This window comes from Camelus dromedarius, chromosome 12 (assembly GCF_036321535.1).
Source record: "Camelus dromedarius isolate mCamDro1 chromosome 12, mCamDro1.pat, whole genome shotgun sequence".
In the NCBI taxonomy this organism is placed as follows: Eukaryota; Metazoa; Chordata; class Mammalia; order Artiodactyla; family Camelidae; genus Camelus; species Camelus dromedarius.
This window is the reverse complement of record NC_087447.1, coordinates 42252342-42396520: the sequence shown is the minus strand read 5'-3', so window position 1 is coordinate 42396520 and position 144179 is coordinate 42252342. Positions and strand designations below refer to the sequence as shown.

The window sequence follows — 144179 nt, the reverse complement described above, 5'->3', positions numbered from 1 at the left end:
GTTTCAGCCCACCTTATTGGAGTCATAAACCCCACCCTAAACCTCTTACCTCATCTACAACCAATCAGAGCCTTGTGCACAAGCCCATCAGGCACCTTGTGACCCTACCTTATAAAAAACCCCAACAACCGGCCCTTGGTGCTCACGCAGGGACCTCTCTTCTGTTGTCTATGGCAGTCTACGCTAATAAACTCCTTTACTGTTCTCCTTCATCTCTGGTAAATTCTTTTACCAACCTGCATCACTGTGCCACCGGCCCACCCTGTGTCCACAACAGGCTAGTGTATTTTAGAGGGATTTAAAAAACAAAAACAAAAGTGAAAAAACTTGGTCACTACCCGCCCCAGAGATTCAAAAGCTAAGTAGAGGAAGAGACAATGTTAGAGAGAGAGAGCAAGAGAGAGAGAAAATAAGCTGTCATGTGACTGGTAAAAACTTGATAATTGAAGAAGGAGATAATTTCCTCTAGAGCAAACGAAAAAGGCTTCGTGGAAGAAGTGGAATCTGGGCCCTAGAATGAATGGAATTTTTTTTTAAAATTTAGTTGTAGTCAGTTTACAATGTTGTGTCAATTTCTGGTGTACAGCATAATTCTTCAGTCATACATGAATATACATATATTTGTTTTCATATTCTTTTTCACCATGAGCTATTACAAGATCTTGAATATATTTCCCTGTGCTATACAGTATAAACTTGTTTATCTATTCTATATATACCTGTCAGTATCTACAAATCTTGAACTCCCAGTCTGTCCCTTCCCACCCCCTCCCCCCTGGCAACTACAAGTTTGTAGTCTATGTCTTTGAGTCGGTTTCTGTTTTATATTTAAGTTCATTTGTCGTCTTTTTTTTTTTTTTTAAGATTCCACATGTGAGTGATATCATATGGTATTTTTCTTTCTCCTTCTGGCTTACTTCACTTAGAATGACATTCTCCAGGGACATCCATGTTGCTGCAAATGGCATTATGTTGTCATTTTTATGGCTGAATAGTATTCCATTGTTTAAATATACCATAATTTCTTTATACAGTCATCTGTTGATGGACATTTAGCTTGTTTCCATGTCTTGGCTATTATAAATAGTGCTGCTATGAACATTGGGGTGCAGGTGTCTTTTTGAAGTAGGGTTCCTTCTGGATATACGCCCAGGAATGGGATTGCTGGGTCATATGGCAAGTCTATTTTTAGTCTTTTGAGGAATCTCCATACTGTTTTCCACAGTGGCTGCACCAAACTGCATTCCCACCAACAGTGTAAGAGGGTTCCCTTTTCTCCACACTGTCTCCAGCACTTATCATTTGTGGACTTTTGAATGATGGCCATTCTGACTGGTGTGAGATGATACCTTATTGTAGTTTTGATTTGCATTTCTCTGATAATTAGTGATATTGAGCATTTTTTCATGTGCCTGTTGGTCATTCGTATGTCTTCACTGGAGAATTGCTTGTTTAGGTCTTCTGCCCATTTTTGGATTGGGTTGTTTGGTTTTTTCCTATTAGGTCGTATGTGCTGCTTATATATTCTGGAGATCAAGCCTTTGTCAGTTTCATCTTTTGCAAATATTTTCTCCCATTCCATAGGTGGTTGTTTTGTTTTGCTTATGGTTTCCTTTGCTGTGCAAAAGCTTGTAAGTTTAATTAGGTCCCATTTCTTTATTTTTGCTTTTATTTCTATTTCTTGGGTAGACTGCCCTAGGAGAACATTGCTATGATGTATGTGAGATAATGTTTTGCCTATGTTTTCTTCTAGGAGGTTTCTTGTGTCTTGTCTTATGTTTAAGTCTTTGATTCATTTTGAGTTTATTTTTGTGTATGGTGTGAGGGAGTATTCTAGCTTCATTGAATGGAATTTTTGATAAGCAGTGATTGGGAGGAAGAGCATCTCAGAAAAATAAAGAATAGGAGGAATGAGGAAATGCATGGTATGCTTATAAGGGATTACAGAGCATATCAACTTGGCTGGAGTTAGAATCCGTACAGGAGAAGGCTCTAAAGCTACAGAAGTTAGCTGCTGCCAGACCTGCTGCTAAGGCATTTGGCTTCCACTGTATTCTCAGGGAATAGAACCTTTGACTAGAACCAGGCAATGGGAACCTTTGAATGCTTTAGGATAGTGTTTGTACAAGATGAAAGTTATGATTGATCAGAAATCACTTGGATCTTCTCTCAAACTGTACACTGTACACTTCAACCAGCTGTCCCTAGAATTCCTGCCTCATTGAACCACTGTTAACTGAGAAGAGCCTGTTGTAACTCTCAGCCATGTGTGGGAACATGAACAATGGTTGGGAAACATCATCCCAGAGACAGAAACACTATTTCAGAGACTATTGTGTGTGGTCAAAAGGGCACATGGATCAATAAAGCTGTTTAAAAAAAATTTTTTTAAACAATGTGGGAAGGACCTATATTTATCCCTCACTTGGACTCATACAGCCATTTCCTAACTGCTTTCTTTGCCTCTAGTATTTACTCCGTTTTAAACTATTTTATATTTCATAACGAGATCAATCTTCCTGTCCTGATCCTGTCATCCCAACTCCAAAACCTATACTGAAGACACTACCTACAGAACAGACTGAAATTCTTTGGTTTCCCATAGAAGACTCCTTTTGAATGAGGCTGAAACCACCTTCTAGAGCTTGCTTCCTACTATTTGTCATCAGGTATCTTCTGGTCCAGCCAAGCAACCACTCAAGACTCCCTTGCTTTCCTGTCTCCATGCCTCTTTCATGCTGCTCATTCTGCCTACCACTCCACATCCCCTTCTCATCTGTCTTCATCTTCCCCATCCTTGAAGGCTTAGTTCAGTTGCCTTTCCTGAACCACTTTCTCTCATGCCCTGCCTTTGATATCTCTCTATTCTTAATGCCCAGAGACCTTTACCTTTATCTCTCTTTATTCATGCATAATTTGCTTTAAAAAAAAAAACTCTGCAGATTATTTATTTTTAAAAAAAATCAAAAATTTACAGTGTAATACATAAAAGTCACACATATTCTCATGATCCAGAATCACCAATTTTTGAGCTTCATATCTGCATTAATATTACTTTTTTAAAAACTGAAGTATAGTTGATTTACAATATCACAGCAAAGTGATTGTTATACACATACATGTATGTATGTATGTGTATTCTTTTTCAGATTCTTTTCCATTATAGGTTGTTACAAGATATGCATTCATATTCTTTTTTTTTAAGTGAAGTTTAGTTGATTTACAATGTTGTGTTAGTTTCTGGTGTACACCATAGTGATTCAGTTATATACATATGTATATATATTCTTCTTCATTATAGGTTATTACAAGTTACTGAATTTAGTTCCCTGTACTACACAGTAGGACCTTGTTGTTTATCTATTTTGTATATAGTAGTTTATCTCTGCTAATCCCAAACTCCCAATTTATACCTTCCCCTCTTTCTCCTTTGGTAATCATAAACTTGTTTTCTATGTCTGTGAGTGTTTCTGTTTTGTAAACGAGTTCATTTGTGCCATTTTTTAAGATTCCACATATAAATGATATTATTGATATTTGACTTTACTTCACTTAGTATGATAATCTCTAGGTCCATCCATGTTGCAGCAAATGGCATTATTTCCTTTTTTATGGCTGAGTAGTATTCCATTGTGTATACGTACCACATCTTCTTTATCCAATCATCTGTCAGTGGACATTTAGGTTGCTTCCTATGGCTATTGAAAATAGTACTATGAACATTGGCATCATATTCTTAAAAAGATGAAACATTATAGATAAAATTAAGTCTCCTTTAACCACATACTCTCCCACTCAGTTCCATTTCTGCTCTCAGTGTCCAGTGGCAACTGCCACTGTAAGTTTGGTGTGTATCCTTCCATTCCATTCCCTATAGTTTTATTTCTGTGTAGGTATCCATCACCAATGGATTGTGATGTTGTGTGTGTTCTTACATTTACATTAATGGTATCATGAGGTATGTTAACATTTTGCATATCACTTTTATCACCCAAAACTGTTTTTGAGACCAGTTCAGGTTGACATATGAAATATACTACATTTTATTTATCCATTCCTCTTTGATAAAAATTTAGGCTGCTTCCACCTATTTGCTTTTACAAACAATGGTGCAGAAGACATCCTCCTACTTAGTTGTACACATGAGTGAAAATTTCTTTGGGATACATATCCAGTGGTATTCACTAACTTATAGAGTATGTACATTTTAAAAAATGTTTAATTGTGGTTAAATACACCATAACATAAAATTTACCATCTTAACCATTTTTAAGTGTACAGTTCAGTAGTGTTAAATGCATTCACATTGTTGTGCAACCAATCTCCAGAACTCTCTTCATTTTGTAAGACTGAAACTCTAAGGGTGTATACATTTTTAACACATTAGTAAGTGTATAATTTATTTCTTCTACTAAACTGTGAGCTTTATAAATGTGTGATCAATATCTCATTAATTTCTACATCTAGCAAAATGCCTTGTACAATAGTTTAACAGGTAGATGCATGACAAATGTTTTTTGAGTGAATAAGAGAACCAATCAATTGAAAGGAATAATATAATTTTCACAATTATAGTGAGATAAAATTTCCTCATTTTCCAGATGAAGTACTGAAACTCAACTCTAGTAACCTCACCTATTTGGAACACAGCCTGTAAGCCAAAAAAGGGACAGCCATGACCTCTGACTAGACGAAAGAGCTGACCAAAAAAAAAAAAAAAAAAAAAAAAAATGCTCTAAAGCATATGTACTTTAGGAGATCCCTTTGTAACTTTTATTTGGAGTCTACTTACTATTTTAAAATTTTTATTATAAAATATGACATGTTTGGTGCCAAAATTAGGAGATTACAAAAAAATATACAAAATAGGCATTTTGTTTGTTGCAGATAGATGTGCTGGTCAGAGTCCCGCTCAAAAAAGGACTTATTTTGATGTCTTACTGCCCAGCTGCAGAAAGTGTCGGTCAGCTGACAGTCTTCAGCTGTTAACCTCCTTCTCATCCTTAGCTTTCCAGCCAAGGTCACACTCTTCTCAGAGTGGCTCCAACCAATGATTGTGCAGGGTGGCGGTACAAAGCTCTGGCTATTTCCACCCAGCATAGGACACCCCCAATAAGGCAATCTTTACTCCAGAGTTCCCTAGTGGGCTGGCAGAGATACTGTATCCCATCTAACCACTCCATCTACCCAATCCTGCTTCCTTCCCTTTCTTTTCACACATGTAGCTTCCCAACAAACTTTTTCACTTCTAACTTCAACTCAGCATTTGCTTCCTAGAGAATCCAACGGACACACTCTTAACTCTATAATCCTAATTCCCAGAGATAAACACCATAGCCATTCTGAAGTACTTTCTTCCAGTTTGTTTTCTATGAATATATGTACTTTTGGATTTTATTTTCACTCATTTAAAATTAGCATTTTACTATGTAATTAAGTAATTCTTAAGAACATGATTTTAAAAATCATATGAATGCACTATTACAGTTCAGCTGCACAGGTATGTATTTATTTATATGGTGGTAATGGGGATTGAACCTGGGACCTCATTCATGCTAAGCACATGCTCTTCCACTGAGCTATACCCTCCCCCCAACCTCCATGTATTTTTTAAAAATGGGTTTGTGCTGCTATTTCCTGGTGTATCTGCCTTAAACATGCTGTATTGACTTTCTGTTGTGGTAGATGAAGACATAGCACCCTTACAAATACACCACATACCCAACTCCATTTCTCCTTTCCCATCCTCCCAAAGTAGTTAAATCAGAGTTTTGGCTTACAATAATAATCAGTGTTTACATTGTGATCAATATGTATAATTTTCAGAATCAAAAAGTGAACTATGACTCCTTTCTTGTAAAACTCTAGGAATAAGAAAGCTCAGTTTACTTCATCTGTACTAATACTGGGTAATGACTTTTTTAAAAAGTTGCTTTTTCTGGTATTAAAAGTAAAACATGTTCACGATGAAAATTTTAATTCAGAAACATAAAGAGAAAGAATTTGAAATCAACTGTAATCACAGTCCCTGTATGAAGTGCTGCTCTTGCCACCTCTTTGATCCCTTTCATGTCTCCAAGTATCCAATCAATGCTACCTGAGCTATCTGCAGAGTGTCACTGAGGTGTCCTTGACCCTGGAGGTCCCTTGGAGCATCCAATCTCTGTTACCGTCATCTTGAGTCTGTCTCTCTCAACTTGCAGATCTCCGCTGCCTACCTCTCTCTGGTCAGGAGGCAAATGCCTGTCCCTTTCTCATGCAAAGCTCTTTTTAGTGGGGATCCCCACAGCAGTGTGTGCTGAGTTCCTAACAATTCAGTTCTTTCAGTATGCCACCCAGAACAGTACCTGGGCTCCTAATGAGTCAGTTATTTCCATTTTAGTACACAGCCTTCTCCTTTCTAGGACTAAGTGGGAGCAGGTTCAAACACAGCTTTAGAAAATCTTCATAAACACCCTTCTCCAGCATTCAGGCCCTGTGGCCAACCCTCTGTGTGAGCTCCTTCCTCAGTAGGAGACTTTTCCCTTAAGGAATTCATGATTCCTTCCCATAGCCTGTATTTCATCAGGCAATGTTCATTTATAAACCGAAATTTTATTTTCCATAGTACTTTTGGCCTCAAGAAAATCAAGGGAAGGGGCTAGATGTTTCAAGCATTCTGAAACAACATTCCAGAGCCCAACATGAGGTCCAGGTTCTACACAACCAGAACACTGTATATGCTATCAGAGTGCTGGTAAACTCCATCAAGCCACTCCTCCCCCCATGTTACTTCATCTGTGAAACCTTTCCTCTTCCTTCTCTATTCACTTAGTTGCTTCCTCTCTTAATCACATTTAGATCAGAGTACTTATTACGTAGTGTTGTAAGTTTATCTTCCTGCCCTGCTCCACCAGCTCTGGGAAGGCAGAAATCTGTGTCCAACAAAGTAGAATTAAGAGTAAGCATTTATATTTATATGAGCCAGGCAACACTGTAGTGTTTAAATACCAGGAAAGGGACTTTCTACTCAAACCAAAATACGGCAGGAAAGTGTTCCATTTTCTAGAAGCAGGGCAACAGCTCGAAGAAGAATGTAGTGTGCCTTACAAATGTGCCAGGTCATTGTGTGAGAGACGGGTGGGAATGTGGCAAAACCAGTTGTGAAATCACCGCGGTGACCCTGCACTATATTAATAAGTGCAAGATGGTTGCGGAGAGGAAAAACTACATCCAAAATGTATTTAAAAGGACATAACGAAAAGCGAGATTTGCTGAGTTCCTGCTATTTGCTAGGCTGGGGCAACAGCACCAAAGTGGGTATGGACTCACCCCCCGTTTCACCCATTGTGCCAAGTGACATTTGGCCAGACTGAGTGACTCTAGGGGTCACACACCCGACAAGTGGCAATGCTGAGCTTCCAGCGTAAGTCGTGGGACTCTAAAGATCCCCCGGACTGCCGAGCCTCAACTGCCCCAGCTAAGGGACCCACTCTCTGCACTGCGGGGTGAGGACTATTTTCCGGAGCTGAGGCCTCAACTCCTCAATTCACTGAGAAGAGCCTAGGCACTGGAGTTCAGGGATGCCTTAGCAAGTTGCCAATCCCTTTCGGGACCTTGGAGCCCGGCACCTACGGGCGGAAGAAGGCGCGTGGCGGCAGCCGCCGGAGCTGAGCGGGCCCTGAGGGGAAGCGGCTGAGTCACGGCGGGGCCGGAACGCTTTCAGCGGGGAGACAGCCCGACTGCCGGCGGCTCCTGCATCAGTGAGCCGTGACGCTGGGCGGCCGCACCTCCAGGGCAGTCGGGAACCACCCCTGACGGTGACCGGAAGCGCTGAGTCAGTGCTGGCGACACCCGCGATGCCGGCGGGGAGGGCGGACGCGCGGCTCCAGGGCCCCGGCGCCTCCGGCTCCTGCGTCCCGCGTCGGAGCAGCCTGCGCCCCGGGCTGCGCCGGAGGATCTCGGGCCACCCAGGCACCACCACCCATCAGAGACCAGATTAGGCTCAGGTTTTCGGTGCTCCCGCCTGGGGACTGGAATCTGAGACAGAAATTTGACATCTTGAAGTAGCCCCAAGCAACAGATGCTCGGTGCAGGTTTCAGTGGGAACTCCTGACCCTGTGACAGAAGTGCTGTGTCTCAAAGACTGAGTGGATTTTACTTGCCCGGGACCAAAACTGATTTGCGTGACTCAGTGCCAAAGTTTAGTAACTAATAATTAAAACAAAACACACAATTATTTTTTAATGCAAGAGCAAAACTTAACAGAATTCAAAGAGAAAAAATAAACCTTGGTTTCTGAGATAAAGTTTTAACAAGGTGGGAGCACCGTGAAGGGAACTTTCTAGAGACCCCTGATAAACTTGATCTAAAGGTCTTTCTCCAGTTTCTCCCCACTTCTACACTACTGAGGCCAGAACCCAGTTTTGTATAGTAATGCTTTATTGTTTTTGTTCAAATTTCTTTTCTTAGTCAAAAAACAACACTACAGAAATTGAGGGGAGGTGTGCGGAAATAACACCTAATTACAGTCCCTTAACCAGAAACCACAATTACTTTTGCTTTTCTCTTTATGTTAATGTTCAGAAGAAGAGATTTTTACGTAGCTGCAACAGAACTATCATTTTCTATTTTACTGTTATCAGGTAATGTTATGTTAACATTGGCCCATTTCTCACAGAACTTGAGGATCATTATTTTAAAGAACTGCATTATGCTCCTCACATAAACTACTAAATTATCCTCCTGTTGGGATGCTTGTAGGTTATTTATTGCTCTTTACTTATGTCTAACTGTCAGCGTTTGTCCTTCATCTGGAAACATTCTCAATAGGCAAAATGGTGGAACCATATGAGGACAAGTGGCTGCCAACCATTGCATTTTCTTTTTAAGAGTTGGCATCATTTCCCCAAATCGTCTTTTGATATTTTATCCCTCTTGAATAATCACAGCCTTTCTTTAATACTATAAGGTATACATTTAAAAAGATTAGACCTATAAACAACAAGGTCCTACTGTATAGCACAGGAAACTATTCAATAGGTAGTAATAACCTACAATGAAAAAGAATATATGTATATGTATAAATGAATCACTTTGCTGTACACCAGAAACTAACACAACATTGTAAATCAATTATACTTCAATAAAATAAATAAATAAGATAAATAAAAATAAAAAGATTACACTCTTGCAGGAGTCTGACAGAAGTGGGATTCAGAGTTCTGTTGTGAGACAGTTTCAGATTTTCATCAAGCAGTTTGTGTTCAAGTGCTACTGTCTTCTGTGTGACTCAGAACAAGTTACTTAACCTATCTCAGCCTCAGTTTTCTCATCTGAAAAATGGGATAATAATAGTACATACTTCATAAATTGCTGTGAGAATTAAATGAGATCATATTTGTAAAGCCAATGTTAGAATGATGCCTGCACATAGTGATCAATAAATGGTTACTTATAAATAAATATTACCGTCTTTTTGCTATTCAGGAGAACAATGGCTCTGTACTAAGTAATGACAGGCACATCGCCACGGCCACCAAAGTTGAAATGGTAGAAGTGTTTCCTTTTAAACTTTTCCCATCATTTGAAAGTCAACTTGATGTGTAAGTCTTCTTAATCAGATCAGTAATTTTATAGAGAAAATGGAGAAAGCAGAAAATAGGTATAACGTCACAAGATCTTTTGAACAAAGTTTCATATTTAGAAACTTGGACCTATCTGGGGCAGTGGGAGTGAAGGTTGGGGGGAGGGGAGAAGAAGAAGATCAAGAAGCTGTTACTTTTCATCTTTTTAAAAACATTTTTTCTTTGGGGAGGAGTTAATTAGGATTGATTGATTTAAATAGAGGTATTGGGGATTGAACCTAGGTCCTCGTACATGCTAAGCACAAGGTCTACCACTGAGCTATACCTTTCCCCTGTTAATTTCATCTTAAGCTCTTACGCATTACTTTGTAACCATGCATATATATTACTTACTTTTTCCCTGTTTTGGATCTGTGGCCTGAATGCTTGCTTTTGAGTTAGTCGGCTTGTTGGTTCTTCAAACTGAAAACTAATCTGAGTTCCACGTGTGATTCTGGTGTAACACGCATTAGAATTTTGCTTTTTCATTTTTCTTTTTTAGGCACTGTTTCCAGCTGGTGCTATTCATCCATCCATTTGACATGTATTTGTTAAGTGGTTATGGTGCCAGGCACTGTGCTTGGAAATGAAGACATTCTTCAAGCAGACAACCAAAATTTACAACACATTGTTTGCCAGCTACATAGAATGAATTTTTGTTAAAGACTTACATGATTGCTGGTCCTTGCCCTTGTGCTAGTGAATCTTGAGGTGATCTGACAGAATGTAGCTTTCTTCACGACAGAGCTGGACCTAGAACATTCTATTTTAGACTTCAGAGTCCTGCAAATGTGAAATAGAGATAAGACTAATTTTGGGCGCTGTGGTGAGGGAATCTCTTCCACCAACACTGCTTTTCTGGAGCTCTGCCCAAAGATAATGTTATACCAAAGGGCCCTGTGGGCACTTTGCTGAAGAAATTATTCGACTCAAATCAATTCACTTAAAAAATCATGTATTGAGTGCTTACTACTTATAAGCACTGGGGTAGGAGTGGGAGATGAGTCAAATATAAAAACAACACAGACCCTGAAGCTCATTATCTTTTGGGATCTTAAATCTTCCTGAAGATTGCTCTGATCCAGGCACTTCTTGGGGGTGGGGATGCTGAGTTGGTGGAGCTCAGTTGGTGGAGAGCATGCTGAGCATGCATGAGGTACTTGGTTGAATTCCCAGTACCTCCATTTGAGAAAAAAAAAAAAAAATAGAAAGAAACCAAAATGATCCAGGCACTTCTGTTTTAAAAGTCTTGAATGGGTCTCTTTTGCTTTTAATTTTTTTTTTCTCATGTCAAAAGGCACTAAATTTAACTGAGTACTGGACACTATGCTAGGGATTGATGATACCATTTCAAAAAATTACCTTACTTAAAGAAAAAAAATTACATTATTGGTTGCAGTGTTGTTGATGGTATCTTCATCACGAACACAACACACATACCAGTCTGAATTATAGCTGTAACATCGATAACTTTGCCACGTACTATTGCAAGCATCTGACTACTGCTTTATGACTTCTAGTGTAGCTGTCCATGAGAAACTGCATATTGAAATACACATTATTTTATTATAAAGCATTTTCCTTTTATTTCTTCCTTGCATAACAGTTAAATCACTATATTGATTTTTTTTTTAAATATGTGTGTGTTGTGGGGAAGGTATAGCTCAATTAATAGAGTGCCTGTTTAGCATGCATGAGGTCCTGGGTTCAATCCCCAGTACCTCCATTTAAAAAAAAAAAGTAAATAAACCTAATTACCTCCCCTCAACAACAACAACAATAAATAAACAACAAAATTTTTTTTTCAAATAAATAAATAAATAAAATATGTGTGTGTTATTAGCCTATAATATCTATGGACCTCATTAAGAATAGTTGAGGGGGGAGGGTAATAGCCCAGTGGTAGAGCACATGCTTAGCATGCACAAGGTCCTGGGTTCAGTCCCCAGTACCTCCATTAAAATAAAAACAAAACAAAACAAAAAATCTCCCACAGTCTCATCCCCAGTACCACCATTAAAAAAAAAAAAGAGTAATAAAAAAATTTTTTTAAGAATTAAAAAAACAAAAGTAGAGAGGACATTACAAAAAGAGGTCTGATAGGGTTGAGAAAAACTGGCCTAGTCAAATCTTAATGATTCATCCTGGCGCTTATGGCCACCATTGTCTTGTCTCAGGTTTATTTCTCTTTGCTATACCTAGGATCAGGCAAAGTTACTTCACTTGATATTCCCAGTTTTGGAGCAATGCCTTCCACTCCCACAGCTCTGAGGTCACCTTGTTCTATGCCATTGGGCTCTGTCACCTTTGACACAACTAATTGATCAGTCTATTCATAGTTTGTCCAATTGCTCAAGAGAGATGTTCAATAAGAATGATAATAATTAACCAGATCAATCAAATTTTCTCTTGCCAGGATTGAATTTGAGACCCAGACAGTCAAGTAGTTAATGGCAGGGTCAGAAGCTGAAAGACACACAGAGAAAAAACTGTAACCAGAAGTTATGACACAGCAGAAGTCAGGAGTAAACAGAACTCTTGAGTATGCAGAAACAAAATGAGAAGTTAAGTGGTATAGCAGGAGCAGCAGATGCAGAGATAACATCCTTACATAGTGGCAGACCATAGAAAGGGGTCCAGACAAAATACCTGATCCCTGGAGCTGCCTTGGATCCACTATAACCTTCCAGTTCCCAGACGGAATTTAAACCCCTACAAAGCCTCAGTCCTACATGATTGAGATTACTGTCTTCTTTATTTTCCCACATAGCCTTTATCACTTAAGGTAATGTGATCTTTGCAACCAAAGATCCTAACTACCACCTTCTCCCATTTCTGTGCCTCTGCCGTCTCCTCTGCTTACAGTGTTCTTCCCTCACAATCTAGTTTTTGCATATTTCAGTGTTATGTATCCAGAGTGCAGCTCAGATGCTACCTCCTCCATCCTGATATTTTAGCTGCAAGTAATGGCTCAGCTGCAAGTAATAGCTTCCTCTCTCCTCGGAGCTCCCATTTCTACTTTTAAGAATATTTCTCACTCCCAACTCTGTTATATAAGAGCATCACCTCTATTAGATTAGAAGTACCTTGAAGTAAATACAATGACAATTGCATCTCCTACCTTCATAACAGAGCTAGATAGAGCCATACATAAAATAGGTGCTTAATTATTTACTACTCCTTCTACTGGTACGTTGCCTATCCTCTCCCCATTTCTCAGATCTTAATTCTTTCACGGTGTCAGTTATCTTTAAGAACATGGCACTGAACCAGGACTGGCTTGCACATAGTAGAATTTCAATATACATTTGCTGAATGGAAGATCCAACTTTCACTTGATATCTAGGTCAGCATCATGTCCTGTTCACTGGACATCTCAAAGATATACCCAAATATTTCAAATTAAGTATTTTCATTAGCAAAACATGCTCCTCCTACTGCATTGTTGGTTTCTTCTAATGGCATTACCACCATCCAAGTCACTCAGACTTAAAAACCCTAAGTCAATCAAACAAACCAAATCCAAAACCAAACAACAACAACAAAACCAAGCTGAATTTGACCCATGGGTCAAACACCTGGTCTAGAACCCTAGAAACATGTGGCAATTCTCCTTTTGTAGCTTATAAGAGACACCACACAGTGGTTCTCCTTACCATGGATTCCTCTGGTGTATCGCATCTACTGAGTCACATGACCCAAGTGGCAGGACAGCTTTCTCTGTTGCTCGCAGCTGCTACAGAGCATACAGTTGTTTGGGCCTCTGTAACAAGGCCCTCTCTTGCTCTTCGTCTCACTCAAAAGTGGGAGCTTTTCTAGATACTCAATAAACAAATAAAATAGTATTCCCAAAATGGTACATGCTGCTCTCATAATTAAAAGAGGTCCACCAAGCAGTTTCTTTTGCTGTTTCTTAGCATAGGGTGGAGCAACTTGGGATGCCACAAACCATTGGATCCCTAAACACTTTACTGATGTGGCAGTCTCTAAAATTTTCATGCTTTTACATGGCCTACATATATATTCCTAGGGCTTTTGGGGGAATATTTATCACTCCTGTTCACCAGGCTCAATTAGTATGATGTTTTTACTATCAGACCAGTGTGATGGTCTGTAGAATGTTAAGCGATCAAGGCCACTACAGACTATACAGTGATAGAGCAGGAGAGTTAAATAAAACAATCCTGGGGCAAGACAATAAATGGGTACTAATGTGTTTTCCACTAAAGACAAACTGGTTTTGCCCCTTAACTTTCTACAGAGCCATCGCCACTTACTAATTGCTAGAAGCTGTGCTGATGGGTTGCTAGTTCCTTGTATTCAAACTTCAAAAGAGCCATCCCCAGCAGGATATTAGGACCAGCTCCAAGTGTGCTCTTGCCAGAACTCTGAATCTGAGTCTTGGCAAGTGCCTCCATGTCAATAAATTCTCACCTATTTAGTCTTATATTCCACGTCCTTCAAGATACACTCCTTTGGTTTCTGTTGGGACATTATAGCAAAATCCTATACTTTTGGTGTGTAATTTATTTTCTCTTGGAGTAGAAGGGATATTCCCCCTCCTGGGCTATGCTGAAACATAACCCTGTTATCAGTATAATGAGCCTGGAGCAATGAAGGGTAGATCTTAAGGACATCTGCCTCAGGTTAAATCTTTGCGGGGGTCCTCAAGTGAGGGGAGGCTCTTCTCCTTCAGCTAGGGGAGGGAGCTGCTTCTGCTAGCCTGGAGGATTTTAAGAGAATCCAGAGGTTCAAAATTCTCATGCTTATCACACACACCCACAAAAAATTCTAGTGCTTATCCATCTATGTATCTTTGTCCCAGATCCGGGGTCCACCTTCTTCCTATTAGGGACTGGCTTTGACTTAAGAGATCTATTGAGGCTTTGAAGCAATGCTGCCTTTCTGATGAGAACCCAGGCCCAATTTTCAGCACAGGCTGCCCTATTATTTCAGGCATTGAGTCTCCTGAAATGCTTTTCCGAATGAAATGTCATAAAGGCCCTCTTGATTTCACAGCTAAGCTAAAGTTGTTGATTGGCTGACAGGAGTTTGTCTTTTTCCTTTTTTCTTTAAGTTTCCTAATGTTTCCAATGTTAAAAAAGTGAACCCCCTCCACAGTCCTCATAATAATCACCACCTCATACTCTTCCTGAGCTGTGGCCATGGTATACATAGCCAACATTTCCCTTTCACCTGCACCTTATCTAGATCACCCTTAGTAAATGCCATTCTAGGCAGGTCAGAGGCATCACTAATCCAGTTTTCAACAACAATGGAGCCCTCATTAGGTGATGCAATTCCTTCCTAAGATTCTGCTTTCTAAGACCATTTTATGTAACACCTTTCTTAGCGTGGGTTGCCCTGAGAGCAGAGCCTGAGACAAAATCTTACATGATTACTTCAGAGTGTGATTTCAGAGGGCAGAAGTGAGGGACAACGTGGATTAAAACAAGGAAAGAGGAAGAAGCCAATATAAAGGTGGGCTGTGCAGTTAGCTACTGTTCTGGACAATTGGGTACTAGATCCTGTGAGACCAACTGAGGGATTATTTGCAATGCATCTCAGGACTATCCACCTAAGGGAGGAAAGAGAGAAACATTTATTTGTCCATTCCTGTTCTCATTGGTTAAGGGTTGCCTCACAAGGCTTAAACCTCCTTGGCCACTTCTGGGTTGTGATGTGGAAATACCCAGCAGGTGCCCACAGGATCCCAAGAAGTGTAATCAGACAAGACCTTGGATAGGAAGTGACAGGTAAACTTCAGGCCTGGAAAGAGGTGCTGTCAAGTTGCACCTGCATGAAGGTGGTTGAAACTGCACAGAATTGGTCACTACAGCTATAGTTAGGAGGATTTGAAGTCGTGCATAAGTGCTGTATGAAAGCTTTACGTGCATTTTCTCATTTCTCACAACTCACTGAGATAAATACCATTATTATTTAAATTTTCATTATGAGAAACTGAGTCTCATTGAGCTTAAATAACTTGCTCAAGGTCATACCACCACCTGCCATGTGGTATAGTTCAGATTCAAATTCAAGCTTTCTGATTCAAATCTGAGCTTTCTAACCACTCTACAGTACTCTCTTAAAAAGTATCTTAACCTGTAGCACAAAGCCTAACATAATGCTTTTCCATTTTGGCACTAACTGACCTTTCTGAATTCCTCTCTCATTACTGTCCTCCCCTTTCCACTTTGAAATGACATGTACTCTCATTATTCTGTCCCTATATACACCTGCTATGCCTTCTTACTGCAATGCTCTTCATTCTAACCCATTTAGAGTAGTATCTCTTTCTCATCCTCTAAGTTCAGGAATCATGATATATAGTCAGCTGAAAAGTCCTCCTAGACTGCTTACAAATTAATAATTTTGACGTATATGGTCCTTCCTTCCATTTTCCTGCCTTGCTTTTTTCCTTCTTTCCTTACTACTTTTTTGGATCTCAGATGTGAAGAGTTGAGTTAATTATAATCTCAGTTCATAGCACATTATCATCAGTGGTCCATGTGAGACCGCCCTCTCCCTTTCCCCCTCTTCGTTTGTGACTTATTATCTCTTTCTCTTCGATGGGCAACTATTTTCATATGTTTGATGTGTATCCTTAATCATTATCCTTGTAGAACATAAAATATTATTTTGTGTAAGTACTTTTAAATGTCAATTTTTAATGAAAAAAATTACTGAGATAAAGAGAATCATTTCATGATGATAAAGCTTCAGTTCCCCCTGTAAATAACACAGTCCCAAATATGTAGTACAAACTGACTGACAGAATTCTAAGAATACATTTAGAAATCCACATCATAGGTGATTTTTTTTTTTAATATTTGAAGAAATGAAGAGGAGTTAGGAAAGAAAAAGAGGACTAAGAATGTTACAGGCTGAATAGCATCCTCTCCAAAATTCATACATTAAAGCTTTAACTATCAGAATGTGTTTGGAAATAGGGCGTTAAAGGAGGTAAAGTTAAAGTGAAGCCATTAGCCCTAATCCAACCTGACTGGTGCCTTTATAAGAAGAAGTTAGGACGCACAAAAAGAGACACCAGGGGTGCAGTGTCTATAAAGGAAACACTCTGTGAGGACACAGTGAGAAGACAGCCATTTCCAAGCCAAGGAGAGAAGCCTCAGGAGAAACCAACCCTGCTGCCACCTTGATCTTGGACTTTTGGCCTCCAGAACTGTGAGAAAATAAATTTCTGTTGTTTAGGGGGAAAAAATGTGACAATGGGATATTTTTTATTTTTTAACTTTTTATTTTGATATTTTTAATTTTTAAAATTTTAATTGTTTTTTGTGGGGGGAGGTTTATTTTAATTTTTTATTTATCATTTTTTTAATTTTCAGACTTTAGAAGAAGAGTTCAAGAATTCCTATATACCCTTCACCCTGACTTCTCAATGTTAACATTTTACCACATTTGCTGTATCATTCTCTCTGCATATATTTCCTCCTTTCTTTTTCCTGCACGTATTTTTTTCTTGAGAGTAAGTTGCAGACACGATACCCCTTTAATGCTAAACTCTTCTATGTGTGTTTCCTAAAAATATATTAGGTCATCTTTGAGGACTTGTTTTTAGATTTTGTCAACTTGAATCTAGCACTGGTTTGGAGTCATACGATATATATTTTTGTGTGTTACTTCTTTCATTCAGCATTGTCAGGGAGATTCACCCATTCTATGTGTGTATCAATAGTTTGTCCTTTTTTGTTGTAATGTAGTATTCCACTGTATGATTTTATTTATCCATTCTATTAATAGATATTTGGGTCATTTCCAGTTTTGAGCAATCACAAAGAACACTGCTACAAACATTCTTCTGCATGTCTTTTGACAGACATAAACTCTAGTTTCTTTAGGGTGTACATCCAGGGTCATATGTATGCTTAGTTTTTAGTTGGACCTGCCAAAAACATTTACCCAAAGTGATTGTTCCAAGTTACACTCCACCTGCAATGCATGAGAGTTCCAGTTGTTCCACATCTTAACCAACACTTTGTATTATCAATCACTTAAATTTTAGACATTCTTTAGATGGTTAATGCTACTTTATGGTGGTGTTAATTTGCATTTCTTTGATGACTTAATGATGTTGAACACATTTTTATATGTTTATTGTCCCCTTTGTTTTTCTCTTTTTCTCTTGTGAGATGTCGATTTAAGTCTTTTGTATATTTTTAAATTGAGTTGTCCAGTTCTTTTTTTTTTACTGATTTGTAGGAATGCTTTATATATTCTGGATATAAGTCCTTAGGTACTTGGATTTATGTATTTTATTAGCTTGCCACGATTTATTTATTATTTTAAAATAACCTTTTAATTTAGAATAGCTTTGCAGAATTACTGCAAATATAGAACAGAGTTCCACTGTACTCCACATCTAGTTTCCTCTATTATTAATATCTTATGATGGTATGGTACATCTGTCACAATTAATGAAACACTACCAATACATTATTATTAACTGAAGTCCATACCTTATTTAGATGTCCTGTTTTCCCTAATGTCCTTTTTGTCATCTAGGATCCCATCTAGGATGCTACATGGCATTTCACATGTCTACTTAGACTCCTCTTGGTTACGATATTTATTATTTTTCAAAACTTTATTATTATGCAATTATAGATTCACAGGAAGTTGCAAAGAAAGTACAGAGAAGTCCTTCATCCACTTTCCCCATTACATCTTATATTAGCACAATATTAAAACCAGGAAATTGACATTCGTACAATGTGTGTGTATAGTTCTATGTCATATTCTCAAATGTGTAGGTTCATGTAGCTACCACTGCAGTCAAGATACAGAGCTATTCCATAATCACATCTCCCTTGTGCTACCCTCTTTTTAGTCATACAACTTCTTTTCCCCCCTTATTCACCACCATATCTAACCCTTGATAACCACTCATTTGGTCTCCACTTACACACTTTTTTCATTTTGCTACTATTGATTTTTTAATTGACTCTATTTTTTTAGAGAAGTTTTAGGTTTATAGAAAAAGTGATTAGAAAGTACAGGGAGTTCACATATATCCCTTCACCACTCCCCACACAATTTCCTCTATCTTTAACATCTTGTGTTAGTGTGGTACATTTCTTATAACTGATGAGCTGATACTGACATATTATTAACTGATGTCCATAGTTTACTATAGTGTTCATTCTTTGTGTTGTACATTCTATGGATTTGACAAGTGTATAATAACATAAATCCACTAGTACAGTATCATACAGAATAGTTTCAGTTCTAAAAATCCCCTGTGCTCCACCAATTCATCCCTCTCTCCCTCCCCTGAGTCCTTGGCAACCACTAATCTTTTCTCTTTTTTCATAGTTTTGCCTATTCCAGGATGTTACATCGTCAGAATCATATAGTATGTAGTCTTTTCATATTGGCTTCATTCACTTAACTGTATGCATTTAAGCTTCCTCTGTGTCTTTTTGTGGTTTGATCATTCATTTCTTTTTATTGCTCAGTAATATTCCATTGTATGGATTTACTGTGCTTTGTTTATCCATTCACCTTTTGAAAAAACATCTTGGTTGCTTCCAAGTTTTGGCAATTATGAATAAACTTGCAATAAATATTTATGTACAGATTTTTATTTATATGTGAATTTTCAACTCATTTGGGTAAATACCAAGGAGTGTGATTGCTGGATCATATGGTAAGAGTATGTTTAGTTTTGTAAGAAACTGCCAAACTGCCTTTCAAAGTGGCTCTACCATTTTGCATTTCCATGCAGCAAATAAGAGTTCTTGTCACTCCACATTCTTGTCAGCATTTGGTGTTGTCAGTGCTTTGGATTTTAGCCATATACTACAATAGTTGTACAGTGATATCTTGTTGTTTTAATTTGCAATTCCCTAATGACATATGATGTTGAGCATCTTTTCACATACTTATCTGCCATCTGTCTTCTTTGAAGTATCTGTTCAAATTACCATTGGTTAAGTTACCTGCACTCTTTGAACTCTGCATGCAGGACTTGTGCTAATTGCTTGATATACATGATCTTACAACAGTCTAATGATAGAATTGCTGTTGTTCCTATTTTACAGAAAAGAAAATTAAGGCCCTCAGTCATGTCAAAACTAGGAAGTTGTAGAGTCAAGATTCAACACACGTCTGTTTGCCTTTGAGGGTAATGTTCCCTCTACTAAATCATAATGGTATTGAAGCTCTATGGCTAAATAGAATAATTTTTGCAAGTTAAAAGCTAGTTTTTTTTCTGGGTCAGTTCTCAATTAGATTGCCTTCCTAGAAAATGAAATCTACCAAATAAGCACCCGCAGGCCTCCTTCCTGGGAAATAGGTAATCTGACCTCAGGTCAGAGTTTTCCGAGAATTGGGGTCAAAGCTACATGTGTTCTGACTTTGTTTCCCTTTTCAATCTGCTTGTTGTGCTGGCTCTGCATATTAAAGGACTGTGCAAAGTAAGCATCTCTCTCCCACATTATGAGTGAGCAGGTAAAAGGAAAATTTTCACTGTAAATTAAAAGAATAATCCTGATATGTGATTTCTCCTTTGATCTCCATTATTATCCTGAACACTTTGGGTGATAAAGAGAATATCCACCTGTCCACAGTAGCTAAAAATTGCACGAAGAATCTTCTGCTTCCAACCATGGTGGAGTAATAGTGAACACAATACCTCCTATTGTAAACAACTAGAAACTGGACAAAATATTTGTGAAACAACTATTTTCAGACTTCAACCAAGGAGTAGATTAGGACTGCGATCCTTGAGAAAAGAAAACAAATAAAGTAAGCCCTATAGTTTTCACCATTTTCTGTCTGAAGGCACAATCTGGACCATAGGGCAGGAAGGGGGTTACCATAAACAGTATTGTGGTCTTACTGAGTCATGGAGACAGAATTTGAAGTTTAGGGAGGCCAAGGTGAATGCAGATAGCATGGTAGGGTTTCTGAAAGGAGGGGACTCCACAGAAAATGAGCTCAAGAAATTCACATGGAGTCCCCCTGAGTCTTTGTTGAATATTAGGGTGTTTATATATAGTGTGAAACTTCAAAGATTAGGCAAATAGTAACCAGGAAGCTGTGAACTGAATAGTTCCTAGAGTTCACACAAGGCTGGGACATAGGCTGGGACCCCACCAGCCAGACTTCAGACACCTTGTTGATCACTTGGGATATCAATAGAACTGCAAAAGCCCATACCATAGTTTTACTGTAAAATAGTCCTATAATAAATGCTAATTCAGATTTACCCTTAGAAGCCTTATAAACAAGACTTGAAGGTGTCAAGCTGAACCACAAATAACTTAATTGCCCACCAAGGACAAAGCCCAACATTTATTAAAGAAAGACAAGAAAATTATTCAGTCAATAACATAAAATTTATAATATGTAGCATCCAATGAAAAATTACCAGACCTGGCAAGAAGTAGCAAAATGTGGCACAAATTACTAATATCAGGAATGAAAGAAGGGATATCACTACAGATACTGAAAGATTAATATGTGAATATTATGAACCACTTTATGCTAATAAATTAGACAACTTAGATGAAAGGGACAAATTCCTTGATAGACAGAAATTGCCAAAACCAACTTCAAAAAAAGTAGGAAATCTGAATAGTCCTATAGCTATTAAAACTTAAATTCATAATTCAAAATCTTTCTAAAAAGAAAACTCCAAGGTTCAGATAGTTTCACTGTTGGATTCTACCAAATATATAAGGAAGAAATAATACCAGTCCTACACAAATTCTTTCAGAAAACAAAGGAGGAAGGAGTAAATTTTATGAGGCAAGCATTACCCTTATACTAAAACCAGGTAAAGCCATTTAGGGAAAGAAAACTACTGAGCAATATTCCTCATGAAGACAGACGTAAATACCTTCAAAAATTTAGCTAATTTAGTACAGCAATATGTAAACATGGTAATACACTATGAGCAAATAAGGCTTATTCTAGGAAAGCAACTTGTGAAAATCAATTAACATAATTCACCACATTGAATGCAGTTTGGTGCGGCCATTGTGGAAAACAGTATGGAGATTCCTCAAAAGACTAAAAATAGACTTACCATGTGACCCAGCAATCCCACTCCTGGGCATATATCCAGAGGGAACCCTAATTCAAAAAGACACCAGCAACCCAGTGTTCATAGCAGCATTATTTACACTAGCCAAGACATGGAAACAATCTAAATGTCCATTAACAGATGACTGGATAAAGAAATTATGGTATATTTATACAATGGAATACTACTCAGCCATAAAAGATGATAAAGTAATGCCATTTGTAGCAACATGGATAGCCCTGGAGATAAGCCAGAAAGAGAAAGAAAAATACCATATGATATCACTCATATGTGGAATCTAAAAAAAAAAAAAGACAAATAAACTTAATTATAAAACAGAAACAGACTCACAGACATAGAATACAGACTTGCTGCCGGGGGGAGGTGGGTAGGAAGAGATAAACTAGGAGTTCAAGATTTGCAGATACTGACTAGTATGTATAAACACATAAACAAGTTTATACTGTAGAGCACAGGGAAATATATTCAATATCTTATAGTACCTTATGGTGAAAAGAATATGAAAAAGAATATATGTATATTCATGTATGACTGAAGAATTATGCTGTACACCAGAAATTGACACAACATTGTAAACTGACTATAACTCAATAAAAAATATATAATTTACCACATTAACAGAATAAAGAAAAAACTCATATAATAATATATATATCTCTTGAAAAATATTTGACATAATTCAACACTATGTTCATGTCAAAAACTTTAAGAATATTAGGAGCAAGTGGGAACTTTTAAAATCTGATAAAGAAAATTTGTGAACAGTCTATGGCTAAAGAATAGGAAAAAAAACTTTTTATTTGCAGAAGACCTAATTATGTGCACAGAAAATTCTAAGGAACATAGAAAAGAAACTACTAAAATCAATAAGCTAGCTTAGCAGAATTGCAAGATGCAAGGTCAAAATACAAAAATCAATTGTATTTCTTGAAACAAGCAACAGCAGTTGGAAAATTATACTTTAAAATACCATTAACAATAATATAAAACATGGGGACATATTTAAGAAAATATATGCCAATCTGTACATTGAAAACTAACAATATTACTGAGAGACATTTTTAAAATAAATATCTAAATAAATAGAAAGATATAACATGTTTGTGGATTACAACACTCAATATTGAGATATTAATTTTACCCAAATTGATGTATGGATTAAATGCAATATCTATCAAAATCCCAACAGACTTTTTAAAATCTCTTTAAATATTTTCTCAGGTCCTTTCTTTTTCTTCTCTTTCTCAGACCCCTATAATGCAATATTAGTTCACTTCATCCAACAGACTTTTTTAAAACTAGAAATCAACAAGCTGAATTTTTCAAATGTATTTGGAAATGCAAATAACCTAGAATAGTCTAAACAATTTTGAAAAGGAGTAACAAAGTTGGATGACTTACGCTACCTGACTTTAAAGACTTACTAGAAAGCTTCACAAATCAAAACATGGCATAGGGACAGATAAATAGATCAATGGAACAGAATAGACAATTCAAACATAGATCTACACATATGTATTTAGTCAACTGATTTTTCAACAAAGTGTCAAGGTAAGTCAATGTTCAAAGGGTAAACTTTTTAACAAATTGTACTAACTGGATATCCATATGCAGAAACAATTAACTCAACCCTTACCTTGCACCATACATACACAAAAATAATTCAAACTGGATCACAGACCAAAACATAAATGCTAAAACTGTAAAATTTCTAGGAGAAAACATAAGAGAAAATCTGTACAATCTTCAAGTGGGAAAGATTTATTACATAGAACATAAAAGGCACAATTATGAAAGAAATAATAGATGAATTGAATTTTATCAAAACAGAAAACTGCTTTTTGAAAGATCAATTAAAATAGAAAGACAGACTTAAAAGAAAACTGGAAAACAGAAATCTGACAGAGAGAACTGTACCCAGAGTATCTTACAACCTAATAGCAGTAAGGCAACAACCCAATTTTAAAAACAGACAAAACAGATACTTCTCAGAAGATCATAAAATGGATAATAGCACATGAAAAGATGCTCAACATTATTAAGTCATCAGAGAGATGTATACTACCCATGACATGCTTAATGACATATCCACTCCACTAGATACACTTAAAAAGACTGAGCATTCAAACTGTTGATGAAGGTATAAAACGATGAAATGCCCATAATTGTTGGTGGGAATGCAAACTTGTACAATTTCAGAAATGATTGAGTTTCTTATAAAGTTACATATATACTGACAGTACAAACCAGCCTTTTCATTCTTAGCTATTTATCAGAGAAATGAAAACATATATCCACACAAATATTTGTACATAAATATACATATCAGCTTTAGTCACAATAGTGAAGAGCTGGAAGTAACTCAAAGGTCCACCAGTGATGAATGGATAGTTGTATACCCAGTCAATAGACTACCATTTAGCAACGAGGAGGGAACTACTGATACATTTAACATCATAGAAATAATCTCAGAAACACTATAGTGAATGAAAAAAAAAAAGCCAGACATAAAAAGTGCTTACTGAATGCTTCCATTTACATGAAACTCTAGGAAAAGCAAATCTAATTGATAGTTAATAGAAAGCACATTGGTGAGTATATGTGCATGGGGCTGAGTATATAAGTATTGACTGGGAAGAGCTGATGGATATAAACTATATGTCAATGATGGTGGTCTTACATGGGTGTATAACTTTGTGAAAACTTGTTGAATTGTATGTAAATTATATCCTTTTTGGTTTGTTTGTTTTTTAATGGAGGTACTGGGGATTGAACCCAGGACCTCGTGCATGCTGAACATGTACTCTACTACTGAGCCATACCCCTATGTAAATCATACCTTGATGAAGCTGACCTTTAAAGATTTTTATATGATTTAAGGCATAAACTTCAATTTTGTGTAGGTCAGTGTACTTAAAAGAAATGCAATAGTAAAATGGTCTTCATGTGACAGTTTCAACACAAGATTGTCTTTTAATCTTTCCTTGCATACACTAAGCTTTATAAAGACACATATGTACCAAACTGCTGAAAGTGCAAACTTACAGCTGCTGGGAAGGATGCTTTGCAGAGTCTCCATTTCTTCACTGCCTATAGCTCTCCTTCCTTGTTCTCTTAGCTCCTTTTCTCCTCAGCCTTTTCCTTAATACCAATAACAATTTATGTTTATACTGAGCTTTATAATTTCAAAGCACTTTCCAACCTCATTTGATCCTCAGAATAATTTGGGGAGCCTGGGGTAGAATTATTTACTCATTTTATAGATGATGGAAACAAAAAATGAGGGCCAAGGGGAAGGGAAGGATAAATTGGGAGTATGGGATTGGCGATACAAACTATGTATAGGATAAACAACAAGGACCTACTGTATAGCACAGAGGACTATATTCAATGGCTTGTAGTAACCTGTAATGAAAAATAATATATATAAATATATATATACACACACACACATATATATATGACTGAATCACTATGCTGTAACCAGAAAGTAATACAGCATTGTAAATTTTTTTAAAAATTAAAAATAATTTTAATGTCAAAAAAAAATGAGGGCCAATAAGGTACAAAAGATTTAGCCAAGGCAGCACAGCTTGTACGAGCCTCAGAATGTAATCAGTAGCTCTTTTCTTAGCTTCCATGTCTTTTTTTTACCCCCTACACTTTAAATTGTTTATAGTAAAAATCTCACCAGGTATAAAAATGAATCCCACTTAGTTACAAAGATAATGATTATCTTTATTGAGAAAAACTAAATTTCATGAAAAATTTTGTCTGAAATGTTTTAGATATCGGAAATAGGCCTAACATAGGCAATATAGGATGTGGGCTTTCAGTAATTACAGGATGTCTTGACAAAATCCAGTCATGTCAGACAGATTAGACCAAGTCTTAAGATGTCTTTGAGTGCTAGACATTTATGCTCAAGGGCCTTGTCATTGGTGTTCACCCACAAAAGCCTCCAGTGGAGGCTGTAAAGGAAAGATTAACTCTTTTTATTCCCTCATAGCTATTACGGTCACTCCCTGAACCTCTCCCCCTCCTCTTACCTGCAGCCAGACAGGCTTTTTCTGTTTGACTAAAAGAACCATTATGTTTATTATAAAATCAGTTAACCAAATCACCACTGCATTGTTCCTTATCTTTTCTTGATTTTTGTGGAACCTCACCCTAGCTCAAAACTAGCTCTGAAACCCAGTGTTTTATACCTCCCTGCATTCCTTAGACTAAGTAGCCCAAGCAAGCATAGATATGTATATTCCCTTTGGCACTGGGTACTGGGATTGAGGGGTGAGGTAGGGTTCTCTATTTATGTTTATACTGGCCTAACATGGTGCTTTTCCTTTTACTCTTCGTACTCTTATTTATTGATCACACGCTCATTTCTATGCCTGCCACAAAGAGACAGACATGGTCCCTGGCCTGGAGGCAATGACATCTAAATTACCAGTCATATAAGTCACATTTTCTGTGTTAGTAGTTTAACAAAATAAAAATAAACCTATAAGTAAGTTGGGTGTGGTAACTGCGCCGCCAGCTCTTGAATGGTCCTGAAGCCAAGCTCCTTGTCTGGATAAAGGAACTCTGGCTCCCTAGACAGGGTCTAGTACCCTATGGGCTCTACTCTCTTTGAAGCATGAGACGCAGGTCCCCACTCCAGCTGTAGATCTGCAAACCTTGCTGGCTCTCAGTTCCCAGTACTATAGCTTAAAAGCAATCCCCCATAACTCCTTGCTCCTTCCAGTTTCAGGGAGAGGGAATTAATGGTTTTGGAGCACTTTCTATGTGCTTTTTATACATTGTGCTATGCTGTAATTGTCACAATTCCATGACATACAAGTGAATTCTGGAATCTAAAATAGCTATGTAGTAAAGGAAAGGCTTTGGAATCATGAAGATTGAGGTATCGATTCTGTCTCAGCCACCGAGAAGTTATTACTAGTTCATTCATTCCTTTCTTCATTTACTCACTATTTATTGAACTCCTGATAGACATTCAAACTCTGTCATAGGAGGTGAAGATGCAAAACATAATTCTTATTTTCAAGGCCCTTACATTTGAGGAATGGAATAGGGAAATGAAATTCTTAGACTGTATCATTACAACGATAGATCTAGCTACAGGTTATATTATGAAAACCTTATGATCTTTCACAATTTAAGTAAAATGAGCCTTGGAGTCTTCATTTGTAAATTAGGAATAATTATACTTTACTTCTAGGCACAGTGGCTAGCACCTAAGGGATTAGTATTGCAATGCCCACTATTCCAGAGAAAGGCTTTTGTGCCCCCTTTTTCCTTTTTGCAAACTAAAAACAATAAGTGATCCTTTAACAAACTGGATTTGAAGGCTTATGATTCATTTTATACATAACTTATTACAAAAATAACAGATATGAAAAGAAATTACTCAAAATCTCACCATCCTAGAAAATCAACTATTTTCATTTGCCAGCCTTGTTCCCCAGTTTTTGTCTGTTACAAAGCTGTATATATAATACATATATATACATATATACATATATATACACAGCATATATAGATGTTACAAGGTATATAATATTTATAATTTCTGATGGCTGTGAAAAATTAATTGACTGGATTCCTGTAATTTGCTTAACCATTCCCGTATTGTTCCACATTTCTTTTGAGAAGCAGGGTTCTCAAAATTCAGTGGAGAGAATGAAAACTTTGAAAACAGGAACGTCCTAAGTTTGAAATCCACACTTACTAAGTGACCTTGGGAAAGTTATTTAAACTTTTTAAGATTGTTTGACTGTTTTGAAGAAGGTGGGTTTTAATAGGGATTTTGCTTTTATTCTGTATTTAGAGGTGATTTGTATAAAGCTCCTGCCATAATTTTAGTATGATTTTAAATATGTAAGTGATTAAACACCTTTCACACATAAAGCTCATTTAATCGTTTGTGCTATTTTCTGAGGATAGTCTTATAAATAGGATTACTTGGGTCAAAGATTATGAACATTTTTATGGTATTTAGAAATTCATCTCAAATTGCTTTTCAAAAGGCTTCCTTCAATTACACAGCTGCTAGCATCACACATTGCATCAGACTTACCTTATGGCCACCATAGGTATATTATTACGTGAAATCTTTGTAATTCATTGTTTTAATTTTCTTTCTGTGTACTTTGAACATTTTTTCTTTTTGAATAGTAAGTCTCGTCCGTAGGATCGACAGCTCAGGGCCACGTGGGCTGCGGACCGCACAAGTGGACTACAACTCCCAAGGTTCTCTGCGAGCGCGCCGACAGGAAGTGGCCGGAGCATCTCCCGCCTCCACGCCGAGGAGAAGAGGTTCTATCCGGGGCCTTGGCGCTTCTCTTTCCTTTCGCGCCGGTTGCCGCTGCGGAGTGCGGCGGGTCCATGTGCGCAGTGAGCGGCGCTATTCCTGGCCCAGTAGCACCCGAGTCCCGGGTTTGACCGCGTCCGCCCTGCGATGGACCCGAACACCATTATCGAGGCCCTGCGGGGCACCATGGACCCAGCCCTGCGTGAGGCCGCGGAGCGCCAGCTCAATGAAGTAAGGACGCCGGGCTGGCGGCGGCGGCAGGCGGCGGGCGGGCGGACTCTGGCAGGCCGAGCCCTCTGGGCCTGGCCAGAGGCGCGGACGGCGTGGCCGAGGGGCCCAACTGGAGGGGTGGGGCTGGGACCTGACAGCGAGTGCCATGCCAGGGCCCTGAGGCTGCTGCGGCGGCGGCGGCGGCGGTGGCGGCGGCGGCCAAGGCAGCCTTTGCGTTGGATCCTGAGCTGGGCCTCTGGCTGCGGTCGAGGCATGAGAGCCGGCTGAGGCGAGGCGGGCGTGACGGGCTGGACACATGGCTGGCTCGGGTGGCCGGCCGCCCTCTGGATCATTCCCAGCTCGTTCCTCGCGCCCAGGAGGGGGCGAAAGTCACCGGGAGGTTTTTCAGACGTTTCCGGGAGCAGTCTCGCTGGCGCCGGATTTGGAGGGGCTCCTGGGAATGCAGAGCTGATCCACTGGGGGCTGCGCCTGTCAGCTTGTCACTTAACTGGGCTGATCGGTGACCTGCACAACTTTCTCTCCGGCCGAGCTGTTGGGGAGCGCCTTCAGAGGCGAACCCCCGCCTCTCTGGCCGGGTGAGGGTAGTGCGGATACCTAAAGGAGTCTGATTCACTGCTCTTTTACTCTAATAACGCCTCAGTCGGGGAGGCAGGGCGATGTATTGAAAAGTGTCAGGTGAAGTGCACCCTTCTAGGTAGAGCTGCACCACTAATTTCTTGACTGACCTTGGGCAAGTCGCTCAATCTTATGATGCTGAGTTTTTCCCATTCATAAAATTAGGCCACAGCGTTGCTGGAACGGTCAAGGGAGACTGTAAGAGTGCCTTGAAATGTGCCAAGCTCCATATGAACTTCTTTTTTCCTCATATTTTTTGGGGAGACCACCCTTTGGAAAACAGCCTTATTATGTGGGTACTTTATTGTACTATCTTCAGTTTCGTTCTTTGTTTCTGAATTTCAGAAACTTATATTCTAGTGAGTATTTTAAAGACTTCTTAAAAGGATCGCTGTCACTTCCTATGCCTTCCTATGTATTTGCCCAGCTTTAGTGAGGTTTAGTGTACTCTTTTTTTTTTTTAACGTAAAGAGAAGTCCCTCTTTAAAAGAGAAATTCAGTTATTTTATACTCTTAACTGGTAGGTATGTAATTAAACAGCATTATTTATATTGACTTCCAAGAGTATTTCTAATTGAATATCTTCAAGATACAATTCTGTTTTAAACATCTCTGGCCTCAAAGAACTAATATTTTAGGACCACCTACAGAATTTAGACAAACTAAGTGTAAGATTATTTCAAAACAAAAAGTTAAATCTATTTTATGTGTAAATAAAACCATTAGATCATGCCAAGAGTGATGATTAAATTTCTAGGCTCAAAGTCACCTTGGGAGGTTAGCTTTCTTTTGGATATAAAATAGTAAGTTGAAAGAAATCCCCACTTTGAACCATTACTAAACTGTGGAGGGAGATATGGATCACTTTTTATTTTGATTTGTTTAGTGATTGACAGATTAAGATGAACATTATTTTGTTCATAATGTGTTTATGCATATAAGTCTTGACACACTAAAAGTTTAGTAATAGTGATTTCTACCATTACTTTACCCTAAAGCACATTATTTTGACTAAACATACTTGTGTGTAATTATTAATTTTAAAAATTATTATTTGAAAAAATTGGTTCCTTTGTGGAAAATTGAATAATATGCCCTGCAAATTTGAAATTTATTCCTCTAGTGGGTATTGAATGTTGAGTTGTAGGTACTCATGTCTTGTAGTAGAGATCTGGGGTAAGTATTTCACAAGCTAGTTTTGGGGAGATAAATAATCAAAATAATATTCAAAGCATTTTTTACTTAACTGTTAAGCTCCTGTTAGGGTTTTGGAATACTCCAGAATAGTGAACACTGCTTACCTTTTCTGTCGAAGAAAACTTGATATTTGGTCCGTGTTTCTGTGATTGTTAGCTATTTACATTTTGCAAATTTCTTTCAATTATTGCACCTAGATTTTTTTCAGTAATTTTCCTTAGGTAACTTTTCTATTAATTAGAATATTTATTCTCATTTCTTATCTTGATTCCATTTTAATGAAATGCTTTCGTTTGAATACTTTTTGCCTTGACTTCCTTGTGGCAGAACTTTGATTTAGGAAATATATCCCAGATAAGTCTTCAAGAAGCTTGACTGTAGTGAGAATAAGAAAGTAGCATTTTATTTCTGACAAGCTCTTGCTTTGGATAAGATAGGGTAAACCGATCATTCTGTGATGTCTCATTCATTGAAGTTACATCTTGATTCATTTAGTTAAAGAAAAAGATCAGTTGACATTTGAATGGATCTCTTCAGCTAAGTGAAGTAATCACTAACTGTAAAAATTATAAATGTTATCAAAGCATTATAGTGCAGGTAGTTTAAGAACGAAACAAAAGTGCGCTCATCTTGTAGTGATTCCATCTGCTTGTAACCCCCTCCTAGTCAGTTATTTCCTAGACTTGTTCTGTCACTTCTTTCAACTGTCTCCACATCCATAAGGAGCGATCTGACTACCACACTCTCTATCTTCCTTCTCTTATTTTTCTCTATAGTACTGATTTATCATATGTATTTTACTTATTGTTTTCCCCAGTATAATTTTTGAATTTCATGAGGTCAGGAATTTTTGTCTTTTGTTACTGCAATTCTTTGGTTGTCGATGGTAGGCTTTACTGTCTATAGATAACAATATAGGCTTTGGATCTCTTGTACCACGTCCACTTCAAGGATTTTTAGGGTGTTTATATGCTTTTTTATATTACATATAGATAAAATTAAACTTTCATTAGATTGTTAAAGACACAGTAGGGACACTCTTTTTGGCAGATATTTTCAAGATACATCTTATTTAGTATTCCCTACTGACTTACTGTGTAATATGTTACAAATTTTTATCTTTCTTGAACTGCTGTTATTATTTGGAACCCACTGTTCATTGTTGTATCACAATTTGAAATATCTTCCATCTAACAAGCTTTGCCTTAAAGATTGAAGAAAATCATTTAAAAGTATAAGTATAATTGAAAACTCCCTTAGCCATTTGATTTTTTTTTAACTACTGAAAGATTTTTATACTTGCTGGAGGATATTAGAAAAGTTATTTAACCTCTAAGCATCATTTTCCTTATGTGTAAGATGAAAGTGGTAATAGTATGGTATGTCATTTTGTTGTGTGTGTTGAGTGAGATGATGGATGTAAACATTTTGGGAAAGCATTTGGCACCTATTAAGTTCTCTCCACATTATTTGAACTATTGTTTAAGTGCCAGTTGATTAACCAATTCAATAGGCAGTACATTTCATTTCCTATCTCCATTTACTAACTTAGTAGTTGTACATATCAGTGTAAAATGATCAGCACTAAGGGAGAAAGAACACAAGTACATATTATTTGGACACTGAGATCACTAGTAGATAGCATTATTGCAGCATGAAAATTGGCACTGTTATAAGCACAGTGCCTGGCACATTATAGGCTCTCAGTAAATATTTGTTGAATGCAAAGAGAAATGAGTAAGTTAGAAATGTTAAGAATACTCATCTTTGAGTTGTTAAAATAGATTTGTGTTACAGAGATCTGTCACTTATTTAAATTTTAAGCTATGTATTCTAGTATATGTAGAAGTGCAATTAAAATTATTTAGGTACTCTAGAATATGCATTTGGTATTCTTTCATTCAACATTAACTGTTTCTTACATTTGAGAGACTGCTCTTGGATACAAGGACTGTCCTTTCCTGCCTGTATGCGCATGCTGGCACATGTACACACACACACACACACACACACACACACACACACACACACACACTCAGAAATACTTGTTTCTTCATTTGTAAGAAAAAAATAACTCTGAAGGTTTTGGCAGATTACTATAACAGACATTAATGTCTCTGCTCTCTTCTTGCTTTAGCTGCCAGCATTCAGTGGAAAACTTTCTATATGCAGACCTTTAGTCATACTGCTCATCTCCTTCTGTTAAGCTCTTACAACCTGAAACTAAAATTTTTCCTAACCATAAATCTCATTTAAATCTCTTATAAACCTTCAATTCCTAAGCTTAATGTGCTATAAAATGGTTATGTAGGCAGAAATGCTGCTTTTTCAAATGCTTTCTGTGAAAAAAAGTAAGAGGACTTAGCTTTAATAAGTTTCTTGATATTTTGTGTTTATCTTTAAAATTCATGAGCTTCCTAAGTCATATCTGGAATCCTCACAGATGATTGCTATTACTACTGGAAGTGATATATTTATTTATAAATGGTTAACTTTATTTTATTAAAGGCTTATGAACTGTTTAATTAATGAAAATCTTAGATCTGGAGAAATGTAAAGTGATAACACGTTTATGGGACGATTTGGCATGTCTAGAAATTCAGCAAATATTTATGAGAGTATGGTATATATTTTTGGAAGACAAAGTATCTTGTAGTCTGAGCAGTTAACATTCCTTAATTAGAAATATCACAAAGTAGATACTGTTAAGAATTAGGAAGAGGGAAAGTCCCTGGATTCTTGGACTGTTAGACAGGAAGGTATTCAGTGACACAGCATGTTAAAGATCTGAAAGAAAGATAATACCATGTAAATATTTATAAGAAAGCAATTTTCTTTTTCAGACATAGTTGTTGCATATATTATTTTACTTACTGTTTCTGTCTGTGGCACATTAACGATAAGCTTGATTCAAAGTGGGTTTTTCTTTTAGTCACTGAGTAATTTGTGGGGTGGACTGGCAGGCTACCCATTAGACCATGTCCATTTTGGGGACTTTGAGAAACAGGGAAAAGGAGGCTGAAGAATTGTGCATAACAGTGGGAGGAAGTCGAGAAAAGGAAGTAAGTAAGAAGATTGGTGTTTGAGGTAACTTAGTTTCCTTTTACTTTAAACAAATTTCATAGATTTTCTACCAGTAAGCATGAATTTCTTTTATAATAAGTAAAAAGCTATTAGAAAAAGAAAGGATTGTTGACATTTCTAAATGAGGGAAGTTAAAGTAAAATGAAGACTTTGGCGGGGGGATAGGTGGGGAGCTTTTAAAATATTGGTAGCTTTGGAGAAAACAAATTTCTTATTGCAAGGTTAGTGAGTGAAATGCTAGTAAGGGGGCAGGAATAAGATTGTAGGCTTAAAGGGAGTAGGGTCAGGGGCATTTGTTTATGAGATATGTATTTTTTCTTTTTTTATAGTTAGACTTGGGGAGTAGGGGAAACTGTGGGGTAGAAGTTTTTCAGGCCTGTTATTAGTTATTAAAGTAATAATAGTTTTCTACCTATAATGTTTTATTGTCTATCTTAGAATTACATCCTTCATACTGGTTCAGGACCTTATCTTCCTACAGCATAGATCTGATCATGTAAAAACTTCCCCCAAAAGTTCACACTTAATAAATTTTGATGTGGTCACAATTTACCTATTCATTTTTGTCTTTCACTGTTCGCTTTCATTCTCTGTCTCTTTAACATAACCCATACTTCTTTTCCTTTTAAAAATCTTTTCTCTGCTCTCTGTGGATTCACGTCCTTTAGGGTCTAATAAAAAGTGACCTGTCAGTCTAATTAGAATTAGTCTCCCGTCCTACTTTATAGTGGTGATCTTTTATCTCTATAGTATCTGACACTTTGTAAGTACTGGTAAGTGGAGTTAAAGTAGATAGAGATGGAGTTGGGGCTATTGAATTTTGATGAGGTGGGTTAAGGATGAATGTTGAATTATCTGGGCTGATGAGAATAATTAGAAGGTAAGAAATTGTTTAGAAAGGTAGTTTTTTGTTATGGTTAACAGTTTTTAAACCTGAGTATTAGCAGTTTTACCTCAACTAATGGCATATAATGACCCATCTGTTGCTTTAGTTCTCCTGGTTCTTTGCTAGAAGACTGCAGCTTGAAGAGGGACCTATAATTAGTATTAGCATCCAGAAGTTACATTTATACTTTGACTCATATGAAAGATTTATTGTAGCATCTTCTGAAGCCTAATCAGTATTTGCCGAACTGTTGACAGTAACACCATAATTACTCACATTTTAAGGGGTTTATGTGATTAAAGATTGATGTTAGTGATATTTTAACTTAAATTTATTTTTTAAATTATGAAATTACAAAGATCTTTAAAATATATGATAATTAATAGCTGTAATAATAGTTACCATGTGAATTTAGAAATTCTTCTTAATATGTGATAGTTTGTTATATCCAAGAATGCCAGAAAGTTGTTGATTAACCAGTGGTTGAAATAATATTTTTTTCCTAATTTGAACAGTTAATATATGTCTTTATTTGATTTGTGTTTTATAATTTTACAGATCTGTGGGCCCTTTCCTTCCTGTTTTTAAACTTTATTTTGAGGTATAATTTATGTACTGTAAACTTCACTTGTTTTAAGTGAAAATTAGTGATTTTTAGTAGATTTATTGAGTTGTACAACTATTACCACCACAATCCGGTTTTGGAACATTTCCATTATCCCAATATGATGCCTCTTTCCAGTTTATGGTAATTCCCAGCCCAGCCCCAAGCGATGGCAAATCTACTTTCTGTCTCAGTTTTCTTGAGGATCTGATGTCTGATACTTAGTACTAATTTAAGTCCATTTGTTAACCTTCTTTGGGAGAGTATAAGGCTTCCTGCATTAGAGATTTCAGTTGGATGGGGCCAGTAGATAGATGTCCCAGGTTGAGATTGTTTGTGCTAATCCCACTGACAGTATCCTTTCTTACCCTTAGTCTAGCTCAGTTGTCTGAAAGTAACACTTTTTTTGTCAGTTGCACTTTTTAAATTTATGCTGGAGTGTTTTAGAAGGCATTCAAAGTGACTTAAAATAAGAGTAATAAACTGATAAGTGCTTCTTTCAATGTTTAGTTTTGTTGATTTTTTTAAAAAAAATTAATGTGTTGAATTCAACCACTTTAGTATCCAGTTCAATAGTTTTTAGTATATTCAGTTACACAGCCATCATGACAAACTTTAGAACCTTTTCATTACCCCAAAAAGAAACCCCATTCCTCCCTGACACCCCCAGGCCATACTAACTGTCCATAACCTATTCTGGAGATTTCACATAAATGAAGTCATACAATCTATAGTCTTCTGTGACTGTCTTCTTTCATACAGCGCAATGTTTTTGAGGTTCATGCATGTTGTAGCGTGTATCAGTACTTCATTCTTTTTATTACTGAATAATGTTGCTTGTATATATGGATATGCCACATTTTGCTTATCCACTCATCAGTTGATGGACATCTGGGTTGTTTCCACTTTGGGGCTATTATGAATAATGAATGTTCAGATAAAAGTAGTCTTGAATTTTTTTCTTTTAATTGAGGGATAATTTATATATAATACAAAACTCAAAAATATGCACATCTCAGTGAGCTTTTACCTAAGTATCACTCTCCAGATGAAGATAGATCGATAGATAAAACATTCCCATAGGCCTAGAATTTTTGCTTGAAACTCTTCCTAATCATACCTTTCTCCAGATTACCATTATTCAGACTTCTGTTAACTATAGATTAGACTTGCCTGTCCTCAAACTTCATATTAATAGAATCACATGCCTTCTTTCTCAACATGTTTTTGAGATCTATATTATTGCTTGATTCCATAGGTTGGTTTTATTTTTTTAAGTTGTTGTATAGTATTTCATTGTACAACAATTTATTTATACATTCACTTGTATTATTATGGACTTAAGCACTTACTTCTTTTGGATATATAAGGGTGGAATTGCTAGGCTGTAAGACAGGTACGTGTCAGATACTTAATCATTGTACCGTTTTATACATCCACCAGCAGTGTGAGTTCCATTTTTTTAATATCTTCACCAGTGCTTTGCACATATTGTTTTGGGTTAGGACTGTCTTGTCCAGTTGTACTGATTCTTTTGTATTTTGATTGCATATATTTGCTAATTTTTGTTTTGGAGTGATTAACTCTTCCTCAGATGTTGCAGATTTTTTTCATCATTATTTATACTGATGGAGGGAGCTTAAAAAGTTTTACTTTTTATCTCTTTGACACTAAAACTATTTCATGGCTTTCATCTTTTGATATCATGCTTAGGTTTTTCCCACCAAGATGTTAAAAAATATTTACCTTGGTTTCCTTCAAGTACTCTTCTGATTTTTTGTTTGTTTTGTTTTATTTAAACCTTAAGAAGTTAGAAATTGGTAAAGGTCCTTTGTTAATGTAACATTTATGTAGTACCTTTTGTGCTATAGGAAGATACAGTGAGGGGCATATGTTCACTTTTAACTCACATATAGCTAATTATGTGTCCAGCCAACAAAAACAGTGGTGCTTTGTGTGGTTTTCATTGTTTAAAAGTGACTCCTAAACATAAACCAACAATTTCACTTGGGGTTCCAATTATAGAAAGCAGTCTTTTTTAACTCAGAAGGAAAGGCTTAGTTTTGGGAACTTCAAGAGAATGTTGTATATATATATAAAAACAACGTGCTGTATTTTATGAGTGATTAAAGGAACTAAAGTAATTTGACAAAATTGGTTTATGTCCTACTGACTTTAGAACATACTTTCTGAGAAAGATGAGATTCTCTTGTGTATGGGTTTGTAAACAACATAACATTTAGTGTGTCTTGATATTTGCTCAAATATTTTCTGTATATATTCCTTGGAGCTAGCCTGTGAAGTAGATTTTGTTATACTAATTTTGTAACTTTGATCTGCTGAATCAATTTGCTCAAAAGTTAAAAAATGTAGGGACTGACATCCCCTATATTTATTAACTGATTCTAGCAGTTCATTCCAGGAGTTCATAATTTGATGCAGGATATAAGATATATACTGTAATACTAATGTCCTAAAACATGCCATAGTAGTGGCCTTTGTGGGCTTATCAGTCTACCCCTAAAATATAATACACTTTTTTGTCCTGCACTGCCCCTAGGTGATTACAGCTACTTCCAAGGCACTTTTTTTGTTGTTGATTCATTTATTCTTTTAATAAATATTTGAATATTTTAAATGCCGAACATAAGAGGAACTGGGTATACAAACAATAAAGTCCCTACTCCCAGTGGAGCTTGAAGTCTAATAGGAGAGGCAGATATAAAGCCACTCTATGGATATAATAATTGTAAATATGTAATAAGTATTATGAAATAAAAAACCTTGGCGCTTATGAGAGTAATAGGGAGCCCATAGTGATCAATGAGGAAATGCTTCTTTAAGGGAATGTTTCAGCTGAGATAAAGAATGTGAAGTTATGGACCAATTAACTCTGGTGAAGTATTAGAGAGAAGAGTGTTGTAGGTAGAAAGTCACAGCATGTACACAGACTCTGAAATGGGGTAATATGTTTGTTGTTGAAAGAACCTAAAGAAGGCTGCTAAGGTGGGGCAGTGGGGGATGAGAAGGTTTCTTTCAATGAGGCTGAAGAAATGAGCAGGGATAAGATAATACGTGGCCTTTTAGGCTTAGGAAATAGAGTAGAAAATTGTTAAAAGGTTTGTTTAAAGGGGATTAGTTTAGAATTTTGAAGATCATTGACTACGAGATGGATAATGGTTGGCGGGGGTGGATAATCTTCACTTGGACTAGGTTGGTGTTAATGGGAATGGAGAAAAAGGATATATTAATTATACAAGCATTTTGGATATAGAATTGACAGGGCCTGATGTATTGAATTGGGATAAAGAAAATTGAAGTATTAAAGATGAGATTCAGTTTTCAGACGTGAATAACTTTGAGGGTAGTGATGACAGGGTTTGGGAGAGATGATACAAGGAAGCCGAATCACAGCTTTTAGGGAAAAAGATGATTTGGACATAATTTGAGAATCCTGTGAGCTAACGAAGGTAGGGATGTTGAATAGGTCTGTTACAGTGATCTGGACTGGAAATAACATATTTGACATATTGATAGAATTTAAAGATAGGTGTTGGATGAATTCAGCTGGAGAGTAGAAAAGATAGTCTAAGTCCTGGCACCAGGTTCTAACATTTGTAGATAGAATGAGAAATGAGCCAAGGAGCATGAGAAGGTACCAGGAAAAGTGGTGTATGAATTACATAGGTGTTTCAAGAAAGTTATAGTGGTTAACTGTTCAGATCTATTTAGAGTACTGGAAAGTGTAAATTCCTCCCCTTCATCTACCTAACTGTTTCTGTTCATATCTTAAATTTAAGCTTTACTTCTGGGTTAGGAGTTGTACTTTTGGTTTTTCCATAGTGTCTTCTACTTCCATTTACCTTTATTATCTTGTTTTCCTTCTCTGTTAAGTTTCCATGAGGTCATTGGAGCTTCATTTTCTTGTTCAACCCTGTATTCTCAGCTTGAGGCATACTGTCTTATACCAAGAACACCTAAATAAATAATTTGTAGAGTGACTGAATGAATGAAGTATCACTCTGGGTCTAATGTGGAAGACATTTTTTATATCCAAAGGGAAATTTTTCTGTTTGTAGAATGAATGAAAAGTCTGTAAAGAGGAAACTTTAAAAAAAAATCACTATTGTCCATGTGAACATGTGTGGAAAAATACTAAAGCTTGGACTGAAAGGAGATGACATTATACCTGGTGGTTATATCAGAGGAGAGGGAATGAAACTGAGAAAACATACAAGAAGGGATTTCAGTTCTTTTTAAAAAATCAAAAGCAAATATGACATTTAGGAATTAGTAAGTAACTCTTTTGTACTGTTAATGAAACTAACCCATGATCATAGCATAAAATTTGGAAAACAGAAAATATATAGACTAGCTCCTCTATTAATCCCATCACCCCAGATATAACTTATTGGCATTTTTGGTGTATTTCATTCTTTTCTGTATATGTTGCATTGCATATTCATATAAATATACTTCCTAAATGATCATGATATAGTTTGTATCCTACTTTTACTGTATGTTCAAAGCTGTTCATTGTTAATATTCTATTGAACTGTAACGTGCATGCAGAAAAGTGATCATGAGGGTATAGCTGATTAATTTTCACAAACTATACACTTTTATAAAATAGCCATATAAAGAAATAAAGCATTATTAGCACTTTGGGAACCACCCCTCAGGCTATTAAGTTTTACTGATTTAGTTTTTGTCTAGCTACTTAATAGAACGTCTCTATGGAGAAATTATTACTCAAGTGGGAAAATAGGTTATCACAGAAGTCAGTGTTTTTAAACTGCTGCCACCTGTGTAGGTTAAGGATGCCAACTGGGATAAATGGAAAATGCAGTGGTATCAGGCAAATACAAACATCTGAAAGTTTTAGGAGTTCGGTTACTGAATTTTTTTGAGTTCCTTATACATGAGTGATAAAAAGTAAGGCTGGGACCAACTTGTGGAGGAGAGCCTTTTGTACTAGACAAGTCATGAAATAGAGTACTGTGAATATTTACTTTAAGAAATTTAAAATGTTTTTGTTTGTTTGTAGGCACACAAGTCTCTGAATTTTGTTTCAACACTGCTTCAGATTACTATGTCGGAACAACTGGATTTACCTGTGAGACAGGCAGGCAAGTTTTCTGAATTATCTTGTTTGATGTATATAAATAATATTGTTTAAAAGGTTCAGAGTTGAATAGCAGAAGTATCTTTAAAGGCCCTTCAGTGATTCTCCTTCCTAAACATTGGTTTGCCCTCATGTGTTTACTACAAGCTGCTGCAAGTGCCTTGACATTTGGTGGCAGAGTTTAAAGGAATGTGATATTTCATTGAATTGAAAAAGAAGCTGGAAAGAATTTGAGGGGGTTTATTAAAAGATTCTCACTATCCCCTATTTCCTTCCATGATGGATGATTCTAAGATAGAAACCTTTTTTAATGCAATTGTTCCTTATTGCTATTTGCTATTACTGTTTTGTTTTAACTATTTAAAAGGTACTATTTCTGACTTGTGGACATAGAAAACAAACTGGTTACCAAAGGGGAAAGGAGAGGGAGGGATAAATTAGAATTTTGAGATTAACAGATACACATTATTATATATAAAATAGATAAACAACAAAGACCTACTGTATAGCACAGAAAACTATTCAGTTTCATGTAATAGCTATAATGGAAAAGAATCTGAAAATAGAAAAATAAAAGGCACCATTTCTTAGTTCCAGTTTTAATAAGATATTGAGTATCAAATGAAATCTATGAACATGTGGCATACTACTTCTGATATTATCTGTTAGTCTGAAGAATAATGTAATTCACATCTTTAATGTCTTGTTACTTAATTTATTAGCAGTAGGAAATATAAAGTGCCAATAACTTCACTATTCTAGAAACGCCAGTTATATTCTGGGGTTGTTTCTTCCTGTACTTTTTCCCTATACCAATTTTGTTAAAAATTTTTTTCCCTTGCTTTCTTTATTTAATGTATAATAATCATTTTCCTTTACATAGTGTTAGTCTTAAAATGTATATTTTAATGGCTCAATAATTAACCATAATGTGCCAGTGAACCATTTCTCAGTTTAATTTCAGGTCTGTTTGATTAACTATTGTATTCCCAGTGCCTAAAGTATTGCCTGACACACTGAAGATACTCAGTAAATGAGTAAATGAATATAAGTTGCTTATGATTTTTTTAATTGGTATATAAGTAGCATGAAAATGGAACATTTTTTTGTGCCCATAAAATTCAGTAATTTCACTGGACCCTGGTCAGCAGTAAATCTTTAAAAAAATTTTCTCATTAAATAGGATAAGGTTATTGTGATTATCTTAACTATCATTTCTTTTAACTAATGAAGTTGACATTTTCCCATTTATTTTTTTTAGATAAGAATTTTTGCCTTTAAATCTCGAATTTTTACTAAAATGTTGAAAGTGTTTGGCTTTTATGAGGGATCCTTAACACGTTAGAGACTTGATTATGTGTATTAGTAAAATTAAATTCCACTAGAAAGTTGTTTATTAGTATGTACAAAAACCAGAAGCAGCCAAACTATGGAATTGGTCTAGATTTTAAAAATACAATCATTACTTTAAAAATTACATTCTTGTAATAGTAGAATGATACTCTGTAGTGCATAGCGTATGGTGGTTTCATCTGCTAGAGTTTGAAAGATTCGTTCGGTCTTTGTAGCAGAGTTCAAGCATTCTGGATGGAGTAGACTGAATCATGAGATTCTTGCAGTGCACTTCTCACTTATTTATGTGTTTTGTTGGACCAAATAATTTTTAAAATACTGAATCAAAATTGTATAAAGTATATATAGCCAATTCCTTTGTGCATTATGATAGAAATACTCAGAGGCTGTATCTGGAAGACATAGGGGCTGTATCAAGTCTTAATTTATCTTCGTTCTGTTTTGGAGCTAAAGAATAAAATGGTATTAATTTGAAATAAGTCAGTTCCACATACTGAGTCAGTGTTCTTTACTGTAGATGTGGTTTATCTTAAAGCTTTTGTTGAAGGTTATTTTAATCTGTAGTTACAATTTTTTTGAAATGCTATAAGATGGGGTATTTTAATTTCCAAGATAAAGCAAAATAGAATATAAGAATCGTAATTGTATCAGTTACTCTTATTTGAATAGATACAGGACTCCAGGTAAGAGTTAATTACTAATCAGAGAAGAGTCAGTGTTTTGCAGAATTTAGGAATTAGTTAATTTTGAATAATTTCCCTTTCCTGTACACCCTGTACATCTGTGATTGAGGAATCTCATTTGGGTGGAGAAGGCTGGGTAAAAAGCATTGTTAGCAAGTTAGTTCAGTCAGAGTTAATTAGTGATGTACAGGATGGCAGTATGAGGACTGACAGAAAATAGTAATCTTTAATTTCTGAACACAGCTAATTCTGCCATAAAGTAACATGAATTTAAAGTGGTGTGATTGTGGTGTATGATTGAAAGGCTTAGATTTATAGTCTAGACTGTAGTTTTTCTGTGATAAAAAGGACAGCCATTATGTGTCTTGGTCACTCTGCTGTGACAGAATACTGTAGACTTTATGGCTTACACACAGCAGGAGGCTGGGAGTCTAAGGTGGAGGCTTTGGGAATTTCACAGAACCTTGTGTGGTAGAGGGGAGGACATTCTCCGGGGTGTCTCGTACACGGGCGTTAATCCCATTCATGAGGACAGAGCCCTCATTACCTGATCACCTACCAGAGGCCTCATCCCTGCATCACATTGGGGGTTAGGGTTTCAGTATGAATTTGGGGGGCCACAAACATTCAGCCTACATAGCAGGGTTATTAATTAGAGAAACTATCAGTATGTGTATGTGGTTTTGTTTTTAGAGGCTTCATTTAGAAAATGGATTTGGTAAAATTAAATTGTTTTCCTACGGAAAACAGATGAAAAATATTATGTATAAATGGGATATAAAATGGGATATAAAAAGTTTTGTTCATAGTGTGTTTACTTGCAGGATCTCTTAGGCTATACATTTAATAACTTTGTGAGTGATTATTGTAGCTGAGCATTAAATTTGTTTTGATTATAAACTTTTAAAATAATAGAATGCAGTATTTTGATTTTCAAAAGAATAATTTTACTAGCAATGGCTGGTCTGAAAGAAATATATTGAAGTGTGGACACAGGGATATTCACAGTTCTTTCACAGTAAATACACTTTTGTCAAACTGATCTATATTTTAGGTGTTATCTATTTGAAAAATATGGTAACACAGTATTGGCCTGATCGGGAAACAGCACCAGGGGATATATCCCCTTATACTATTCCAGAAGAAGATAGACATTGTATTCGAGAAAATATTGTAGAAGCCATTATCCACTCTCCTGAGCTCATCAGGTATGTATATATTTTAAACTTAACTATTGTTGCAGGTATGTAATTTGCATGGTTTGGGAGGTGTAGAAGGAGGTATTTTCGAAACATAAAAACCTGTCATTTTTGTAGCAGAAAACTTAATAAATGCTGTTACAGGAGAATTCTTTTGTTTTCTTACTGCAATTTAATTTTACATTATAAAACCAAAAACTTTAAACTTCATGTAAAACTTGTGAAACATATTTTGAGCAGATGAAAGGAGGTATAGAAAGTTATAGAATGCTGTCATATACTTTATAGTGGATGGTCTTTTTTGGGGGTGGGGTGAGAGGGTAATTAGGTTTGTTTATTTGTTTTTAGAAGAGGTACTGGGAATTGAACCCAGGACCTCATGCATGCTAAGCGTGTGCTCTACCACTTGAGCTATACCCTCCCCCTTGTATGGCCTTTTGATATTTGAAAGTTCTTGTTTTTTACATGATTTTATAGAATTTTTAATGAGAATAGTTGAAGTTCTAAGTGGAACTTCTCAGTTGGTGATAGGTGTGAAAAATAAAATTACCTTCATTTGTAACATTTGTTGGGTTTCTTTTAAATTGGTAGTGACAGTTTTTGCTCAGTGACCTGTTTTTCCTAAACAACCTTTTTCTTTGTGTGAATTAGCAAAACTTTATCTAGGTAACATTTCTTCCTCCTTATTGTTTATTTTTGAATTTCAGGGTACAGCTTACTACGTGCATTCATCATATCATCAAACATGATTATCCAAGTCGCTGGACTGCCATTGTGGACAAAATTGGCTTTTATCTTCAGTCTGATAACAGTGCATGTTGGCTAGGCATTCTTCTTTGCCTCTATCAGCTTGTGAAAAATTATGAGTAAGTGTCCCTCTCAATTCCTGTAGAGTTTTAAGAAGTGGAAAAAGCTTGGGAAATTTAAGCTAATTGGTTTGAACATCTTACATATATTAAAATTAGTGAATTACATGTTGATTTTAATTGTATTTTCTTTTGAAATAGTATTCTTCTGATTCTGCAGTCTTTTCTGTTGATTCAACTATGAAACTCCTTGTGCCCTTTTTCCTTAAACATTATTTGTTTCCCTATTCAAAACCCAGGTTATCTCTAGCTCCTCAATATGGGCTCCTAAGTTTGTGCTTGAAAAGGCCTAAAGATAAGCTTCCCCCCCCCGAATACATTGAACATTAGAGTTATTATTTCTGACTTTCTGTGATTTTTATCTTAATTTGGGTTCTTGATAAGTTTCAAGAACCTACTTAGAATTCTTTAAGAAGAATATGGGGATTTCAATGATCAGTTTTAATCATTGTGTTTGAAGGATTCATAGTCACCTGCTTCTGTGTTTGCATATTTGAGTAAATTATAGTTCACGTAAGTAATTAGTATTGGTAAGAAAGATTTAGGGATCATTTTAGACCTGGGTTTAGGGACCAGAAAAAAATCGAACCTTGAAAGTTGAGGTATAGTACTAAAAGTAGTAAGCCAGATGTTGCAGAGATTTTCTCTTAAGTATATGGTGAACGTGGTGAAATTGGTAGGCACTTGAAAGTTTTGATAGAAAATTATGAGGAAGGAACATTTACACCATGATGGTGACTTTATTTCCAGTTCTAACAGCTACACAGATGCCATTGTGAGCCCTCTAATTCTGGGACTTGTAGTTAGCCTCCGACACCCTTTTTGGGTCCTAACTCAAAGTGGCTGATGAACTGCTGCTTTTGTTCTGAGCAGGAGAGAAATATACCATTTACAGCACTGGTACTGGTGTTTTCTTGTGTTCCCACCAGCTACCCATCTTCCTGCTAAGGAATGTTCCAGCTGTTGCTCCAACCTCTGTCAGAGTGCCAGTTGTTGTAGTTCTGGTAAGTGAGTGACCAAAATGAGAGAGAATAATGGTAATAAGCTGTCATTGTCATCGAGGAGGTTCAAGTCTCTCCTGTCCTATAATCTTAGCAGGAGAGAGTGTGACAGGCATTTTTTTAAATGGGAGACATAGGAGGCTGCTACAGTATTGGAATTCCAGTTCATTTTCAGCCAGTGTTTGATTGTGGAGCACAAGGTTTTCACAAGGGATCTGTGTGGACTGAAGCATTTCTAAGAAAATTCATGGAGAAATTGAAAGTTGTGGTGGCCTTCAGGAGCATAGATCCTCAGGAAATGCTTGTCAGTTGAAGGAGCATAGAAGGAACATTTGAAGAGGAAGGCATGTCACACCACACAGAGCAGTATGAACAAAGTAAGAAAGGTACAGAGGTAGAAATGATACACTGTTCGTAGTGGGTAGTGAGGAGACCACTAAATGGCATGGATAACTTTTGTTGAGAGATTGGGATCATTTTGGATTGGTAAGTTGGGATCGTGTTAAAAAGAGAATTTTGAATGCCACGATGGGGAATTTGCATATGATCTTTCAGATACTGATGAAGCATTGACTTTTTTTTAAATGGAAAAGCGATGGGCTAGTATTTGAGAATTTCCTATGAGCATGGTTCACCAGATTGACAAACTGTCTTGTGGTAGTACGCTTTTAAAGTGTCACATTTTCATGCTTTCAGAAACTTGCAGGTCTTATGGAATAGTATTTGTTTTCTTCCATAAATTACTTTCATACCCATTAGTCTGGATTAGCAACTAGTAACCACTCAACTTCCAGTCCACTACTCAGTGTAGAGAAGGAGGTAGGAAAGAAGAATGTCCAACATGGAATGGGCATTCAAACCCTCTTAATGTGGGTAATCACCTGGGTTGGATAACAGAGAGAGGTGCATAGTATCATATAGTTCTCACTTTATTGTTAAAAGGAAGTTTTGTCAATAATTAATATACTTTGTCTAATCAGGTTGGAAGTACAAATGGCTTCCTTTTGTAAATTGTTTTTGTTTTATTGACTGAAAGAAATGTACAGATAACCTTTCAAAATGTATGCTAGGTGTAATTTCTCAGTACACTAAAATAATATTTAAAACAATCTGTCAGTTAATTGTTTAATAATATTAATCATTATTAGTGTGAACATTTCTCTTGGTGTTTTTTATTCTTAGAAGTTTACTTTGGTTCTCATTTCAGCCAGTAAGAAAAAAGAATCAAGCCTTCTAAGAGCGTACTTTAACCTTTTAAAAGTGTTCTCAGATATTCAATTTTTGACATTTTCTCCCTTCAGAAAAGCTACCAGTAGATAAAACTGGAGGCTGGTAGGGAAAACCAATTATTTTAAAATTAAAAACAAACAAACAATAGACCTTTTAACATTACTGTTAAAATGCTCTGGAATCTATATGGGAGAGTGTCTCAGTTAGTCAGCAATTCTTTACCCATATCCTTGGAGCAAAATGTGATTCAGAATTCAGGATTTTTCTGAAAAGGTAATCAGAAGGTTCACATAATACATGTTGTGTAACACTCATATTGAAATGTACTGTACCAGTACCCAGAGGTCAAACACATTATTATATCTGCTATAAAATATGTGAATATTCACTCCAAAATGGGATAAATAGAGATCATAAATAGCCTGTTGAGATCAGGTTTTGTTGCCAAAAAGGTTACAAAAAAACTGATTTATACTGCTTTTCGAAGTAGAATATCTGCTTTAGAGATGCCACTTCTGCCTTAATGCTCTTGATAAGTAATTTATTTAACGATGATAATATATAATCTGTTTCATATTGATAAGCTGCTAATGTTTAAAAGCCATATTATTGTAGTTTCTCAGTTGTATCACTATTCATAGTTAGAGCATAGTGAAGTGGTTAACAGGGCAGATCCTGAAGCCGCTGAGGTTCATACCTAGACGTATACACTGGGAAAGATACTTAACTTCTCTGTGCTTCAGTTTCCTCTGCTACAGAGGTGAGGATACTAATGGGACCTTAAAGAGTATTTACCTCATAATAAATGCTCAGTAAACTTAAGATATTGTTATTATTTGAGGTTTTTCTCAAGTTGCTTTTGCTTGTGGTTTGATTCCATAGGTTTTTCTTTTTCTTTCTAGGAGTATAAAGTTGCTTAGGAAGTATTTGCTTATATTTGTATGAACAGACAAATAGTTTAAGTTTATATGTCATAAATATGTAAGTAAAATTGTGAGTAAATTCTCACAGAATTAGTTTGTATTCCTACCCAAAGGTATAAGAAACCAGAGGAACGGAGTCCATTGGTAGCGGCAATGCAGCATTTCCTGCCAGTTCTGAAGGACCGATTTATTCAGCTTCTTTCTGATCAATCTGATCAGTCTGTCCTCATCCAGAAACAGATTTTCAAGATCTTCTATGCCCTTGTTCAGGTAATTTTATAAAGTAGTTTTTACATAAAAAGTCAGCCTATCATTTGCCACCTTGAACAATGATAAAGAATTTCAGCATCTGAATAATTTCATTTGAAAAACTAAATTAAGTGGATGATTTGCTAATTAGATATAAATTGCGAAAATTATAAATACATTAAAAGTCTAACCAAGCACACTTTCCCGAATACAGAAACAACTCTAATAAACCTTAAATTATAAATAAATGGTTAATCTTAAATTCTCTTAAACTATCCAACACTGTTTACAAAGTTAGTAAAAAATTTTTATCTTTCAACCTTAAGAGTTCACGAGTCTGAAAATCAGTTACTCAATTAGAGTTTACATCGTACATTTGCTCTGATATGCCAAATATACAGAGATTGTCCCAATTATTACAAAACCTATTCCTAAGCTTAACACAAAAATAACTAACACTGTGACTTGACTGGTACACAGTAATGGGCTTTATTATCTTTGTACCTTGTTTTAAATCTTCCTGGGATAAAAGATCCCACTAAGGAAATTGTTGTATCTATATTTGCAGTGGACTGTAATTACTTATGAAACAGAGTTTTTGACTAAGATTAAAATTCTGGTTCTTTTTGTGCCTTATAAGGCATAAAAATATTCATCTCTTCTACGAGGACTTTGGTTCATTTCATATTATTACTTATTTTTTAAAATCTCATTTAAAATAGACCTGTGACTTTACTTCCACTAAGATTATTATAACTGACTCACTCCACTGTTTGGTTGGATTTTTCATGTCTTTGCTAGATCTTTAAAGATAATCTAATATCTCCCTAATGGCTCTTTCTTATTTAATTATTTAAAAGTGATTTGGATAGACAGTATCTATATTGTTAGCCTTTTTTCCCCTGGTAGAATCACAACTTTTAGATTATAAAAATAAGTTTTTTATTAATTGTTCTACGGCATAGGACCCACTTAATTTTTTGAGGCTAGCATATCCTGAATTCAAATATAGTCCTGTCTCATTTGTGAAAATAGAGGTCCTAAAATCCTAAGTAGTATATTAATTTTATGAGCCTGCTTTTAAGAAAAACTCTAAGAATACTAGAATAGAAATTTCCTTATCTTGATAAAAGATGTTCCCTAGAAATCCACATTAAATACCATACCTAATGGTAAAAATAAGATACATTTCCAGTAATTTGGGAATAAGACAAGGATGCCTACTGCCTTTGCCACAGTTTACCTTGTAGATAACAAACCATATCAGCCAGATGAGAAATTTGCTTATGTACTAGAAACAGGAAATGCGAGTTGAATGAAGTACTTTTTGTAGATTTTGTGAAGACTAAAAGAAAGTTGGATTTTCTTTTGTAAGGGTCTAAAAATAATTGACTCTTGATTTTAATTTAGTATACACTACCGCTGGAGCTGATAAACCAACAGAACCTGACAGAATGGATAGAAATTTTAAAGACTGTTGTGAACAGGGATGTACCTAATGTAAGTCTCTGTGTGTTCTCTTGTATCATTAAACATAAATATTTAGTTACCTTTTGAGAATTTTAACTGACATTTGTTTGCTATTACATTCTTTATGAACTTATAATTTGTGATGCAGATTTTTTAAAGAGAAAACCTTTCATGTGTTTACATATGTGCATATACTAAGTGAAAAATTGTAAAGGGTTATTTCTTACGTTATTTAAGTGATTGTATCTTTGTTTATTCCATCGTAATTCTCTTTTCTTCAGTTTTTAATTTAGTTCATAACATGTATCACCTGACACAACTTTTTTTCTTGTGATGAGAACTTTTAAGATCTCTACTCACTTAGCAACCTTCAGATAAATAATACAGTATTGTTAACTACAGTCACCATGTTGTACATTACATTCTCAGAACTTTTTTATCTAACTGGAAGTTTGTACCTTTTGACCATCTCCTGAAATTTACTGTGGTAATCATTTCACAGTATATACAGACATTAAATCATGTTGTACACCCTAAACTAATGCAATGTTATATATCAATTATATCTCAAAAAGAAACAAAGATTCGATAAAAAAAATTAAAGAAACAAAGAGCCCATAGCTAGATTTTAGCCTGCTAATTTGGTAGGCACACATGAATAGGGGAAGAATTTGATTTACAAGTTGGTCAAACTTTGTAGTTAGTAATGTTATTTGCTTTTTAAATAACAACTTTAAAGAGATATAACTCACATACTATAGCATTCACCATTTCAAAGTGTACAATTCAGTGGTCTTTAGTATATACAGAATTGTCTCTATTTTTTCCACATTAATGACAATTCGTAAAATAACTACAATTTTTCAATATAACCTAGTTTTCTAGAGAGGTAGGGAATTTACAAGTCCTGAATACCTAGTGTGTTTTAAGTTCTTTTACATACCTTACTTATTTAATCTTCAAAAAACATCCCTCTGAATTTATTTTAAACAGAGACATGGGAAGGTTATGTAATTTATCCAACATAACTTTATTAGTGGATAAGTGAGACCAACTTACTGTTTTGTAGTTTATTGCTCAAACTTTTATCTTAAAGAAAATACAGAAGAAATAAATAGGACATCTCCCATTGCATAGGAAACTAATTTGGTTGGTTATTTTCTGTACATATTTAACTTAAAGTTATATTTTATATTTTTTTCTTATAATTTATAATAATAAGGATGCATATATAAGTAAACATTTTGGTGAGTTATGACAGTCATAGGCATCCATGTAATGATCACCTAGAATGTTTGCTCATGACTGGGTCTAGTCATTCCTACCATCAGCACCATTCTGATTCCTAGCACCATGGATTAATTTTACCTTTTCTAGAACCTAATATAAAGGTAATTTTTATAATTTTTTGTATCTGCCATCTTTTGTTTAATATACTTTATGGTATATTCATGTTGTGTTATGATAGTTTGTTCCTTTTTATTGCCAAGTAGTATTCCATTGTATGGATGTCCTACAGTTTATTTACAAGTTAATAGACATCTGGGTGGTTTCAGGATTTTAGTATTACAAATAAGGCTGCTATGAATGTTCTTACATTAGTCTTTTTGTGGTCTTGTCCTTTGCAACTAAGTAGTGAAGCAGTGAAAGTCCCTTTTATATTTAAATAAGGGTTTGTACTTTTCCAAATCTAGCCTTTTATTATGAAAGGCCGACATTGGAGGAGCTTTAATGTTTTTGTGAATCTGTCTCACCTCATGCTGTTCTTTTAGATTATATCATCTCTTACTATCATTAAATAAATGTCTCTTTAAAGGCAACACTTCAAGTTGAAGAAGATGATAGACCTGAATTACCATGGTGGAAATGTAAGAAGTGGGCTTTACATATCTTAGCAAGGCTTTTTGAAAGGTAAATTCTTTTCAGTATAGGATGATTTAAGTTTATTTTTTCAAGCATTTGGTTTCATAAGTGCTAATATAAAGCATTATAAAGACATAATGGGTATGTTAATGTTCTTTTAGATATGGAAGTCCTGGCAATGTTTCCAAGGAGTATAATGAATTTGCTGAAGTATTTCTGAAGGCGTTTGCTGTTGGTGTCCAACAGGTAAGATTAAGATAATTTTTCCAAGTAGAAACATGGCATTACTGGTTAATTTGTCTTACTTACTTCTAGCTTCTTTGGCATCAAAAGACTGTATGTAACAGTCTTTAACATTTTGAACCCTGCAGTAATTCTCAAGTGCTTTTGGTCTCAGGACCTCCTTATGCTCTTAAATTATTGAGAATCCTGACAAGTTTCCATTTGTGGGTTATAATTAGTGATATTTACCATATTAAAAATTGAAGCAAAATTTAATGGTATTAATTTATTTTAAAATAATAATAAACCTATTATATATTAACAGAATAAGTGGTTTTTAATTTTGGGGGGGATGGTAGTTAGGTATGTATGTTATGTATGTATGTATGTATTTTTAACAGAGGTGCCACTGATTCAACCCATAATAACATTAGCATTATTATGAAAATAGTTTTGACCTGTCACACCCTCTGAGACTACATTTTGACAGTTGCTATTCTGAAATACCAAGGGAAATTAGACCTGTTGGCAGACATTTAAATAAGTAGGTTAATGGTTTGGGTAAAATTTTCCTAGAAGTTGATTTTAACGATAAAGTGCTGTCTCAGCGTGTTGTGGAATGTTCAATAAGTAGCATATGGTTTTCTTTTCTTTTTATACTTAATCAGAAGCTAGTCCTTTGACACACAATATTACTTCAATTTGTTTGTTTAAATACCTTGGGAATAAATACGGTTCTCTGATACATAATTTCTTGAAAGGACATGGTTGTTAATTTTATGGCGATAACCTGGGTAATTGTCAGATATTTTTGCTGGCTTGTAAGTGGTTAAACTTACTATTTGAACTTTGGTTTTTGATCAGAAATTTTTTTTCAAAGGTTTTATTGAAGGTGTTATATCAGTACAAGGAGAAGCAATATATGGCTCCTCGAGTTTTACAACAAACCTTAAACTATATTAATCAAGGAGTTTCTCATGCTCTCACCTGGAAGAATCTGAAGCCTCATATACAAGTAATAAATAATTTTCTATCTGAACTGTTTTTCTAGAAAATGTAATAGAAATAACATTAATTAGCAAGAAGGTTGGAAAGAATTCATTTTTTGTTGAATTGTGTTACTCGGTCTAGTTTCGATAATTGTTTTGAGTATAATAGAAAAATGATGCAACACCTTGACAAACATTAGAAAAGGTATTTTGTGAGCAGTCAGATTATCTTTTAATCTGAAACTCTTATGTTTAAACTTGCCTTTAAGTTCTGACTGTTGGACCATGATTAGTTAACATTTTAGTCATGTAATTTGGAGTATTTCACCAGATTAATTTCAGGGATAATAGACTTACGTATAATTTCTATGAGTAGTTTATTTGCTTTATTTGGAACGGTAGGATTTGATGGACTAAAATTTCATATTATATTTTTTTGAATATTTAATTGCTACCTATGTGCACATGTGTTATTTTATAATTACGTGTTGCAGAGGGTAAGAATGTGTTTATGCTGATAGTTGATCTGAAAATGAATTAAATGCTTTACTAAAGTTTGATACTAAGCTTTAAAACACATTTAACTCTATAACACATAAAACCGCATAATGAATTACTTTTGTTTTAGCACTTTTCACAGAAATTTGAAGGTTTAAATTTGAAGACTCACTTAAGGTTGTTACTTTCTTAATTTTTAAATTCCAGGGCATTATCCAAGATGTTATTTTCCCATTGATGTGCTACACAGATGCTGATGAGGAACTTTGGCAAGAAGACCCTTATGAATATATACGCATGAAGTTTGGTAAAGAATTTTCACTCTTTTAGAAACAAGTATATAGGTAGTTAAGGTTGTGATAGTAAACCTTGAATATTAAGTCCTCATCTATGGTATTGAAAAATCTTTTGTTTTTAATGTAATTTATCCATTGTTTAGACTTTTGGGGAGCTATTCATTAGTTATGGCATTTGATAATGATAATCTTCATTTTTAGCAAACACAAGTAGTGTTACTAAGTTATAAATATTGAATGTGCTTCTGGCACATGCCAAAACTGTTAGAAATTCAAGGTTACCCCTAACACTAAGTGTCCAAACTATACTTCTGAATCCCTTGGTCATGTGTGTGGAAATTGAGAAGATGCATACTGGAAGCTGGAGTCACAAGGAATCTCTGCATGGAACTAAAGAATTGTAATTTGGCTAATGTTGAGTATTAGTCCTTCCCCCTACCAAAATCTTACATACTGTTAGAAGTTGGTACTTTTGTGACCCCATTGTGAAAATTCTCACAGTAGTAGGGTTTTGTATGAAAGAAAATAATCATTGTGAGAAATTGATAGATTGAGATTTAATTTGTACAAGGAAGACAAGGAATTAGGCTTTGGCAGAATTATATGGGGATCTGGCTTCATTTTCATACTTACCTTGTGTGAAGTCTGTTGAAGAAATTGAAGTTATGGTTTTCTGTATATTTTTTATGGGAGAGGTACTTAGGTTTATTCATTTATTTATCTTTGGAGGAGGTAACTAGGGGTTGAACCTGGGACCTCATGTATGCTAAGCATGCACTCTACCACTCGAGCTATACCCTCCTCCCATCTGTATTAATTTTAAATTTATTCTCTAGATGTGTTTGAGGATTTCATCTCTCCTACCACTGCTGCCCAGACACTTTTGTTTACAGCCTGTAGTAAGAGAAAAGAGGTAAGTTATTTAATGTGTGGATAACTTTTGCCTTAATATTTAAAATTTGTTCAGATAAGGATTGTTAAGATATCCAATAAAGAATTATTTTTCTCTTTTTATCTAGGTACTGCAAAAGACTATGGGATTTTGCTACCAGATTCTTACAGAACCAAATGCCGATCCTCGAAAAAAAGATGGAGCCCTGCATATGATTGGCTCTTTAGCTGAAATACTTTTGAAGGTATTTCTTCGTGTGTGTGTGCAATTAGTTTATTTTAATAACAACATCAGTTGAGATACAACAGAAATGAGGTACAGTTCACATACCATACGATTTTCTGATTAAAAGCGTACAATTCAGTGGTTTTTCTTAAATTCACAGAATTGTGTGACCATCATCTCTAATTCCAAAGTGTTTTCATCATCCCCAGAAGAAGCCCTTTTGGCAGTCACTCCCCACCTTCTCACAAATCTCCCAGCCCTAGGTTATCTCTAATCTACTTTTTGTCTCCTCTATGGATTTGCCTATTCTGGGTACTTAATATAAATGGAATGATAAAACATGGTCCTTTATGAGCGGCTTCTCTGATTTAGCATAATTTCTTCAAAGTTCATGCATGTTGTGGCATGTGTCAATACTTCATTCCTTTTTATTGCCAAATAACATTCCATTGCATTGCTCTGCCCCATTTTATACGTTCATCAGTAGATGGACATTTGTTTCTACTTTTTGACTATTACGAACAATGGAGCTGTGAACGTTTGTGTACACAATTTTGTGTGAACATAGGTTTTCATTTCTCTTGGGTAATACGTCCCTAGGAATCAAATTGCTGATCATATTTTGAGAAACTGTTTGACTGTTTTCCAAAGTGGCTGTACTTTTTCGTATTTTCACCAGTAGTTTGCAAGGGTACCAGTTTCTGTGTCCTCAGCAACACTTACTATCTTTTTAAATTACAGCCATCCCATTTGGCGTCACTAGTATCTCATTGTGGTTTTGATTTACATTTCCCTGATGGCCAGTGATACTGAGAATCTTTATGTGCTTATTGGTCATTGTATATCTTTGGAGAAATGTCTGTTCAAATTTTTTGTCTATTTCTTAATTGGGTTATTTGTCTTTTTTATTGTTGAGTTGTTAAAGAGTTCTTTATAGATTCTAAATACTGGAAATTTTTCATAAACAGTTGATCCTTGACCAGCACAGGTTTGAAATACCTGTCTGCCCATTCTTCTCTTAGTTTATAAAGAATAAATTAAAGGTCGTGGTTATTTGTTGTGCAGAAGGCTGGGAATCTTGAGTGAGTTCTCGGTACATTCAGGTTTTTGTTTTAGCTTTATATTTTTAAGTAATTTTAGACTTATAGAAAATTTGCAAGATAGTTCCCATTACTTTTCACCTAGCTTCCCCTAACGTTAACATCTTAGATAGGCATGCCACAATTCTCAAAACCGGTAAATTAATATTGATATGATACTGTTGACCTAATCTAAAAACTCCTTTCACATTTTATAAGATTTCCTACTAATGTTCTTTTTTTGGTCCCTGATCCAGTCCAGAATCCCACATTGCATTGGTTGTCATGTTTCATTAGTCGTCTTCATTTTTTAAAGTGTTTATCAGTTTTTAAAGTTGATTTAATATGCACATCGAGGAACTCTTCCTAAAAGCTTGTTACCATTTAGAAAATACCCTGCTTTAAGATTTATGAGAGTATCTTTAGATACTCAGATCATTACCATGAAAGCAGGATATTTCTCAATCTATGTTGTATTCTTTTAGAACCTTTCCGGAGAGGAAAGTTTTATAAGAAAAAATGTTTTATAAGATGAGAAATAAAATTAACCATTCTTGCATTACTTAAACACCATGGATGTTAAGATTTGGCGTAATTGCTTTCCAACAAACAATTAAAAGGGTAAAAAAATGTATTCAGTTGTTTTTAATGTTTGAGAATGAGAAAATCAAATATGGGTCTTGGGGTTCAAAATTCCAGAATAAATGTATGTTTTGACATCAGCTGTCATATTTAAAAACTGTGTATCTATTTGGTATTTGAGATGATTATATTTGGAACTTTTTTTATTACTGTTTTTACAGAAAAAGATCTACAAAGATCAGATGGAATACATGTTGCAGAATCATGTATTTCCTCTCTTCAGCAGTGAACTAGGCTACATGAGAGCGAGGGTATGTGTTAAAGCTATGTTGATTTATGTATTTATGTCTTGTAATCCATGACTGTTTATGTGGACTTTTATGTGGAACTTTTTAATGTTCACTTTAAAGCCATCTTTCATTCTAGTTTTCTGTTTTGTGTGTCTTTAAATGGCTGCTCATAAGGTGTGCATAGTTTTCGTCTGTGTCTGATAGCAGTGTCTGTCTGTGTTTTGCATTCAGATCTTGCTATCCACACAAACGTGATGCAGCCAAAGAGTAAGTTGGGATCATAGTACTGGTCTAGTGTTATGTCTTTGGACATTATCTACCACTGGCCAGCCTCCAAATTCTCACACACATTACTTTGGGAATAGAGATATTGTTGCGTGGGGAGATTTAGTAAGATACCTATAGTAACTCACTGCATTTTTTTAAAAAAAGGCTTGCTGGGTCCTTCACTATTTTTGTGAAGTAAAGTTCAAAAGTGACCAGAACCTGCGAACAGCCCTAGAGCTGACACGAAGATGTCTGATTGATGATAGGGAAATGCCTGTTAAAGTGGAAGCCGCCATTGCACTTCAAGTGCTAATCAGCAATCAAGAGAAAGGTAAAGGATTTATATCTCAAAAGTAGTGCAATGTGCTTACACATAATTGTACAAGGCATAATTGTAGAAACTGGACACTTTTTATTTGAAACTATTTCTTGTTTGCTCTTTTGTATACATTATCAGGTTTTAAGGAGTTTTAGCTGTTTTAGCAAAAAGTTTTTTTCTTTTTCTCTTATAGCTAAAGAATACATCACACCATTCATTAGACCTGTCATGCAGGCTCTTCTTCATATTATAAGAGAAACAGAAAATGATGATCTTACCAATGTAATTCAGAAAATGATCTGCGAGTACAGTGAAGAAGTTACTCCTATTGCAGTAGAAATGACACAACATTTGGTATGTTACTTGAAGCAATCATTAATGCATTATTTTGCTTATAGCAAGTTATTTTCACAGAGCTTACAGTGAAATACTGTCAGGCAGTATTCTAAGCCCTTGAGATACATACGTATGTGTATGTATGAACTCATTTAATTCTCCCATAATCCTATGTGAGGAGTACTTCTATACTGAGAGAAAATGTGAGGTATAAAAAGGCTAAGTTACTTGCTCAAGCTACAGGTGTGGGGCTGAGATTCACACCTGAGCTGTATGCCTCTACGATGCATAGTTGTTAACTTGTATTCACGTTGCATCATGACTACCTTGTCTGTGTGGTCTGGGATGCTGTGGACCAACTTAAAGATGAAGTACAGATAATAATTATAAATAGATTTTTTAAATGAAATTTGTGTAAAAGGTTATTTTATAGTTGGCCTTTGTTAATTGTACATAGCCCTAAACTTCTGAGAATTAACAATGTAAATTATTTAAGGATAATAGAAAGTATGGACATGTGCCCAACAATTCTCCATTCATATTCCCTATACAGTGATTTATTTGATGCAGTTTATATTCTTGTTAAACATTGAGGTTTCAAGAATCTAACTCTTGGTATTTGCTGTGGATATTTTTAAAAGTTGATTTTGAAATGGGTAAGGACATTTGAATAAACATAGTAGTGTTCATTAAATGAGTATATTGCATTTATAATAAGCTGATTATTATGACTCCTTATAACTAATAACTTTGCTCAGAATTTTTCAAAGTGATTGAGTTCTATGGCAACAAAAACCTTGGTGGCTAATAATATTAAGCACTTTTTATGCCTTGCCTCATTTAATCTTCACAGTATCTCTAAGATGTCAGGAAAAAGAGGTCAAGTAATCTGTTTAAGGTCACCTAGTAAGTGGTAGAGCAGTACCATAGATTATAGAGCCAAGGCTCTTAAGTAATAATTGATCTGAAAATGTTGATCAATTGTGCTGTCCCAGTGAGAACACTTTAAAAATTAAAAGTTTTAGACAAAAATATGTTTGTACTGCTTTAATGGCAAACCTTAATTATCTTCTCTTGAATCTAGGCGATGACATTTAATCAAGTAATCCAGACTGGGCCAGATGAAGAAGGAAGTGATGACAAAGCAGTTACTGCTATGGGAATCCTGAATACCATCGACACACTTCTTAGTGTGGTTGAAGATCATAAAGAAGTAAGAAGATTATCCAATGTTGTAAAGGTTTTAGGGAATTTTAAGCCATTCTTCACTAACTGTTCTATACTTTTTGGAGAGCTCTGACTTAATATAATTCTCTGGTCATCTTACATACCTTGATTTTGCAATCTTGTAACTAGTACCTTTTTGTTAAGGGATATGATTGGTACCTTATAAATAATTTAGGATCCTTAGAAGGAATAGGGGGGAGGTGATAGCTCAGTGGTAGAGCACGTGCTTAGCATGCATGAGGTCCTGGGTTCAATCCCCAGTACCTCCATTAAAAATAATAAATAAATAAACCTTGTTACCTCCCCCACAAGAAAAGTTTTAAAAATTTAGTTAATTAGAGGGAATAGGAAGGAGGTATTTGAATTATCATATTTTTACCTCAAGGTTCAGGATTTTGACTTCTTAGGATTGCCTTTTTCAGATCCAAAAGTGTGGTGATTCCTAAGAAAACATATTCTTTCTAGTTTTCCTTCTTAATAAAAAATATTTTTAAAAATTGGGGTCCGATACGCATAACATATACCACCTTAACCATTTCAAAGTGTGCAGTTCAGTGGTATTAAGTACATTCACATTCACCATCATCTTCCTAGTTTTCTTCTTTTACTGTTATCTTTTGGAAAGGTAAGAGAATTGTAATCATGAATTTTAAAAATGGAACTATTTAAAACATATAGGAAAACATAAGAACATAGAAAACTATAATCAATATCCCTTACCCACCACCTAAATTTATTAGATTTTAACATTTTATGGTATGTCTTTAGACTTCCAGTAAGAAAAAGTTTCAAATAGACATGATTGAAACCCTTGGGGCACCACTTCCTAATCTCATTTTCTTAATTCCTTCCCTTAGAAGTAAGCACTGTCCTTTAAATCCATAAATCATATATTTTCGGATTATCTACAAATTGCCTTTTGCAACATGAAATTTTTAGTTAACTATTTTTGTTCTAGATTATAATTGTAGACAGGTAGAAGCCATGAGGAACCCTATAGCTACCTTATGGTTAACAAATCATTGTTTACTGTATTTGAAGAGTTGAAAATACGTTGAATATATGTATTCGAAATGGATATCCTGCTTATATATCTCATTGTAATGATATTTCATTAAATTTCATTCCCAGATTGAGTCACACACAACTTAATAATATGGGTCATTTCAAAACAAAGGCTTAATGATTTCTTAACAGTATTGACTTTACATTTAAATGCATTAAGTTATTATATATTATTTAATAACTCATTCAGCCTGCTGCAATTCCACATGGTTTTTTTCTTTTCTTTTAGATAACCCAGCAGCTTGAGGGAATCTGCTTACAGGTCATTGGAACTGTTTTACAACAGCATGTCTTAGGTATATATCTCTGATTGTGCTAAGAATATACTGCTGTTTCATATCAGCAAGCATTGTCCTAACGACTCAATGTTCTCTTTTAGAATTCTATGAGGAGATTTTCTCTTTAGCACATAGTTTGACATGTCAACAAGTGTCACCGCAGATGTGGCAGCTACTACCTCTGGTATTTGAGGTTTTTCAGCAAGATGGCTTTGATTACTTTACAGGTAAGTCAAGGCACAGAAATACTGAAGCTCTCCCTTTGCCCCCCCTTTGTATTCGCTCTTAGTATGTCACTTTAACATACACTTTTGAATATTCTAAGTGCTTCATTGGGTAAATTATCAGTAGCAATGAATACTCAAGGACGCACATAGCATTGATTTCCGTTATACATTTTGATTTGGTTATCACTTGAGAGTTTTTCTTTAGCACATATCCTTACCCTCCTGCCCTTTGTCAGTTTTTCTTTGTATAATCTTATATTTAACTACTAGATATAAAGGAGTGTATTTTAATAATAGGTTCATTTTTACATTTAATTATAAATGAATAATTAAAGATGAATGTTAGGGACAAAACATTTAGATTTGCTTTTACTGAAATTTTTCAGAAACAAAGCACTTATGTTAGTAAAGATATTTAACTGATGCTTTTTATTAATACAGATATGATGCCTCTACTTCACAATTATGTAACAGTTGATACAGATACACTTCTGTCTGATACCAAGTATCTTGAAATGATATACAGTATGTGTAAAAAGGTAGGTCATTTTTTAGTTATATAAGACCAAATTATATTGTTTCTAATAGTTTGGAAATAGATACCTATACCACCTTTTCCATTCCAGAACACGTATCCTTAACACTTAGATTCGTCTAGTGCTAATGAGCATATGTAGTCCATGCTTTTATTTTTCACTAGGAACACTTTTGCCATCAACTGACTGCCTCTTCTTTCTGCTCCTCTTACCCTCCATTGTCAGTATTTTTTAGATACAGTGGTTGTCAACATGCTGTAGTCCAGAATGGCATTACAGGGGAGGTGTTTCGATTATGTAGAGAAGTATGACAAATAGATGAACAACTCCAAATCCTTATAGGTGCTTTAGATGATAGTCTGTACAATGAATATTGCAATTATTTGTATTAATTAGAATATCTTAAATATTTAGCAGCTGTAAACTGATTTAAAGGTTTTATGATACCTCCTTGCAATTTATATTTTGTGTTGATCAGGTTCTCACAGGAGTTGCAGGAGAAGATGCAGAGTGTCATGCAGCAAAATTGTTGGAGGTCATCATTCTGCAGTGCAAAGGGCGTGGCATTGACCAGGTGAGTGAGGATATTAATGATTCATGTTTGAGACTTCAGAGAGACTCTTTACTTCCACATTTTCTTTTCAGGCATTTGTTATATGTCTTTTCTATGTTTATGATGACACCTAGATACCGTTTTGAGGGGGGTAATTAGGTTTATTTATTTATTTATTTTTAATGGCAGAGACAACATTTTTCAATTGTTGGTTTAAAATTTAATGTTTAATAAATCAAATATTTAATATGTGTGGATATATGACTGGCAAGTTTTATGGCTACTAATTATGCAAGATAAGTTTTGACTTAAGACTTTTTTAATAGTATATCGTAAGAGTATTGTTTGCTACATTATCACTTTATAGTAAGATTTAATCATTACATTTCCATGGTCAGTTTCAATGGGAATTTTTTAATCCAACATAGTGTAAGTTTAATTAAGGCATACAATATGATGAGTTGATACATGTTTATATTACAAAATGATTACCACAGTAAGGTTAGTCAGGAATATTTTGAATCCATGGCTGCTATTGTGGTGAGTCTCTAATATTTCAGTGAAGACGGTTCTTTCCCTAAAATTAAATTCCCACTGAAATGCCTCAACAGTAAAGAATTATTGGATCACTTAATGGAAAAGGGGTTAGTTGAGGCAACAAGAAAGTTAATATGGGTAGAATAGTTAGGCTGCTGTTACTTACAATTTTGGAATATTTTGCTGTCTTTCTTGACAGTGTATTCCCTTGTTCGTGGAAGCAGCTTTAGAGAGACTGACAAGAGAGGTGAAGACAAGTGAACTTCGAACAATGTGCCTGCAAGTTGCCATTGCAGCTTTGTATTATAATCCACACCTACTTCTCAACACCTTAGAAAATCTTCGCTTCCCTAATAATGTTGAACCAGTCACAAATCATTTTATTACACAGTGGCTTAATGATGTTGATTGTTTCTTGGGGTAAGTGACATATATTGAATCTTTCTATATTTAACTTTGTACAGACTCTGCATTTTTTTTTTTAAAAGGGAAAGGAAAACATCTTTCTTTTATTATATTTTAGGCTTCACGACAGAAAGATGTGTGTTCTGGGCCTTTGTGCTCTTATTGATATGGAACAAATACCACAAGTTTTAAATCAGGTTTCTGGACAGATTTTGCCAGCTTTTATTCTTTTATTTAATGGATTAAAAAGAGCATATGCCTGCCACGCAGAACACGAGAATGACAGTGAAGATGACGATGAAGCTGAAGATGATGATGAAACAGGTAAGGGATTTGCAGTGGAGGAAGCCAGGCTTATTAGCTGGTTAGAAATATCACTGGGCTTGTTTTTTTTAGCCCTTCTAAAGAATTGTAGCATCAGAGCCAAATGCTTTCTAGTTCATTCAGGAACTTTCAGCTGTGTCCCCACCACATAAAGCAGTTGTAGGCATTCATGGGTTTTAGTGGTGGCAGGTTTTTAGTGTTGGCAAACATCTATCATCTCTTAGTTCTAAAACCTAGTTGTACCTCCACTATAAAATTAAGTTTAGATGTTGACTAATACATTTCACCTGTAAGGCACTGTAGGCTACAAGAGTGTAAATTGATACAGGATATTGATTGGTTAAGAGAAGTTATTGTAGTTGTTCAAAAATAAGATAACTGCCACCTTTTGTCTTTTTTCATTTACTGTCTAAGCCAGCCTTAAAAAAAGGATCTCAGAAAAGTTGCTCTGTGGATATAACAGAAACTGTGTTACTTTACTTTTGGTGTTTGTTTTGGTATATACTGTTAAGGCTCAGAGCACACTAAGTGCTGATTCTTTTATTACTATGTAGTCCTCAGAGTTGTGGCTAGTTTTCTTAGATTTCTGTGAGAATTTGTTTTTCTATTTATTGATGCCTTTGTATTTAAACACCATTTCCTGGAACTTTTCCTTGAATTTATTTGGTTGTGATTTATACTTTATCAACAGTTACCACTGTCTGTTGAGTAACAGAATATTTCAGTGTTAATAAGAGCAACTTTTTATGACTTGGCAGAGGAGCTGGGGAGTGATGAAGATGATATTGATGAAGATGGACAAGAATATTTGGAGATTCTGGCTAAGCAAGCGGGTGAAGATGGAGATGATGAAGATTGGGAAGAAGATGATGCTGAAGAAACTGCCCTGGAAGGCTACTCCACAATCATTGATGATGAAGATAACCCTGTTGATGAGTATCAGATATTTAAAGCTATATTTCAAAGTAAGTTAACTTGTTATATGTAATTCCTATGGCTCCATATGATTCACTTTCCTGAACTATCTATTCTTGTTTTAACATGTCTGCCTCTTAAAAGGAGGGATTTTTGGGTATATCAAACCCAAGCTAGAATGTGATTTAGAATTGTTAGGCAAAGTAACCAAAGTTATTTCTTCTGTTACCTTAAAGATTCGTGGTATTTTCCTTAACCTATTTTACTTTAATTTAGATTATAATTTTGAAATATGCACATTATAGGAAAAATTGTATAGTTCAAAAAGTTTATACAATGACAGTTTCTCTCCCACTTCTGATTTCCTGCCTCCTAGCTTTCCCAAGGAATATCTACTCCTGTATCTGTTTCTTGTGTTTATGTATTTGTGTATCTCCACCCCACCCTCCATCCCCGACCCCGGGCCAAACCCATCCTTACCTGTCTGAGAACTTGAGAACTTACAACATTAATGATCTTGGAATACCTTTTCTTTTTTCCTGTGTCACAGTTTGTGGCTATTAAATACTAGGTGGCAGTTTGTTTTACCATTATTTACTTGGATTTCAACAAAATGTAGTATCTGTGTTGTATCACCCAGCTTAAGAAATTAAAATTGGTGCTATATTTGAAGATCCTTTCCCTCCAGAGTTAACTATTGTGCTATTTGTCATTCCTGTGCATTATGAACTTTGATGTAGAATAAATTCTCTGATAACCAAAGCATTAGTTTTCCAAGCCCATGACAAAGCAACTTTGATGCACAGTTGCAGAAATGCAAGGAATGCTTTCTGAACTACATGGCAGGCCACAAAAATTGATTGAGGTGCCAAGAACTACTGACTGGCTTTTGCCCATGACTTTGTATCTTGTGGACTTAAACACATGTTCATCCCTAAGGGATGGTTTATAATGGAGGGCTCATGCACGGTAAATGCAATAAAGTAGAAGTAGAAAATCATGAGGAAGTCAGTTTTCATTCTTGGAATTACTCTGTAAAAAAGTATTCTTCTGTGGAAAGCCTTTATAGAGAACATTTTCTCTCTGTCCTTCACCACACACACCCTTTTATACAGTTACTTAATTGAAATAGAGAAATACATGGTCAGACTTGCTACCATTATCTATCAATGTATCCATTGCATGTTCTCATGAAACATGAGATTTTAACACCTGGTCTTGTAACAGGCTGGGAAAATTTATCCCTTCACCACAGATTGAGCTTGACCATTATTTAATCTATAGTATAAAAATGTGTAAGCGTTTTAATTTTAACTGAAGTACTGTAGAGCTGCCTTTACCTATGGAAAGACAGTCGTACATGTATTTAAGAAAGGTTTTTGAATGGGTAATAAAAAAAAAAGGCATTTATTTTGTACCATTCACCCCTTGCATCTACTTAATGCTTCTGATTTTTGTTTTTTAATTTAGGGATTTGAGAATTCTATCCAGAGTAGTCTTGTTCATTTTCAAGCTGCTTTAACTCTGAATCTTTTAAGGGATTCAGTTAATTTTATTTCTAAAGTTTCTCCAGCTTGTTACTTATTATATAAGAACTAGTTTAGGTCCTAAATCCTTATTTACTGAGATAATTATGATAATGATTAGATTTTTGAGGCCAAACCAGACACTCCCCCCCTCACCCCGTGTATTTTGTTTCACAGGTAACTTAAAATACCTTAAATTATTTTGTTGAGAAAATATAAACTAGACCAGAATTTCAGTACTGGAAGTAGAATAGAGGGAACAGAATAGAACTACCAGGCCTTTCTTATTGTCACCCTTTTTTCTCTGTTTCTTTTTGATAGCTATACAAAATCGTAATCCTGTGTGGTATCAGGCTCTGACTCACGGTCTTAATGAAGAACAGAGAAAACAGTTACAGGATATAGCAACTCTAGCCGATCAAAGAAGAGCAGCCCATGGTATGTTAATTGACCACAACCTCTGTTAAATGCAATTAATGACTTGATACAGCTTTAAAATTTTATAATAAATGATTTTAAATTATATAAAAGCTACAATTGTTGCAGTTGACATGAAATTCACTCTTAATCTGCAGGTATGAAAAAACAAATTTTGGTTTTGGTCACAATTTACTGATTTTAAGTGTAGTTGAAGACTAGTTTCAGCATGCTTTATTTTAATAAGGTTGCTAAAGCTCATGGGGTCAGTTTGATAGTAAAAACAATTCTATTAAAAGTGTAAATTGAAAGTTACGAAAAAGGCAGTTTCTTAGAAGTACATTAAAGACATGTATCGTTTCTTTTCATCATTAAACATTTCAGTTTGTTTTTTAGACCAGGACATTTTAGATTACACAAAGCCTAAATGTTTTTTCTATAGGTCTTAATATGTGGGTCAAACTAGTTTAATATTCAAAAGGGGGCCTCCTTATAAATCATACACAGCTTAGGTTAATTAGCTGATATTATCTTTGGAGATTGGATCCTGCTGATTCAGTATTTGACTCAAAATAGAGTAATGAAAAAAAAGTTTTTTAAGACAATGGCAAGTGAAAATTGGTTAAGAAGTCTTCAACAAGAGAGTTCATCTTCTCTACATAATATACTCCTCCCTTTCTCCGTATACATTTGGAGGAAGAACAGAGGCCAAGGTTTAGAACTTCCTAGCTGATATTGGTGGTTAAGCTATTGTTAATGTCTGCCAATTCTTTCTGTTCTCCAAAGTAGTAAGATGACTAAATGCTCTTTTAAACTTTTATTTGTTTTCTAGAATCCAAAATGATTGAGAAGCATGGAGGATACAAATTCAGTGCTCCAGTTGTGCCAAGTTCTTTCAATTTTGGAGGCCCGGCACCAGGGATGAATTGAGTTATCACTTTCTTTCCTGCAGTGTGATTGTAGTGAAGAGCTTGTGTTCCTCCTAGTAGTGGTTCCAGAACTGGTTCATGTTATCTACTCTAAACTAATTGATCAATAGATGGACAAAGAAAACCCAGGAGGTGGGACCTGATCATGCAACTTGGCACTGAAAATGAAACGAGAGGGATTTTGGGGGGAGGGAGTTAATGTGGGTATTTTCTTTATTTTTTGAAGAAAGTAAGATTCTGACTGAAAGTTCAGGTGACACTGTGGAAATCTGCAACAAGAGGGGATGTCATGAAGGCAGCTTTTCTTTTTCTGAGGAAAAAATAGGCATGGGCTACAGGACTATTTAAAATGTCTCATTTACAGTATAAGCTCAAAGGTAGATGTAATTTTTACACCTATGAGTATTTGTCCGATTTCTGTCTCTTCCACACCATTGGGTATCTATTCTTTATATGTAAATAAGATAAGGTAATTGATAGCCTTATTCAACCTTCATCATTTTCATTCATCAACGATGGTTCCTATGTAGATTATTGGACATTTATTGTAGCACTACATAACTGATTAAAAAAAATCTGTAAATGAATTAGCACTTTCATATTGAAACAAGCCTGCTAGCCTATGTATAAAATAGCAAAATGTTTGCTGTTTATAAAAAGATGGGATGTAATGGGGCGGGGGGGCGGGGGTAATTTCAAGTTATTAATTTAAAAATGAACTAGCAGTTTTGTACCTGGTGACTTTGTGGTGCACTCACCTCTGATAGTGACTTGAATTCGGTGTGTTAAAAGGGGTTAGTGATATTCCATTGCTGCTAAAAAATGGCAATTCCCTCTTTGTCCTGTTTTTTCTTAAAGCTCTCAGTGTACAAGGGATATTTGGATACAAGACCTTACTGTAACAAATAGGAAAGGTGATATTTGAAGCATGTAAATTGGATATAAAGTTCTACTCTTAAAGAGTTGATCAAAGAGTATGGCTAAAAATCTATATATGCAATCTATTAAAAGAACTTAATTCGGCTATTATGTCTTGATTCGATTGCAGTTTTTTCTGAATTGTAAATTTTTTCCTCATGGATCTGTTTATCCTGTACCTAGAAAGTGCAAAATGCACACTTATAAAATTTGACATTTAACACCTCCTCCTCCTTCCTCATCTACTCTACCCCTCTTGTTGATTGTGGTATCTCATCTTAAATAGATAGGCTGAAGGCACACGGTTCCCTCCAAAAACCACTATTGATACCACTGCAAAACAAGCCGGCAACAAGACAATGTAGAGAGGTTGGCTTGCTTCCCTCTCTCCTAACTGCATGTTCAAAAATAAGCCTTTATTTATCTTAAACATCTGTCAGATGATTCATACATTGGGTTATTTTTTTATATACATGTATACACACAATATTTCAAATTGAAAGCAAACATCTCAGTGGATTCAAAACTATTAAGTGCTGTTGTCTATAACAGACTAGAAAATTTATAACTGTAAAAATGAAACAAATACACATTATTTAAAATGCATAATGAAGAAAACCCATTGGTGGTGTGTTTTTCTTGTATGCCAATAATTAAGCCACTACTGTTGGCACTGTTTGGTTTTCTATTTTAACACTGAAGGAGTGAAAGTATTTCCTATATTTATGAATTTACTATGAAAATCTTGGCAAAAAAAGAAAAAAAAGTGTCTGTCTAAAATGTGTGGGTGAAAACTGTTAATCAAGTGTGTTTCTACTTTTTTCCCCCCAAGTTGGACACCATCTGTATACCCTAGGTTGTTTCAGGGGATTTCACTATTATATAAAGATCAATAAAATTAAAATGGAGTAGTTGTATATATGCAACATTGTGTACAGAGGGGAGATATTGAATAGTATTAAACATTTTTGTCTTCCTTTATCTTTTATCCCCTACCTGATATCTAGTCTACTTTTTTAAATTTCAGACTTCACTGCTCTTTGAATTGATAATTCCAATTTTCACATTGTTATTGGAAAACCATATCTAATAAAGGTTTTAGTTACTCCCACGCACAGTATGAAAATTCTCGTTTGCTGAGGTTTTGTTTCAAGAAAATGTATTGGCATGTCTTTGAGAACAAGTTTTATTGTCTCTGTCGTACAATCCAAACTAATATCCGTTTATGGATTTTGATTGAAATTAAAGACCTTCAAATTAAACTATATTTAATATTAAATATTGTTCAAATGGTAGTTTCTAATGCATCAAATATATACCTGTTATTTTCAGTTCTTCCTTAAAAATCAAATTAGAGTCTCTTATAGATTATGGATCTCGGAATATTGTGTCTAAATAAGATTATAGGACTTTTGGATAACTTTTTGAGAATAGTATTTACAAATTTGTAATTAGTTGCAATGTAGATTTTATTTATGTAACATACAGCCTTTCCCATAGTTTCACTAACCTATAACTTTTTTTTTTTAATTTATACTACAAATTAATTCTGGTTTTATTGGGTTTGTCTTTTTTAATGGCTGACATTAGCATAAAATCTTCACTTTTTTGTAAACTTAAGCCATCCTTTTTAAAAAAAGCCCTTTCTTTGTCAGTATTAAATAAAGGAAGTTAATGTGTTTCTCTGCAGGTAACAGAATGGTGATTACTAATCTACACACTTTATGAAGATAGTGACTGCTATGCTTACCTCTGGAAGGGAACAGAGTGTAAAGAAGGGGTGGCCAAACCCCAGCCCTATGGCTGTATGCTGCTATTCAGTCCCAGCCAGATGTGGTCCCTGAAGCAAGCATGAAGAAAGTCATTAGGAATTGTATTAATACAAACCATGTTTTGGGGAAGATCTAGCACAGTGACTTAAGCATAGTAGGCATTCCGTAAGTGTTTGTAAAATGAATGACTTAAAATTACTTTAAAACGTATTTGTTATAAAAATGTCAGTTCTGTTCAATATAATTTTAAATTTTGGTTAATATTATTTGTGACTACCAATATCACTCCTGAATTCTAGGTTTTCCCCTTGATGAGGTTGGCCACCCTTGCCATAATAGCGTTTCACACTTTGGTGCATGTGGTTCTTACAAAGGGTAACTTAGGTACCCAGCTAGAAATCTAGGATTTTATTATTATGGCAGGAATAAATATCTTTTAAGTAACTTTTTTTGAGAGCTAATTCCCCCTCCATGTTTTTTAAAGCTCAGGTAATAATGCCTTTATGTACTTAGATTCTGCTTTCATGTATATATAAATTGAAATTTGTCAATTACACTTGGTTTTTTAATGCTATATGTATTTTTAAATGATTTCCCTTTTTTTTGAATGCTATATTTAAATGCTTCCTATCATCAGTCTTTTAAATTTAACATCCTTTTAGTAAACTCAGACTAGAAATACAAAGCAACTTCCTCAACCTGAAAAAAAGGCATCTACCTAAAGCTAATGGACCTAATGATGAAAGACTAAAAACTTTTCCCCCCTAAGATCAAGAACCATACAAGCATGCTCCCTTTTGCCACTTCTGTTTAGCATTGTACATGAGGGTTTAGCCAGGGCAGTTAGGCAAGAAGAGGGAATAAAAGACATCCAGATCAGAAAGGAGGAAGTAATACTGTATTCATAGGTGACATGATCTCACAGAAAACCCTAAAGAATCCACACACACAAAGAGCTAATGACTTCATCAAGGTTATAAGACATAAGTTTAATATACAAAAATCAGTTTTATTTCTATACAGCAGCAATGAAATAAAAGTGAAATTAAGAAAATTTCATTTACAATAGTGTCCAAAAAATTCTTAAGAATAAATTTAACAAAAGTGAAAAACTTACACTCCGAAAACTACAAAACATCTAGAAGGAAAGATACCCGTGTTCATAAATTATAAGACACTACTATTGTGAAGATGGCAATATTCCCCAAATTGACCTGCAGATTCAGTGTAATTCCTGCAAAATCCCAGCTTACTTCTTTTGCAGGAATTGACAAACTGATCCTAAAGTTTGTATGGAAACACGAGGGACTCAGAATAGTCAAAACCATCTTGGAAGCAAACATGATTTAATAATAACAATAGTACTGGTAAGGATAGATACCTTATATTGACCAATGGGATAAAGTTGAGAGTCCAGAAATAAACCCTTAAATTTACAGTCAACTGATTTTCAGCAAGGATGCCAAGACCAATGCAGGAATGAATCTTCAACAAATGGTTCTGAGACAGCTGGGAATTTACATGCAAAAACATGTAGTTGGACCTTTAACACTATACAAAAAGTAATTCAAAATGGTTTAAAGATTTAAATACAAGGTCTCAAATTCTTAGGAAAAATATAGGCATAAATCATGACTGAATTAGGCAACAGTTTCTTGGATATAACAGCAAAGAACAAGCAACAAGAGGAAAAATAGATGACTTGGGCTTCATCAAAACTTGCAACTTTGTGCTTCAAAGGACACTTTCCAGAAAGTAAAAACGAGAATGGGAGAAAATAATTTGCAAATCTTGAGTATATAAAGAACTCTTAGAACTCAACAACAAAAAAACAATTTAAAAATGGGGAAGAATCCAAGTAGACATTTCTCGAAAGAAATAAATGGCCAGTATCAGGAAACAAAAATGCTTAACATTACTAGTCACTAGGGAAATGCAAATCAGAATTCATGATGAGGTACCATTTTGTACTTAGTAGCATGTCTATAATCAAGATGGACAATTACAAGTATTAGGAAGTATAGAAATTGAAACCCTCATACATTGCTGATGGCATATAAAATCTTTGTTTTGTGTAAAAGTGGCAGTTCCTCAAAAGGTTGAGAAGTTTCACCTAGCAATTCCACTCCCAGATATCCAAGAGAAATGAAACATGTCCACAAGAGAACTTGTACACAATTGTTCATACTAGCAGCATAGCCAAAAGGAGGAAACAACTCAAACATCCATCAGTTGGTGCATGGATAAACAAAATGCGGTATAGCTATACTGTAAGATACTTGGCAATAAAAAGGAATGTAGTTACATGCTACATGGATGTGCCTTGAAAACAAAGAAGTCAGACACAGGATTCCATTTATATGAAATGTATAGAATTAGCAAATCAATAGGTTGGTGGTCGCTGGGCGGGTGGGTGTGGAGCCTAGGAGGGAATGAGTGCTAATGGGCATAAGTGATTTCTATTGGGGAAAAGTGTTTTCAATTAGTCATGATGATTGAACAGCCTTGTGGATGTACTAAAAACTACTGAAGTGTGTACACTTTAAAATGGTTAATTTTATGGTACATGAATATCTCAATAATTTTATCTTAAGTCTCAAATTTGTCTAAAGTACATTCTCTAAAAAGTAACATGAAACGTTCATTCAATACAAATTAAGATCAGTTTTATTCATGGTTATGCAGCTGTCCCCTTACTGGGGAAAGTAAGTCTTAGAGACTGTACTCCCCCAGTATTTTGCTTTGCTTCTAGTTCATTTGTTTTTTTTAAACCCCATCACCCTATCAAACAGCCCTAGCTGGTGCCAAAGTTTGGTGGGCAGGAAGTGGAAGGAGAATTCTTAAAATTATTTCTCCCTATAAATCTGCATCTGTTATTTCAGTGTAATAAATACAGTGTTAGGAATTTAAGACTGAGCCAAACTCTTCCCCCCCCCCCCAAATTACAGTACTCTGTTTTTCTGTAAGGTTATAGCAATCATTGCTTATTTGGAGACATAAACTTCACCTTAAAAAAAATTTTTTTTACCTGAACTCAAAAGTGTGTTTTCCCAGAAAAGTAAAATCATTTTAAAAACAATGGTTTCATTCCTGAACTACCCACTTTACTGTTGAAACACTGCTTAATGAAACTTGCTTTTCCTTTAGATTTAAGCAAATATAAGCCAAAATGACAGCTAGAATCTTGTGAAGGCAGCCAGTTTCAAAGGGAATCAGATTCAAAGGTAATCCTCAGGGGTTTAAGAAGATTTTTAACATTTTGTGAACTGAGTTTATTTTCCTGGTTAGTTTGCCACTAAAATAAACTTAACACACAATAACCACAATTGGTAACCTCAGAGCTCACTTATTGGGTGATGTTTTCAAAGATGTAATTAATGAATGGGGTTAACAAGTGGTCCGGGGTAGAACTGATAAAATGGAAAAACTGCACATACTGTAATTACCATAGAAAGCCTGAAATGAGGGAAATCATGAAATTAGCCACTAACAAAACATTATCAGTTGTATTATACCTATGCTATGTCCGCATATATACTGAGAACTATTTATCTGAGATGGAAAGGAACATTTTAAGTAAACTCATCATACAATACTTCCTTAAGTATGTTCTAATTAAGCTCTGATTTATGCTTTCAATGTGGAAGCTGAGTGAGATTAACTCAGTGAACTTATTCCACAGACCAAGGATTCAACTCTGGGTCCATGAACCCTATGAAACTGCAAAGTCTTTAATGTACTTTTCCATAGCTTTCATTCAAATATCAAAGAAGTTGACAAAAGTCCTTAAAACCATCGCTGACCACAAAGGTGAGGATTGGAGAGAGATGGGCTAACATTAAGCACTTGAAAAGTGCCTCTGACAGGCACTGTGCTACATTTATCTACATTCTCATATATGCTCCCAATCACATTGTGAAATACGTATTTTTCACAAATGAGGCAAGTTTCTTACACAAGTGACACATCTAGTCTAACTGCCACAGCTTCCAATGGAGAGCAAACTACTAGTTCGGTTTTAAATTCTTTAGTGTTTTTTAAAAAAAGAAAAAAAATTTTTTTTAATTGTGTTTAAAAAAATCTACAAATTCATGGTAAAAATTATTTTAAAAATTATTACATAAGTAATCTGATAAATCAGACACCGTCTTCTCCTAGACATTCTTTTGAGAGTCGAATGCATCATTTCTCTGTATCTTTTCCCATATATAGTAATTGTTAGGTCATTATACAAATATGCCAAAATCAATGAGTTCTCCAGAAAGTTTTGAGTTACTGAAAGAAATGTTTTTAAAAACATTATGTAACAGGTTTTGTGGGGCTTTTTGTTTTTGTTTTTATGGTAAGTTTTTGAAGGGGGCCAGAAATAAGTTAGTCTCTCTGGAAAATTGGGGGAAAGGTCCAGATTTGTTTAAGAACCTGGACTAGCACTGATTGGTAGTGAAATATTTTCAAGCCATTTATTTGGTAAGACGTAGTAAGACAAAAAGGATAGGAGATGATTTAGGGAAAATCTGAAGATTATAGATGGCCCTGAATACTACATACATTTGAACTCTGTTCTGTAGTCAGTGGTAAATTCTGTTAACACACAAAGTTCCATTACCTGTGACAAAATCATTAAGGTTTTTCCCTGAATCAGATTAGAATTGTAGTATCCTATCCATTACCACCATTGAATGTTTACAAAAACTCAGTAGGTTTTGGGGATACAAAGACGTCTTGTAACTGCAATCTGCAATTACAGGGTGATTTTTAACTTCTTTTTGAGATTCTGTATTACAGTGTTTTAATAAATAGACTAAAGGTATGGGACTTAGTAATAAATGACTAAACTGCATAAAAGTACTCTGATTCTTTTAATAACATTTATGATTATAAAATACAGATATAACATCTGGAAGGTACAGAAAGTATAAATTAAAACACCTTGTTTGTCATCTGAACTCTACTCTGTGACAAAGGGAATCTATTAATGGGTACAAGACTGTTTTAAGTGAGCCAATTCCACCAGTTTAAAGTAACCTAATTCAATTTTATGTGTCACAGGTTTCATTTCTTAATACGGGCATAAAAATAGTAACTACTTTAAACTTCTAAAGAAAACGCATTCAGATGAGACTGAAAGTTCCGTTTTCCTTCGAATGGCGTTTGGGCACCAATTATTGCAGCTACAACTTGGTTAGGTTTAGCCTGGTACTCACTCTCTACCAAAAAGAAGGTAACGTTAAAATCTCAAACTACACTCAACGGTAAATCAACACTTTAAATTATCCTCACTTAGAAGGCCATTCCGTAATCATCTGAAATGCAAAAGACATTAAACATCATCCAGCTCTCTCCAGTTTTTCTAAGTAGGACATAAATCAGGTACGGTGAGGCCAGTCTCATTCTCTGAGTAACTCAAATCTACACCTGGAATGCCCGATTTAACAAATACTGAGTCTATACACTTTATCTCATCTTTATTCAGCCTGGCTGAAAAGCACATGAATACTTACTGAATACTCCTGAAATGACTAGTATTTCCAACAGTTTAGGAAAAAGTTTTGGTTGAGAGCTACAAGAAACATTACCTCAACCTCACAACTAATTTGTGTAAAATTCTGAATAGGTTTGGGGAGACCGAGGCGATGCTTTTCCCACTCTTCTGACTTTACTTTAATTGGCGACACACAAAAAGTAAACTAAAAAAGAAGTTAGCGACACCATTACAGACGACTTCAAAATGTAAACCTAACCAACATGAAAGCGCAAAAGCATCCGCAGTGTCGCCTAGCAAAGTCCAAGACCAACGGCCCGTTGTCAGGTTCCGCCGGAGCTCCAGCTGAGGCAGGAGGCTTATCCTCCCACCAATGCTGATGTCCGGCGTCTGGAGAGGTACAGGCCGAGTTAGCAGCCAGTCACCATCATACAGCAGCTCGCGAGAAAGCAGAGCCGCCGCCCAAGACCAAAGGCCTCAACTGGAACCGAGAGCCCCCAGGGAGCGGTCTGGCGTCCCATCCTCTTCTACTTCCCTCCCAACAGGGCGACACTCGGCAATCGCTAGGCGAAGCCCAACCGGTCTCCAAAACGCGCTCCAGCAAGCCCACCAGGAGAGCTAAGGCCACCTTCTAGCCCCTGTGGGGAAAATGGCGCCTGTCACCCCTTCTCCCTCCCGGCTAGTCACAAGGACCAGCCTCCCTCCCTCGCTACAAAATGGCGCCTCCTGCTAGGGCCCCAGAATCGGCATAATTCACTTGTCAGCGAGGCGGGGTCGGTCTGGGATGAGCGGTTCTATCAACCAGTCAGACACAGGAAGTTTGGTCCCGCACTTGGGCAAGCCACTCAGGCGCCGGCTGTAAGGCCAGGCGAGGCTGACGTCACGCAAAAGGGGCGAGGATAAGGCGGTCTCCTTTCACGTCGCCTAAATTTGAGCCAATGGCAAGCAGGAAGCGTCCAGTGAGTGACGTAATGACAACCCAATGGAGGCTGGGGGCGGGCCTCAGACCCGCTATGCGGGTTGCGGGGCCTGGGGGCCGGGCGGCTGTTTCCTGTCCTGGTGCATGGTGGTCGGACGAAGGAATTGTTGGAAAATTTTCGCGGAGGTTCGTATATAAATGTGTTTTTACCCAGTGTGCATTATTCTCCGCCCGGCCGCCGCCCTCAGCGCGGCGGCGCGGGCCCGCTTGGGCCCGGGCTCTGACTTCGGCTGCTCAGCCTCCGCCACAGGCCCTGTCGATCCTACGGCAGGCCGCGGTAGCAGCGCTTGGGCAGAAGCAGAGTTTATTAATAACCCGCGGCCGCCACTCTGGGGCGGCGGAGCTTTTCTCACTGAGGACGCACCCCCCCCCCCGTCTCTGCGCACTGCGCCCCGCCTGTTCCCCTCAGGGGACCGCCGAAGGGAGGGAGTGAAGGAGGGGAGGGTGGAGCCCTCGGGAGCCTAGCGGCTCTTCTCGTCTTGACCTCCGCGCGGAGCGAGTCCCAAGGCGCCACCGACGCGAAGCTCCTTCGGCTGGGACGCCGGGCCCCGGTCCTCACCAGGCTCTAGCTAGGACGCCGGCGGCTGGATTGGCTGAGGGCCTCCCCGGGATTCCCCCCACAGATCTCACCTAGAATTTCCTCCCACTCAGATCTTGCACAGATTTCTTGTTTCCCTCACTTTTGTTTTAAATTTTAATTTTTAGGTTATTGAGGCCTAACATCGATTATTAGAAATTGTCAATTTTATCATTCCCTCTTTTTATTCTGTTTTGGCCAAAGTGAACAAATCCTTTCGTTGCTTTGTAAGATTTTATTGTGGAACGTGAATCAGTTTTTATTCTTTCCCCTATTGCTTTGTTTCCCGCATTAACAAAGTTAAGTAAAAAGTAGATAAGAATATTATTGCTAAACCGATTATTTGTTTAAAATCAACTTCAACCTTTGCTTTGGAAATGTCCAGTCAGCTAGTGTAATCAAGTGGGGATGTGAGGAAAAATTGTAGGTTCGAGGTTGTGGTCGGCTTTGTTCTGAATCTTACGGAAGACACAGTTTTGCGAAAGTCGACAGAAATCTGTGTGTTTAACATTTTCTTTTGCTGAGTGCGTTCTTTCAGTTCATTGTTAAGTGTTTAGTAATAGAGTAGGTAATGAGATTACCCCCAAAGCCCCGGTAAGATTCGTAACTAATTTTATCCAGTTGTATTTTAATTACCTTGGAAATTCACTACTTATTTAGCAATCTCAAAATGAGTGCCTATTTTTTCCATTGTCCCCTTTTATTTTTGAAAAATAATGCCTTTGTTGATATAATTCACATACCTTTAAATTCACCCATTTAAAGTATGTAGTTAGGTAGGTTTAATATATTCACAGCGTTGTGCAACCATCACAATTTTAAAACATGTTCATCACGCTCCAAAAACTATACCCATTAAGTTACTCCCCACTTCCCCTTAACAGTCTTCTTTTCCCCACCACTAACCTACAGATTTGTCTATTCCAAACATTTCATGTGAATAGAATCAAACAGTATGTGAGCTTTTGTGACTGGTTTCTTTCTCTTAGGGTGATATTTGCAAGGTTCATTCATGTTATCGCATATATCAGTACTTCATTTCTCTTCATTGCCAAATGGTATTTCATTGTATGGGCATAACACCTTTTATTTATCCATTCATCTGTTGATGGACATTTAGGTTGTTTCCACCTTTTGTCTTATTATGTGTAATGCTGATATGAACATTCATGTAACAAGTTTTTGTGTGGATATTTGTTTTCATTTCTTTTGGATGTATATATCTAGGAGTAGATTTCCTTGGTTGTTTGGTCCTATGGTAACTCTATGACTAACTTTTTCAGGAATTGTCAGACTGCTTTGTGAAGTGGCAGCACCATTTTACGTTCCTACTAGCAGTGTATGAGAGCTCCCTTTTTTTTATATCCTTGCCAACACTTGTTATGATCAGTCTTTTTGATGGTAGCCATCTTAGTGGGTATGAGGTGATATCGCTTGTGATTTTGGTTTGCATTTGCCAGTGGCTAGTGGTGTTGAGCATTTTTTCATGTACTTATTGGCCATTTGTGTATCTTCTTTGGAGAAATATCTATTTGGGGCTTTTCCCCCTTTTAAAGTTGGATTGTTTACTATTGAGTTGTAAGCGTTTATTATAAAACGATCCTTTATCAAATACGTGATTTGCAAAATGTCCATTGTCCTTTGCCATAAGTTGGAATATTACTGTGAAATAAGAATTCATCATATTCTTCATGGAAAGATGACCTAGCTGGATTGGGGAATTGTGCTTCTATTATTATTTTAGCTGTTAATTATTAAATATTTATAATGTATATGCAGTTTGTGATTATTTGAGAACTTTGAGTCCTAATGCTTTCATCATTACTTAATTTTGAAATTTTTATCTAGTTTTTGTTTTTAATCTGAGGTTCTACCTAGTTCTTTTTGCTCCTGGCTTTATTTCATGACAAAATAATTTTTTAAAGTATTGGGTTGCTTTGTCATTTTTGCTTTTTATGCTTAATTTGCATTTTGAGGGGTGGCCTCTGTGAGGCAGTGTTTAAACTTTCTTATACTGTCAAAATGATTTTGTTTTTAAGATGAATTTAGAGTGAGAAATCTCCCTCCCCCTCATAGAAATAAAAAATTGAAAATAATGATACACTTTTCTTCATACTTTCCCATAGATCTAATCTCATTTTAAAACTATGCCACAGTGGGAACTGTGTACCCTGTGGCAATAACTTATCCGTTAATGTAGAGACACGGGCATTTAATTCCAAACAACTTTTTTTGTACTTAAAATACCACTTTACTTTAACTTTGGCTAGGCACTGAGTTAAGTGATTTGTTGAGTGGTTTATTTATCTACATGAACTTAATTATCTTCACTGCAAACCTAAGTCAAGTACTGGTTATCCCTATTTTGTGGGTAAGTCAACTGAAGTTTAGAGTAACTTGACCAACTATTACAGATCAAAGCTGGGAATTGAACCTATGACTGGCTCAAAAGCCCAATCTCTCAACTGAGTTATTCAGTAACCTACCAAATACCAACCTCTTTAACTTTTTTTTTCTTTAACTTTTAAAATATAATACGTCTGTAGTTCCTAGGAGGATACAGATTTTTGAGTACTGTACATAATATGGCAGAGCACAGATGTTATTGTGCTATTTATATACATCCTTTAAAAATTTTTTTATTTTAAAAATTTAAAATTTTTTGTGGTTTTTTTTTGGAAGGGGAATTAGGTTTGTTTGTTTGTTTAATGGAGGTACTGGGGATTGAACCCAGGACCTCGCATGCACTCTACCACGGAGCTATACCCTCCCCCTGTATACATCTTTCAGTTAAATAATGATGAATGCATTTGGCCTTGTTTTGAAAATAGATTTATATATGGATGTAGTGGTCACCAAGTAGTTGGAATCATTTAAATCAATGGCAGTTTATATGCACTGTATACATAAAATACAATAGCATATTATAAGAAGTGAGGCACAATTAAAAGAGCATTGTAATAAGAGAATACATAATCTTTAATCCTGTTTTAGGCAGTTAACTAGCCATGACCGCATACAAATTGTATTTATTTGTTTAGCAGATACTTACTAGGCATGTACCATGTTCCAGGCATTCTTTTAGACACTGGAAATTCAAGGGTAAACAGGACAGATCGGGGCCCTGCTGTCGTGGAACTGAGAGTTCACTTAGAAATTCAGATAAATACTACGAAGAAGATAGAGTTCTGTGATAGAGAATAAGGGGGTGGTGGTAGAATGGATAGTTTAGACAGGAGGCGATGCTAAACAATTTGTGCAAAAGTAAGATGAGTTATGTGTGTTCTAGGAACTAGAAGGTCAACATGGCTGGATGTATATAATGGAGGATAATTGTGAAGCACTTTGCAACATGAGTTACGTTAAACTCATTAGATATTTATTGAACACAATCTTAGGTGTCAAAGTTCCAAAGACGCATAGATCACAGTACCTACCTTAGAAGGCTTACAGTTTAATTGGGAGCACTGGATGTGGGAGTAAAAAGGATTGGTTAGAGGAGGGAGGAACCTTAGGTTATCAGGAATCAGAAGCCTTTTAGCCAAAAAACTAGGTTCTGTAAACCTCACTTTTCTCACCTGTAGAAGAAAAACTGGCATGTTTTGAGTACATCTTGAGTGCGAAGGGCTTTACGTACATTATTTCACTTAATTCTTTTACAACAGCCCTATCAGGTGGGTGTTCTCCCATTTTATCAAAAGGAGAAATGGAAGCTCAGCAGTAGGTTAATTGCCCAGGAGCTGAGTGAGAGCAGGATTCAAATGCATAGAAGGCCATCATATAGGATTCAGATGATAGCCGGACTGAGATCCGGGTAGTGAGGGACAGAGGAACCATGGACAAACTAGTGACAGTTAAAGGCTGTTCCCTGTATCTGGACTGCCTTTTCTACTCTTCCTACTCCTACGAAATATTTACTTATCTTTTTATTCCCAAATACACATGTATTTGCCTTTGCACACCTGAGGCAAAGTTAGGCGCTCCTTACCACTAATGCTTCTGTTTATAGTAATTTTTTTTAAGAATAACTAGTTTGTTGATTGTTTGTTTTTTAATCTACTGAGCATTGGCAGATGGGTTTTGGCACTTGTGACCAAAGCAGACCAGAATTCTTTCTAAAAAAAATTTTTTTTTAACGGAGGTCCGGGAGATTGAAATCAGGGCTGTGCGTGCTAAACGTGCCCTCTACCACTGAGTTACACCTTCCCCTCTAAAGTAACTCGTTTTAAAACCGTGAAAATAATACATGGTGAATTTCTTTTTAACTTACAGAGTGTATACAGTAAAATTTAAAAGACTCATTACCACTCCACCCTCATCTCCTAGTCCCATTTCTGGGAGGTAACCACTTGAATTTTTAAATGTATGTACAAACATATGCAGATATTTATATACATTTTTAAAAACATGAATACAATCATAAGATATGTAGTGTTCTGCAGTTTACTCTTTCCCACATATGAAGTTTCTGGGACATGTTTCCAACCATTTCACATAGATCTATCCATCCTTTTTAATGTCTGCATGTTTCATTTATGAATGTCTTGTAATTTACTTAACCTGTCCTTACTGATGCACTTTTAGATTTTTGACTGTTTTTTTTTTTGCCATTATAAATAATACTGCAGTGAACTTTATACACTTACGAGAGTGTCTAGAAAAATTACTTGGTTGAAGATTTGCATTTAAAATTTTGATAGATAATGCCAGGTTGTTCTAATCATTGCGAGTTTCTACCACCCTTCCCCCACATTCTGTTTTAATTATGTTTTCACTAGTCTCCCACCATAGAAAGAGTTTCTTAAAAGCAAAGACCACTTATTTTTTACCTCTCTATATCCCTGAAAGCATGCACATTGTCTGCTGTGTGTGTGTGAATACAAATATACTTGTATACCTACATACATATATATGTGTATACATGTATAAATACATAAACTACTCAAAATATTTGTAAAATGTATGTTATTTCGTACTTTGACCTTGGTAAAGATGGAAGACCTAAAGGACAATAATAGGAGCTGAAATTGGAAAGGTAGGTAGGGGACAGATTGGTGAGTACCCTGAATGTCAGACTAAGGAATTGAACTGTAGTCCTGTAGGTAGTACAAGTATAAAAGATTGGAGGGGTAAAATGTTCGAATCTAGAAGGATTCTATCTTAAGATTCCTTTGCAAGGATCTTAAGTTCTTGCTCGTATTTAAGTAATCCAAACTGAAATGTATTATACTAGTGATTTGTTTAGAAAAGCAATGCTGGACAGATCCACAGACTAATTCTCAGAGAAAAGGCCTTGGCCTGGTATCAAAAATTGACTAATGAATGTATGTTTATATATTTATAGTAAAATATTTAAGGTATATACCATACCTTTAATCTTTTGGACTAATTATTCATTTGTTCTTAGAGCTTCTAGTGCCAGTAAAGATGTGGTAAAACAAGCATACTCATGTTGCTGGTGGCAGCGCAGTTAGCACAACACTTTAAAAAAGTAATGGAAGCAAATTGTAATAAACCATAAAAAATGCTCATTTTTTGATCCCATAATCTTCATCTTGGGAGTTTATTTTAATGATGTAATCTACTGCACCCTCCCCAAAGCTATATTTACAAATATATTAATTAAAAGATTATTTTTTATGATAAAATGATATGTGGTTAGCACATAATAAGAAAAATGCTAACTGTCCTGTAAGGGAAATTTATTTGTTAAATGTGAATTAAAAGTGATCATTGTGAAGACTATTAGACAACTTGAGAAATTTTATAGAAGTGGAAACAGCTGAATACAAAATGTTATCTATACTATATTTACAATGCCATAAAAATTGTGTATGCATACGGATAGCAAGAGTTAGAGAAGAAAACTAGGGAATCAAAAGATTTGACTTGTTAAGCTATTGGGAATTATTCTTAACTTAAATTTTTATTACAATATTGTATGCAATGAAAATTTTAATGGTATACAAGAAAAATAAGATAGTTGGCAGTGTTATTGGGCTGGAAGGATGAGACACTGAAGCAAAGAAAGCAGTAAAGAGGTTATTGCAATAGTTAACGTGTGAGGAGTTGAAAAAAGAAAGATTTTGAAGGGTAAAAGTCACAGAGTTGGCAGTTGCCTTGTTATGAATTTAAGAATGAGCATTTAGTCAAGGATGACTTTCTATCATTTTCATCTGGTGTCTGGGTTTGGTGAAAATAGCCGGGTCCACATGGCAAATAGATTAGAGTGAAAAGATGAATTGACAAACCTTAATGGTGTGTATGGAATGCATTGTGTTTATTCAGACAGAGCACAACATGTATTTTGATATTAAGTGAATGATACATAAAGTGAAGATACATGCACCCCAGTGTTCGCAGCAGCACTGTTTACAATAACCAAGGTATGGAAGCAACCTAAGTGCCCATCATCAGATGAATGGATAAAGAAGTTGCGGTGTACATATATACAATGGAGTATTTAGCCATAAAAAGACTGGAAATTTGCCATTTGTAACAACATGGATGCACTTGGATGGTATTGTGCTTAGTGAAGTAAGTCAGACAGAGAAAGACAAATATCATATGGTATCACTTATATGTGGAATCTAAAAAAATGGTACAAAACAGAAACAGACTAACAGTCATAGAAAACAAACTTATGGTTACTAAAGGGGAAAGGGAGGTGGGAGGAATAAATTAGAAGTTTGAGATTAACAGATACTCATTACTAGGACCTACTGTATAGCACAGGGAACTATATTCAGTATCTTGTAATAACCTATAATGGAAAAGAATATGAAAAAGAATATATATATATATGTATGTATATGTATGTATATAAGTGGATCACTTTGCTGTACACCTGAAACACAACATTGTAAATCAATTGTACTTCAATTTTAAAAAAAAGTGAATGACAAGGTGAGGCATTCCCAGGAGACCTCTCCGCCCACCTGTTGTATAGTGTCTACCTGGGATTTCAAGGTGAAAGATGAGATGGAGGCTGAAATTTTTCCCTTTTGTGTGACATTTGGCCTTTCTGTTTATGACTGAGGGGAAGAAGAATCGCTGGCAGGCTTTCAGGTAGGGCAATTTGATTTGAGACGTGTGTAAATGTTTTTAGTTGATGTATTATAGAGCTGTTTGTAAATCAGGAGTACATGTTAGATTCAACTGGTGAGCTTTTTGTAAATGGACATGGTTCTTATTGAGGATTCTGTGGAAGACAAGGTTTAAGGAAAATATACTAGGAAATACATGTCTATTATTAAAAATCTGTTGTTTACAGTCACCTTTAGAAATTATTTTTTGTCTTCCTTTTGGAGAAAGAAAACTTTCAGAAGGAAAAGGAGATTTTTTTCCTCTTTTTTAATTGAAGTAGAGTTGATTTACAGTATTTGTTTCACATATACAACATAGTGATTCAGTATTTTTATACACTGAAATTGTTTATTTTTACCTTTTATTTTTATTTTATCTCTTTATGTAGCTGTAGTGAGATTCTTATCTTTTGCATACAAAATGTACTTAGATTATTATTTTAAGGTAAAGTTGTGGTGGTGGTTGCCAGTTTGGTTTAAATGTAATTTAAAGAGAACAAAGTAGTACATAATTACCTCATGTGAGAACAAACCACTGATTTCCTTAAATTTGCATCTTATTTTTTTACAGAAGTTAATGAAAGAGTGCTGAAACAGTGCTGGTATAGCTAGCCAGCTTGTCTGTGCTACAACTAGTAGGCCATTTTCCTTCAACTCTAGTACTAAGGTTGTGTTCAGTTTTCCACTCTCAGGTATAAGAGGTAATGTGAGACAAAAATATCTAAATATATGCAGAAATATCATGCCTTTTCTACTTATATGTTCAATGGAAGTAGAGTTGTTCTCCATAGAAAGGATGTACTCAGTGCTTCTGTACTATATGTTCCCTCTGTTTTTTTCTGGCATGTAGATACTTCAATGTGCAAATGTTGAAAACAACTAGTGATTTGACTTGAAACATGATTCTTACTGATGGATCTGTTTGATTGAAGCATATTATGAGTTTTTTTAAAAAATGGTTATCTAAACTAATCTATGTGAGTCAAGATTGTCTTTCTCTTCTTTTGGTTATTCAGACTATTGGGTGCATAAACCTGTTATTGCCATCTATTACTTTGATTTAAAATTTTGAGTTTAATTCACATTGAGTGAATAAAGTTAAAAGGTTACACTTAAACTATATATTTATAATACAATACCACTTTTAGCTTTTTTTTAATATTAGGGTTTGAGGTAAGATTTAGTTTGAAAAATAGGATTCTAACTACTAATAAAGATTTAATAGCTTCCATATTATGCACTAATTTTTTTAAATGAGGTTAGTTTTCCAAACTGAAAAAGTGGTTTGAAAAATGAAGTATACTAAGAGTAGAAGTATCCCCAAGAACTGAAATCTGAAGATTCTTTATGGTGAGGTTTTCTTTTTCCATCCCTTGTTGAAACTTTACTCCTAAAGACTGAATTGGAGGACAACCCACAGAGTGGAAAAAATATTTGCAATTCCTGTATCTGGTAAAGGATTAATATCCAGAATATATAAAGAACTCTTAGCACTCAATAATATGACAAATAACCATTAAAAATTTTTTTTTACCAGAGCCACTGGGGATTGAATCCAAGACCTTGCACATGCTAAGCATATGCTCTACCACTGAGCTATAGCCACCATAGATCCCAGTTCATTTTTTTAAATAGGCAAAGGACCTGAGCAGATAATTCTCCAAAGAAGACATACTAAAGGTTGATTAATACGTGAAAAGATGTTCAACATTAATAGCCATCAGGGAAACGCAAATCAAAACCACAGTGTGATACCACTTCATACCCACTAGGATGGCTATAATCAAAAAGACTAATAACAAATGTTAACTAGGATGTCAAGAAATTGGAATGCTCATACATTGCTAGTGGGAGTATAAAATGGTGCAACTACTTTGAAAAAGTTTGACAGTTCCTCAGAACTTTAGCATAGTGTTACCATATGACCCAGCAATTCTACTTCTAGGTGTATATATATATATATATATATATATATATATATACTGGAGAGAAATGAAACACGTTCACACAAAATCTTGTACACAAATATTCGTAGCATTATTTACGATAGCCAAAAAGTGGAAACAATTCAAATGTCTATCAGCAGATGAATGGATAAATAAAATGTGGTACATTCATACAGTGGAATATTATTCTACAGTAAAAAGGAATGAAGTACTGATATATGCTACAACATGGAGGAAACTTGAAAACATGTTTTTTTGTTTGTTTTTAAACTTTTTTTTAATTGAGTTACAGTCATTTTGCAATGTTGTGTCAAATTCCAGTGTAGGCCACAATTTTTCACTTATACATGAACATGCATATATTCATTGTCACTTTTTTTTCACTGTGAGCTACCACAAAATCTTGTATATATTTCCCTGTGCTATACAGTATAATCTTGTTTATCTATTCTGCATATGCCCATCAGTATCTACAAATTTTGAACTCCCAGTCTATCCCTTCCCACCCTCCTCCCCCATGGGCAACCACAAGTTTGTATTCTATGTCTATGAGTCTGTTTCTGTTTTGTATTTATTTATTTTATTATTATTTTTAGATTCCACATATGAGCAATCTTATATGGTATTTTTCTTTCTCTTTCTGGCTTGCTTCACTTAGAATGACATTCTCCAGGAACATCCATGTTGCTGCAAATGGTGTTATGTTGTTGGTTTTTATGGCTGAATAGTATTCCATTGTATACATATACCACCTCTTCTTTATCCAGTCATCTGTTGATGGACATTTAGGCTGTTTCCATGTCTTGGCTATTGTAAATCTATGAACATTGAGGTGCAGGTATCTTTTTGAAGTAGGGTTCCTTCTGGATATATGCCCAGGAGTGTGATTACTGGGTCATATGGGAAGTCTATTCCTAGTCTTTTGAGGAATCTCCATACTGTTTTCCACAGTGGCTGCACCATGAAAACATTATGTTTAAGTGAAAGAAGGCAGTTACAAAAGACCACATACTATGATTCCATTTATATGAAATGTCCAGAATAAGCAAATGTATAGAGATAGAAAGTAGATTAGTGATTGCCTAGGGCTTTGGGAAGTGGGAGGTAGGGTTTTCTTTTTGAGGATAATAAAAATACTTTGAATTCAGGTTGTGGTGGTTATACAATCCTGAATATACTAAAGCCATTGAATTGTGTACCTTAAATGGGTAAATTTCATGGTATGTGAATTATATCTTAATAAAGATCATTTCAAAAAAGAAAAGCATAAACAGGAGGAAGGTTCCTCTTGAATAACATGTCTCCAGAACCTTTTTTTGTTTTGTTTTCTTTCTTCTTTGCAATACCCTTGTACAGTAGTAGGAGAAAATAGTGAATAAGATGGAGACACAGAGCTATACAATCTCTTCTCCTTAACTTTAAATTACTGATAAGTGTTAATAGCAAGCATATATGTAATGCCAGTGCTGTTCCAAGGAATGTATATTTAACACAAATACCTCACTACACCTCTGTGAAGTACCTTCCATGTACAGGTAGGGAAACTGGCGTAGAGTGGTTAAGTAAGTTGCCCAAGGTCACATAGATAATATGTGGTAAAACGAGATTTTGAAGCAGGCTGTCTGGCTCCAGAGTCCTCATTCATAAGTATAATGTTCTACTACCTCTTATAAGCATTCTTTCCTAGGTAAGGGAGATTCGAGCTACTGGGTTGGTGATTGCATTTGTCACTGAGGTAGAAAATACAAAATGAGAATTTTGTGGGAGACTGTGTTAAGATAGAGGTGACTGTGGACCACGAAGCTCACCAAAGCCAGTAAGTAGCTAGATATATATAGATCAGGAGCCCTGAAGAGAAAAGACTAGATAGATTAATTTAAAGAACTTACATATTCCAGAGATCTTTGAAGCCATGGATACAGATATGATATTCCAGGAGGAAGAGTACATAAAATGAAAAAACTAAGACAGAAATTTGAGAATGCTCAATATTTAGGAACCCATAGGAGAAATGGAAAAGGATTAGCTAGGAAGCTGGAGAATACCAGGAGTGTGTGGATGTCATAGAAGCCAAGCCAAGAGAATGCTCTAAGAAGGAGATAAAGGTCAAAGGTATTGAATCAGATATAAGACTGAAAAGTATCCATCACATTTTTGTGTGTGTGTTTAACTCTTGTAACATCTGATCATTTTTAAAACTCATCCATGTTTAATTTGATGAGTTTTGGCAGTTATGTATACACTCAGATGATCACCCAAAAGAAGATAGAACATTTCCATCACCACAGAAAATTCCCTTGTTCCTCTTTACAGTTAGTCCCCCAACCTTGCAACCACATTTTGATTTCTACCACTGTAGATTAATTTTGCCTGTAGGAGTTATATTAATGGAATGATACAATATGTATTATTTTGTCTGTCTTATTTCCCTCAGCATAATGTTTTTGAGAGTCTCCAGTGTTATTATATGTACATGTATGTAGTTTGTTTCTCCTTATTGCTAGGTATTAATCTACTGTATGATTTTATCACTTCTTTATCCATTCTTTTATTGATGGACATTTGAATTCATTCCAATTTGGAACTATTAGGAATAAAACTGCTATGGATGTTCTTGTACAAGTCTTTTTATGGATGAATATTTTCATTTTTCTTGGGTAAATATACCTAGGAATGGCCATTAGACTTCGTGTTAAAGTGAAGGTTTGTGACCACAGCCAGAGCAGTTTCAGTACTTAGGGAGAGAAACCAGATCAATGGCACTGGGAAATCAGAAAGTATTCTTAGTAATAACTATTAAGGAAAACTAGCCATGATGAAGAGAGACTGGTAGCTGAGTCAGAGGCAAGATTTTGTTTGATTTTATTTTTGTGTTTTAAGTTATTGATGGGAAGGAACTGGGAAAGAGAGAAGGAGATTGTTTACAGAAGAGGTCCCTGAGATCCCTAAGGAGGAAAGACAGATGAAATGCAGAGTATAGGTTGGAAGGATTAGTCCTACCTTATGAGAAGATAATATGGTAGGAGAGAAAGAAGAAATGTGTGAAAATGGAGAGACGTAATAGGCTTGTTGGTAGAGAATTCCTCTCTGATGACTTTTGTATTTTCTGTGAAGTTGGGGGTTGATTAATTTGCTGAAAATGAGGTGGTGAAGGAGACAGGGTCGGGGATAGCAGGAGAGGGAGTAGGGGTTGAAGGTTTGAGACAAATGGAAAGTATTTTAAATAGTCATCATGAAAAAACAAAGAACTGTAAGTATGCTGGACAGCTTTGGGGATTCAGAAGAGATTGGAAGAGCCCAAGAACTTTTATGGCCCTTCAGGACTATTCCATCAAATAAGTTGTTAGATCTGAAAAGTGCTTTGTAAATATGAGACCCATACAGTTATTTCTGACTAGAGGTGTATGTTTTAACTATCCATGTTTAGTGTCCTATTCAACATACTTTTTTGGACAAAGGATCTAATTTATTATAGAGTTGTGTGTCAGGAGTGCCCTCTGTAATTTTCATAATTATCTAACAATGGTTTGCTTCCCTTACCTGTGATAGGATAAGCAATTTGGGTAATAAATATTAACATATACAGTGTTTATCTTAAGGGAAATAAAGTACAATCTAGCCTTGTAGTTTTGAAACTTTATGCTTTTTTTCATGGAGCAATGTCAGAAGTGGAGTTGGAGTGTGTCAGTACCTTTCTCTTCTGCAGCTTCTATTCCTCAAACTCCATAGTCTCAGTGAAAGCAAGCCAGGGCATGCTTAGCAAACTGAACCATGCGAATATTCCTGTAGCAAGCCATGTTGTTAGTGCTACTTTGTTGAGGTTTAGGAGAGACTTTTTTTAAGGTTCTTTTTCGTATCAGTGGTTCAGTTAAGATAAAACCATCACCAAAGTTGAGATTCCTGATGAATAGACCTAAATGTCCATTTCTAAATTCTTGTCTCTGTTCTCACCTCTTTTTCTCACAAGTATTTTTAGTTTTAGGTCTCCTAACCCTCATCTCAGCTGCCTGCCAATTTCAAATATTCCGTTTCTGAATGGTCCTGGAACTTGACAGAGTCTTCAAGTTCTAACTTTCACCCATCCAATAGAATATTCTACTTCTTTAAAATTGGGAGTGTAAACTCTGTCCCTCCACTTTACCCTTTAGCATCCCGTGGAATCTATGAAAACTACCTCATTTGCCAGCATGTTCTACTTACTCTGTACTTAACTGAATTACATTCATCATTTGGAACATGCTTACTCCCTGGGTGTATTTAAATAAAACTGTAAAGATTTAAAGACAGTTTTCCACAAATGTGAATCAAAGAAGTGTAACTGAATCAATAAACTGCAAACCGTGGGTACAGGGTAGCCCACGGTCTTTATGTTGCTATACTAAGAAACCTCCTCATTCCAGGTTAAGAAATGTCATAAGATGCAGCATGAATGACCAGACTTAAATGTAGAAGCACTTTTTTGGGGGGCAAGGTAATTAGGTTTATTTATTTATTATTTATTTTAATGGAGGTGCTGGGGATTGAACCCAAGACCTCATGCATGCTAAGCACGCACTCTCCGCACTGAGTTATACCCTCCCCCAGAAGCACTTTGTATAGTAGTAAATTTATAAGGAAAATTTGGAATTGAGACCAGGTAAAAGAAAGGCCTAGTTTCTCTGTTAAATGTTTAGGTGAAACCGGCCTGAGGTTAGGACCTGAGCTTGACAGCTTTTGACCTGGTTTGTGTGGCTTCATGCAAAAACACATCTAGGATTTGTTAATCTGGATTTCTTTTAGTATCATTTCTTATCACAGTAAAGATTACTTGCAATTGGAGTTCTTTCTTGTATACCTGAACCATTAGATTTATGTTTTCATAATAATTTGTGGTGATAATTGTCTAACAAATTAGACCAAACTTGAAATATCTAAGAGCTTCATGTTATAAAATATTGGTCTGATGTAGATTTAAGCCACTGAGGAAAGATTAATTTTTTGTTTTTTTAAGGTATGAAGTCAGCTTAGTATTTAGTTAGTAATTTTAACCATCAATTTTAAGACATTCTTCTTCTTCTTGCCCATAATTCTGGATATTTTTCACTTCTAAAATTATGAAATCTATCAAACATAAGGAGGAGTACCTGTATAAGTAATTGAATAAACACTCATATACCCACTTGGTTTTTAACAGATCCTAACATTATGCCATATGTGTCCAGACTTTTTTTTAAAAATTATGGTAAAAAAACCAACATAAAATTTACCATCTTAACCATTTTTAAATGTAGAATATAGTAATGTTAACTATATGCACACTGTCATGTGATAGATCTCTAGAACTTTTTCATCTTGGAAAACCTCAAACTCTATACCCATTGGATAACAACTCCCCCTTTCACCTTAGTACTTGACAGCTACCATCCTGTTTGCTAAGAGTCTGACTACTTTAGATACTTTATATAAGTGGAATCATGCAGTATTTGTCTTTTTGTGACTAGCTTATTTCACATAGAATAATACAGCAAGGAAGTATTGAAGTTTCAGTCTGCTCTGTGTTGTTTTGTTTTTGGTTTGGGGGGGAAGGTGATTAGGTTTCTTTATGTATTGTTAAATTAATTTTTAAATTTAATTTTATTTTTTAGTGGAGGTACTGGGGATTGAACCCAAGACCTTGTGCATGCTAAGCACACACTCTACAACTGAGCTGTACCCTCCCCCTTCATTCTGCTCTATGAACAATTACAGATTATAAATCTTTCAGAAATCTCTGAAAAGGTAGCCCTTGATTGACTTTTATCACAGTGCCAGTACCTTTCTGTGAGCCTAAACCGTAGTCGCTGGCTTTAATCCAAAGAGGGTGCAGTTTATAGTGTTTACAAAACAAAAATCTTTTAGTCCTAAACATAAATATAATTGGAAATTATTACTACTATCTGCATATTGCTTTTTAAAATATTGACTAAAATCAGGTCTTTAGACCTGGAAAGATCCTCAGGAGATCCTCTGGTCCAGTTCCCTGGCTCAAGGCAGCTAAGTTGTTATTAACTTTATTATTAATTATTGTTATTAACTCTTGTTTGAGACAACTCAAGGCCCACAGAGGTAGTGGGACCTGAAGGTGGGAAAATGGAGGAAGGGGGTTGTGGTGGTGATTGGTAAAAGAGCCATTCACTCATCCATTTATTCAGCACCTATTGTATGTCTTCTCTCTGTGCAAAGTATCTTTTAGGCATTTGAGTCAGCAGTGAGCAAACAGATAAAAATCCCTGTCCTAGTTGAGGAGGAAATAGATAAGAAACAAACAAAATAAGTAAATACATGTAATAAGTCAAATAATGAGTATTAATGCAGAAATATAATGGAGGGAAGAGGGATAGGATATATCATCATTGTTGGGTGGAGGGTACAGTTTGAAATGAGGTGAACAAGGAAACTCTCATTGAAGTGACATTGAACAAAGACTTGAAGAAGATGATGGAATGATTAATTCAGATACCAGGAGAATGTTTCAGGCAGAAGGAACATCAAACCTAAAGGTCCTGAGGCAGTAGACCCAGTGTGTTTGAGGAAAAGCAAGGACACCAGTGTGGCTGAAATGGAATGAAAGAGATAGTGATAGAAATAAGGGACAAGGTCATTGGCCTCACAGGCTAGTGTAATGACACTTGGCTTTGCTCTGATGAGAAACCATCAAAAGGTTTTTATCAGAAGAGAGACACAATCTAACTTTTCCCTTCAAAAGGACACTCTGCTGTGTTGGGAAGAGACTGTGGGGAGGTCACAGAAACAGGGAGGTCAGTTAGGATGCTACTGCAGTAGCATCTCAGGGTGAGAGATGGTGATGGTTGGATCAGGAAGGTAATGGTGAAGCTTGTGAGAAGAGGCCAGATTCAGGTTAGATTCTGAAGACTGAGTCAACAGTATTGCTGAATGATTCTAAGTGGGAATCTTCAACCATGTTGAACCCAAAGAACACAATTTATGGGAATTTTAGATGTGGTACAAAACTGATAGGCAAGACTTGTCAGTGTGCTCAGTAGTTTATTGATGAATTATTAAAAGCATTCTCTGGAATTTGGGTTTATACTCTGTATATTTTAGTGAAATTTCAGCCTATTTCAAACATTGTTCACTTCCTTAGCAGGTTTTTTGTGGTTCATAATATTCTTTGTAGATTTTATTTCATATGCATCGTTCTTTGTTCTCAATGCCTATATTTTTCTTCAAGGTAGAAAATGTTGTTAGCCCAAATAAATCGAGATTCTCAGGGAATGACAGAGTTTCCTGGAGGAGGAATGGAGGCTCAACATGTTACCCTGTGCCTGACAGAGGCAGTAACTGTGGCAGGTGAGCAGTGGTATATGAAGGGATCATGTGGGTTCAGGAATATTTGTCTTAAGGGAAAATGAAAGTTCATAACACTGTGTTTACTTCGCTCCCCGTTTAGCTGAAGTCAGCACAAAACTAAGCCTTTTTATGAGCATATTTACCTTGGTGTGGATGCTGGATACAGTAGGGCAGGGAAATTTTTTCTCTGAATGCTAGAAGAAATCCCATTTGAGTCTAAATTAAGCAGTCTGCTTTTTGACTAACTTTTATTTTAAAAAATTAACTTACACAGCATGCACGTATGATAGTTATCTAAAGAAAATAACTGTTCTTTTATAATAGATGGTGACAACTTAGAAAATATGGAAGGCGTAAGCTTGCAAGCAGTAACACTTGCAGATGGTTCTACTGCTTATATACAACACAATTCTAAAGGTATGTACCTCATACAGCCCATTGAATATTACCAGCAATTCGTAACCTTAGAGTTGGAACACCTAGCAGTTATAACCCTTCCCAGTCCCTCCTAAAGACACTGTATTGCATACAGTAATTTTAAATAGTTTCCATTTAACTTAAATTTTGTTTTGATAATTTGAGGACACCTTTTGAGGTATTTGGACGATACTATAGAGTATCGAAATCAGTGAGGAATAAGTGAAGGGGTGGTGTCCCCAGCCTATATTTAGTAAGATCTTTCTTGCTTTTACATTTCAAGTTATTAGTTTTTACAAAATATGCATAAAAGTAGACATTTGGTTTTGCCTGTATAACATTGTCTCTCAGTGTTTACTTTGCTTCAAGAAATAGCCTAGTTCTCCACTTCCTTGTTTTTATGGAAAGCTGCTGAGCATATGTATATGTAGTCAAGGAACTTATAACCCCCAGGAGTGAGAATGACAGTGGGCCTCACGTACACTGATGTATCTGTCTATCTTCCCAGTTTCAGCTTCCCACTGTTCAGGGTCACTGTTCCAAAGTGGCTCTGACAGCATGAGTCACGTAGTTTGCTGTGATAAGCCACTCTTCCCCTTGAACTTGTCTAATTGAAAATTGGAGGGGAGGAAGGATGGCTGAGGGAGGATTTTCTGCTTTCTGTAGGATCACTGGATGTGTTATTGAATTGCCTCAGAACAATGAGGGAAGAATCAAGATGAACATGATCTTAAGTAGTGTATGTTTTTATAGTTGATATCATTTTGAAATTGTATAAAGTTTAAAATTTTTGCTTGTGCTGATTTATTGGCTTACATCTTTTGTTCTAGATGGAAAACTCATAGATGGTCAGGTCATTCAGTTGGAGGATGGTTCTGCTGCCTATGTTCAACATGTACCCATACCTAAGAGTAGTAAGTATTTGATACTTACTTACCCTCCTGATTCTCATACTTCAGTGTTTGCTGCCTCCAGCTGCTTTTTACTACTTAAATTTGGTCCTGATCTCTAGTCCTTCTTCTCAAGGGGGAGATGGGTAGATGTCAAAGAGAGGATGCAAAGACCATTTTAACTTAACTGAGACATTGTCTCAAAGATACTGGAAAGGAACTTACTAGACTGCACTCTGGAGATAAATGGGCAACAGTTCTAAGTGAATATTTCTGTTATTTGAGCTAAATCCTACATATTTTCATTTTCTTCTTTTTTTTTCTGCCCCTTCTTTCAACTTTCCTTATCCCCTGCTATAGAGTCCTAGAACAGGTATTCTAATATCTTTCTGCCTTCAAACACTTACTCAGAGCAGCTTTGCTGAAATTATTTAAATATTTAGGATCCGTAAAGCAAGTGTAGGTTTTTATGATGTGTTTAATGGTTTATTGGCTCTGTTGTTGCTGTGTTATCAGAACACGCTTGGAAAGCATGGGATCTAAATGTAAGCATTGTTCTTGAGCAGGGGACAGTTTGCGTTTAGAGGATGGTCAAGCAGTGCAGTTAGAAGATGGAACTACAGCATTTATTCACCATACCTCCAAAGGTAAATTAGCTTTGAACATCTGTAAAATAAGAGAGCGGTTGGGTGTGGGAAAAATAAGACCTACCTTTAGTTGCTGAAGTGCTGTCATACGGTTCTTGTTCTCTGAAATACAAGATTGCAACTTTTGGCACAGTCTAAGGAAAATCTTTTCTAATTATTTGAGTTGTGCAGTAACAAGTTGGAATAGCAAACCTCTGGTCCTTGGAAGACTTCAAATAGAGGCTGCTTTTGAAATATGAAATTAGACATTTGAAAGTTGAAAGGGGTAAATCGGGAGTTCGAAATCTGCACCTCTTGGGGAGTGATGGAAATGTTAGCTATCTTGATTATGGTGTTGGTTTCATAGGTGTACACATCTATCATAATTCATCAAATTGTGTGTCTGAAATATGTGTAATTTACTGTACAGGAATTGTACCACAATAAAGGTGGAAAAAAAAAGAAATATAACTATTAAAAAGATATAGGGGGATTTAGGTTGTGGGTTCAGAGCTTATAGCATGGGGAGCTTCTTTTATAAAAAATAAGAATTACCAATACAAAACTATATGTGAATATTTATAGAGAGAAAAGAAATCAAGTTGTAAATTTTAAGAACAGAATAAATACCACAAGTGTGGAAATCAAGGAAATTGAACACTGTTAGTAATTAACTGCCTGATACACTTCTCTAGATACATTTTCCCTGTATAGTTTGGCTGTGTACTTTTTAGTCACCAATTTATATGGTAATGATCTTGTAATATTTTCTATAGCAAGAATAAAATAATTCACTTTTCATTCAGCTTGGCTTAGAGAAGTTTGTTTCCATTCATAACTCTTATTTTTAAGTGTTTTGTATTATTACCTTATTTGAAAAAACCTTTATCATGTTTCTTTCATACAAGATTTCCTGGGTAGTAACTACTCTCTGAATTGACAGTACTCAATAACTAGTGCATGAGGCATATTACAAATTTATATTAACCTTGTAAATGACAGCATTTTGTGGCAAATGAGCACATCTTTTCCCAGTGTATCTACATGATTCACTCTTTTAATTGGGCCATCAAGTAATCCAGTAGCCTATTCATTATTTCTGTCCCAAATATATCTTTTCCTCTTAATAAATTACCATGTTTTGGTTTAATTAAAAAAAAGTCTTTAGCAAGGTCCCTTCCCCTTTGTGTTGGTCTTTAAAACTGAATAAAAACTTTAAAACTATCTGAGGCAAATATGGCAAAATGTTTGTGTGTATTAACTTTGTGTAGGGAGGACCAGGGGTTTGAGGTGGAATACGTAGTAGCAGTGAGCCCAGCTCTGCAGCCAGACTGTCTAGGTTCAAATCTGGGTCTGCTGTCTTTTAGCTGTGTGACTTTGAGCAAATTATTCAACCTCCCTGTGCTTCAGTTTCATCATTCATAAAATGAGGATTATAGTAAGTATCCACGTCATAGGGTAGTTGTGAGGATAAAATGTACGAACATGTAAAGCACTTGGAATAATATTTGTTACATGGTAAATGCTCAATATTAATAAATATTAGCTCCTGTTATTTATAAAATATTTTATTATAGAATGATTGTAACATGTTTTAAAAGACTGTTGTGAAACCAAAGGAGGAAATTTTTTCAAGTTTAGAATATTTAAATTTGCTAGTAAATTTATTTATTTAAAGTTGAGAAAAAGTGAACTCAGTTTTTTTCTTTAGCAGGGGAAGTTCCTCACAAGTTCATTATAATTGGCTAGATTTATTATTTCACAATGCTCTAAGAATATTGGTATGGTTATTTAGAGGAGGAAAAAAAAAACCCATTGAGTCATACCGTTATGAGTTCAGATCCTGGTTTCTCTACATACTGATTTTGACTGTTAATTATTAGTTTTTTTAATTCCTTTGGTCCTAAGGAAAGTGAGTTTGTTTCCCCAAGCCTCAATTTCTCGTTTGTACAGTAGTATGGTAAATATACCTGCCCATAGAATCGTGACAATTGAATGAAATAACACACATAAAGCACATGGGTCCTGCTCATAGTAGCTACTCAATAATGAAGTTCATTCCCTTCTTGCTTTAAATATGTAACTGTTTATCAGACTACCTTTAATTTAATATCATTCTCTTCCACTCCCTCAGATAGTTATGACCAGAGTGCATTACAGGCAGTTCAGCTGGAGGACGGCACCACAGCTTACATCCACCATGCAGTGCAAGTCCCGCAGTCTGACACCATCTTGGCAATTCAGGCTGATGGGACAGTGGCAGGTCTGCACACTGGGGATGCCACAATTGACCCCGACACCATCAGTGCTTTGGAACAGTACGCAGCAAAGGTACAGCATTTTACAATGTGAAGAACATCCCAGATCTTTCATTAAAAGAAAGGAAAACAAAAAATAAGACATTAGAAATTCAAAGTAAAAATTGGACAGCATCAAGAAGACCAGCACTTATCTTAAAAGAAGTGAACAGTAGAAAGAAATATTTGAAGAAAAATAAGAGAATGGAGTAAGAGCTTATAGAAGAGAAATGGGTGGCAGGTAACTCACAAAAAGTTACATTCAAGGAGAAGTGCCGTAATAATGAGGTATAGCTGGAACTGCTTATCAATTAAGAAGTAGAATTAGAGATTGGAAAAGGTGAAGGAAAGTCTCAATTACGTTTTACATCAAAAGAGCTTTGTGTTTCCCTGCATTGAAATTATATTGTTTATATAATTTAAAAGGTTTCCCAAAACTTTATAATGGAAATTTTCAAATATACGCAAAAATAAATTATAATGAATCCCCATGTACTTATCTCCAGCAGAAACAATTATGAGTATGTAAAACTTTTCTAAGCTTCATTTTATTCTTACAGGTGTCCATTGATGGAAGTGAAAGTGTAACAGGTTCTGGAATGATTGGAGAAAATGAGCAAGAGAAAAAAATGCAGGTATGTAAGATTACTATTTTATATAAAAATCTCTTTCTCTTAGCATTTCTAGGTCTTTCCGTGGATGAAAGCAAGAATAGTGAACTCACCTCTCTAAGAGAATGTTACTAATTCAGAAAAGCAGTGCATGCTTTAGGCAGTAGCTTTCTCAAACTACGTCAGGGCTCAGAATTCAATACATAGATGCAAGTGCACTAAAGAAATAGAAATATCACAGAAAGGAAGCTCGTGTTCTGGAATCCAAGGCAGTTTTGAAGATCAGGTGATCTTCTGTCTGTCCCACCCATGGCAGTTTGTGGATTCTTTTTCTAGGATTTCACCTTTACTGTGACTGACTAACCCTCACTACTTTGCTTTCTATGCTTTTTGTTTCTTCTGTTTACAACTGATTCCCTCCATACTTTGCTTTGCAACTTTCAGAGAGAAGGTCCAGCCTAGCTAATTCTCATTGTTCCTCCTGGGCAAAGCTGTTTCTACTTTTTGTACTGGACTGCTTCCTGGGATGCAGATGGCCAGAGGTTGGCTTCCCTTGATTCAGATGCTCACCCTGGGTCCAGTCATTGGCTACCCACTTACCCAATAATAGCCTGAAGCAGCAGTGCCTCTCCAAGTCTTGTAGTTAAGTACAAAGTAGTCACAGATACATTTTAGGAGATCTGCAAGTCAAAATTCAAGGTTCTATTTTGAATTATGTGTCTTCGTGTTTGTGTGTGTGGGTGTTCTTGGAGCTTATATAATCATCGTAGTATATTCTTGCTTTAATGATCCACCTTTTTTTCTCAGCAGTTATCTCTAATATTTTGCTGACTGCTCCCTCAGAGTAGTTTTTTGCATTATTCCAAGTTTTCTCATGTTTAACTCCTATTCTAATGTCATTGCTTCAGGGCTACACTTCTTAACTTGAGCATTAGCATCATTACCTAATGCCTTTGAGTAGTAGGGGGTTATCAGGAAGATTTTACATTTATAATAACTACGTAATAAAATAACAGGAGTCACTGAAATCACTGGTAAAAATATGATGCTTTTAAACATTGCTGAAGAGCCAGTATTTCTGTTTACCATCTGAAGAGATGCTGTTAAGTGGCAGTAATATAAACCAGTTTGTAATTCACTAAGCCCATCAGTTTTGAAACTGTGTGATTCTTGGAAAATTTTTCATATCTTTGAATTCATAAAATGAGACTTTAATATTTTTTTATACTGCAGTATGTCAAATCAGATCTAAGTCAGAGTTTACTAAAATGCAAACACAGTGTAAATATATACAAGAGGGGGAGGGTGTAGTTCAGTGGAGAGTACATGGTTGCACAAGGTCCTGGGTTTAATCCCCAGTACCTCCATAAAATAAAAATAAAAATAAAAATGAAAATAAAAATAAAAATCCCCCCCCCCCAAACAAACAAACCACACAAGAGATGTAGGTCAGTGCCTTGGAGTGGCCCAATAGAGTTCTCTTATTAGCGACTAACAATTAGATTTTTAAGTAATAGAATATTTTTAAAGAAAGATGGTTGTAACAACACTTGTAATAAACTAATATAGAATAGATCTTACCAAAAAATGAGTGAATTTACCATTGGGCCATTTAACATTATAATATACTATTTTCATAAAATTCTGTTACCATCAATAATGAATTTCTGAACCCAGAAATGTACTAGGAATTCAGAACCGCTGAAACAAAATGTCATAAAAAGCCCCATTACTCTTTATCTGCAGACATATGCCCATTTAGTGTTTGTTCCAATAGACAAAGAAAGAGAAGAAAGTTGAATAGGATTTTTGTTTTGACTGTAGCTTTTTCTCCTTTGCCCTTTGTACTTCTCCCTTACAGAATAGATCTGCGCTGTCCAAGATGCTAGCCACATGTGGCTACTGAGCACTTAGAAGGGTGGCTAGTCAGAATTGACATGTGCTGTTAGTAAGATAAACACTGGATTTCAAAGACTTATAATGAAAAAAAGAATTAAAATATCTTATTACTAATGTTTCCTATTGATTACATGTTGAAGTGATAATATTTTGGACATATTGGGTAAAATAAAATAATCGCTAAGATTAATTTCACCTGTTTATTTTTACTTTTTAAATGTAGTTACTAGAACATTTTAAATTATATGTGTGGCTTGCATTTGTGACTCATACTTCTCTTCATTAAGTGCTGGACCAGAAGTTCCTGAATCTTCCATCCTCTAATACGATTGAGTACCATAGTCGAAGTTGAGGGCCCAGTACATGATATTAAAAGGTCAAAATATCCCCGAAGAACCACTGCAAATAAGCAGCACCTGTAACTTCATGGCTTGTCTTTCGGTGTTCCTCCTACTTCTGCCGGAGTTGCTTAAGAACTTGTAACTCTGTGCCTGGCTGAACTTTAAAGAGGTCTGTAGGTAATGCAATAGATTTTTTTTGCAGTCTTCTAAGCTTTAGATTTTTTTCATTGTGAGAGAGTTTAGAGCTCTTTCTTTCATCTGTAACATAACATATTAGTTGTGCTGCTGAGCTGATCTCTTACTTGAAACCAGATTTCACAAGAAAGACCTAGAGCATCTGTGCTCATGGGAAGACAGTTTTGCCCTGTAAGGGACATTTGGTAGTGTCTGGAGACAATTTTGGTTGTCACAGTTGGGGGCATCTACCAGGTAGATGTCCTTCAAGGCATAGGACACCACCACCTCCACACCCCCTGCCCCCAAAGAATTATTCAGAATGTCAGTAGTAATGAATTTGAAAACACTCATCTAAAGTACTCTGTTTAAGATGCCCAGGTGTTCAGTTGTAAGAACTGTAAGGATGATGGAATGAGTGTGTTTTGGGGAGACTATGACTACTGACATTGCTCTCATGCTGCACCACCCTAGTTAAGCAGAAAACAGTATGGTGTTAAAGTGGTAATCCGTAATAAAACAAATCTGAGTTAAGTTTCCATTCTACTATGTAGTAGCTTTGTGACTGAGCAAATTACCTAACTTCTCTGGATCTGAGAATTTTTTTATCAGCTAAATGAGAATAATAATCATCTTTGCTTTATTCATCTCGTGGGATTATGAAAACCAAGTGAGAGTTTCATTCGATTAATATTTTAGGTAATATATGAGAACATAATTTGTAACTCTGCAAGCATTACATTATGCAGCACTGTCGATTCTTTATGTGTTCTGTTAGAATCCCAGGCCCTTTTTTGTGGTTTCCATTAGTTTTGACTTCATTTAAAACTAATTTTATTTGCATTGGAGATCAGAGTCCTTTGGCTTGGCAGTTTTAATCAGAGCTGTAATAGTTGGATAAGACAGAAAGCTAGTCAGGCTTGCTCAAGAAAAAAGAGATACGTTGTACAAGAAACTAAGAGCAGGGATGTGGGTATAGCTCAGTGATAGAGTATGTGCTTAGCATGCACAAGGTCCTGGGTTCAATCCCCAGTACCTCTGTTAAAATAAATAAGTAAATAAATAAACCTAATTACCTCCCCCCCCCAACAAAAATAAATAAATAAAAAGGAACTAAGAGCAGGAGCTGCTGAGCAGCTGGGCTTCACAGGAACCAGCATTGCAAAGGAGTCAGGACTGGAGGCTGATCTCACTCCCTTTTCTTCCGTCTTTTTCCGTGGCACCTCTGTTCCCTTCTTTTCTCTGCAAGCAGGCTTCTTCTGTGTCTTCATTGAGTTTGCATTTGGTTCATCACAGTCATGCTTTCTCAGGTTTAACATCCACAAGCAACTCAAGATTTCCCTTTATTTCTTAGGTCAAATTCTTAGGTTTCAGGAAAGGAGACTCTCTGGACTCAGCTTGATTTTTTTTAAGCCAGACCATGTAAGGTATAGGTCACTGGCCAGCCTCAAGATATGCCATCTTCTCTGATTAACAGGGTTTATGGCTAGGGTGGCAGATTTTCCCAGAACATGGGTTGGATAATTACCCCAAAGCCTGTTTGGTAGAGACAGTTTGAATGTGGATCATATTTCATATATATATTTGCTGTACTTTTATCTAGCTGTGTGATCTTGAGCAAGCGAACCTTGCTTTTCTAAAGCTCTTTTTTTTCTCACCCCTAAAAGAAAGATATTGAATCCGTGGTTATTAGTCAAAGGCTAACATGAGGTTGAGCTGTGGAGCTGTTGAAAAGTAATCCATGACCAAGACCAGCTTCCAGAGGTTTGATCAGTAGATCTGGGATGGAACTGAGAATTTTTTTAAAGTAACATTTTTAGTGTTTGGGTTTTTTTTTTTTTAATTTAGAGAAGTACAAAGGAAAAAACCCAAATGATCAATTATCTTACTATACAAATAGCTATTGTATACTTAAATAAAAAGATAATCGTGTTTATATTTAGAAAATCCAAATGGTAAAGAGAGAGAAAAATAAAAAGTGCAGTGATTATCTGCACCACTACCCAGTAATCATCATTTAAGAAATGTGTGGTGGGTTTTTTTTTGTTCTTTAAAGTCTTCCTGGCAATGCTGACATGTCCCATGGTTCCCTAAGGTCCTTCTGTTGCCGCCCTCCATTTTTTTTGAAGAATGACTTTTTTTTTAATCCTCAAATAAAAAAAAAACCCAATCTCCTTTTAAACAATTAGTATAGAAGCAAATTAGTTCTTTGGTAGCAGGTTTTTATGAGGTTTTTAAAAAAATATATTTCTCAAATTTCTCTTAACCTGTAGTACATCCCTTCCCCTTTTATCCTTTTTTAAAAATTGAAGTAGAGTCAGTTTACAATGTTGTGTCAATTTCTGGTGTACAGCATGTTTCAGTCATACATATACATATGTATTTCATTTCATATTCTTTTTCATTATAGGTTACTACAAGATAATGAATATAGTTCCCTGTGCTATACAGTATAAACTTGCTATTTAACTGTTTTATGTATATAGTTAGTATCTGTAAATCTCCGACTCTCAATTTGTCCCTTCCCATCCCCTTCCCTCCTGGGTAACCATAAGTTTGTTTTCTATGTCTGTGAGTCTGTTTCTATTTGTAAATAAGTTCATTTGTGTCTTTTTTTAGATTCCACATAAAAATGGTATGATACGGTATTTTTCTTTCTCTTTGTGGCTTACTTCACTTAGAATGATGATCTCCAGGTCCATCCATGATGCAGCAAATGGCATTATTTTATTCTTTTTTATGGCTGAATAGTATTCCAGTGTGTGTATGTGTGTATGAATATACATATACATATATATATGTATATACACACACACCACAACTTCTTTATCCAGTCACCTGTCGATGGACATTTAAGTTGTTTTGCCACACTTCTGTAATTCCTTTCTTGAAAGAGAACATACTTTTAAATATAATTCAAGTTGCTTTCATTTTATCCTCTCCAAAGAATGTAAATTGTTTACATCCTAATATACAAGTTTATATCCATCAAATAACCGAAGTTATATCTGCCATGTGCATTTGGCTATTATCATAAATAGAATTTATGTCCCGAACCAGGCAGCAAAATGCTCCAGTTATCCTCAGCCCTGTCAGGTCTCTCTGTTGCTACAGAAGCTCTGCCAGTTAGTTCTACTGGGCTGCAGCATCATGAATCCTGTTGGGCTAATAGCCTGAGCTCTAGAGCCAGTCTCCTTTAAGTCCTACTTCCCAGTCTGACCATGGACAAGTTACATTACTTAACCACTACAAGCCTCATTGTCTTATTTGTAAATCATAGGTAATATTTAATCCACTGGGTAGTCATGGAGGACCAGTAAGAGCACATACAAAGCACCCATCACAGTGTATCATATAAATACAACTCCTCAATAAGTGGTATTTAACCCCTTTATTACTGAAGTTACTATAAAATTCAGTCTTAGACCCAGCCCTCTATTTACCACTGGGATTCTCACCTCCTCAGAATCCTAGAATGTTAAAGCTAGAAGGGACTTGATATTATCTATATTGTACAGTCGTTTTTAAACTCTAATTTTATGGGGGTCATAGGGTTTCTTTGAGGTCCTTCAGGGACTAGCAAAGCTGAGCCAGCCACACCTGCCTGGGCCAGCAGCAGTAAGAATGCCGTTATCTGTTTTACACAGTAGAATGCTGTGTAAGATTTCATCCAGCGAAGGATTTTGACTCCTTAAAAAAAGTTTAAAAAAGAAAAATTACCACTGATTTCATATAATATGTTCTTTACTGAGACAGGTAAATAGGCCCTGCATGAGTTGCACAAGGTCACATAGTGAATTTTTGGCAGAGCTAAGGTTATCTCTTAATTCTCAGAAAATACATTAAGTATAAATAGTAATGAAGTGATTTTCTGTAAATGGTTTTAGAAGCTAATTAGTATTTCACCGATAGCTTCTAAATGGCTCTTGAGACATTTCCCTTATGATAATATATCAGGTTGTTTTTCTTTTGACAAGGAGTACATATATCTGATACTTAAATACCTGTTATAGCTTTAGCTTATTAGTTTAGCTTTTGAATTTTGGATTCTGTCCATTTTGCCCATAAAATATCTGCAGAATCATCTATTGCTTTCTTTTCCATTAGTCATTGTTCCAGGCTGTTTTTCATCACTTCTTCCCTCCATATTTATGATTATACAAACTTCTTTTAGTCTTCTTGCCTCTGTTGTCTTTCACTTTGTTCCACACCCATTACTGGAATTTTCTTTCTGAAGCACCGAGCTGATCTTGGCCAATCCCTTAATTAAAATTTTTTCATGCCTGCCTTTTATTTTTGTTATCTAGGTTGCACCTCAGAATGGCACCTAAAACTTCCCAAATGTCGTCCTAAACTTCCCTTTCTTTTTTGTGGTATTTATTCTGTTATACGGACATAATGCTCATTAAGTTTCCATTTCTTCCAGACACACTTCCATACTTTTGGTCATGCTGTTCCTTCTTCCTGGACTGTTCTCCCTTCCCCTCTTTTTCAGCCTCCAAGTTTTACCTCTGCACAGCTTGCCCTACTAACCTTCAGCTCTCCCCACTTTTTAATTTAGTCCCCATAGAACTTTGCATAGACTGCTGTGATAGCAATTACATATTTTTAAATTTATTTATTTTGGGGTTTTTTTGGGGGGGAGGGAGGTAATTAGGTTTATTTATATACTTATTTATTATTTATTTTAATGAAGGTACTGGGGATTAAACCCAGGACCTCGTGCATGCTAAGCATGCGCTCTACCACTGAGCTATACGCTCTCCCTGCAATTAGTATATTCATTTATAGGACAATTTCACTAGCTAGAATGAGAGAGAGCCCTACTAAGGCAGGGACCGTATCTTATTTATCATTGTATGAAGTAGGTACTTAACCAGTCATTTGTCAGACATTTATTATTTCAGAATTTCTGCCATGGAGGAGTTGGGGGTGGGTGGAAAGGGAAGTTAGTTTGGAAATAAGATAAGAGGAAGGTGGTAGACACAAAGCAGATTCCAAGTAGAATAAAACAATTTATTCAAGAATTAAGAAGATAAATGTTAACTGAGATTGAGACATAAAGGGTTTTACAAGGAAACATTTCCAGTAAAAGGGGAGAGAATCCCATCCCATTCAAACATTCTATGTACGGAGATGAAAGCCAGAGAGGTTTTTTGACTGTCTCCCTTGGCTATTTGGAGATTTTTCCAAATGTTGTATGCTGTTGGGCATTACTGTTTCATTGGTTTTCTTTTAAAAGTTTCATTTTGCTGGTTTGGTGTTGCTGTAGCTACTCATTCTACTATACTTTGTGAGGATGCCTTTAAGCCAGGTCTGTTTTGGATAATTAGAGCTACTAGTGGAAATAGTTCTGTTGCAAATACCCCTCACTAATAATGCTCATAATGTATCAAATGCTAGTGACGTCAGCTGGTTTAGAGAGAAGAAATTCTGTTGTTACCACCCTCCCTTCCCCCGTGCTGGCATGCACTCAGAGGCCTCAAGAGTTCTTCCTAAACCGGAGCTTCTGCCCCCCATGTCACCCACTACCCGGAGCTCTTGAAGCATACAATGCAGACATTAGAATGGGAGCAGAAACAAGCATGTTTTTGGAAAACATTTTCAGTCCTCATCACAGGTTATGAATTCAGTCTACTTTATTGTTTTAGCTTAATTAAATTAGGTGCCAAACTCCTAATGTCTATTTTGTGCCAGAATTAAAGCTTTCTGATAAATTGGCCTAGGAGGGAACAACAGAAAAGATTCAGATGTGGGCCTCTCCAGCCTGGTCTGAAGGTGTGAGCTGTGGGACTTAATCTGTTGGACCTGGGAGATGATAAGCACACTCACTTCCCTGGTGCTTTTAGAGAGGAAGAGGAGGAAACAGCAAGAAGGACTCTTTTCTTGTCATTTGGAGTCTCATTTTCAGTTTATTTCTGCCTTTAGAACTAGTGTAAAGTGTAATTCCAGTGCTACTAAGATAAAAATACACACTAATATATGTACATTTAAAAAGTACTAAATGGAAACACACCAAGATGTTAACAGTAGTTTTCTTTAGATGATGGAATTATAGTTCACTTGAACTTTTTCTTTGGACTCTTTGCTGTGATAGCCAAATTCCTCCAATGTATATGTATTAATGTTATTGTCAGAAAAATTACTAGTGAAGTTTAAAAATAGTAGTTAATTTTTAAAGGATTCATAGAGGCTCTTCTGGTTCTTGGAGATAAACTTTCTTATTCCAACTGTTTATTTCCTTTTCTTATAATTAAGATATATTTCACATACTATAAAAATTTACCCATTGAAAGTGTGCAACTCAGTGGGTTTACTAAATTCACAGAGTTGAACAATGATCACAACAATCTTAATTTTAGACCTTTTTTAACACCATAAGTGAGACATTTAGTTCCTTTCAATTCTGTTCATATATTTGGTGGTATAAATCCTTTTACCCAGCACTGTGAGATATGAAGGCATATATGACATAGGCTTTGACTTCAAGGAGCTGTTACACTAATAGAGAAGAGAAGGAAATACAATTATCTTTAAAATAAGACAGTGGGGTCAAATTCCCTGCCTGTGATGTAAGCTAAATTATTACAGATATGCTGAGGAATTGAAGAATCAGCTCTGTTTGGAATGATGAGAACAGGCCTCTTATTGGTAGGGGGATGGAATTTCCTAGGCAGAGAAAATGTAGAACTGTATCATTTTTTTGTAAAGATACTTTTCAATCTGTAAGCCATTGGGAATTGTGCCTCCATTTTTTCTAAATGTTTTAACAACATAGGTCTACTTTTATTCAGAAAATTATGATCTGCAACATTTAAGGGAATACACTGCAGTACATGAGCATGGATAATTACTAGCTTATAATTTAGCAATTACATCAAGATCCACTACTTGTTTTTTAAATGATTTAATGGTTACAAGGAAGAGCCTAAGGCAGACTCTGTATAGTCATCCGTGTCCATGTTGGGCATACTGAACCACTGTCCTCTATACTGTCATCATCTAATACAGGGCCTCTCTGTCCTCCCAGCCTTGTCCTGGCCTTGGGAATTCCTCCACAGCCCCCACTCCCCACACTCCAACATTTAAACGTGTACTGCTATAGTAGATCATTTCTCAGCATGGTGAGGACCTGACCATTCCCAGAGTTTAGATAGCTATATTCCAAAAGAATAGAATGATTTTTTTTCAGGGTTTTTTTTTTGTAAATTGAAGTATAGTCAGTGTACAGTGTTGTGTCAATTTCTGGTGTACAGCATAATGTTTCAGTCATACATATACACACATTCGTTTCGTTTTCATATTCTTTTTTATTATAGGTTACTACAAGATGTTGAATATAGTTCCTTGTGCTATACAGTAGAAACTATTTTGTAAATAGTAGTTAGTACTGCACATCTTGAACAACCAGTTTATCCCTTCCTATCCCCGGTAACTATAAGTTTGTTTTCTGTGTCTGTGAGTTTGTTTCTGTTTTGTAAATAAGTTCATTTGTGTCTTTTTTTTAGATTCCACATATAAGTGATACCATTTGGAATTTTCTTTCTCTTTAGAACAGAATGATTTTTAAAAGCTATCTTAAAAAAAATGAAAGCTATCTTGTCACAAAGAAATAAGTTTTTAAAATGTATCTACCCTAGAAAACACTTTATTTAATATAAGTGTTATTCTGTGAATAAATTAAATCTATTCAGTCATAGTTTTGTGAGGATTGAAAATACCTGGGTTTACTTTAAGATGGAGGAAACACTCATTATTTAGAAACTTAAATATTTAGTAATATAGGTAAAAATAATTTTTGTTTATTAGTCCTCATACTGGAATCAGATTCTGTAAAGCATATTCATTTCCTTAAGAATGGGGATTTTTTTTTAAATGGGGATAAAAAGCAATAGGCAATTAAAAATATATTTATCAAATTTTTATTTACCAAAAATTCCATGTTGATATGCAAGTGGTGAGGTGGGACAGAATCTCTTTTGGAAATAAGAGAGTTCTCTTTAATGGAAACCAAAAAGATTCAAACAGCTCTTCAGAAAAAAAGCCATTAGGATCATCTGTTTCATTTTGTTATGCCTTTTCAGATTTTTCTTTCAGCCTTTAGCGTCTGTTGTATCTCTTCAGTCATGATGATCGTTGCTCCATTATTTTGAAATTTTTATGATATAAAAATGCTTTTGGCACAGTGATTTTTGAGCCATGTGTGACAATGTGTACAGATAAGATTTGGCAGCATTGTCACCACATGCCCATAGAGTAGAAAGTCATTCTTCAGTTTTCATGGTATTTTAATTTCTAAAAGAGATGATCATCTTTAAAAAGCCTCTGACATCAATGCCCTTGTTTAAAGTCTTGGACAGTTGAGTTCCAGAAAAATGATCATCTACTTAATATGCAAGTGCAGACTAAGATAATATGGATTGTAATGTCTCCCACAGGTGACTCAAATGACCTCTCTCTTTTTCATTGCTTTTGAAATTGAAAATGATTTTTACATTGTTTTTAGGAGTGTGCGTGTTTGTGTATGTGTGTGTGTGCGCGCGTGTGTGCACGCGTGCGTATCTCCCTGGAGAATGTTAAGGAACAGCTGCATACTGTGGATGCTGCCTGGCTTCATTTTTCTAGAGTGGGAATCAGTCTGTGAGCTCTGGGTACTCCCCCTTGTGGATCTCCTTATGACTTCTTCCAGGGGTGCTGACTGCAGGCTGTGGAACAGAATTAACCTGCTGGCTCAGCATGATAGAATCTTCATAAAATGATGACCCAAGTCTGGAAACCACATTACAGTTTTGTTTTTGTTTTTGTTTTTGAAAACTGTAACTTCATCTGATTTATTTCTGCATAAAAAATTTAAATCATACGTTTTGCTTCATCTAGATTGTCTTACAAGGACATGCAACAAGAGTAAGTGCTAAATCTCAACAAAGTGGAGAGAAGGCATTTCGATGTGAATACGATGGATGTGGAAAATTATATACAACAGCTCATCATCTTAAGGTATATACGACGGACGGGCTGTGTCTGGTTATGAGAATACCTAGGACATTAAATGCCAACTAATATGCTTGTAGCATTCACAGTCCTTTGTTCTCCCCTACCTATCAAGATAGAAACGCTCACACTCTTACACAAACACACAAAAGCCTATGCAGTTGCTGGAAACTGTCAGCTCTTTGAAGGCGTGGACTATGTTTTCTTCATCTCTGTCTAGCTAGTGTCCAGCACACTACTTGGCACATGGTAGGTACTCTACATATTTATATACATTTTTGTCAAATGTGAAGTTTATGTAATTATATGAGAGATGTGTGTATAATCACACTGTCAACAGTGATTTGCTGCAGTCTAGCAAAAGTTGGTGTTAATTGTCCTGTCTGTCAAATATATAGACCAGGTATTTTGAATACAGGTAAACATGACATACTGTGACTTGTAAAAATAATAGCTAACATTTACTGAATAGTTTCCAGTGTGTCAGGAAGTGTTCATTTAGCATATCTGGAGTAGCAGGCCTCAAGCCCATCTCCACTGCTTATCAGTGTGTGACCTGCCGTGTCACTTGACTTCTTAGTACCTAATTTTCCTTATCTGTAATACTAGATGATAAAAGTACCTCCCTCAGCGAGTGGTTGTGAGAGTTAAGTAAGTTAATTCTGTACATGTAAAGTACTGAGACAATGGCCCGGCATGCGGTAAAGATTTAGTAAATGTTGGTGATTGTCCTGAGTATTCATTTGTCACAGCAGCCCTCTGCTGTAGGCACTATTATGTCCCACTTTTCAGAGAGGACTTTGAGGCTGAGCGGAGGTAAGTGCCTTGGTTGTACCACTAGTCAGCGGTGAAGCCTTGCCGCAGATCAAGGCCCTTCCACACCGTTAACCTTACATTGTGGACATTATGTAGCCTCTCCCTGTGCTCTGCTCCTAGCTCTCTCCATGTGCATATTCCATACAGACACCTTTGACCACTCTAGAAAAACTCAAACCTCCAATATTCCTGTTCTTATTTAAAATGAATACTTCTTAACATACAACATTGAGAATGATTGAGCTATAGTTTTTAAAAAGTTATCTTTTGTTTTTGAAAAAGAACATACAAACAACAAAATAATTCAGCAATGGGGGAAAGAAAAAAAAAGAGGTCTGTGTGGAGACGGTCCACCTGAGGAGTGCCTCAAGGAAATAGACTCACTCCTGCATTTTAATGACAGGTCCATGAGCGGTCACACACAGGAGACCGGCCTTATCAGTGTGAGCATGCAGGCTGTGGGAAGGCATTTGCAACAGGTAAAACATGAATTTTCTTTGTTTCTTGGTTCCACTTGGGGTGAAGCAGAGACAGGAAGGAGGCAGGAACTGACCCCTTGATCTGAATTAGGCACACAGTAACCAGTTTTCCAGTCTCTCCCTTACTGCCTTTTGTCCTGCTTGCTCTGCTCTCTCTCTGTGTTCTCATTTTTCTCCTCAGACCTGTTTCTGCCTATTGTGTTCATATTTCACTCCACACTCTCCTTTCTTTTAGCAGGAAAAACAAAAGCCGAGCATGAAAGCTGACACAGAGTTTAACAATAGGACAGACCTTAGGGAACCATGTGGACCTGAGACTTAGCAGTGGGTTGGGTCCTGCCCAGGAACACATCTGGCCTGGCCAGGACCAGTGCCAGGCCTCCTGGCTTCTACCCTATTTGTCATTCCATGTCTCTGTTCTACTTCAAGATTTTGGGGTATGAATTGTGAACATCTGATAAGATTGGGGCTCTTTAAAAAAAGAAACAATCTCTTCTAGACAGAAGTGAAACCATTGAATTTTCAGCATGACAGTCCTGAGCTGTCATACTCTTGTACCTTTTTGATAGTTACTCTGTTCTGTTTGTATTATATCCTTGGTATTTACTATATTTTTCAATAGCTTAATCTCTCTGGGCATGCTTAGAGGGGTCTTGTGTAATTAAAATTCTTTTAAATTTTTCTTAAAGGTTATGGATTAAAAAGTCATGTCAGAACTCATACAGGAGAAAAGCCATATCGGTGTTCAGAAGATAATTGTACTAAATCTTTCAAAACTTCAGGAGATCTACAGAAACATATCAGAACTCATACAGGTACTGGTGTGAAGAAACACCCTATCTAGGCCAGGAGTTCTTAATCTGCAGGGAGGGACCCCCAGTTCCTTCTTGGTTTAGTAGTAGTGCTTCTCCAGCATTAAGCTGCTGCTCAGAAAAGCGTCTGAATGCCTAACAGCCCCACAGAAAGACAGACTTGTTACTTCCTTGCAATTATCTCTCCTACCCTTTAAATTTCCTTCTCTCCTTTTCCTCAAGGATACTTTGTTCTTATCTTCCCTACCCTCCCCTTGTACTGGATTATTTGTGGATTGGTATTATAAAGGTAATTATTTGCTTTGGATCAGAGCTGGAAGAATTTCAGAAACTGTTGATAGGAGATGCTGTTATAAGCTATTGATTAAGTAATACAGCATAAGGCTGTTTAATTTGAGATTTTACTACAGGTCTTTTCAATATAGTATGATAACTTTGTACTCAAATACTTCTATTCTGAGATAGTTTAGCAAATTTCCATGGATGATTCTTCCACTCATTAAAGTTCAAATATGATCTCAAATTGGCTTTACTTTACAATGTTCAGGAACAAAGCTGTAGGTCCCTGCTTCTATTTCATTCATGCTCTTATTTTTATCCATTATGTCAGAGGCAAATGTTTCTAAGCTCCTGAGATTCATAACATATTCAGCAAATATTTTTGATGCATGTTATGTACTAGACTCTAGATTTTAAAAAGGGCAAAAATTCTTTCTCTTCAAGTATTATAGAATAAAGTAGTAGGTAAGCTGTTAGGGGATTCTGGGGTTGTCCTACCTTAATCCTTATTCTTGACTCTGTTTTTCTTTTGTATTTCTTTATGATATATATTCCTTTCTCTGCTTTTCTAGCTCATTTTTTAATATGCCCCCCTGGATGGTTCCCTCTCAGAAAGTAATGTAATCAGTGATGAGTTTTGAACACTATTCAGGTTTTCCTATGGAAATTTAAGTTTGGAGTAGATGATGCCGTTTACAGGGGGGAAAAAGGAAGCTCAATACAAAAAGGCTAGAGTTTTGAGCATGAATGATCCTAGGCAGAACTGAAGGATAAAACGTTGGAATTTTCTATGTATTTTTGCACAATTTAATTTATTTCCCTTTGTGTTTTCAGGAGAAAGGCCCTTTAAATGTCACTTTGAAGGTTGTGGCCGGTCTTTTACAACATCAAATATCAGAAAAGTGCATATTAGGACACACACAGGAGAAAGACCTTATTACTGCACAGAACCAGGATGTGGGAGGGCATTTGCCAGTGCAACCAATTATAAAAACCACGTGAGGATACACACGGGTAATGGTCTCTCTTTCTTGGTCTTCTGTCTTTCAAGGCTCTGTTTAACTCCTGCCTCTCCTATAAACCATTTACAAATAATCTCCCTCCTTCCTACCACTTGGCATGGTAGAAAGAGATTAAGCAACTTGAAAAAACTTCACCTTAGCATTTATACATTTGACAGTTATTGAGCATCTGCTGTGTGTTCCCCTGCCAGGCATCAGAAATACAGAGACAGACAAGACACTGTCTGGGGCAGGTGATTTGGGGAGTGATAGTAGACATATAACTGCCACAGAGTGTCTCCCATTACGTGAACAAGATGCTTTGGGAGTAGAGAGGGGAGCAGCCATCTCTGTGGGAGTGGGACAAGATGCGGGAAGGCTTTCCAGGGGAATTTGATGTTTAGACTGAACCCTAAAGTTTGCCAGGCTGAGGAAGGGTGTTCCTGGCAGGGAAAATGTCACAGGTAAAAGCACAAAAGTATGAAAAAAACATGCATGGCTTACCTGAAGAACACTGGGTGTTCCATATGACCAGAAGCATGGAGCAAAAGTAGAGGAGTTCAAAGTGAGGTCAGAGAGGGAAGCAGGAGCCTTGTGTGTTATGCTGCCATGGTGAGGGTGTTTCTTAACCTGGACTTTGTGGTGCTTGAGGGACAGACAGGGAGGGGTGGCCTCTGTGTGTGTGTGTGTGTATATATATATATATATTTTTTTTTTTTACCAGCTTTACTGAGATGCAATTCACATACTGTACAGTTCATCCATTTAAAGTATATGATTGAGTGTTTTTTAGAATATTCATAGTGTTGTACAACCATCAGCACAATCCAGTTTTAGAACATTTTCATCTCACCTGAAAGAAACTCCTTACTTGTTAGCAATCTTCTCCTACCCCCTGCCCCCAGCCATAAGCAGTTACCAATCTACTTTCTGCACCTATGGATTTGCCCATTCTGAGCATTTCATATAGATGGAATCATACAATATGTGGTGTTTATTGTCTGGCTTGTTTCCCTTATCATAGTATTTTTGGGGTTCAGCCATGTCATGGCATATATCTGTGGTTCTTTCCCTTTTAATTACTGAGTAGTATTCTGTTATATGTATGTATCATTTTATTTATTCATTTACTAGTTGTTTTTACTTTGTGGCTATTATGAATAATGCTGCTATGAGTATTCATGTACAAGTTTTTGTGTGGATGTATGTTTTCTTTCCTCTTGGATATATACTTAAGAGTGGAATTGTTGAATCCTATGATAACTGTGTTTAACATTTTGAGGAATTGCCAAAATGTTTTCCAAAGTGGCTGCAACATTTTAAAATCTCACCAGAAATATATGAGGGTTCCAGTTTCTTCATATCCTAGCTAATAGTTATTTTCTGTCTTTTTGGTTATAACCATCCTAGTAGATGTGGAGTGGTATCTATCTCTTATCTCGTTGTGCTTTTGGTTGGCATTTTCTTGATTTGCTAATGATGTTGAGCATCTTTTTATATACTTATTGGCCATTTCTATATATATATTTTTGGGAAATGTCTGTTCAGATCCTTTGCCCATTTTTTAAATTGGGTTGTCTTTTTATTGTGGTGTTATAAGAATTCTCTATTATATTCTGGGTAAAAGTCCCTTATTAGGTGTGTGATTTACAGATATTTTCTTCCATTCTGTGTTTTTTTGTTGTTGTTGTTTTTGTTTTTGTTTTTGTTTTTTTTACTTGTTAGTACCTTCTGCAGGACAAACGTTTTTAATTTTGATGCTCCACTTTGTGGTTGAATTTTTTTTTTTAATTTAAGTATAGTTGATTTACAAAATTGTTTTAGTTTCAGGTTGTATTTTTGATGGGAATGGAAGGTAAATGAGAGAGTGCATTAGTCTTGTAAGAAATTTTTTAAATATATTTTTATTATTGGTGTTGAGTAAACTTCTGATAATTCAAAATCAAAGGACACTTTTATAGGATGGAACTTTAGTTGTGTCAGTTGGTATTTCTTAGGCTGCATTCTACAGACCCCTGGATATCTCTGGAAATATTTTCAGGGATCTACAACAATCCTTTATCTTTGAAAATGGAACATTAACAAGTTTGAATACTGCCATGGACAGAGGGGACGCCTTAGGAGAATTTAAAGAAATTTTGCTTTTTTTAGAAAAAAAATCAGTCAGTATTATAGAAAGAAGTTAAAGGAAAATGAGACCATAAGCAGGAAGCCTGGTTAAGGGCCATTAGAATATTTGCAGTGAGTGAGATGGAGAAGGATAAAAATGAAAGACTTTGAAGAAGTGTCAGCAAAGGACCTGGTGACCAGGTTAGTCGTGAGGAATAAGGAGAACCCCTTATTCTAGCTTGTATGATAGATCTGACAGTAATGCTAAGATGGGGAAGAGCAGGTTGGGAAGGGAAGATAATGGTGTCAGTTTGCAGTATATAGGTCTCTGGGTATCCCTCACCACCTGAACTCTCACCATCTGTATATTTGTTGTAATGGTTTACAAAATTTTTGCTCAAAATTTATCATTCAAATTGAAAATCCACTATAATGAATCTACTTGTACATGCATTTTTTATAAAGGGAAAATTTTTTAAGTTACATGTGAGTCTAAGTGAGAGAACGTGGAATACACTGAAGTCATATTTCTGATACAATCATTTTATGCTTACGTTGTGTAGAATACATTATGGCTGTCATCTTTCTGACGTTATATGTATGTTCACTAAGAAAATGGAAAAGCTTGTGAAAACCTAAGAGGCCTGGGAAAGAAGACTGTAGATTAGAAGAATTGTATTTTCTGATATAATTTTCATTCTTTTATATCTTTATTTCATTTTTAAATTACAGTATATTTTTTGTAGTGAAGAAAGAACAAAATTCCTATTTGATGCTGCTCTGTTATTGTGTATTATACACAAACATATACCTGCTACTGAGTTCATTGAATGTTAAGTAATTAGATAATTGGGGTTCCTTTTTGGATAATTGGTATTTTAAGTGCTTCCTGTTATGCAGACATTCTTGGTGGGTTATAACACAGATGCTTAAGAGCCTTTTTGTGATGGTTGGGGAAATTGGCTGGGATTTTTAGATAGGCTGGGGGAACATTATTTTTCCTATTTAAAGTAATGGAATATAAGCTCATTATCTGAAAGTTAGCCATTCAAGAAATTTTATGGGCAAATTAGAGTCTGGTAAGAGGGATGCCTACATTAAGTTTGGCTATACTGATCTTTGGAACATGCAGGTAGAGTAGTGCTTTCAAATGTGGCTGTACATTGGATTCACCTCTTAAAAACAGACTGACTCCCCGGATCCTATCTGCAAAGATTCTGACATAATTTTATTGGGGTGAGGCCCAGGCATCAGTATATATTAAAAACTCTCCAGGTCTTTTATATGCATGCATGGTTAAGAATCATTGAAGTAGGAAAATCGAGTAGATAAATGTTGGTCTGAACCAAGAAGTAGGTCTGGGCTGAAAAAAAAAAGATTGATTTATGATCATCAAGTAGATAGTAGAATAAAAGCCCGCATTATGCTATGAGTGGAGGGTAAAGAATCAGCTGTGTAAAATGCAGTCCGTTCTTGCAAGGATGGTCAGATGACCCAGTTGAGATGGTGCAGCTAGCCCTTAGGGAGCCAAAAGTGCAATTCAGATCCATTTAGTCTTCATGAAAAGATGCTCAGCATCACTAACCATCAGGGAAATGCAAATCAAAACCACAATGAGATACCATCTCACACCTGTCAGAGTGGTTGTTATCAAAAAGACAATAAATAAGTGTTGGTTAGGTTATGGAGAAAAGGGAACCCTTGTACACTGTTGGTGGGAGTGAAAATTGGTGCAGCCACTATGAAAAACAGTATGGAGGTTCTTCACAAAATTAAAAATACTACCAAAAAACTACTGTATGATCCAGCAATTCCACTTCTGGGTATTTTTTCCAAAGAAAACAAAAACACTAATTCAAAAAGATATATATACCCTTGTGTTCATTGCAGCATTATTTACAATAGCCAGGATATGGAAGCAAACTTAGTGTCCAGTGATAGATGAATGGATAAAGGTGTGATGTGTACTCATACACATACATATATACATACAGTGGAATACTAGCCATAAAAAAAGAATGAAATCTTGCCATTTGTAACGTGGATGAACCTAGAGGGTATTAAACTACATGAAATACGTCAGACAGAAAAAGACAAATTTCACTTACTGTGGAAGCTTAAAAACAAAACAAATGAACAAACATTAACAAAACAGACTCATAGAGAAAAACTGGTGGTTGCCAGAGGGGAGGCGGGTCGGAGTGAATGAAATAGGCAAGAGAGATTAAGAGGTATAAACTTCTAGTTATAAAGTAAGTCAGAGATGCACAGCATAGGGGATACAGTCAGTAATATTGTAATAACTTGGTATGTTGAAAGATGGTAACTAGACTTAAGGTGATTATTTTGTAATGTATAAAAATATCAAATCACTATGTTATATACCTGAAACTAATATAATACTGTAAGTCTATTATAATCCCATTTTAAAAAGTACAATTTCAAAACAAAAATAAAAAACAATCCCCCCAAAAAACAAATTTATTTACATCTTGACTGTGGTTTGGTGCCACCTAGTGGCAGTTTCTGCTCCAGCCTAAGTATCAACAGAGCTGGTCTCTGAGTTGGAATTGCCTGACATTTCCCTGCCTGGCCTTGCCTTCATTTTATCTCCCCCACAACCATTCCCCAAGATAAGAACTTTGATCTTCCCTGCTTTGAAAATGCAGACTGGGCAGAGGACAGGAAGCAATTTCAATTACTTAATGTCCAAGACGTATGTTACAGATTACATTAGTGTGAGATTTTACTATTTTAGGGTACTTTTACTGTGTTTGAAACCATGGAAAAAGATGGAGTTAGCCAAGGAAGGTGTAAAGTGAGAACAAAATAGGATAAGCATATGTATACACACCTATGGACATCCTAGAGATTACATGAGTCCACACCAGTACCTCCATTTCCAACAGTTCAATATTTATATGTCCCTTCTTCCATAGAGAGAGCTCTGGTTTCCAACAGCATTGACATATTTACTCATTGCTCAGTCTTTTATTACATCTAAAATAGTTTCGGGGGGAAGGTATAGCTCAGTGGTAGAGTGTGGGCTCAGCATGCATGGGGTCCTGGATTCAATCCCCAGTACCTTCATTTAAAAATGAATGAATGAATGAATAAATAAATATGCCAGCCAGCCAGCCAGCCAGCCAAATTTCCCCACACACACAAAAAAACCGAAGAAATAAAAACCCAAACAAACAAAACTTTTTTTAAAAAAGCAACACAACTGGTTGCAAATATTAAAAAAAAAAAGTTTGAGTCATTTTGCCCATAGCGCTGCAATAAACAAGCCTCCAAGAAGAGCTGAAGAATTTGTTTGTAGTTCTCCCCACCCCAGCCTAGTCCAAGACTGAGAGCATTAGTCAAATACTGTGTGTATGAGTTACTTTAATTAGTTTATTCTCCCCCCTAACCCCCTGACCCTGGCCCCCATACCCCTTCTAAATGGTTAAAAGTATTCATTTAAACTACAGTTAGGTTAATTTGTTCCAGTTTACTTTCAGTTCTAGGTTCCCCCTAGTGCATGTTAACAGTGTCTAGATATTTTATGATATTAAGTAATTATTTAAAATTTTGTTATTTTTTTAAAAAGCATCCATCTTTCAGATATACAATCTGAAATATTTATGGATGAGATGGAATGCTATCTGGAGCTGTTTCAGAATGAGCCAGGGTGGGAAGAGGGGGAGAAATGTGTGTTGGATAAATGAAACTATATTGGCTAATTCAACTAGTTGAAGGTAGATGATTGGTACATAGGGGTTTATTGCACTTCATAGTTTTGTGTACATTTAAAATTTTCAATAATAAAAAGTTCTAAAAATATATGTACTGCTTATATTGTTCTCAAATTGTTTTATGGAAAAAGAATTACAGTTTTATTTCCCTTTGTATTGAGTTTTTAGTGAATATTCAGTAGTTTTTGATTGGATGCAAGAAGTCAGATGAAGTTAAGATGAAATGTGTGTCCTTTTAGATTTACTGAAGTGTCCAAAGTATGTCTAATAGACTTTTTAGAAAATCTTTTTTTTTAATTATCCTTATAAAACCCTTAGGGTAAGCTATATTAGTTATAGTAATAATTGCATTTATTATTGTTGTTATTAGTATAATACCATTCGTGATATCTAGGTTATCTAGTTAGAGGTAACAGTAACAGTTTCATCAAAGCTTAGAGTTAACTGGGCAATAAATATCTCCATCCTTATTTTTTACATCCCTTGTAATTAAGGGGAAGAGTGGTACTTAGGCCTGGGATGAGTCAGGGTGCGGACCACCTTTTGAACCAAGTTGAAACCATAGTTAGGGAATCTTTTCTTGTGTGCTGCCTCACAGCAGGAGAAGAAAGGGATTTGACAGCTGTTTGTTTTTGCCACTAGAGGCTCCCACTGCCCGCACCCTCCCCCTTCCTCCTTCCCCCAACTCTTCCTCACCCTTCTAGAAGGTATGGAATGATTATGCCCTCATAAGTAAAAGTTAATTTTTTTTTTGGTGCTGTTCTTTACTTAGGGGAAAAGCCATATGTTTGTACAGTTCCTGGATGTGACAAAAGGTTTACAGAATATTCCAGTTTGTACAAACATCATGTTGTTCACACTCACTCCAAACCGTACAACTGTAACCACTGTGGGAAGACATACAAGCAGATCTCCACGCTGGCCATGCACAAACGGACGGCCCACAATGACACTGAGCCCATCGAGGAGGAGCAGGAAGCCTTCTTTGAGCCTCCCCCAGGTGAGAGTTTTTCCATTATATCCATGTCTGTGTTTGGGAATCAACATGAACATAATTTATGATTCAAAGCATATTCTCAAATCATAAGGTTCCATTCACATAGTCACACAAACATTTACAGCTGTGATAACTGCTATCAAAGAAAGGTACTTAATGCTCAGAGATGTGTAAGAAGGGAAGTTAGTCTGATCTTGAAGGTCAGAGAAGGCTCCCCTGAGGAAATGATTTTTGGAGAGATCTACAGGGTGGAGAGGCGTTAACTTGGTGGAGAGGCAGGGATGTGGTGAAAGGGGAGGTGCTAAATGGAGCAAACGCAAGAGGATGTTCCAGATAGAGGGACTGGCACATGCAAAAAGCCCTGAGGTTGGAGAGAGCAAAGTAAATTGGAGAGACTGAAAGAAGCCTGGCCAGCGTGGCTCTTCTACCTGGGAAGTGGTGTGAAATGAGGCTGGATAGCAAGGCAGGGGCACTATTTGTGTGTTGAGGATGTTCGTCTTAATCATAAGAGCAGTGAAGCACTCCTGAATAACTCTTAGTTGATTCATGTGCTATTCAGTAGTGTTGTAGGAGATAAAAACATTCATTTCAATGAGAATTAACTCCTGGAAGAAATATTTTAGGGAATTAGATTATATGATTTCAGTTAAATAACTCAGCATAATTAAATAGGTAAAATGAAGTCCGTTTTTCTAAAACGAACAAAAAAACCCAAAATAAAGGTTGTCCTGTTTCATTGAGTACCTGCTAAATGAAGTATATTTGAAAATTAAAGGAAAACATCTTTACTCATTTTTTTTTTAATGGAGGTACTGGGGATTGAACCCAGGACCTCATGCATGCTAAGCACACGCTCTACCACTGAGCTATACCTTCCCCCTTCTTTACCCAATCTTAACAGCTAATATTGAAGGATTGAAAACCATTTAGGTGAAAAAACAAATGGTTGGAGAACAAGGAAAAGAACAGATCATTCACTGCCTACTTAGATAATTCCTTGTAGTTCTGATTTGTTTTAGGTATCAGTCATGTGATAGTAAGGAAATAACAGTTCCTTCACTCTTGAATGCTATACTGTTTTCTAGCCAAAGCACTGTAAGTGTGCATGGTTAGATATCACAACAACTGCTGAATGCTTGCAGTTAGACTTTAACGATGTCAAACTTAGGTTTTTAGGCTGTTTTTTTTTTAAGCTTCCTCAGTCTCTTCCTTAAATGTTGATATTTCAGATTGTCAGAATTTCTTGTGTTCTGGAAGATAATCTATAATATAATAACATACATTTTATTTAAAAAAAATTAAACCAAGATTATCTTTTCAAGAATAATGATGGGTTGTGTCCTTTTCTCCTGTGTGATCCCCTAGGTTTTGAACCCTTTGGAAAAATGGCATAATAATAAGTATGATAAATAGCTGGGAACAGAACAAAAAGAAATGAGTAATGAGTGTCATAGAGATTATACCGTGATGACTGTAGCTATATGAGTGCGGGCATCAACCATAATTTTTAGAAGTACTCTTAAATTAGCATATTAAGTCCTTCTTGAAGGAAAAAAAAACCCCCATATTTACCCTTTTTCTGGTCTTCCGAGTGGTGGAAATCCTCCTGGTTGCCAAGTATGGCAGTAATGGACTATTGAAATTGCTGTTTACTTGCTGGTTCTCTGTGAAATAAAGAAATGGATGGGGATTCCTGTTCTGTTACTTATGAAATGATTAACCTCACCCCAGATAATATTGCCATTACAGTGTCTTTACACAATGATGTCATTGTGTACTGATGACTTGCAATCAATCACTTGTGTTAAAGAATAAGTAACTTAGTGTTAGTACCTTGTGTTTACACACCATTCTGGTTTTGTGGTTAATGTTTATGAAGATTGTCTTATCATTTTTAACAGCTTCTTAAGTGACTGCAAGAACTTAGTGCATACCTGCCATACTGGATAGTTAGTATTCCTGTACAGCTCCCTCACTCCCCACCCCAACACACATGCACAGTATCACATAATTATTCCAACTAAGAGAATAAGAGAGGTCTCCCCAAATTAAAACAGTTACATTTTCTGTGGAAAGTTTGGTTTGGTTTGCTTTGATTTGATTTGGCTTTGCAAAAGTGGAGGTGGAGAAGTTGGCAGAATGTGTTGGAAGCCATTTATGTAGAATTTGATATGTATACTCTAATTTTTGTCAGTTTCTCTGTAATATTTAAAATATCCTCTGTTTTCTAAACAGCTTGGCTGGTTGATCAAATAAAGAATTCATTTGTTTTAAACAGGTCAAAGTGAAGATGTTCTTAAAGGGCCCCAGATCACGTATGTTACAGGTGTAGAAGGGGACGATGTTGTGTCTACACAAGTAGCCACAGTAACCCAGTCTGGGTTGAGTCAACAGGTGACACTCATATCCCAGGATGGGACTCAGCATGTAAGTACCCACCAAAAGCCAAACAAGTTAAATAATATTTCTCTGAGTTTGGGCTTGAAAGGCAGATTGGGTCTCAATTGAGGAAATCCCTGAATTATGGCAAAAAGTTTGGAGTTTAGCTTGTAGGCAGTGCTACATCTCCTGAAGCTTTCCAGTATTCTAAGGAAAGAGACTGCATGCAGAGAAAGATTAGTAATCAGAGAAGGTCTGTGACTATAGAATTCAGATGGTGTTACGGGTGTAGTTCAAAGGTGAGGTGATGAAGCTCAGAACCACAGTGAAAGCAAGGGCTTGAGAAGTAATGGATCCATGTGAAACACAGTTCAGACAAGGGATCAGATTTGATGGCTGATTAGATCCAGGTGGTGAGATTGAGAAATCAGCAGAGGTTTGGCTCAGGTGGTGAGGACATCATTAAAAAGATTTTGGGAAGTCAGTGATGGGCAAATCTGTAAAATCTCCAAAGTATGGCTCTCTCCCTACCTGGAATCACGGGAATCCACTTATCTAGCTTCACAGAATTAATAGAACAAGTATCTTGATTTCCCCAGGAAAAGTAATGGTTGTTGTTTGATAGTCAAACTTGTCATTGTTTTCTAGATGCCACTAGCCTAAAATAATTCAGACTTGATTTCATGTTTAATTTAAGCTCTAGCAAAGGTGATCTTAGTACCTGGTGGAGATAGATACATGGGGTTCTTTATCCTCCCGTATCTGCGTTTTCCATGGAGAACCCTTTTCTTACCCGTCTCTCTCAGAGCTTTACCTGCCATGATAAGCCTGCCCTTTGTGCTGATGTTAACCAGGGGGCAGAAACATATTCAGCACAGGAAAACACAAAGCACTTCCACTATCTTATTCATCCCTCTTCCCCTTACTTTTGACATCACTAATTCCACACAGTACTCTTTGTCCACTGATTGGCATGTAAGATTAAACATATTTACTAACACAGTTTTAATTCAGCATCAACCCTAAGACTTTTCTTAAAATTAGATCATCAAAGACACAGGCTTTCTGGGGGTCATTTGATCTGACCTCCCTATACCAGAGAAATTCCCTCTACAGCAGCCCCAAAATAGATGAGGCAGTTTCCCTCTTAAGAGACAGCCTGTTCCATTGTTGGGTAATTCGAATTTTTATCAGATTGAAACCAACTGCTATGTCATCCCCTCATGGCTCTTCTCTGACCATATAAAATGAGTCTAATCCCTCTTCATATGTTTTGAAACAGCTATTTTCCCCACCCCAATGTTGTATTTTTTCTAGATACAACCTTCACATTTCCTTTAGGAATTAGATTTCTGTTCCATTCCTTTGGTCAATTAAACAACGAACATTTATTGAACCAATGCCAGACATTTTGGTAAATTTAGTGTGGGGAGTTCAGGAAAGTAAAGGGTATCATAGTCTAGTAGGAGAGGGACATTCCTAAAATGAACAATAATTTCTCATAATGATGGGATAATCGAAAGATATATAAAGTGTTACAGCAATCTGGAGGAAGGAGAATGATTCTCCCCAAAGGAATCTTGGAGGCCCATATAGAGAATGGCCATTCAGTTGGATCTTGAAGAATTTTCATGAGTTAGCGAGACAGAGAGTGAAGGAAAGGGCAAAGTGACAAAAATAATATATGACAACTCTGGAACTGCAAGTGGTTTGTTGTGGCTAGAGTGCCAGATTTGTGTGCTGGTTTGGAAGTAGTGAAAAATTAGTCTGGAGAAGCTGTTAATGCCAGATCATGAAAGGTGATGAATGCCATCTAAGAAATCTGAGTTGCAGTGATGGAGAGTCACTGGGGATTTAAGCAGGGAGTATAATGAAGTGTGTTTGATTTTTAGAAAGGCAACAAGGTAGAGGATTATTAGGGAAGGGTTAGACTAGATACCTGGAAGGAAGTTGTATTATTGCAGAACATTATATGAGTGAAAAACAGGGGTCTAAATTGGCAGTAGAGATGTAGAAGAGGAAATACATTTAAGAAATACTGTTTTTCTGATGACCTCTTTTTAAAAGTTTATTCCATTGTAAAATATTTCTTTGGTCCCATAGAGTAGACATGTACAAAGATTAAGCCTAGTCCTTAATAAAAATTGCCAAATAAAACAGGCAACATTGACTGATTGTAAAATGCATTGTATTGCAGGTCAACATATCTCAAGCTGACATGCAAGCCATCGGCAATACCATTACAATGGTAACACAGGACGGAACGCCCATCACAGTACCTGCCCATGATGCAGTCATCTCCTCAGCAGGAACACACTCTGTTGCAATGGTTACTGCCGATGGTACAGAAGGGCAGCAGGTAATTGCTTTTTTCTATTTATCATATCAAAACTGTTATTACATAGATATGCAGTGTGATATAGTAGTTAAGCATACAAACCTCAGATTGAATCCTAGTTTTACAACTTCTTAGCTGAGACTCCTCTGAGTCTCAGTTTTTCCTCATCTGTAAAATCAGAGTAATTATTGCACCGATCCCATAGGTTAACAGAAGGATTAAATGAGATAATACATGTAAAGTATTCAGCCCAGGTGTGTATTAAGTGTTCATTAATGGTCATTCTTCCTATCATCTCTGTCAACATCAGATACTTAGGGAAATTCATTTGCAAAATTTACTTTATTTAATTTTTGAATATGTAATATATTCACATAGTTCAAAAAGCAAAACGTATATACAGGTATGCAGTGAAAAGTCTTCCTTCCACCCCTGCCTCCGTCAGCCTAGTTCTTGTCCCACAGAGATAATCATAATCCACTTTTATCAGTTTCTTGTGTATTTTTCCAACAATTCAGTAAGCATGTATAAACAAATTAAATAAATAGTCATCTCCCATTCCCCCTCCACTCTTTTTATGGGAGTAAACTCTGTAGTGTTCTTCACCTTGTTTTTTTTGTTTTTTGTTTTCTTTAACCTTAGTAACACATCCAGAAAAATCTTCTACTTCATTATGTAGAGAGCTTCCTAATTTTTTTTAAGCTATATCATATTCCACTGTATGGACACGCCATAATTTTCTTAAACTCTTTTGCTGTTTCAAACAATATATAACCTTGTGCACATGTGATTTTGCATGTGTGTGAGTATCTGCTATCAGATGAATTCCTATAGTGGAATTGCTGGGTGAAAAGACATATGCATTTGTAATTATGTTAAGTGTTGCCAAACTTCCCTTCTAGGGTTGTGCCAATCTACATTTTTACCTGCAGCACTTGAGAGTGCCTCTTCCTCTTCTGATAGTCAACATAGTGGTATCAAACCTTTGGGTTTTTGCCAATCTGATGTCTCTTTGTAGTTTTAATTTTTCATTTCTCTCAAAATATATGATGTTGGTTAATGTATTTAAAAATTGTTCTTGTCCTGTGCTGAAGGCAATGCTGAGTTTCACTGCAGCTCCCTTACACTGTTCAATGAAAGAGTCTGTCAAAATTAGTAGCTGTCATTCTTCCTAAATTCATTTATAGATTCAATACCATCACAATCAAAATTCCAGCAGGCTTTTTTGAAGATACAGATAATTTGATTCTAAAATTTACTGAAAAATGCAAAGGACCTATAATAGCCAAAACAGTCTTGAAAAAAGAAAAAAATTGAAGATCTTCTACACCTTGAAATACAAAACTCAGAATCATAAAGCTTCTAGAAGAAAAGTGAATGTTTTTGTAACCTTAGGGTAAAGATTTCTTGGACAGGATACAAAATGCACTAACAATAAAATTTTTTCTTTTCTGATAAATTGGACTTCTTCAAAATTAATTCTGCTCACCAAAAGACAACATGAAGAAAAAGATTAGTTAAGCCCCAAACTAGGAAAAAGATATTTACACTATATATATCTGACAGTGGACTTGTATTGAAAATATATAACAAACTTCTATAAATCAATAATGAAACAATGAACAACCCATTCAAAATGAGCAAAATAAATAAGTGAAATTCTTTTAAGTGAGCAGATCATTTGATTGCTTATTTGAATAGACCCTTCACAAAAAAAAATACATGAATGGCAGTTAACACAAAAAAGTGATCAACATCTTTAATCATCAAAGAAATGCAAATTAAAATCACAGTGAGATACCATTACAGACACAGGGAAATAAATGGCTAAAATTAAAAAAACTAACAAAGTCAAATGTTGGCAAAGATATGAAGCACGTAGGACATGGAGCACACTCGTGGGAGTGTAAAATGATACAACCACTTTGGAGAACTATTTGGCGGTTTCTTATAACTTCGAACATACCTCTTCCCTGTGACTCAGCAATTCCACTAGAATGCATACCATATGATTCCACTTAACACGAAATCCAAGAACAGACAAGACAAATCCATGGTGATAGAAATCAGAAAGTGCTGCTTGGCTTGGGGTGGGGAGGGAATTGATGGAATGGAATATGAAGGAATGTTCTACTCCTGTTTTAGGTGGTGGTTTCACAGTTGTATCTAACTGTCAAAACTCAACAGAACACCTAAGATCCATGCATTTTTATTGTTTGCTTATTGAACCTTATGCCCAAACAAAAACCCAACCACTAGCTTTCAGGCTGTCTTATGGAATGGTCCCATCTAATCGGTTTGCAGTCATTTCCATGGCTCCATGATTCCTGGATGGGTTTATAGTCAAGCTTGGGTAAATACACCTTGTGCCAATTACAGTTGTGGGTCTGGAAAGATAGTGATCCTAAAGCAGACATTCTTATGTACCTTATCTTTAGCCTGCGGGCCAAGAAAATTCTCAAGAGAGGAGGCTTTGAGAGCTAGAATGAAGCCAGGCAGCTTCCAGCAACCAGGGATATATCACATTGTGGGTAGGGGTTGGCGGAGGTCACTTGAGGACCTCTGCCACCACTGCTCCTTCTGCTGTAACTACATGTAGGCCGTTGGGTGAATGTTGACTATCCACTGGTATGTTTGGACTGACTCCACCTGTGAATTATCTGTAACATTTAAATTAGCTATAGCTTATTTCTTTACATGTGTGGGAAGAAAGCAGTCAGTCCTTCCCTAAGTTTTTTTTTTTTTTTAATTAAGGTAATTGCATTTCTCAGACTCATTTTTCCAGGTGCCCCTGGAAGCCTGGTTGGCAGGTACAGATGGAAGAGTATATGCTTTCCATCTATTTTAGTTAGTTAATTTCAGATTACGAAAGTAATATATATTCCCAGTGGAATAAAATACAGAGTCTGGAAGAACCCCCACATACACAGTCAACTAAATTTCAATAATTAAAATTTTGACTATTCAGTGGGAAAGTTCTTTTCAACAAATGGTGCTGGAAAAACTGTACATCCACATATAAAAGAAGGAAATTGGACCCTTACCTTATACCATATATAAAAATTAGCTCAAAATGTATTAAAGATCTAAATTTAAAACCAAAGCTATGAAAGTCTTAGAATAAAACAGGTGAAAATCTTCATGATCTTGAATTTCTTATGTATGACACCAAAAGCACAGGCAATGAAAGAAAAAAAAGATAGATTAGGAGACTGTTTCTTACATGTAGCACCAAAATAGTAGGCAGTGAAAGAAAAATTAAATAAATTGAACTTCTTCAAAATTAAAAACACTTGTGCATCAAAAGCCACTACCAAGAAAGTGAAAAGACAGTCTATAGAATGAGAAAATATTTGCAAATCATATATCTGATAAGGGATTAATATCTAGAATATATTTTTAAATTGTAAAATAAAAATAGTATTACATGGGAAAAATATCTAGACTATATAAAGAACTCCTATAACTCAACGAGAAAAAAAACAAGCAACTCTATTTAAAAATGAGCTTAAGACTTGAATAGACATTTCTCTAAGATTTACAGATGGCCGATTAGCACATGAAAAGATACTCAGCATCATTCATCATTAGGGAAATACAAATCAAAACCACAGTGAGATACTGCTTCACCCCCATTACAATGGCTGTTGTCCAAAAAACAGAAAATAAGTTTTGGGGACAATGTAGAGAAATTGAAACTCTTGGGCACTGTTCATGGGAATGTAAAGTGGTATGGAAAACAATATGGCAGTTCCTTAAAAAGTTGAACATAGAATTACATATGATCCAATAATTCCACTTAAAGGTTTTCAAAAGAATTTGAAAATAGAGACTCAAACTAAAAATCAGCTATTTGTTTATGTTAAAATAACTAGTGTCAACATTTAGGACTATTTACTCCATTTTTCCTGTGTGGGTGCATGTGTGAACAAAGTTAGGTTTGTGATATAATTTTGTATGCTTGTCATCCACCTAACACTGCATTCTGAGTACATTCTTGTATCAATTAAATGTTCTTTTATTAACTCATTCCGCATACATAATTTATTGTATAAGCCTCTGATTATTTTCAGAGGAAACAAATTCTAGATGTGGAATTTTTGGATTAATGGTATGAACTATTTTAAGCTTCTTGCTATATATTGCCAAATTATTTTCCAGAAATTTTTAACAATTATGCCATGGATCTAAAGGTGTTCTTGTTTCACTGTACTCTTGCTAGCATTGAGAATTTTTATATGTATATATTTGCACAATTCACAAGTAAAGGATAAATTGTATTTTTAGTTCTATTTGTCTGACTACTACTGACGTTGAACATGTTTTTCAATATTAGCCTGCAGTCTGCTTTTTCTTCATTGAGGTAAAATTTATGTACAATGAAATGCACAGATCTTAAGTGTATAATTCAGTTAGTTATTAAACACACACCCATCCCATCCCAAAGAAGATACAGAACATTTCCATTACTCCAGAAAGTTCCCTCAGGACCCCTTCCAGTCAGTCCTCATCCAGTTGTTCTGATTGTTCTTGAACTTTGCATAATGGAACCAGACTATGAACTCTTTTGTATTTGGGTTTTTTCTTTAACAGAACATTTTGGAGATTATCCATGTTCTTGTTTATAACATCAGTTCATTCATTTTTATTGTTAAGCAGTATTCTGTTGTAGGAATTTATCAAAATTTGTTGATACATTCTCCCCTTGATGAACATTTGGGATGCTTCCAGTTTTTGATTATTATGAATAAGGTGGCAGTAAAAATTCTAGTACGATATTTGTAGCCATATATTCTCATTTCTCTTAGATAAATACCTGTTACTGGAGTTGCCGGGTCATAAGGCAGAGGTATATTTAACCTGGTACAAAGGTGCGGACAGTTCTCCTTAGTGGTTCTGTCATACACTCCCACGTATCACTGTATAAGAATTCTGCTTGTTTCATATCATCAACATTTTGAGGTGATACTCTAAAATTTTAGCCATTCTAATAGATGTGAAATGGTATATCATTGTGTTTTAATTTGCATGTAGATTGCTTAATTTTTTAATATCTAGTACTTTTCTAGATACCTATTCTTTTTTTTTTTTAAATCAAAGTATTGGGGATTGAACCCTGGACCTCGTGCATGCTAGGCTCAATGATCTACCACTGAGCTGAACCCACTGCCCCCCATTGTTCTTGATTTTTAATTTACATCGGTTATGGTCAGAAAACACATTCTTTAAGATTTCATTATTTTTAAATTTGAGACTTGTTTTCCATGTGTCTTTCATTGATTTCCCATTGTATTCTGTATGTATTTGAAAAGAATGTGTGTTCTGCACTTATTGGATGTAGCATACTATACATTAGGTTAAAGTGGTTGGTACTGTTGTTCAAATACTCTATAACCTTATTAATCTTTTTTATCTTTGTTCTATGAGTTACTAAGAAAAAGGAATTAGTATCTCCAACTCTCATTGTGGATTTGTATCTTTCTCCCTTTTTAGTTGTTATTTTTTACTTCCAGTATTTTAAAGCTCTGTTATTAGGTGCATACATATTTAATTTTAATTCCTCAAATGACTTTGTAATTATACCCTCTGTGTTAACTTTTTTTGTGGTTTCTCCAGGGATTACAATGTGCGTCCTTAAGTTATTGCAGTCTGCTTAGACCTAATATTGTACCGCTTTATGTAAAGTCTAAGAACCTTGACACACCATATTTTCATTCATGCCCCTCCCTACTTTTTGTGCTGCTGTGATTTTACATTTACATATGTTATAACCTCTGTAGTACAATATTATATTTTAGCATTAAAGTTAATCTTTTAAGTTACAGGACAGTAGGAAGCATAATATTTTATACTTATCCCAAATTTATCATTTCTAGTGCCTTTTATTCCTTTGTGTAGATTTGAGTTCCCATATGGAATCATCCATTTAGCCTGAAGCATATACTTTAGCATTATTTGTAGTGCAAATCTACAGTGACAGATTTATTTGAAAATATATTATTTCACCTTTTTTTTTTTTTTTTTTTTTTGGTTTGTTTTTTTGGGGGGTGGAGAGGAGGCAGTTAGGTTTATTTATTTATGTTAATGGAGGTACTGGGGATTGAACTCTCAGTCTACCACTCAGCTATACCCTCCCCCCTCACCTTTCTTTTTGAAAAATACTTGTTTTGAAGGATATTTTTGGTATATGTAGAATTTTTAGTCAGCAGTTATTTTTTTTTCTTTCAGCTCTTTAAATTGTCCCTGTCCTTCATTATTTCTGATGAGAAATCAGCCATCTTTATCATTGTTCTTCAGTTATCCTCTTGCTGTTTCTAGATTTTTTTCTTTATATTCCTTTTTTAGCAATTTAATTCTGATGTGGTTTTTCTTTGTATTTCTCTGCTAGCCGCCTTATATATAATTATAAGAATATATAATATTATGAAACATTATATAATAATTTTGGGGGGACTTTCTTTTTTTTTTTTTACCAGATTTAGGAAAAGTTTGGCCATTCAAAAATTTTTATTCTGCCTCATTCTGTTTCTCTTTTCCTTCTGGGTCTCTAATTGTATGTATATTAACTTGGTGGTGTCCCACAAGTTGCTGGGGATCCATTCTTTTTTGTGTGTGTATGTCTTTTTTTTCTTAGTTCTTCAGATGGATAATTCTTATTGATCTGTCTCTAAGTTCACTGACCTTTTCTTTTGACATCACCATCTTCTATTATGCCCATACTCGTAATTTTAGATATTGTAATTTTCAATCATAGAATCTACTTTTTTGAAAATAGTTTTTATTGTCTACTGAGATTTTCCCTTGTGCACATTCGATAAGCCTTTTAACATATTTATAATAGCTGTGTTAAAGTCCTGGTTTGCTAATTCCAACATTTTGGTCATCTCAAGGTCTGTTTTTGTTGACTTCATTTTCTCTTGACTCTGGGTTAAATTTTCCTCTTCTCATGTATTAAAATTTTTTATTGTATTCTGTACATTATGGTTGATACATTGTAGAGATTTTTAATTTTGTTCTCTCTCTCTGAAGAATACTGATTTTGTTCTTATCAGGTAGTTATTTGTGGAGGCTGTTTTATCCTTAATTAAGGTGGGTCTATTTCAGTTTTGCCATTTGGTCTCAGAGTGAATCTGTAGTCCTGGGACATAATCTTTACTTTACTCCTAAAGTGTGGCCCTTAGAGTTTCAATTGAAAGCCCAAGGGGTTTTCCAAGCCCCTCTAACTTGGTGGGATTGAAATTCTAAATCCTGTCTCTCCTGCGGTATCACTGAAATCTCAGCTTTTCAGCCTTCTAGCTGCTGCTTTTTACTAGATTTACTGGAACTTCCAGTTCTGAGGTCTTAAAGAATTGAGGGGAGTTTATATGCAGGTTTGGGGGCTCCCTTCCCTCTGGTTTTCTCCTTTCTAGGATACCCCTCTCAATACATAGCCATTGTGGCATCCCTAGACTCCATTATTTGATACCTTTAGCTGCCCTGTGCTGCTCAGACTGATGAGTGCCCTCAGGGGGAAAAGCTATTTAAACCTAGTTGTGACCCAGTGTGGTTACCTTCTTTTGAGAATCCCCTCCATTTCCTTCTGCTTTTCATTGTTCACCAATGCCTCCAAATAGTTGCCTTTTCATATTTTTTCCACACTTTATAATTGTAATATAATTGACAGGGTTAGTCCAATATAAGCTACTCCACCATTGCTGGACTGAAGTCTGTTGCTAGACTATGGAACATCACTGGGATTGATCCAAGCTAAATATCTATTAGCTTTAAAATCTAGCATTTTCAGTGGATTAATAGCCAAGTAAAATAGCAATTTTATTTTTTAACCTATTCTTTCTCTGAGTTTGACTGAACAAACTTTTAAAATACCATACAAGAGAAGTAGTTGATGCCATTTTCTGTGTTACCTACATAGAAAAAGCTACATGTGTGGTTTAAGAGCCATGAAAGCACTTTTAACCATAATGGCTAGCTGCTTCAGAAACAATATGGAAAGATTGCATGGAATCTAAAAGAGGAAAGGAGAATAACAAGATATGTTGCTATTTTGTGAGTAATGCTACTGGTCCTTTGTTTTCCTAGTGAAATGGAAATCTAATTTTAAATGTAACAGATAAACAGGAAAAAATAGTATGTCTACCACTGATCAAAAATCAGGAATAATTAGACATTTGAGGTGTGAATTAGTCCACATATGTAACTTCCCTGGCAGCCACTTAGGGATAAGACTTCAGGCACAGTCACGTCTCTCTTGGCAAATGGAGCCTGGTATAGCGAATCCACTTCTCCAGTGTCCTCTACTCTGTTTTGCCATTGGCTCACTTCATAACCTTAAATCAGTCCCTTCTTTCTAAGCCCCAATTTCCTCAAATAAAAAAAGAGGAGTCCAGTATAGACAATATGTAAGGTCTTTTCCAGCTTTAGGCTTCTAGAAGTCTATGGTCAGAAGAGGTTTTCCTTTTGAATTTGAGGACAAATCCCTTGCATTAAATGGATTTTAACCTATTTAAATTATAGTTTTAATTCGTCTGTGTATTTTTTGTTCAAGGTTGCAATTGTGGCTCAAGACCTGGCAGCATTCCATACTGCTTCATCAGAAATGGGGCACCAGCAGCATAGCCATCACTTAGTAACCACAGAAACCAGGCCTCTGACCTTAGTGGCAACATCCAATGGCACCCAGATTGCAGTTCAGGTGGGTACAATGGCCGTTCAGGTGGGTACAATGGTCTCAGCATTGTACACTGTGCCCTTATGCATAACCTTCACAAAGGGAGGGCATAGAATAATCTATATTACTTAGCCATATTAAGGAAATTGCTGTCTTTGAAGTAGACTCAAGGAGACCACAACTTTGTTCTCTACTATCTTTACATATTCTAGGGGAATTTGTAGCAAGAAAAATAAGGTTCCTGGTATATATCCCTATTTGTACCTGGGCAGCCATCTTTACTCTCAAAATAAAAGTGTAACTGGGCAGGATTGTATAAAGCACTTAAGAGCTGTTCCTTGGAAATGAACCTCATGTAAACACAGACCCTAAGTTAGTCCTCCGAGAATCACTACACAGTGCTATTCTGTGGTGGGCAATGTCAGAAGACTGTGAAGAAACCATTCTCTGGGAAGTCACTGAATTCAGGCAGAGAATGCTAGGTGTAGATTACCTTTCCTTGGGAAGGTTGGTTTGTTTTCTTAATGTATTTACTTGGAAAAGGGTTAGAACACATTCAGGAAATTCTAGCTGTTGGTTTTAATTTAGTTTATGGGCAGAGAAGCTAAAGGCTCAGGAAGCTCTCTGAATATCTCCTTTGGAAAAGATCTTTTGTTCCTTCAATTTGTGAAGGCTTATCAAATACCCTAAATAAAGAAACTGCATTATTCTCCCCAGCAGGAATTTGTTTTTGTGTTTTGTGGATCGGCAGTAGTACCCTAATAAGCCCAGGTGTCAGAATTACAGAGAGCACTTTTACTTCTGGCATATTATATTTCTTTGGCATTATCTTAACTGGTTTTGTGTATGTTCCTGTTTCAGCTTGGAGAACAGCCATCTCTGGAAGAAGCCATCAGAATAGCATCCAGGATTCAACAAGGAGAAACACCAGGGTTGGATGATTAATCCTTTGAACAGTGGAGCAATAAAGGAAGAGGAGCCTTTCATCTTAAGGCAGCAGAGATCCATGAAGCCCGGGCCCAGGAAAATTAGAAATTTTCCATTCCTGAAACACTGTACACATTTTTATGCAAAAGTGGAGAAGGTTTTATTCTGAACACTTTTGTGTATATAACCCTTGGAATAGATTTCCCAAACTGATTCATTGTGTACAAGGAAGTATGAAATTAGGGCAATGCAGTAAATTTTTATGTTACTCTTTTATCAGATTACAAACTCCTAGAGTCAACACACAAGACCACTGATGTCTTACAGAGTCTTATGATGGATTTTTAACTTACTGTGAAAATAAATAAATAAAGGCTATATCTGAAATGTCAAAGGTTCTATTCATCAAACAATCATAATTCAAAAAGCCATCATGGACAATAAAGGATGTAAAGCCTTCAGATAGTTCCCTTAGCTAGTAGAGTGTCTGCAGTTTTTGTTCTACTGTATACTTGTCCATTTTTATTTGTATCTCACGGTTTGAAGACTATTCATTATAATTTTCCATCCCTGTTAAATACCAGCTCTTCAAGCTGAAGTGCTAATTATATTAGCATTACATTGAATTATGTATAAAATTACAAAGTTTGGTTATTTAAAATTAAAAAGTTGAATCCAGTACTTTCTTTTTGTTAAAGATTCTCCTTAGTGTTCAGTTTTTTGTTACTGTTTTTTAAAAATAATGAACTATCAAAGTTTGACCACAGGTTGGAGCCCGGGATAACAGTGCTGTAATTGGAAATGGCTTTACTCTGAAAATTAGGTTAGTGGGTTGGTGTAAATTATTTATTTTTGCTTATGTACTTTTGTTTTAAAGCTTATTTACCCTAAAGTTTATTATTAATTTTGAATACAGCAATTTTTTTACATGTTACCTTTATATTTGTTTCATTAAATTGGTATGGGTATGGGGGAAATGTTGCAGAAAATACAAACGTAATAGATTATAATCCAGCACACATATATTGAGAGTATATTGTGTATCAAGCACAGAATAAGTACTTTTGCATACATTTTTATCTACTCATAACAATTTTGTCAGATATATAGGATTTATTACCCCACTTCTGTACATGAGGAAAGTGAAGGTACAAAGAGGTTAAGTGTCTGCACAGGGCAAAGCCTTGTGGACTCAGACTTTCTGATGCCCATGTCCAAGGTGTTTTTTCACCACATCACAACTGCCTTCTTGGATGATAACAACTTATGGCAGAGATTATCAAGATGGGCCTTGGTGATTTTTGATTGCCTAGTGACCTGAGCACCTGAAGAACCATCTCTAATGTCGGAAATTCAGTGTAGGGCCCAGCAAGTTCCAAAAAAAGCAGGCAGAGTCTGTGTGAAGGTTGTCCTGCAACAATCACTCCTTTCTGTAGCTTGTTTGCCAGAGAGCTGAAATGGGGCTGTTTTTCATTTCAGGCTTTACAGTAAAAAGGAAAAAATGCTGTGCTGTTCTATTTAATATAAATGTTATCTTTGATCAGGTTCTTTGAAGTCTGGCTAAAAAGGGTCATGACTTAGTCATTTGAAATGGGAAACCCTTCGGGGTTGGGCAGGGGATTGGCTGCTTTCCCTTCAAAGCTCTTCATAGATGTAAAACATTAGAGAAGGTCTTAGTCACCCACAGTCTTGGTCTCCATTCTTGACAGAGATATTTAAACACACACACAACTCCCTGCTGAGGCCCAGAAAGGGGCCAGCACAGGAGGATAGAGGAAGAACAGAATCTCGAACTTGGGGGGGCTCTCCTGCCTCCTGGTCCAGGGCCCGGCTGCTGACAGAACGCTCTTCTGCAGGGCCCGGCCAGGTCTGCTGTGCTTTCCAAAACTGAAACCCAAGCTCAGCCTCCCCAGACTTTCCTTCCCTCTGCCTTTGTTCAGATTCCAGGGTGTTTCTCCCTCACTCTGGCTCCTTTATCAGCTAGATTGGGCAGAGCTGAGCTGGATGCTGCTGGGGGGCCTGCTTATCCCTCAGCTCAAAAGAAAATGCCTTCCTCCTGGCACCAGAGAAAAGGGCAGAGGGGTGCTGCTGGTTTGTCCCTTACCTGTCTTTCCAGGGAAGGGACCTCAAGAGCCGAGAGAGGTGGCATCTTGCCCCCAGGGGGCAACTCCAGCTGACGCACTAACAGTTGCTAGTAAAGCTGGTGTGGGATTCTTCTCAGGGCAGGGTGCAGAGAGGAGCCGTCCCAAGTTGAAGAGTCCCCGAAAGGCACGTGATGAAATGCGAGAACACTTGAGCAGATGGACTGATGGGCGCACAACTCTGTAATGTGATCCAGATAATGCTCAGGGCAAGCCTTTCAGTCCGAGAAAAACACCCCAACTCTATCCCAGACACAACTTGGGGCCACTATAAGGGAAAGTACATTGCTACAATCTGCACTCATAAGAATTTAGGAAATAAAGAGGATTTGGCTTCCTTAATCCTCTACAGGTGGCAGCTACCCAGAGGGCCAGACTGCTCCCTGTGCCTCCACTTCACCCCTGGCCATTAGGGGCAAACCGACTTTGGACAGTCTCATGTGCTGCCTTCCTGCATGGCAGCCCCAGGACGAGGTAACTTGGGAAACCACGCACTCAGCGCTGAAATGGGCTGGATTCCATGTCTCATCCCAAGGAATTTACATTCCAGTATTTCCTGGCTCAGATAAGTTGTAGATCAGTCAAGCACCAGTGAGCAGGGGAAGGGGTGGGTGAAAGGAAAGGTGTACAGCTGGAGTCTGTTTTCAGGGAGGGAAAGGAAAGGGAACACATGGGACATGGAGAAAGGCTGCCCCAGCCCCTCCCCTGTAAGCACTTCCACACTTAGGTTTCCTTTAAGGATGCGGGGGTGGGGGTGGGGGATCCTTCAAAGAATACTCCAGCCAAATACGCTCTTTTCTTTGGCCTGAGGAACAGGGTGTGTGACCAGTATGGTTGAACATGACCCTGCACTTGGGATTTGATGCACTGTGGTTGCAGTCTGGAAATTCTTAACCATTTTATCTTTGACTCTTTGTTAAGTGAAGTCTCCTGGAACAATGGAGCAGGCACTGGGAACTTGGAGCCTGCACTTACACAGTCCCCATAGTCCCCACTCACCCACCCATGGCCTCCCTGGATGGGTTCTCACTGCCACTCCTCTGCCTGGCAGGGGCCTGGAGCCAGAGTGGGATGGTGGGTATCATGGTGGCGGCCATCCTCACCCCAGCCTGGCGGCACCACAGTGGTCCTGTTGGGCAGCCAACATTAGCTGAGTCTGGACAGGGACTAGCTCTTGCTCATCCTCATACTGGATGCGTCCCAGCTCTGAGTTTTGAAGATACCTTCAAAAGATACCTTTTGAAGAAGCACGTTTGCTGTGGGCTGGGGTGGAGGCCTGTGGGGATGGGAAATTGGTAGCTGTCAGGCTGAAGTGACACCTGCTCCAGACACCCATGGGGTCCTATGCCCCGGAGGCCTCTTTCTGTAGGCTCTGTGCCGGTGGCAGGGGGAGAGGGGAGCCCACTTCCTCCTATTTTTCCTGAGCCTGGCTGTTTGTGGCTTCTAGCCAGCTCAAGGCACCCTCCCAGAATGAGCCAAAAAATGAAAATGGTATAATTTCAGTGATTCTAAATACAAGTTAAATCCTCTGACATTTTCACTGAAAACTGATAATGTACAATATAAAGATGAAGGGTAAAATTCATGCTAAAAACTTAAGTCTTTAATTTTTCTTAGGACTATGTTGAATAGCAAATTAAAGGCACCATGACAAGTCAAGAGACTGCAGAAGAAAGAAAAAGCTTACGTATTCTTTTATGTGTATGTGTGCTGGGGGCTAAAATATACGTAACATAAAATTTACCATTTTAACCACTTTGGAGTGTACAGTTTAGTGTCATTAAGTACATTCACAAACATCACCACCATCCATCTCCAAAATATTTTCATCTTCCTAGACTGAAATTACCCACTGAACAAAAACTCCCCCTCCTGCTCCCTCTAGCCCCTGGCAACCACCATTCTACTTTCTGTCTCTATGACTTTCTTTGGCTACTGTTAAGTACCTCATATAAGTAGAATCATACATGCTATTTGTCCTTCTGTGTCTGGCTTTATGTACACCTATAATAGCCCCTTTTTCCTGCTTTTTGACCAAGAGGCCCCATATTTTCTTTTTGTCCTAAGCCCTACAGAATATGTAGCCTGCCCTGCTGAGGAGAGTTCTTCAATTCTCTTTCTGCTGTCACACAAGAAGTGTGACTCGTGTTTGGGGAATATATTATATGCTTCTCTTTTTAGATTATGGGCTCCCTTAGGATAACCGAGAACGTCTACTTCCCCATAACTCCTGGAGGTCCTGCAAAGCAGGTCACCTCTAGCTGTACTCTCCAGCTCTAAACTCACCTGGAAGTACAGAGAGTCCTCAATTCTCCATGCAGCAGTTTCATTTGCCTCCAGAGCATGGCTAAAATGGGAAGACAGAAAGTAAGTCATGCTGAGAGGAAAGAACGCTCAAGGTTCAGGATAACTGCACGAACAGTTAAAATGACAATTATCTGGCAAAAGTTTTTCTTTTTACTTTTCTGTGTTCAAGTAAAAGAAAATAGGATTCCTACTTTAATGTCAATCCCAAATTTCTCCTACTTTGCCTTACTTCTGCAGGGTTTCCCTGGACACACAGAAGGCATCCAAAAAAGCTCTCCAGAAGACAGAACACCCTAACTAGTCTGTCTAAACGCCTATCTGCCTAAGAAAGGATGTGGAAAACAACTCTCAGTTGCAGACTCAGTCACAGTGCCCTCCAGATAATTTCTGCAATTTCTATGGAGAAAGAGGTAAAATCTCTGCTGTTGCAAGGGAGCTGCCTTATCTTTTTAAATAGGGGACTTTTACTCCAACCCAGTGACAGGACTTTTGTGCCAATGAGGACCCTGGGAGGGCAATAGGCCCCAGCTGGGAGCAGCCCTTACCCTCACTAGACCTTCTGCCCATATGAAACTGATTAGCCAAGCGTTTTCCCCACTACCTTAGAGCTTTTCTAACATCCTGAAATTACTTAATGTTCTTTTAAACAGAAAATCAGGAACAACAAGAAAGTGGACCATTTTTTCTGCAAAGGTGATCTTCACTATTGTGAAACTGGTGAAACTTTGTGGGTATTTCAAAGTCAAAAAGAAAGGAATTATCAAGATAAATCAGGAGTCTGCACCTCTTTGGGAGCGATGGAAATGTCAGCCATCTTGATTGTGGTGGTGGTTTCACAGGTGTACACATCTAGTAAAATGCATCAAATTGTACATCTGAAATATATGTAGTTTACTGTACAGAAATCATACCACAATAAAGGTGTCTAAAAAAAGATAAATAGGATTTAGGTTGACCTCTAATATATCTCTATTGAAATAATTAAATTTTACAAAAAATTTTTTTAAAAAAGAAGGAATTAGTTTAGTAATGAAAAACACTAGGGTGAGCCTTGGGGTCAGCTACCAGCAGGAGTCACTAAGTAGGTTCGGGGAGCAATGGTGGGGAAATAGAAAGGAACCTGTGACTGCTGGCACTGTCGTCAGGTACAGGGCACGATCAAGAGTGTTATGCTGGGCTTCCGCTACGAAATGAGGTCTGTGTATATTCATTTCTCCATCAACGTCATTATTCAGGAGAATGGTTCTCTGGCTGAAATCCAAAATTTGGGGGGTGAAAAATAGTGTTCGGATGAGGCCAGGCGTTGCTTGTTTGGTATCTCAAGCCCAGAAAGATGAGTTAGTTCTTGAAGAAAACAACATTGGATTTGTGTCAAATTCAGCTGCATTGATTCAGCAAGCCACAACAGTTAAAAACAAGGATATCAGGCAATTTTTGGATGGAAATTTTTGTGCAAAAGGAACTATGTTTCTGAAAAGAGAACAGTTCAGCAGGCTGATGAGTAAGATCTAAGTTGTCCAGCTACAGAAAGAGCAGGATGCCAGATGATTCTTCAGACTCATTTGTGATATTTTTAAGGATGCAATAAAAGCTCTATTGATTTGGGGGGTAAAAAGAGTACTTGTCTGCAGCACTGCTCATAATAGCAAAAGTTTGAAAACAGCCTAATGGCAGACCTTAGACAAAGTATGGGAGAGTCCTGCTGCTTTAGGCTCCTCCAAGCCTCAGCATTGTGTGGGAGGGTTCTGGTGGGCTGCTCTGGGGAGCTCTGGGACGGACTGGTCACATGATGTTGTCAGCTGAATAATGCCACCCCCAAATATGTCTGTGTCCTAATTTCCAGAATCTGTGAATGTTATTCTATATGCATTAATATGAAACAATCTTTAAGAAATAGTACATGAAAAAGCAAGGTGCAGAAGAGTATGCAATATATACCATAACTTCTTATAAAAATATTTTAAAGATTATGTGTATTTGCATAAACCATTCATAAAGGATACAAGAAAACAGTAATACTGGCTGCCTCTGGAGAATAGGCTGGAAGCAGGGGTGGGTAAGAGAGAGACACTTTTACTGTATACCTTTTTATGCTTTTTGAATTTTGTATTATAAGCTTTTTATTATTTTAAAATAAATAAACTTATTCTTTGTTTTCAAGAAAGAATCTCAATGACAGGTCCTCTCCCTCAAGCAAATGGTACTTTGTTAAAAGATTTTCTGTCTTTGGTCATCAAATTTGAGCTACAGGGCTTAAATATAAGGCTGGCTGATGCAAGTTGATCATAATAGTTTGAATTCAGGTTTTACTGTTAGGTATGAAATGTAAAAGTATGACTGACTTTTAGCAATACATTCTTTAAGGATTGGTGGACTACTTGTCTGGGCTACTCATCCCTAAACATTCAGCCATTTTCAGTGTAGGACTGCACCCTGAAGCCCCATAATTAGAGAGGCCCACTCACTGATCACTTCTCCAGGACAGCCTGACATAATGGACGGGCACAGGGAAGGGACCTTGCCCCTGTTCAGATCTCTGACCTGAACAAAAAAGGACCTAATTTCCTTCCAGTTTCCTTGGGAACTCACAAGCTGACAAGACAACTTCAGCCCCCCTTTTCTATAATCAGCATGTGCTGGTGCTCTGGAGAAGTTTTAAAAAAAACCTCTGCCTGTAGAAGTTAAAAAAACCTGTTGCCTTTAACTACCCTCTTCGGCTAGCTTTCTTTCTCTTTCTTCCTTATTGGGTATCAGAAGAGGATGAGGAGGAGATTTTTATTCCAAAGCTCACTGTTTCTTACTCATACCACATGTGCTGTGACTTCAGACTTGCTCATTCAGAGGAAGAGGGGCCTGTTTCTAGCCCCACCTCTGAAATCAGAGAGTTAGAACTTAGCCTAATGCACTCAACCACTAGGAAAAATTTTCAAGTTTTTCTAACAGCTCTTCAATCAGTGACAAATCAAACTGAATTATAGACCAGTTTTAACTATATAGCAATGAGAATGTATGGTCTTTAACTACATGTAAAAGTATGAATGATCCTCGGAAATATAATGCTGAGGAAAAAGAAGCTAGATGCAAAAGCATACAGGCCAAACTATTCACATTATTTGAAGTCAGAACAGTGGATACCCTTGGTAGGGCCAGGGCTGGGGATGAAAAGAGAGCCCAGAGGGGAGTTGAAGGGCATGTGAGTAGGGCCAGGCATTTAGAAAGCTGATTTAATGCTCTGCTTTCACCACCTTAAAGTTCTTAATAAATTTGAACATTGCATTTTCATTTTTCATTGGGCCCTGTAAATTATGTAGCTGGATCTAGGCACTGGTAGTCTCCTATTTCCTAATCTGGGTGTTGAATTTGTGAATATTCAACAAACCATACATATTTTGATACGTTTGCTTTTTTGTATGTGTATTATACTTAAGTATAAAGTTTAAAAAACTGAACTATAGACTATTTTAAAAATAAGTCAATGAAACATTACTTAAGGAACTCAGCCAAAGTTGTATTCACAAGAAAATTCATGACCTTAAACACTTTTACTGTTGAATAAGAAAAAAATAAAAGTTCATTAAAAAGCCGACAACACAGCAAATTAGAAAGGGGGAAAAAGTCACAGCAACTCAATTAAAAAAATAGAGTAAAACAAAAAACAAAAAGTCACAACAAAGCAAAATTTAAAGAAGGTAAAAGGAAGAAATTAATACAGATAAAAGCAAAATAAATTATTTCAAAATCAGAAAAACAATATAACACATTAATAAATCTAAGATTTAGTTTTTTGGTGTGGGAGGAAAGCAAACAAAACTTATAAACCATTAGCTAAATTGATAAAAAAGATAAAACATAAATATACAAGTTAGCAATGAGAAAGGGCTTACAACCATGGGTACAGAGGAAATAACAAGAAATACAAGTGAATACTTTGCCTAATCCTATGCTATTACAATTTAAAATCTGAATGAAATGGCTAATACTCAAGGAAATGTAAATTACCAACAGGGACTCAAAAACAGCAGAAAATCTAAACAGATAAATAATCATGAACAAAAACTGTCAAAAGCTATACTTTAAAAAAAATAGTAAATAAATAAATAATTTTAAAAAATAAAATAAAATGCTGAACCTAGACATGTTAAGGAGCAACTTCTTTCAAACTTTCAGTGAATCAATCATTCTCATTCTATTAAAGCTATTCCAAAGTACAAAGAAAGAAGCAAACATTTTGGTTTCATGAAGCCAAAATTTTACAAAGACTATACAACAGGAAAACTATGAACCAGTTCCATTTATAAATATAGATGCAAAACATCTAAATGAAATATATGAACATAATTTTGCAGTATAGTTGAAAAGCAACTTGACTACAGTTTATTTCAGGAAGGATAGAGTGGCATAATATAAGGAAATCCATTAATCTAATTCACCACAGAAATAATTTAAAACAAGAAAAAAGCAGAATAATTAAGAGAAATGCTAAAAATGTGATATGATTGAATAGTCATTCCTCACAAATATTCTGACAAAAGGAAAAGAACACTTTAATATAACAGATATAAGTCATGTCTATGTGCACACATATACATATACACATCTTATCAAACAATATTATCCTTAATATCCCCATTAAAGTCAGGAGCAAGACAAGGATGCTCACCATTTCTCCTATAATTAGCACCATGCTCTAATCAGCTGAGCTAACCAGCCACTAAACACCTCTCTTGTTATTTAATGTTGTTCTGGAAGTGTTGGTTAATGCAATTAGACAATAAAGTAAGAGTCATAAATACTAGGAAAAAGGAATTACCAATTATATGATTGTCTACCTAGAAATCCAAAATAATTAAACTAAAAACTTGTTAGAAACAATACAGGAGCACAGAACGTATTCTGTGTGTTTATTTTATCCTTGCCATTTTTCTGTGCTATTGTTGTTTCTAACAACTGGTTGAGAAGCATACAGACACACAGGCCCCCGGAAGTCAGCAGAGCTTGGTAGTGCTGGGTGGGTGTGGGGCATCAAATACAAGACCTAGCTGCTTCAGAAAACTTGAAGGCAAGGCAGGTGATGCAGTCAGCACTGGCAGCAGTGTGTGTGAGCAACTCTATGCCCCAAATTGAGCTCCTAACTCAGCTAATATTCTGAAGCTGGTAACCAGGGACGAAGCCTTTTATTCTGTACTGAGAAGTGAGCCTGTAATAAATCAGAGGGATGCTGGAAGCCCCTTCCTTATCAGCATCTCCCCAAAGTCTGCAGCCAGAGCACAGAGGTGCTTGTCTGAGATCGGCAGGGAGACCAGTCTAGATGAAGAAACCAGGCTAAGAAAACTGGAGCACAGGCTCCTTTCCCAAGAGCAAAGCCAGAGGAGGGAGATAGGAGGTAAGGAAACGAGGAAAGGGAAGGTGGGATCAGGCATCAGGGAATGGAAAGAGAGGAGAGCTCCAGTACGTCAGAAAAGGCAGAGTAAGGATCCCCAGGACTTGTGCCATATTCCACCTGCCCCATCCTGTTTTAGAGCAATGATCCAGCTTTTCTCCTGGCTCTCTCTTTAGTTGGTCCCTAGCCCTTTGTCTTGTTCTCTCAATCCATACAACAACCTTAGAAGTGAGATCTTTTGATAATTTTGTATATTTCTCCAGATGTCTTCCCTGTGGTACATATATTTGCTTTAGGTTAATTTTTAAAATGGAATCATTATACAATTTTGCAACCTTTTCTTCCATTTTATCTTACTATCTTTTCATTTCGTACATATAGCTCTATCTCATTACTTTGCAAACTGTGATTACTAAGTATTTAATGCACATTTAGGTGGCTTCCAATTTTGGGTATTATAAACAATGCCTAGAACACAATTCCTCCAGATCTTCATTTGGCTGATTGCCTCACTTCACTCAGATTCCTGCTCAAATGCTGCCTCCTCAGAAAGGCTTTCCTAGATCATCCTATTTAAAATAGCACCTCCCTCCAACTCTCTACCATTTCTTAATCCCTGGCACCTCCCCCCTTTTTTTTATAGCATTTATCACTACTTGATCTTTTTTGTACATTTGTTTACTCATATATTGCCTGTCTCCAACAGAGATCTCAAAGTTTCATGAAAGTAAGGACTTTATTTCATTTCACTGCTGTGTTCTTAGTTTCCAGAAGGGTGCCAGGCCCATGGGGCCTCGTTAAGTATTTATTGAATGAATTAATACAACGATAAACATTCTTTTACATAATCTTGGAAATCTGTACAAATGTTCAGTAGCATTGCTGAGTCAATGATTATAAACATTTAAATTGTATCAGAAATTATCAGAACAATCTTTCAAAGATGGTACCAATTTATACCCACCCCGTGGTAAATGAGAATGCATTTCTCCAAACTCTCTGCCACAATAGATAATATCAATCTTTGTAATCTTTCCTCTTGATTTTAGAATTTAAAATACATGTGGGTTTTATGGTATAGCAAAAAAGTAGATGTGCCAAGTCTGACTGTCTCTGGCTTCCATTCACACCGTACAAGATGTGTGCCCTGCTGTGCACGCTCTAGCAGCAAACTGCTGGGTCCTGTGACCCTATCTTCATAAAGTCTCCCAGTTTAGTTCTCAGCCTCACCTTACCCTATTCTTGCAGGGGTAGAAAGAGCTAGTCTCAGTGATACCGGCTCTATGTGTGTGATACAGGCATTTAACCTGTCTGGGTTTAATTTTCTTCATCTGTAAAATGTGAATGAAAATACCTCTCTCGGAGGTTTCCTATAAAGATTAAATAAAATAAATAATGTAAAGCATCTGGCTTAGTGCCTACCATATAGCTGGCACTATAGCTTTCCCAGCGCCCTCCCAAGCACCCCAGCTTTTTCTAGCACCTAGGACATTTCTCATATTCTGACCTGTGTAAAGGTAAGGGGCAGTGTGTAGCATGTGGACGGTGCTTGAACATAGCAGGCACTCAATAGAAGATGCCAGGTAGAGTTGAATTCTCCATTCAGGAACTAGTTCATCCTTACCGGTGTGTTTTTTTCCACGTACATATTTACATCACCAATTGGCTGATTGTATGACACACTGCTGGGTACTTTCTACCAACTAGCTACTGGATGAGATCATCTCTCAGTCCTGTCTGGGCTGAGCAAGGCCTTTTACAGAACTTTAAAACTGACTCACCACTGAGTCATCAAAACATAGCAATACCCCAAAACACCCCTGTTGCTACACAAAAGACCAGCATGGGATAGCTGCCTTATCTCCTTTTCCTCTCCTACTGAGTCAGGGCCCCTTGATTCACTGGAGAGGACTCATCACATCGTCTATGCTGCAGTAATCTGAACAAAGCTGGTTTAGATAATCACAG

General features: G+C 36.2%; 2 protein-coding genes and 1 non-coding gene across 7 annotated transcripts; all 3 read left to right on the top strand.

Moving 5' to 3' along the window:
- Window positions 1–27996: 27996 nt before the first annotated feature.
- On the top strand, window positions 27997–66536 carry IPO7 (importin 7). The gene is made up of 25 exons (XM_031460051.2): window positions 27997–28225; window positions 39659–39740; window positions 42827–42980; window positions 43679–43837; window positions 47105–47261; window positions 48651–48740; window positions 50527–50621; window positions 50735–50819; window positions 51676–51810; window positions 52490–52589; window positions 53415–53491; window positions 53598–53714; window positions 55578–55667; window positions 56079–56244; window positions 56426–56586; window positions 57653–57781; window positions 59090–59156; window positions 59240–59365; window positions 59807–59904; window positions 60380–60475; window positions 61191–61411; window positions 61515–61720; window positions 62479–62685; window positions 64483–64599; window positions 65411–66536. The coding sequence occupies exons 1-25, from the start codon at window positions 28142–28144 to the stop codon at window positions 65506–65508; spliced, it is 3117 nt and encodes a 1038-aa protein (XP_031315911.1). The 5' UTR covers window positions 27997–28141; the 3' UTR covers window positions 65509–66536.
- LOC116155560 (small nucleolar RNA SNORA23) lies at window positions 55813–55997 on the top strand. Its single transcript, XR_004139444.1, has one exon. It is a non-coding gene; the product is annotated as a small nucleolar RNA SNORA23 (small nucleolar RNA).
- Window positions 66537–74677: 8141 nt separating the features above from the next.
- ZNF143 (zinc finger protein 143) lies at window positions 74678–133317 on the top strand. 5 transcript variants are annotated; one of them, XM_031460049.2, is made up of 16 exons: window positions 74678–74784; window positions 91477–91595; window positions 91920–92012; window positions 92843–92926; window positions 93469–93549; window positions 95663–95859; window positions 96386–96460; window positions 107728–107847; window positions 109061–109136; window positions 109826–109951; window positions 111062–111241; window positions 117847–118074; window positions 120350–120498; window positions 122648–122809; window positions 131334–131480; window positions 132318–133317. In XM_031460049.2, the coding sequence occupies exons 2-16, from the start codon at window positions 91484–91486 to the stop codon at window positions 132399–132401; spliced, it is 1914 nt and encodes a 637-aa protein (XP_031315909.1). In that variant the 5' UTR covers window positions 74678–74784; window positions 91477–91483; the 3' UTR covers window positions 132402–133317. The 5 variants fall into 5 exon arrangements, with proteins under 5 accessions (XP_031315909.1, XP_031315907.1, XP_010984248.2 ...); XM_031460047.2 differs by having other exon boundaries at window positions 93466–93549; XM_010985946.3 differs by having other exon boundaries at window positions 74687–74784; window positions 91481–91595.
- The last annotated feature ends 10862 nt before the right edge of the window (window positions 133318–144179 follow it).

Coding starts and splice junctions, on each gene's coding strand:
- ZNF143 (XM_031460046.2), top strand. CDS start 74,743: ATGGTGGTCGGACGAAGGAATTGTTGGAAAATTTTCGCGGAG. Junction 92,927..93,465: donor TGTACCCATACCTAAGAGTA/GTAAGTATTTGA, acceptor ATTGTTCTTGAG/CAGGGGACAGTTTGCGTTTA. Junction 96,461..107,727: donor AGCAAGAGAAAAAAATGCAG/GTATGTAAGATT, acceptor TGCTTCATCTAG/ATTGTCTTACAAGGACATGC.
- IPO7 (XM_031460051.2), top strand. CDS start 28,142: ATGGACCCGAACACCATTATCGAGGCCCTGCGGGGCACCATGGACCCA. Junction 51,811..52,489: donor ATCTGAAGCCTCATATACAA/GTAATAAATAAT, acceptor TTTAAATTCCAG/GGCATTATCCAAGATGTTAT. Junction 61,721..62,478: donor TGAAGATGATGATGAAACAG/GTAAGGGATTTG, acceptor ATGACTTGGCAG/AGGAGCTGGGGAGTGATGAA.